The following is a 116,847-nucleotide window of genomic DNA, read 5'->3' as shown; positions in this document are numbered from 1 at the left end:
TGGCTGGACAAAGCTGGACTGAAAGACAGCACAGAGGCACTAATCATGGCAGCACAAGAACAAGCTCTGAGTACAAGATCCATAGAGGCTGGGGTCTATCACACCAGGCAAGACCCCAGGTGCAGGCTGTGTAAAGATGCCCCAGAGACAATCCAGCACATAACAGCAGGGTGCAAGATGCTAGCAGGCAAGGCATACATGGAACGCCATAACTAAGTGGCCGGCATAGTGTACAGGAACATCTGTGCCGAGTATAACCTGGAAGTCCCGAGGTCAAAATGGGAGATGCCCCCAAGGGTGGTGGAGAATGACCGAGCTAAGATCCTGTGGGACTTCCAGATACAGACGGACAAAATGGTGGTGGCTAACCAACCGGACATAGTGGTGGTAGACAAACAGAAGAAGACGGCCGTAGTGATCGATGTAGCGGTTCCGAATGACAGCAATATCAGGAAGAAGGAACACGAGAAGCTGGAGAAATACCAAGGGCTCAGAGAAGAGCTCGAGAGGATGTGGAGGGTGAAGGTAACGGTGGTCCCCGTGGTAATCGGAGCACTAGGTGCAGTGACTCCCAAGCTAGGCGAGTGGCTCCAGCAGATCCCGGGAACAACATCGGAGATCTCTGTCCAGAAGAGCGCAGTCCTGGGAACAGCTAAGATACTGCGCAGGACCCTCAAGCTCCCAGGCCTCTGGTAGAGGACCCGAGCTTGAAGGATTGACCACCCACAGGGGCGAGAGGGGAATATTTATATATATATATATTTATATATACACACACACACATTTATAGTGCACATTTAAAGACTATAAATAGCAATAGTACATTCATGTAGTTGCAAAAAGCTTGATAATATATTAAGTAATCCAAAGTATTCAGAATACGTTACTCTCATTGAGTAAAGTAACAGAATACGTTACAAAATACATTTTGGGGCATGTAATCTGTAATCTGTAGTGGAATACAGATTAAAATAACCTTCCCAACACTATAGTTAACATAGTAGTTAGCATAGTAAACACGCACTCTGAGGCAGATTTGCTCCTAGTCTCCAGAACCATGGTGGGCAGTTCATTTTCCCAAGGAGCCACATGAAAAACTGGGATTGTTGTGGTGAGTTAGCACCAATAAGCTTCTAAAGAGATAAAAATCAACACTGAACAGAATTTACTTCGACTGAGGTTTCTTGTCTTGTCCTCCACAACAACCTCAGTTTCTCGTGGGACTCTTTGGGAAAATGAATGGTCCCTGCCCCAGAACCAAAGTCGTCCAGCTTTTTGTCTGTCAAAATATTGGCTACAAACATTGCTCTAATTAATACCCTCTATAGTAGTCAGATAATAATAATAATATTAATACATTTTATTTAAAAGTTGTTAGGTGACGGCTGTGTGCGGACAGGGATAGGACCCAAGGTGCAGACTCCGGCGACAGAACTTAAACCAAAACAGCTTTAATGCTGAACGCAAACATAACATAACTGGAAAAACTCAAAAATAAACTAACACCAGCGGATTGACAAAACACACAGCAAAGTAAACGGTAGATCGCGACACGGCAGTGTTGGGAAGGTTACTTTTAAAATGTATTCCGTTACAGAATACAGAATACATGCCCCAAAATGTATTCTGTAACGTATTCCGTTACGTTACTCAATGAGAGTAACGTATTCTGAATACTTTGGATTACTTAATATATTATCATGCTTTTTACAACAACGTGAATGTACTATTGCTGTGTGATTTATTACTATTACTGAAGGTCCGCGACTCCGAACTGTAGTAAAGGGACCTCTGACTAATACGGCGGGGTCCCTGTCGGCTCGTAGCCGAAAAATAGCTTTACTCTGTTGTGTGGGTCAACTTTGCTAGCAGAGACAGAGAGAGGCGTTGAAAGACTGCTCCAACGGAACTTATTGTTGTCGGAGGAAAACACGAACACGGTGTACAGTCGAGTCTTAATAGCTTACTTACAACTGGGCTCGTCAGGCACTCTTCTTGGCTGCAGTGGTTATTATTATATTTACATGCTTCCAGCTCCCGTTTTTCCTCGACGACAACTCGTACCTTTCCACTCGCCTTTTTCTCCCTCCTCGCGCTCACAGACACATAACGTGTATGGCAGTGCATTCTCCCTGCAACACGGACTATACTGCCCATGATGCTACATTCTTTAGAGCTATGCTTTTAGCATTCTGCCTGTTAGCTTAGCACAACAACAACAACAACGAAAAGGCGCTCTCTCACCCAGGAAACACACAGTCGCAGAAAGAGAGAGAGAGCGTCGCCCTGTAACCATGGCAACTGTAACGCTGCCGCCTGGAACAACAGAACGTAGCTGTCAAACAAAACCCAAACAGTCCTGACCCGCGACAAAATGAAACAGGAAAGTACCGCAGTGTAATCCATTTATTTCAACAAAGTAACTGTATTCTGAATACCACCTTTTTAAACAGTAACTGTAACGGAATACAGTTACTCATATTTTGTATTCTAAATACGTAACGGCGGTACATGTATTCCGTTACTCCCCAACACTGCGACACGGACACAGCGAAACACAGGGCTTAAATACACAGAGGGAGCAATCAGGGAATGGGTAACAGGAGGGAAACACAGCTGGGGCAAATCAGGCCTAACGAGACAAGGGGAAGCAAAACCAGACACATTAACATCAGACATGGACTTTCAAAGTAAAACAGGAAACACATAACACAGACTGAACAAAGACACAGACTCGCACGCACTGCAACAGAGGGAACAGAGACGTGGGACCAGGGCAGACACAAACACTGACTGGACACGGGGATATAGCCACTAAGGACACACAGAGACGCGAACTAGACAAGGGGATACAGCTGACAGGGGAGACAGAGCAGCTAGAGAAGACAGAGACATAAACTATAAGACAGAACTCAAAGAAACCAAAGACTAGAAAGTATAAATAATATAATAAACTCAAAACCCCTGGGTCAACGACCCAGGCATCCTAACAAAAGTGCCTTTCAAAACACCCAAGGACATTGTACAGAGCAAATAAGACAAGCATAAAAACTGGAAATAAACACAATAATAAAAGAAGGTTTAAGAGCATGGAGAAGTTATATAGAATAGGCTATCTTGAAGAGGTGGGTTTTCAGGGTGAACTTAAAAAGGGGGAATGAAGTGATGTTTCTGAGATCAGCGGGTAGGGAATTCCAAAGTCGAGGTGCAAAGTAACTAAAATCCCTGCCCTCCATGGTAAGAAGACGAAACGAAGGAACAGAAAGAAGAGGAGGATCTGAGGCACTGGGATGGGATGGAGATCTGTACCAAATCAGAGACATAAAAATAATTACTGTGTAAAGCAGGGCCCCCCAATCCCAGTCCACGAGGGCCGGTGTCCCTGCAGGTTTTAGACCTCACCCTTGGTCAACACACCTGAATCACATGATTAGTTCGTTACCAGGCCTCTGAGAACTTCAAGACATGTTGAGAAGGTAATTTATCCATTTACATCAGCTGTGATGGATCAAGGACACATCTAAAACCTGCTGGGTTTAGATATGTCCCAATCCCAGCCCTCGTGGACTGGGATTGGGGACCCCTGGTGTAAAGTAACACTTTTGGTAATATAGTATATATGTACTGTACTGTTACTTGCTCTGAGCTGAAACCACTCTGAGTGACACAACATCAGTTTCCTTCTTTTTGTGACACTTTTTCAAGTTGCTGGACATAACTAGGCTTAAAATGATTTTTCTTAACTTTTGGATGGAACTGTGATAGACTGGTGAACTGACCAAAGGGTGCATCTTCATTCTTTCGAGACCCTCATTTGGACAAGTTGTCAAGACAGCGGATGGATGGAATATTTAATTAGGTGCACAAGACATTGAGCCCATCTCTGCCCCTGGGTGTGGCTCTAACCATGATCAAAATAAACAAACATTAGTGAACCTTTAAAAAAAACTACACTCACACTCATTATGCATTAATTCATGGCCAAATGAACAATTTACATCTTTTTAAGAACACAGCAAACACAGGTTGTCATGGGACTTGTGGCAGCGCCTGCAAGACTGATAAATCAGCGCAACCTCAAGTGAGAATCAGCCAAGCCTAGATGTCTATAGTGTGTTCAACAGCTGCACAAGATAAACTTTGCTATCAAGGATTTAACACCCCTTCAATTGCAGAATCCCACTGACCGAGAATCTCAAGGGGAAAAAAAGTGAATCGTGCAGGAAAGTTAATGCTTGGCCACCGCCGCTGCCCTGCTTTTCATGCCATCGAAGGGAAAGCAGCAAGTCACCTCTGGCCACGAGTGTTAAACTGAGCTCATTTCTTATGAATGATGCTGCGTGCCGCCTCAGCTCCTTGGTTCCAAGGGTTAATGGCTTTTGGTAGTAACAGGCGTGCGAGCGTGGGGAGCACAGGGGGAGAGCCGGGCGTGGTGGCATGACTTCATCACCGGCAGAAAGAGTGAGCGACAGAAAGAGGTTAAGAGATAGAGAGAGGGGATGGAAGAGGGAGGACATGAGAGAGATGAAGCGATGAAAGCGCTTCTATAGGAGGGAGTGTGTGTGTGTCAGGCCCAGTGAGTCATCTTCACACAACCTCACCAACATAAATTTGTCTTTCCTCTCCTCCCCCCCACCAAAGGATAACTAATTGACTCCTTTCTGACACTGGCCCACTGGTGTGAGGCATTTTGTTCTCCGGACTTTGACTTCAGAGGCGCGATGGCGTGATCCTTTCTTCTTCTGTCCATCTCGGCCTTGCTTTCATTCTCATATATCTTCCTCTTGCCGAACTCTCAGCAGGAACCAATGACTAGTGAGCTTTTCTATTTTTTTTTTCTTTAAAGGAATGAGCAGTTATCTATTATTGAACAGCAGACAGCAGCAGCAGCAGCTATCTCTATCTACTAGGCTTCTAAAATAAATATGACACAGCACCAGAGAGATTTGCACAGATCTGAACTAAGCCCCCTCTCGGGCTCGGAGCTTTCCGAGTTCTGCATTTACCAGCAAGGAAATGTCAAAAACCCGAGCAAAGCCAGCTGCTCAAAAGAAAGTAGTAAAATGTTTTGTTGTGTAGTAACATCACAAACTGAGAGAATAAACCCTCTCCTCAGGAGCCCGCTAGTTGCCCTAGTGAGTAGCCTTGCTTTCGCACGAACACCTGCTCTTCATTAGTCATTTAGCTACTGCAGCATATATGCACACAGTCTCCAGCCGGCTATCAGCTCCTCTCCTGTTTTCTTCTTGTCTGTTTTGTAGTTTTTCAACGTTAGCCACATTTTCTCCAGGCCTGATTTGTTTTTTTTTATGTAGTCTCACTACATGATGAAGATTTTTTTTTTATTCTGACCGGTTTCTGTGGGTTAGTGGAGTAAGTAAAATGTGATTTCTGTGGTGTTTGATTTTCATGAAAACACCACTGGGTGGTTAATAACCTGGTTTTCTTATTAGTCAGTTTCTGTTCTTTGTGGAAACACTGAGACTCGACAGACGACAGCATGTGGGTGCTGCTTACAGAGGAAGGGGCAACCTTAAGTGACTGTCTGCGAGGTGAAGAAGTGTCAAGGACGAGCTTTTCATGGTGTAAGGAATCCTCGGATAGTAATAGTAATAGTAATAGTAATGCGCTGATGCCCATGGAAATGAGTTTATACTGAAAACAGTGAGCGGGAAAGGATCAGGCTTTGTTAACTGAACATCTGAACACAATTTTGTATAATATTCAGTTTTTTGAGCATCACCTGTCTCAGGTTTTGTCACGGTCCCCGTGTCTCTCTGGTTGGCCCACGCTGGCTACAGGTTTTGTTGTTGTTAGTTTTGGTTTTTTGTCTCTCCTCCTCCTCTCTGCCTGGGTGGAGCTCATTACGGGCTCTCACTCTTGGCCCACGCACCCGTGTGATGGTGTCCACCTGCGGCTGATCTGGCTGATTTCCCCAGCTGCTATTTAAGGCAGGGGCACAGAGCAGCTCACCGCTGGAACGTTGAACCACCTGAGTTCGTGCTCGCGGCATATTCAAAGAAGAATCGCTTACATGTGTTTTATGTTGTGGAACTAACCTTGACCTTCTGTCTGTAGATTCTGGACCGAATCACCGGACCTGTCCAAGTGGGGCAGTGTGTGGAGTGTTGGAGCGAGTGCGGCTGAAGAGGAGTGCGTGTGTGCGGAGGAGCGGTGGCGGTGACTGAGTGGAAGAGGAAGCGTGTGTGTGGATTCCCCCCCCCCCCTTCTCTCCCTGGAGCCCTGGACCCCCTCCCAACTCACTGTACATATATTTTGCACTAAGGTGATCCCTATTGTAAATAAATCCCCTTTTTGTTTCCTTGAAAGAACTGTCTGCGCGTGAGTCCGTTCAGTAGCCATGACAGGTTTTCTATGATAAAGAAACACACTCTTGCTTATCTTTAAGGTTGAACATGTAAACAAAGATGAAAATCTGTGTATTTCACATGTAGCCTACAGCAGCGGTCTCCAACCTTTTTTGCGCCACGGACCGGTTTATGCCCGACAATATTTTCATGGTGTTTTAAGGTGTCGCGGATAAATACAACAAAATAAAACTAGTACCGGTACCGAAAAAAAGAAAATTTATTCATAACACACGTGAAAAGACCCAGGAAAACCGAGTAAACGATAAAAATTATAACAAAATAACGCTGAAAACCGATAAAAACCCTGAAAACTATACATTTCACACCTGAGCCTCAACTCTCGCGGCCGGTACCAAACGACTCACGGACTGGTACCAGTCCGAGGCCTGGGGGTTGGGGACCGCTGGCCTACAGTACAGTACAAATTAATAACTAGTGCCTAGCAAACAGGAAATAGTAGATTTCAAATTCAAATATAGAAGTGCATCTGAAACTTACATTTAGCAGGAAAATTTGAAATTTCTTTAAAAAAAAGTCTGCTTTCATATTTCTTTTCAAACAGGATTTATTTAGACAGCACGGTGACACGGGGGTTAGCACTGTTGCCACACAGCAAAAAGGTATGAGTTCAATTCCACCATCAGGCCAGGATCTTTCTGTGTGGACTTTGCATGTTCTCCCCATGTTTGCGTGGGTTCTCCACAGTTTCTCCGGCTTCTTCCCACAGTCCAAAGACATGCAGTTAGTGGGGATAGGTTAATTGATCAATAGGTCACCATAGGTGTGAATGCGAGTTCGAATGGTTGTCTGTCTCTGTGTGTTAGACCTGCGATAGACTGGCCACCTGTCCAGGGTGTACCCCGCCTCTTGCCCTATGACAGCTGGGATAGGCTCCAGTGCCCCCTGTGACCATGAAAAAGGATAAGCGAATGGGTGGATGCTGTCATATTTATTTCCAAACCCCTTGTAATCCCATGGGTGGGATATTTCGTCCTCTGCATTTAACCCATTCACTCGGTGAAGCAGTGGGTAGCAACCAATCCAGCGCAAGCAGTGCACAGAGACAGTACCTGGCTCAAGAGTCCCTTAGAGTAGTAGAGCTATCCCTGCCACATTCATTACACATAAAGTTAAATCCAGCATTTCAAGTCTTTTTGGTTTTGATTTTGATGATTATGGCTTATATCTTATGAAAATTAGAAATCCAGGATCTCAAAAGACTCAAGGATTTACCGTAGAGAGATGTCCAACTTCTGAAAGGTATGTTCATTTATACTTGGCTGTTGGACCTTTACCAGAAATGACTACATCATATCAGCAGGAGGCTGAAGCCACAAGATTGTGGCACTGCTGAAGTGTTATTGAAGTCCAGTTTCTTTGATAGCGGCCTTCAGCTCGTCTGTTTTGAGTCGGTTGTTTCTTATCTTCCTCTTGACAATAGCCTATTAATTCTCTCAGAAGTTCAGGTCAGACAAGTTGGCTGGCCAGTCAAGCACAGTAATAATCTTCTTCTTCCTCTCTTGGCTGCTCCCTTTAGAAGTCGCCACAGCAGCTTTAGCTCCATTTCACCATATCTCTAGCATCCTCTTCTGTCACACCAACCCTCTGCATGTCCTCCTTCACTACTACATGAATCTTCTCTGTGGTCTCCTTTTTATCCTGCCTGGCAGTCGTCCAGTATATCCACTGTCCCTCCTCTGCACATTACCAAACCATCCCAGCGTTGCCTCTCTAACTTTGTCTCCAAACCACTCCACCTGAGCTGTCCCTCTGATCATTTCTAATGAAAATTTCAACTCTGCCACCTGCAGGTCTTTTTGTCAATGCTACCAAACCAAACATCATAGAAGGTCTCACTGCCATCTTGTAAACCTTGTCTTTCACTCTTGCGCCGATCCTTGTGTCACAAATCTCTTTGTGAGGCAGCTCAGCTCAGCTTCCTTGTCTCTGCCGTCACTCGCTTCCTCTTCTCGCTTTCCAAGGTGATCCTAAACACTTCCATCCAATGCTGATTAGCTACATTATCTCCTGACACCACCTTGCAGTCTCCAGTCTCTTTCAGATTGCAACTTCTGCATAAGAAGTAGTCCCCGTGTGTGTACTTTCCTTCACTCTTAAACAGCCACCTATGTTCTTCCCTTTTCTTGACATATGTGTTCATCACAGCCATTTCCAGCCTTTTCATCTTCTGCATTTCTCTCCCTGACACCACACCTATCCAACACCTCCTCATGTTCCTTTACCTACATGTCTATTAAAGCTCCACTCACCACCCATTGGGGACGGTCTCTCCCCCTTCATGCAACTTACTCCAGAATCATATTTTTCTTTCTCAGGCTTGGTAACGATATGTTCAAGAAAATACTCGGCAGTGGTTTTGGCACTCTGGTGGAGGTGCTCAGTCCTGGAGACAAATTCTTAAAAATATATGCATGAAATTGTGTTTTGCATGCCAGTGAAGGGAAATGAGAATATTTTCTTTTATATGCAACAATAAACATAAAATCCCTTAAAGTCACACACAGAACAGAGTCAGGACCATGTGTATCAGGCTGATGCTATAGATCGGTGACTTTAAAGTGCAGATGAACTCTTTTTAAAGATTGATGAACAAGATGGCAAATGGACCATGAGACGTTCATGTGTGACGTGAAGATTTTGACCTTTAATTATTGCACTCCATTATGCTAACCACTTTCATTTCTGATGAAGGCAGGATGGTGCAGCATATTGAAAATCAACCAGACTGTGTTTTTGGCCATCTGAAACCTATTTCCTAATGATGTGGTGCCAGTGTAAAGCACAGAACCTGCTAAACACATAAGAAAATAGAAAAGAATAGTGCCAGTGCCAGATGATTGGCAGATGAAGCCTCTGTACCGGCACTGTTGCTAGAAAAACAGCTACATAATGAGCACCCCATAAGGGCAATTCATGATTTTCTACACACTGGAACTTGTTTGTAAAAGGAAGCTTCACCCCTTCAGCTTCCATTGAACTCAAACCAGCTGGCAGCCTTTTAGATCTCATTGTGGGCAAGCCCTGCACAGCCAGTTTAGCTTTAGTAGCGGCAGCCCATTCAAAGTTATGCACGCGAGCTCCAGAGTGAACCTCACGGAGGAGAAGGCACAGCAAAAAGAAAAAAGAAATGGAAAAAAGTTACGGAAATTCCACAGTAACAACAACAGGGCTGTAAATTTCTGCTCAGACACCTCGGCTAAGACGCTGAGATTGATGACACTGACACTTTGATCTCTGAACCGCTGCAGTGACATGTGACTTGAAACACTCCTGACCCCATGTCACAGCTGCACAGGAAGAGCTTCAGTTCAACTCACTGAACTTTACAGAAGAGATATGTGAGGGTGAAGGCTGATAATAATTAACATATAACCTGTGCAGGTATGTGATGTTGTTATAGTCCAAAACAGAAACCATAACATCTCTGAAATTCAGAAAAAGTCAGTCGTTCACGGTGAACAAACTCAGTCTTGTGATAAAGAATTAATATTCAAGAGCGTGACCGAACCATTAACTTAAAAAGTGTTCAGAGAAATTTGCTTGCAGTAGACTTTTCTTTTTATTAAGATCAGCACCTTGATGAGTTCCGTCTTGCATTTTGAACAGATTTACCTTGTTTTCCGATCTGGTTGAGATGAGCACGTTTTTGCAGCACTTTCCTCTGAGCATTCTAATTTGAGGTATTTGGGTCAAATGCAACTTTGATGCTCAACTCTTTCAACTTCATCTGAACCTAATATCCCCTCCATAAGTCATCCCTGGAGTGGATTCAAAGGTAAGATAAACAGCTTTGTGTTGGATCCATACAAATTGCCTAGCAGCTTTATCTGAGTTATTGTTCGGAGGTATGTCTAAAATTAAAACCTTATCTAACATTTAAACTTTTTATCCGCAATACGAACATCTGCAATTTAAGCTATACATGAGTGTGTGTCTAATATAAAAAGCTTGAGATCAACAAATATGAATATGTATGCTCACAGAAAGTACATTTTTGCATTTTCCCGCAGTTCACAGGTCAAAAATGCCACCTCTTCTCGCTTCCTCCTGGCTTTTCTTCCTCTTTCTCTCTCCAACTCCTCTTCCTCCCACCTTATTCTCTGTTTATACCTTCCTCTTCCACCTCTGCTTCCTACATCCCATTGTTTTTCTGCCCTGAATCCTGTGAAGACTAAATTTAGCTGAGGATTCTTCTGCAGGGATCAGTGATTGCGTTGCTTTCCGAGGACGCCCTCGGTGTTTGCAGGAAGTAGTTCAGTCTAATCTTGTTTTTTACGGTGTGGGACTTTTGCTGGAATTTTATTTTTAAGTATGTGCAAGAACAAAATACACCCTGCTTAAAACCATTCTGTGCATCAATATTGTACAGTTACAACAGCGTAATCCACTCAAGTTTAAAATGTCAGCAAGCTTCTGATCAGCAATAAATCAATGGCAAATAGTTTATTTACTTCTGCTTTCCATTCAAAGTATATCATGTCTTCTAGTGCCTGAAACAGCCTGAAGTCAGTATTCAACCCTTTAAGTATTTGTATCTTGTTTTTTTAAATAAATAAAATAATTAATTAATATTGTAATATTATTTTTATTTAGTTCGTTTTTATTGCCCTTTAAGGATGTTAATGGTTTCATCACCTAAATATAAAGTAGATATCTCCCCACATTCAGTCAGTATTGGTTACTTACACGCCGCAACTTTCCTTTGCACTTATTTTAATGTTGTCTACAGTAATGAAAGCACTGAAAAGCCATAATTCATCCATCCATCCCCTTCCACTTGTCAGAGTTTTGTTTCAGCTGCAGGCTATCCCAGCGATGATGAGGCTGGGGTATCGCCTGGACAGGGTTATTTTTTCTTTTTAAAAAAGCATTTCAGGTTACAGGTATGTTATCAGACATAAAATTATTAAAGGGACATTCCAGCGTTTCATTCTGATTCTATTCATGGGTGTGTTCCACTCAGAATAATCCCCTGAGTTCATCGGAAGTTTCCATCTGTTTATTTGCAGATTTTAAAATTAGAATGTGGGGATGGAGGTGGTTGGAGCCTAAATGCAGCTTGAATGAAAATGAAAAAAACTTCCACACCAGTTCAGAAAAGATGATGCAAAAGAGGCTAATTATAACAGATATTTATTTATTTATTTGAAAAATGTAACTCCTGACTCCTGTACAGGTGGCTGATTTTCTGCTATGCTGGTGGGTTTAAATTTAAAATATCACCCACACTTCCCTGCATGTCAGACATATCTCAACTTCTTCATATTTTCTGACTCATATGTCAGAATAAAAATGGGGAAGTAGGGAAGTTATATAACTAAAATTTCCAGTTTAGTCCTGACTGGGGCCCGTGGTGCAGCTACATCCATCCAGCACGCCACAATTCAGCTGGAGCCTCACCTAGGGTGAGCGCCAGGCTACACCCTGGACAGGCTGCCAGTTTATCAATGGGTTATTTTACTTGAAGGAAAAAAACACCTCGGGATAGAAATGTCTGACGTGACACCTAAGCTACATTTAATGAAAAAATTATTATTATTATTATTATTATTATTATTATTATTATTATAAAGGCACATGAATGCTAAACAATAAAACCTGAAGATTGAGCTGTTTTTTGTTTTTGTATATTGCAGCATGTGCCTCCAGATGTGAGGCTGACACACAGATCGATACTGTGTCTGAATACTTCCAGTGTACAAACACACTGGAGCTGCTACACCTTCTGTGTGCACACAGCTTTAGAAATAGTTACCCTGTTTTTTTCCAAAGGTAAAAGACTTTGTTTACAAGTTGCCTTTAAAGGTCAGTCGTCAGCATGCACAGACAGAAATGTGAAAATCAGTCTTCTTTAGCTGTGTTAGCTGTTTCTTGCTATTTTAGTCTTTATGCTTATCCTAACTTTAGCTCTAAAGTTGCATGCAGGCATGAAAGTGGCACTGATCTCCGCATGCAGCTCTTGGTTAAAAAAAAGTTTATTTTTAAACTATTTTTGGTGGGAATGCTGTAATGTAGTTACTCCTGTTTGATAAAAGTAAAGGTTAAGCTGTAAACTAGTTGATCCACAATGTTTTTCCCTTTTATTTATTTTAAAACTGATTTACTGTTTAACAGGAGTGTGGCTAAAGGGGGGGCGTGCAGTGTCCGTGCACCGTTTGTGCTCCAATACGATGTATTCTTCAAATTACTGATGAAAAATAATACACTTTAAAACCTCTGATAAGTATGTAAGCAAATTTTATTTATAAGAGCTTTTCACAGACAACCAGTCACAAAATGCTGTACAAAAAACTAAAATCGACATGAACATTAAGTGCCTAAATAAATAAATAAGGCACAGTAAAATAAACAGGTAGTTTTAAAAAAGTAAATAATAATCCAATTAAAAATAATTCTCAACAGAAAGCCTGTTTACGCAGAAAACTATTTGTAGTGGTAGGCTGTTTCAACGCCCTGGTTCCACACAGTGAAAGGCTATGTCCCCTTTAGTCTTCAGTCTGTAAGGGGAACAGCTCAAACGTTTTGAGTCTGTGAACGGAGACAAGTAGTCCAACGTGGTAAACAGTGCTTTACAATAATCTAAACGTGATGACAAATGCATGAACAATTTTTTCCAGTTTCGGTGACGAGACCGTTTGTCACAATTCAGAAATGTTCCTCGAATGAAAGAAACAGCAACAAGACAAAGATTTTACATTTGGGTCGAAGCCCAGACAAGAATCAAATATGAGATGAGAGATGATGAGATGAGATAGCCTTTATTTGTCAGTTGCAGGTCTTTTGCCCACAACCGAGATGACAGACCTTGCCGACCGTACATACAATACACAAACATCACATTGGGGAGACAGGTCGGGGTAGGTAGCGAGGAAAAAAACATTGAAATGTGTAACACAAAAGGATAATACAGGAATGCACAGATATCAACACACCATAACACAATAAACACAGACAAGCAACATGGGAAAGTGTTCCAGTGTGTACATCTGATCTGGGACCGCTGCAATCTTTCGACTGCGCCTCCAGCTGACCCGATGTCCACATCATGGGGGAGGTAAGTGTTGGAGGTGGCGATGGATCCGGGATAGGGAGGGTGATGCGTCGGTGAGTGCTTATCAGTATCAGTATATGTATGTGTGTGCGTGTCCATAGTTCAGCTGAGACAGTGTCCTTCGCCCTGCCAGGCTAAGTAAACAGTCTTCCAGCCAACCCAGGTGGCCTTGCACGGAATGGGAAGGAACAGACTAAACACAGTCGTTCCACACCAAGATTTCAAATGTTGGGCTTAGCATTGGACAAAAAGAAGCAACAATCTGACTGAGAATGTAGTTCAGGAGGAGCTGTAATTATGGCTTCAGTGTTGTTACTGTTTAAAACAAGCTAATTGCTAGAGAGCCAATCAGTAACCTGAGTTAAACAGTGGACTACCTATCCATCTGATCAGGCTAAAAAGACATATGCAGCAGAATGTTATCGACATAGAACTGATAAGAAATGTCATTAGAACATTGAATAATGCCAGCTACAGGAGGCATGTAGAAAGAAAACAATAATGGACCCAAAACTGAAGCCTGCAGGTCAGGGAGGCAATGTTAAAACTTGTTCGTTCATACAGACAAGGTCCTGTCAGGTATGTAAGAAGAAAACCAGTCTTAGGCAGAGCCACATACACCAGCCAAAACCTTAATTCTAATAAGTAGGCTTTTATGGTCAGTGGTCTGCACTTATATCAAGCAAAAATAATTACAGAACAGTCATCTGCAACAGAAGCCATTAAAAGATCATTACAGACCTTCAAGAGAGCGGTCTCAGTCTCAGATCTGCTTCTCTCCAAGGCCAAAGAAGCCAAGCAAACTGACTCTCTACTCCTGCTTCCTCCAATGAGGCTCCCAAAGTAAAAGCAAACTTAATGGCAAGAGTGGAGGTATGCTGGGTGCTTTCCACATTTTTTGATGCAGCGCACTCTTTGTACCTGATTTTACCCTGGTCGAGGAATACCTGTTTTTCCCTAGGGACAGGCTGTTGGCAGATGTTACGAACCCCTCTCTAGGCCTGTGCGACTGACATCTGACTCCCTTGACTAGCAAAGATGAATTAAAACCAAAGGATGAGTTTAGTTCTGCAACTCAGTAGGATTATATAGCAATATATTTATCGTTGTTACCAGAATACTTTTTCTTGACTCAGCTGTAGCAATTAGCTGCCCCTGCCTGAGCCTGGTCCTACCAGAGGTTTCTTCCTGTTAAAAGGCAGTTTTTCCTTCCCACTGTCACCAAGTGCCTGCATATAGGGAGTCATTTGATTGTTGGGGTTTCTCTTTGCCACAAGTAAAATTAGAACTCGGAGAGTTTTCAGCCAATTTTCCAGTAGTTTGGCTTTGTGTTTATTTCTGAAAAAATTCAGCATTTCCATTGCAGCCCATGGATTGGTTCACATGAAGTGCCATCCCTCCAAAGTTGGTAGGTGAAACCGAAACACAAACTCTATTTGTATGTATTTATTTAAATGTGTTAGTGTCCTTTAAAAAACAAGGAATTGTGGAAACACTGGTCTTCTCAGATGGCAATGAGAAAGCCCCTAACATGAGATACCAGTCTGACTCATTCAGGCTCTCTCCCTGTCCCTGCATGAAAGCAACAACAACAGCAAGAGGGCGGCAGCGTGGTGACACCAAGGTAACAGAAGTGTCTCTCTCTCTGTCTCTCTCTCACACACACTTGTCCCCATCACGTCTCGGGACATCAAATTACCTAACTTTAATTTTCTGACTACCCTTAAACAATTACCACTACTTGTTGGATTCCCAACCTTAAGCTACTTCTTCATCCTTAAACTAAACCATCTGTTAACAGAGACCTGCCCAGAAGGAGAATGAGTCCCATAAAGCTGACTCTTTAAGTGCATTTAAGTCGCCACAACACAAGTAATACAAGCAGACGCACATTTAGCCTGCCACTGTGTTCAGGACTGCACCTATGTGCTGATTTGACCATAAGAAGGAGAGAGAGAGAAGGAAAGGGAGAGACTCAATTTTGTGTCACCATAGCAACGGGGCGACTGTAGAGAAATCTGGTCCTCTCTTGTAATCTCTTTTTAAATCATCTTTGAAAAGATGGGATGGCTCGGTGACAATATCTGTGAGTGTGTGACGAGTTGGGGGGGTTCAGAAAATGAATCTCTGCAGTAATTGTGACCCATGTCTTTCTTCGTACTTTCTTCCCCTCACACACACACATACCCTTCACGTCTTTCCCCTTTTGTCAGTGTATAGATTTTCTCTCGGCGCTGGCCTTGTCTTCCTCCCTGCACAACGCCACGTTTCAGAATAGCAATCAGCCAGCCTCATTTGCCCCCCACCACCCACCCACTCCCCCCTCGTCTCCTCATGTACCAGAGAATACTTATGCTCTCAAGTCAAAGGCTGCTCCCCGAAGGTGTCTGGGCTTCCTTCACGGGCTAAATAAGATATTTAAGTGGTTCGATGCTTTTGTTGCAGCTCGGCCGGCAGGAAACTACAACAGCAAAAAAGAGGCGCCGATTAAAACAAACTGCGTTGACACACGCGGCAAAGTTGAACTTGAAATCATGTTATTGTTTCGTGTTCCCTTTCTCTCCCGCTGCCTTTATCGTCGTCTTTTCTTTCACTCCCTTGCGCTCTCTCCCTCTCTCAAGCAAGTAATTATGTTGTAGTGTAAATCTGAATTCTGCTTTCTGCTTGCAGGGACAGAAAAAAAGCTCACAATTTTGCTGACATGAGCAGCATTGTAACTTCTCGAGGGGCAGCCTTTGCGCTATCAATGAGTCACCGTCTGCCTCTGGTTTAGTGAAAGCTAAGACTAACACAACTAGCACAGGGTTTAGGGATGTTATTAAAAATAGGGGTGGGGAAAAAATGCACGCTTTAACAAGGCATTCTGATTCTTTTTCTCTTTCTCTTCGCGTTCCTCAGTTGCAGGATTGTTACATCATATTAGAGTTAATTTAAGTGCTGAGCTCAGATTGACTCATGCGGCAGGGCGCAGAAGGTTACTTGAAATTATAATCTGTTTTTAATTACTGATTGATTGCGTGCTTAACACTTCAGTCAGCACAGGAGACTGTTAGACGGCTCTGTTCAGCCATGTGTGAGAGTCATCAAACAAGTATTCAGAGAATCCCTGTCTTTGAGCCTTTTTTTTCCCTTCTCCCCACTCTAATAACAGCCTTTGGATTTTCACAAAATATCAGCTGCCTTCTCTTTCTTTTGTTTTGTTTTTATCTTCTTCCTCTTTAGAAAAAAAATCTCTTCTTATGCTGTCTCTGTGTCTCGACGTTATGCACAGGCCAGGGCTGTGCAGCCGCTGCACAGTCCCCAGCCTTGTTAATATTTCACATGGTTGGAAGTCAGAGCAGACTCCTGGTCTTTCTCTCGAAAGGAAAGACATCTCCTCATTTAACCCCGGGCACCCAATCTCCATACTAACCAGCCAAGCCAAGGGTTTGACTAGAGACACACTGATTGTTGCAGTGCAGTCCCCTGTTGTTCACCCCCACCCACCCCCTCAACAGTCTTCTGCACATTTTTTTTTCATTTTTACTTTTCAACATGACTAAACTCCAAAATATTTAGCTGCTGCAGAATCATAACCAACGCTGCTAAGCACATTCAGAGGTATGACTTCCCACATGGAAAAGATATATATAAATCTTATAAAGTTTGTATCTGTCTTGTGTGAAACTTGTATGAAAAGCATACAAGAGTGAAAACAGATATAAGATCCCTTGAAAAATTATATAATGAAACTTGTATGTTTTGGATACTTACTAAAACAATATGTGAAAGTAATGAGAAAGTGGCCACTTTCATGAGTAAATCATATATGGTTTTTCTATTTCTTTTTCATATGGGTTGCTGCAAAAACCAGTAAAAAAAAAAACTAAAACCAAACACACTGATTTTGTCTCCCTAACGGTTGTGATTCTTGTGATGTCTGAGTATAGCGTGAGGCAGATATACTTTGTATCTCCATCAGCTGCCATCAAATGAATGTGATTCATCACTTTGTGCAAAATGCAGTGTTTGTCTCAATCACTCCAACTTTCCTGTTTTTTTTTGTTCTCGTGTAAAGTCATTATCTCTTCTGAAAATAAGTTATTTTTGCTGAACAAAGTCTTTATTAAAACTTCCAGGTGTTATGTGAATACAAGAAAAGTCACCTTTCAGATTCAAGAGTAATTTATTGTCAATAAAACAATATACACAGTATACAGCGTACCGAAAATTAAACAAATATAAAAGATATATCTCCAAGTGATATAAAACTAGGAATTACAAATAAATAATAATTTGCTTTTATACGTGAAAACACAAACTAAGTGAATCACAACACTACAGTGTTTTAGAATTAATTCACAATTACACAGCGATTCCCTTTTGTGCAGTCAAAAATAGCCAAATTGCATTTTTAATTACGACCAGGAAACGATGGAGGGATGAGAAACGCTTCTTTTCTGCCAAATCAGCACATAATGTGTCTGAAATGATATCTGCAGTTGAGATTTTTGAAGCTCATTGGAGTTTTCCTCTTCTCCCCAGTTAAACCAATCACATTTTGCCTCAGCATCTCTTAGTCTGCCAATCATTTTTCCAGCTACACTCCACTTGGGAACGCTCCTGTGGCTCATGGCATTACTACCCCCTTAAACTGACAGCATCACAATGGAGTTTAATCAGCACGTATTTCTTCAGTTATTCCATACTGTGCGCACATCAAATAAATCATTTACGCCTTCTCTTTAAGCATCTTTCTCATTTAAGCCTCTTGTGATTGTTATGCTCATTAGTTATCTAGCCTGCAAATTGTTATACAGTGTAGATTTCCTGGCATTGGAAGACGTGCGACTTTGGTAGTTAAATAAGAATGAAATTGAAAAACTAATCTGAGTCGAGGTTTAAAATTTGTTGCTCTTATGCTGTGCATCAGACTGCTGTCTGCTTATGTATCATGAAGCGCATCACATCATATACATGGTTTAAATTAGGGAATATTTTATTGGTATAAAAACCAACTGTCAATCTGGTAGGAGAGACTGGTAAGGAAAATATATATTTTATTTGTTGCTGTGAAATTGATTGCTAAAGCACCAAATGACCCCCCACAGATGACTGCACTCCTCACGCTATCACTAAGGGACAGTCCAGCCACCCTTTGGATTCTCATTTCCACTGTTTGTATCTAAAATCTCATTCTCATCACCTCATCACCACATCATCAGCAAAAAAGTCACGCTGCAGAAGGAGGCAGAGATGAATAATAAACAATTAAATACAAAGTGAACAAAGTGTTGTGTAAACACAGAGTTAAAAAGGTGAGTGCATCATGGGAAGACTTGCAATCTGTGGTTCTAAATTGGACATAGGTGTGAATGTGAGTGTGCGATAGACTGGCAGCAGGCCCAGGATGCACCAGCCCCCCACAAGTGATAAAATTAACCTTCACATGAACCTTTTACTGAATTAGGGTGGGCTGCTAAACAGCCAAATATCCCAAATGTCCCAACAGCAGCCTAAATCCCCACAGCACATGAATTACATGCTATAAACATCCCAGGATCATTGGTCCTGCTCCAGGTGTAACACCAGCCCGAGTGCTGCTAACTGGAGCCGTTTCTAGAATATTCTGGCAGCTATATATGGCCCAGAGCTGGCCTGCGTCCTGTCTTCTGATGCCAGAACCCAGATGAGTGCACCAACACTCATCTGCAACTGGCCTGATTCTGGCTAAATACCAGGCACATTTACCATAAACAAATGAGAACATGTTCAATAAGATTGGCAGTCTTTACTGGACGCTACATTTCACATTGTGCACCACAGGGTCAAATCTCGCTCACAGCGTACGTGCCGGTTTGCTTTATGACACAAAGCAGAAGACAGACTAATGCCAGCACAAACAGAACTACTGCTTCAGAGTTTCTCACAAAGGCAGATGGTAGAAGGAGTGAAAGACAGATGGAAAACCACTTACTAACTGTTTATCCTCTTCAGTAAAGTAGAAGGGAAAACATTTGCCCAAACACGCAACATTTTTTGCTGAGGGGAGGTTTCCTGTTAAAAAAGATTTAAGGTTTATTGGTTTATGGGAAATGTGCTGTTAATTTAGAGAAACATTAGCAGTGACAGCATCACTGGTGCGAGGATCAGGTTACCAATCATCTTCGCCACGGTGTCATCTGTTTGCAGTAATTATACAAAAATTTCACAGATAGTTTGGAAGTAAACAGTGCTGTGTGTCGAAAGAAATATCAACCATTTCATAAAAAAACACGTTTATTTTTTTTAACACTGGATTAAAGCCGCGAGTAAAACTGCACACAGCTAGAGAGCTGGGTGTAAAAAGGATGAACTGCAGCAATGCATTTAGAAAACCAGATTCCATTTAACGCAGTCAGTATGCTCTTCCGCTACGTGATAATGAAGACTCCGGGGATCCTGTGACCTCAACAATAGAATACAGGTCAAAGGTCACAGGAGAGCGGCAGCTCATGATGATAATCGTCTCACTTTGCCTTTTATGATTCCTGAGGTGAATTCGTGGGACGCAGACGAATGTCTCTCTTCTTTTCTTGCTGTCCCATCAGGCTCTAGCATTTTAGGATTACTAATATATCTCACCGGTATAGAGATTGAAAATGTGACGTCACTCAGGGGTAAAACCGCAAAGAATTCTGGGAACTCGTGGCAAGAGGTACTAGCGCACGCAGGCTTTCAATTGAAATCAGTTATACAGCGATAAAAAGAAACACAAAAATGTCAAGAAGCTGTTGTATCATTAACTGCAATAGCCGGTCGCATGACAGCCACGGGAAGCCGACGGGTAAAGAGATCGGTTGTTATCGTATTACGTCGTTGAAGAGAAATTGTTCGAGCCATGTTTCCGAAGTAACAAAGAGCCGACTGGATTGCAGCCATTCAAAGACAAAATATAACGTCCCAGAACCCTCCAGCTCACAGGTTAGTCTGCTCCAAGCATTCCCACAAAGGTCAGTCTGCTGTTGTAGTTAATGCGTCATTTTTCTTAACATAATTGGTGATATAGGTTACAAGCAAGTCTGGCGCTGAACAGAAATTGTCGCGCTATGCTCCTTTGTTTATTGTGCATAAATAGTAAATTGTCCTGACACAATATTGTGTTTCGCTTCTGTTATTATGGTACACTGACAAAAACATATACTTTTATTCACAGGATAAAACAGGTTTTTTGTATCACTAATTGTCCAGTACGATTACAGCATACAATATTATTGTCACTGCTACATTTCTGTGATGCGTACCAGAAATTATTTCCACTACTAATTAATTACCGTTGAGCTCAAAGGTCCTATTAATAAACGGTTAACGAATGTGTATTTATGACGACGATTTGTGAGACTGGTAAACTTATGATATGTACGATGGTCTTTCGTTCTACACGGTGCATTTCAAGGTCCTGCACCCATCCGTCGGCAAACTGTACCTGGGCTTGTTGCAGTGACCTGAAGTTACTAAACTTCACGAGTGTATGCACTCACTCCAAGAACCGTATAAATATGAGCATGGTGAAAGTTGGGCAGCACGCTAACGTCTTTTGTCCCTCTGTGTGCTCGTAAGGATCTAACACTTTCACTGGTTTGATTTTTTTCCTCGTATCTTTTCTTTGACTTTTCATTAAGTCTGTCTTTGTACGGACCGGCATTGTTCTCCTTCGTTTTGTACATACCTTTTTGGGGGGCAAAGAAAAAGCAAGAATTTATTGGAACCGAAGAATGAACGTTTTGCGGTGCTGCAAATGCTTGCATTTGATGCAGTACTTGGATTGTTTTGCCACGAGTTACCGGCATGCAATGCGCGAAAGTCACGTGGTCTGTCAATCTCTATAGAGAAGCGTCGGACGAGAGAAAAAGTTCATGCTAGCAGGCCCACCTAGTGGTGATGGGATTTCCGGCTTTTTGGAGAACCGGATCTTTCGGCTTGGATCACCAAAAAGAGCCGGCTCTTTCAGCTCCCAACCGGCTCTTCAGGTTGTTTTGTTGCTTTAATTAATTTATTATTAACAATAATATAAAATTATGCACAAAAAGAATTGCTAATGGAGAAAAGGGTTTTTATTTATATATGTTTACATATAAATGTATACGGTGGCCCCTAGAGACAAAGCACGTACAAACTCTGAAACACATTTCTAGCGTTAACTTAACTTCCAAAACAGAGCTATCTAGATAACTTAAATAACACAATTGAAAGCATATGTGTATTGTTTGTGTATTTACACACAAACACTCACTTAGTTTCAAATAATTTAAAAAAATGTTCATTTACCTGTTACTGCCACACACCAAATCCGAACATTGGTACTTGTGTAGCCACTAGGTAACAAAAGCTCAACACTGCGCAAAGCATCCTGGAGCACTTCTGTTGTCTTTTATACGTGCTTCTGAGTTTTTATGTGTTTTGGAGTTTTTACGTGCTTCGGAGTTCGTACGTGCTTTGTCTCTAGGGGCCACCGTAAATATACTTTCATTTATCCACTCCACATAAAATTTAATAAATAAATCATATAATACAAAAACCAACTATTTACATTTCAACTTTTAACTATTTAAATTTTCTGCTTTTTCCTTTTAAGTTTAAAGTGAAACAATACAAAATACTGCAAACCACAGCCAATTAAATATAAATTAAAATATGAAAGGGAGAGAAAAGGGGGGAAAAAACCCACTCTAAGAGCCGTTTCATTCGCGAACAACACATCACTACCACCATCATTAACTGATGACATTAATTTGTGTGACCGCTGGCTGCAGGCTCTGTGCATGACTGACAGATCACAGCAGTGTTTCCAGTCAGTTTGAAAGCCAAATGTAGCTGCTCTATCCTGCTCTGGCTTTTGATATTTAAAGTTCTACTTGCTATTTATTTAGCGTACCAACGCCACCGTTGCCAAATACTGTAAACAAGTTAACTGTACAATTTACTCCAGGATTAATTGCATGTCAGGTAAAGATTCAAAATCCAAGATTCAAAATGTATATTTAACAATGGTCTGTGTGGTAGTCCACAGAATATCTGTAGTTAGCAAGCTTACTGAAATGGGCTTGGATTATTAAGGCTCTAGGAACAAATATGAGCCAATCATGAACAAGCAGTTTTTGTAACATTAACAAAATAAAATGAAAGAGCCATACCAAAAAGATTATAGTGAGCAGCAACATGGGAGAGCTGTTGTTGGACCATACTAATGCATTATTGACATGGTTCGCCATGGTTTGCATATTCTCAATAATCCAGATGGCTCCAAAATTACTCTTGCTGAAAAAGAAAATCCTATTAAATTTGTTTGTATGAGGGTCAATCATAAAAGCTTTAAAGCAGCCACCTTCATATGCTGCTTGTGGGTCTTTCTGCATTCAGTTTTGTATTTATAACTGAAAAAAACTTGGGTTGAGATCATGTGACTGACATGTCCATTGAAGAATATCTTTGGACATTAACCACTGTACACAAGCAAACACACTATGTGTCATAATCTCTCTATCTGTCTCACTCATTCACAAATAATATCACCTAGCAGTGATCAATAATATCAATAGCATCATTCCAGCTTATGAATAACAATTCCAGTCAGAGTTCAGGGAAACTGACACATTTCAACTTGCCCACAAAAAATCCGAGACAGAATCAGCTTTGCTAAAGTAACAAAGAAAGGTGCAGCGTCTATAAGCCCGGAACAAACGAGATAAGCCCATTGGATGGGGTCGAGGTACCAGACAAGCACACCTCATTTATAGAATTCCTCATTCAACAAGCATTTTCAATGGACTAGTTGGAATAGAAAGAAACAGCGGCTTTCTAGATATGCCACACACATTACAGCATGAGTTTTTCATTTTCATTTCATTTTCAACTTACTTAGACTTAGATCCTCCCGTGCCGATCGGAGCATCGGGCGACAAGAGAACGCCATCGAACTCGGTCTATCGCGGCAGTTGTTGCTTCATCCTATGACAGTTCAACTGAACGTAAATCTTCAAGGAAAGTCCTCCTCCATGTTATTTTAGGTCTTCCTCGCTGTCTCTTTCCATTCTTCGGGTTCCACAGAACCGCGACACGGGCAGGTCTCGGGTCCGGTAGCCGAAGGATGTGACTGGCAAATCTGAACCGACGCTTGGTGACTTGGACATGGAGCGGCTCTACTCCTGCACGGCGATATACTTCTTCATTGGTAACGCGATCCCGATATGTGATCTTGAGCAGCCGTCGAAGACAACGTTGTTGGAAGACGTCAAGATGGTGGTTGATCTTTGCAGTTGATTTCCAAGTCTCCGCTGCATACAGTGCTGTCGGTATAACGATGGTCTTCAGGAGCCGCAACTTGGTTGATAAAGGCAGTACGGTGGTCATCCATATAGGTTGTCACTGCTAAAAGTGCAACCCAGGTACATGAACCTGTCCACCTCTTCTAGCTGCTGCTGTTGCTTCACAGTAACTTCTGTGTTTGATGGTGTAGCATAACCAACTCGCATAATCTTCGACTTCTCACCGCTGATCCTGAGTCCTATCGGTGCTGCTTCACTTTCCAAAGATGAGGTTGTTTTCTGAAGAGCCCGGAGTGTTGGTGCAAGTAAGGCTATATCGTCCGCAAAGTCCAAATCTGTGAACTGCTGCAGGGGATCACGTCCGGCGATGCCCATCGTGTTCGGTCCAATTGCTCGGCGCATGACATAGTCAATGGCGATGTTGAAGAGGAATGGCGATAGGACGCAGCCTTGTCGCACACCAGTATCGATGTTAAAATATTCCGTGATGCCGTTGTCTGTTCGGACGCAGCAACTAGAGTTGCGGTACAACGCTTGGAACGCGGTAACGAAGCAGTCGGGTACGCCGTAAGATTTGATGATTTTCCAGAGCGTGTCTCGATTAAGGCTATCAAAAGCCTTTTTAAAGTCAACGAAGTTCACGCATAGCCTTTGCTGGAATTCGAGGCTCTGCTCAATAATTGATCTCAGTGTGAATATTTGTTCAATGCAGGACCTTCCACTTCTAAAACCCGCCTGCTCTTCGCGTAGCCGTTCGTCCACCGTTCTCAATAGTCGCCGAAGTAATACCTTTCCGAACACCTTCCCTGGGATGGAGAGGAGGGTGATGCCAGGCCAATTATTGCAGTTTGACAGATCACCCTTCTTTGGGAGTTTCACGATGGTACCTCTCGTCCAGTCGCCGGGTACTTTGCCTCTTTCCCAGCATTTGTTGACCAGAGTTGTCAAAGCTCTGACCAGAACGGGGTCAGCGTACTTCAGGAGTTCCGCGGTGATTTCGTCGGCACCGGCTACCTTTCCACTCTTGAGAGACTTAATTGCCGCCTTTGTCTCTTCCATAGTGAAGAGTTCATCATTTTCGGCTAAGTCATTGTCCAACAAGGGCGTGTCTGGGGCGGGTTGATTCAGGAGGTCTTTGAAGTGTTCTACCCAGCGCTTATCTTGGTCTTCCTGCGTGACAAGAGGTCTGCCATCCCTGCTTTTAATTGGCACTCCTTGACCCGAAAAGGTGTCAGTGAGGTCACGCACGATCCGGAATAGCATTCTCGTATCATTCCGATCAGCAGCTTCCTGTGCCTCCTCCGCTTTCCGCTCGACCCATTCGCGTTCATCCCTTCGACAGCTTCACTTCACCTGCCGATCAAGGCGTCGGTACCGCTCCTCTGCGGCTTGCTATTGTTCATTTGATGTCGTCTGATCCCGGGCAATTTTTGCTCTTCGTCGTTCATCGATTAGCTGCCATGTTTGATCTTGGATCCAACGTTACTTGAAGGTACCTCTTCTCTGCCCGATGGCCTTCTCAGCGCTGGCTGTCATAGCAATTCGAAGACACTCCCAGTATGCCTCCAGATCTTCGACTTCTTCCAAGATGACAAAGCGATTTCGGATCTCAACGTTATATCGATCGCAGAAATCGCAATCCTTGAGCTTGGCAACATCAAAAGGGTGTACGCGGCGAGCATCTTGTCTTGTTCGTTTGAGCCGCAACTGGATCTTTGCCAAGATAGTGGTCAGACCCAACATCCGCGCCGCGTCGAGTGACTACGTCAGCAGTAGCTGACCTCCATCGCCTCGATATGCAAATGTAGTTGATCTCATTTGCTGTTTGACCATCCGGGCTTCTCCACGTCTTCTGCACATTTTCAACATATGATTGGAAACAATTCTTGACAAAAAAAAGTAGTTTGTCTTTTCTCTTTTTGTCAAGAATTTTTTTATTGGAAACAGTTCTTGACAAAAAGAGAAAAGACAAACTACTTACCCATTGGAACTTCCTTTTTTTGGGCCTAATGCTAAGCAACGACATTGACAGCACCACTCAAATCCTAAATCCTGGTGCTCTGCTTGTCCTTTTTTCCACAGATGTCAAAGAAAAAAGTCAGGAAGTACAAGTAATACACATCACAGTGTGCCAACCTGTTGTCAAGGGCCGAGGGCTGACAGCATGTTGACCGGGCAGTTCCTTGGTAGCTACCCCGCCAAAAGTTACGCCTTCGCGTTTGTGCTGTCCATTATCCATTTACACTGTGAAATACTTCCAGAGACTGTTCTTGACTTGGTTGGTTGTTGTGAAGTTGTATTTTTTTTTCCTACCAATTCTGAAATAATTCTGCGATCATCCCCTTCAGTTGTCTTCTTCTTTCAGAACTTCTGGTGTTACTGAGCTGGCCAAAATATTCCTTCTCTTTGAAAATGAAGCAGATTGTTGCTTTGGACACTCCAACTCAACTCACCTGGTATTTTAAAAATAGATATACAATTAAACTTTTTTTTTTTAAAAACAACAACAACTTGTGATTCGTTTTTTAGGTCAGGACACAGACCTGAACTATTTATTATCTATTTATTTTGCTTTCTAAATGATGGGTTGTTCTTTATTACTTTGCATCAACTGAATTAACTCACACACCCACAAAGCAATAATGGACCCATTGATTTCAGATTAATACACCATAGTTGTGAACACACACATTAGCCACTGCAGAAATAATCAGCTGTCAGTGGAAATATGGCAGAAATATATGTGGATTTGTGGAGGATTTATGGCAGTCATTTAGGGAGAGGTTTACAGTTGCAGGAGCCGGGAAGGAAAAGCATGGCTGATGAAAAATAGTCTGTCAATCTGTCTGCCCTAGGTAGAATCTCAAACCCAGGAATCTGACGGTGGGAATGAAATATTATGTGAAGTGTGAAATATTCCAGCGGTGAAATACTCAGCTCTGTCTGTCCTCATTATCCAGCTCTCTCTCTCTCTCTCTCGTCCTTCTTTCTCTTTTGTATCACTTCCTTTTCTTCCTCTCTACCGACACTGCTCTCTTCATTCGCCTGCCCTCTCAGTCGTCTCTCTTTGTCTCCTTCTGTCCATCTCTCTTGCTGATGCAGGGAGTTGCTCAGATTGGTCACAGCTTTCACAACAAAGGAGGAGAGAACAGAGAGGGACAGATTGGTAAAGAAGGAGAAGATAAAGAGGCTTTTACCTGGCTCAGATGTTTCATTTTGGAAGTGAAATACTTACTAAGGGAAAGATAAATAGCTTATAAAGCTAGATTACCAACTGGACCAAGTGGACAAACCGTCTAGCGATTTCCTCCACGTCATGTCTGCGCAACGCTTTTGTTGTTAACAAATTTGCCCAATTGAAGCAATCACAACAAGGCTTCCATGTCTTTTTCTTTTGTCTTGTAAGGTGACCTTGTTAAAAAAAAGTTTGTTTTATTTTTTATTTGGGTCATTTGTTTTGGTTTTTTTTATCAATCTGCTTTCATTTTGGTTCACATAATTAACACCCACGGACCCTGAGGGAAAGTACTGTTAGCTTTTAAACACAGTAGCCGTGGAAAGCTGCAACCAACATTTATTTTTATCATCAGTACATTTGAAAGATGTTTTTAATTAACTGACTGTAAAGTGTTACAAATGAGAGAAAATGCCAGTACATCTGTTCTCTTGATTTGGCTTCTAGAATCTGAAAAATAAGAAAGTACACCCTCCTTCAACTGCTGTAGGCCCATCAGGAATAAGAATACTTAAACTGTAGTGTACATCACCTCTCCTCTCGCGGTGCTTTGGTCTATCCAAAGGACACTGCTCTTGTGTTTTGTTCAGATGTAACTCTAAGCCATGCTGTGATGTTCTTTTTAGACACAAGAGGCTTTCTCCTGTCAAACTTTTCAAACAAGCCATACTCGTTCAGTCGTTCTCTAATTACACTGTCATGAACGTTAACATTTAGCAGGCCAATTTGGACCTAGAGAGCCTCAGATGTAGCTAGCTGTGTCTTTATTCCTATGGAAGCAATATTTACTTTATACAACAGACGGTTGATAATTACACTTTGACATTTTGGGTGACTATGCTGTACTGCTCTCCTTGCGTGTGTGCATGTGTGCATAGGTACACAATTCAGCAGCCAGCCAAACTCCATTCAAAAGAATACGGGAGTCAGGATTTTATTTTATTACCATTGTTGGCTGTTATAGACCCCCCTCAGCTAGTAGTGAGGCTTTAGTTTCACTTAGTGAAAAACTATCTACTTTAGATTTTAATGAAATTGTGCTGGCCGGAGATTTCAACTGGGACTGGTTGTCCTCTGCCTCAGACAGTTTTAAATCCATGTGTGATTCATATAATCTCACACAACTAATTTATAGCACAACTCGTCCAAATCTTAAATGCCCAGAACAGTCATCACTTATTGATTTATTTTTAACTAATATGCCGTATAAATATTCTCACACTGGGGTTTTCGCAAATGATATCAGTGACTGCTAATCAAAGACGTTCACATGCTTCCCTTGTTCAAGACTTGTGTGGAATTTTGATGATGTTTTAGGTCATAATTTTGCAGAAATATATAAAAAGCATGCACAACCTGCCAAGCGCCACTTTAATTGAGAGTGAAATTTTGATCATCATATTCACTACAAAAATAAGTCGCTGTGCCCCCGGGAAATTCAAGGACAGGTAATGTGAAATGTTTAAAACTCCTGTGGACAGCTGTGTGTTTTAATAGACCAAGATCATGATCCTTGCCAGCCAACCCACAAATGTTAAGTAGGTGAATAGCAGAGAATCAAATCAATTTGATTTGGCATTAACTGAAACGACTGGAGAGACACTGAGTTTTATTCGATTTAATTGGTCTGGTATAAACTATGCTGTTATTCAGGCTGAAATACAAACGCTTGTAAGAGCGGACAGATCGGCTGTTAGGAATAATAAGTCACAATAATGCAAAATGTCTGGGTAAGCCCTACATTTGTGTCAGAATCTTGAAACATATAAGTAAAGTACTGAGTACATGTATGCATGTTTCTCTTTTCCCCATGAAGATGACATTTGATGACCTCCGCTGTACTCTTAACGGTGACTTTTACTCACTATACATCAATAAAGACGTAATTTAACGATCCTCAAACATTTTGCACACAATCGCACACTTCCAACTTTGTAGGAACAGCTTGGTGATGGCCCCTTCCTGTTCCAGCATGACTATGCATGTATAAGTGTGTTTTGTTTTAAAGAACTTGACTGGCCTGCACAGAGTCCTGACCTCAACACCTTTGGGATGAATTACAGTGGAGACTGTGAGCCAGGCCTTCTCCTCCAACATCAGTGTCTTATCTCACAAATGGAAGAACAATCAAAAATTCCCATAAACACACTTGTAAACCTTGTTTATAGCTGCAAAGGGTGGACTGACACCAGCCTTGTGAATTGTGAGCAAATACTTTTGCCAATATGGCGTATAACAGAAACCGTCATAATAAAGTGTCCGTTTGAGTTTTTATTTTTAATTTGAAGCTAAGGCCTTTGACCTGTGTCACTGCTGTCAACCTCCTGCTGCCTCCATCTAGCAGATTCACATCACTTGACTCGCAGGAACAGCAACTCGGCACCGGCCTTGGTCAAGTGTGGACACTGGTTTACCAGCAAAGACCCCAGATTCATTCCATAAACATCTCTTTAATTATACAACTTACACTAATAGCTCAAAAATGAGCCAAATGCTGAATGTTGAGAAATAAAATCACGCCACAGTTATCAGGTTGCTGGTTGCACTAGGATTGCTGCTCAGACAGCGCTGTCCATGGTGCTGATAGCAACATGGAGATGTTTGGCTGCCTTCATCCATGTGCGGTATTCACAGTTTAACGCCTTCTGTGAGCTCTATGCTGATGTAATTGATCGTGTCATTTCCTTCCTCTCCAGGGCGAATCCCTTCCTGCTCTCCAACACATGAGCCTTGTGCCTGGCAGCCTGATAGACAGTCATGCCACGTACGGAGTTAATTCAAACACTTCCCGCTGAACGAGATGAAAGATTGTATTTGTGCCACTAACTTGAAACTAACTCCGTTGACACTGTGACACTTGATGCACCGTTCCTCTGTTGCAGGGAATTTTCCTCACTTCCTTTCCTAACCTGAAAGCACAAGAAAGTTCAACTTTTCCAGAGACAAAAATTCACGAGGCAGACTCCCACACATGAGCACACACACACACACACAGGGATGCACGCTTCCCCTCCCCGCGCCACACACCCATCAGCGTGTGCGTGCGTGCACAAAATAACACAGACAGAATAATAAAAAATGCCTCGGCACTCACGCTGAGATGAGAGCTTGCAAGTGGAAAATAATGACATCTGTTGGGAGTCAAGAAACCCTCTACGCAGTACACATAGAAATACACACAAGACTGCACACGTGCACTCGGAGGTTGATAAATATACTAATTCTCCTGCGTGGCGTTATGCATATTGGTTTCAAACTGTTCAACCAGTCATTTCGGATCAAGCTCATTCAATGTGTGTTCGGCTGCATTGGAACTGTTGCTGCTGTGGAAATTGACTGGAAGTCTCTCGTGTCACCTGTGCTGCTTGATGCGCTGCCATGGCAGAGGCAATCTTGGCTCAGAAATGTAGCGCTGCTTGTGCTGTGCAGGTTCTTCGAGTTATGTGCTGTGGTTACCAAAGAAATAAATCTGACCTTCATAAATACATCATTTTAAATGTGGTATTGCAGCTGACTTGCACGCACTGCAGAGTAATTTGAGAGAGTTCCAGTAGGTGTCCAGTCATTTTAATTTGATGGGGGTTGTGCATTCATTACCTCACCGAGTCCCCTACTGGTGCCTCCAAATAGCCAAGCAAAAAAATAATCCCAACTGCAACGCAAAGATAAGGACTCGCAGTATGCCAGGGGATAATCTCCTGATAATGTGTTGTGTAGCAGCAGGGGTGTGCTGTACAGGTAGCTTGTGGTAGTCATTTAAAAGTCCCATTACCTGGTAAGTAGACAGCCTTGGTGCTGTGGGATTTTTACAAAGTACTGCACCTGAGAGAGGCATGGGTTACCAACCACAGCGCGGCAAGGATTGCTCTTCCTGAAGTGAGTCACTATGAGATTTGGGAGCAGAAACAACTCAGTAGTGGTGGATTGGACGGGCTATATTTGCACATGTTTTCATCTCCGCTGGCCTGCCACAGGAGACAGAAGATGCTACAGTGTGATGGTAGTGGCAGAAAAAAAAGGCGGGGGAAGCATTCTAAAGGCGAGTTAAAGATCAGTGTGGCATTTTGCATAGCTGTGTGAAAAGACTGCTATCAGATTGCAGTTCAGGGTCTATTCTTGACCTTGTCTTGGAGGGACATCTATTTTTCTGACTACTGTAAGGGAAATGAAAATGTTTGACTTGATTTTTTTTTTCTTTTTTAGTACTCTGAGCACTAAAAGAGTGCCTACAGAAAATGAACATCTACAGTTATAACTGGGTAAGAACAGTCATTAACTACTTGCTAGACTGCTGTATGTTTAGTAAATCCATATTTGCCAGTCAGGGTAATAACGATGTTATTATGGGTGTTCTGGATTATAAATCTCATCAGTGTGTTGTTGTATGATGTTTACATGATTACATAGGGACAGACAGTCATTTTTTGGAAAAAAATTGATTATTATTTATTTATTTAACTATTTAGTCAATAGTTAGCTCATAAACGGACAGTGATGATGCAACACAGTTGGACTTATTGAGATTCATAGGTATTTATCTTGAAAAGATTACATTTTAAGAGAGTGTTTCATCTGTCTCCATGAAACATAAACTCAGAAGTTATGATGCCATAAAAATCTTTTTGTTAGTCACAAAGTAGCTGTGGTTGATGAAGGTTGCTGTTAGGCAACAATGTAGCTCACTGGGTTAAACAAATGGCTTTTGCAGAGGGCCTGGCTCAAATCTACCCTGAGGCCTTACAGCGTGACTTCTTCCTGTTCTGTCTCCTCTGGTTTGCTGTCTTCTCTCCACTGTCCACAACAAAAATAAAAAAAGACAGTGCTGAACAGTGAACCCCAGATCGCACATGCAACAGTGTTTCAGGTTTGTGGAACAAAAGGCTAACACACCCTATAAATCACTCAGTCCATCGCCAGAACTTTCACACCGCACTGCTCCAGCTTTAAGGGAAGGCTTTAGAGTTTATCGATCTGATAAACTAAAGACTCCAGCTGAGAATAACTCCATGGCACGAGTACGAATCTGGCTGCATTTTACACCAACTCAAAACCCAAGTATGATGACAACTTAAAAAATAAAAATAAATAACATTTCTCAGAGAGAAAATTTCAGTGTCATTGCTACAGATGTATGAAATCAAACACCTAGCCATGCAGTCCGCCTTTACAAACAGTTGTGAATAGATGGGTCCTAAAAAGCTCACTGGACAGTGTGTTATTGTAATAGGATGTCACCACTGCAACAAGCCAATGACTCTGTGAAATTTCTTTCCTCCCACATATTTGACGAACTATATCATAACTATATCACTGCAAAGTGGATGAAGGTACTGTTACAGGTTAATTACATGAACTGGGAACAGGTCAGTAACATGACTCATTATAAAAATAGCATTTTAAAGAGGCAGGGTTAAGTCTAAGAAGTAAAGATGGGCAAAGATTTTTTTTTAAAAAACACCGTTTACAATTTGTGGAAGAATTTTCCATAAAATATGTAAAATTGTCATCATCTACGGTACATAATATCATTCAAAGATTCACAGAACCTGGAGAAATCTCTGTGGGTGAGGGACAAAGCTGAAAATCAATACCAGATGCCTTCGGGCCCTTTAGGTCACCATGCCATCCACAAATCCAGGTTGAAGCTCTGTCATGCAAAGAGGATGCCATGTGTGAAACTTATAGAAACACCACCACTATGTCTTCGCTAGAACACAGTTCATTTTAAATGGACTGAGGCAAAGTGAAAAATTATTCTGTGTTCAGCTGAAAACTTTTTACCTTTCATGGAATCTGGTCAAAGGAAGTTATTTGGCAGATTTTCCTTAAAAGATGAAATATTTGACTTAATAAACATGTGATTTAATATTTTTCAGTTTCAGTTTAGCATAAACGAAATAAACGAAAAAGTCTTATATATAGTAAAATGCCGTAGTTTAAACATGTGATATCTTTTCCTTGATTTGAAAACCGTTTCATTCTGGTTTTCTTTACATTTTTCACAGCGTTCCAACTTTTCACGTGTCATTTAGATTTACTGAAACCTAAATGACATTTTATCCATACCCTGAGCTGTCCATTAGTAAGTGCAGCAATGTTACAGTCAAGATACCCATTATCATTAAGTGGGCTTCAGCTTTTGTCAAGCCATCTAATGCAATGAAGCCTGGTTATGTCCAACACCGAGCACAGGTGCCATTTATCTCTCTGTCTGCGTTTTACCTGAGAAAACAATCGGCGTGTTTTCACTGTTTGAACATCTGATGAGTCTTTAACATATGTATGAATGTGTTACCATTCAGTGGATGTCTCTTTGTCACTTGCTTACACTTTGTCAGACTTGTCAACACCACAGAAGCCAAAGAGAACTGTGTCGCATGTTTAATGTAAAATAAGTATGCTATCAAACTACAAACCAAAGCCACTGAAAAATCACCTGAAACAAGTGATTTACAGTGTGCAGTCACAATTAAGCAACAGCGCCTTTTGATTCAGAAATTACTACTTTGAGAGCCTCCATAAAATGTGGTGCATAGCAAGGCATAAAAAACTATCCATATGATGCAAAGCTGAAGGACAAAATAGGAAATGGGCAAACATTTCCAATCAGGCTGGAGTCGTCCTTTAATGTTGACCTCAGTGATTGATGCAGGCATTCTCCAAACATCATTTTATTCCCGTAGCCTTTCAAATCAAAAGCAGCAGAGGACCGGGAGGCTTTGAATGGCCGTAATCAGTTTCTACTCCATTTTGCACAAACCATTGTTCGTGAAACAAAACCACAATGATGGGGCTACAAAGAAATGTGACGAACTGACTGACTGCCGACGGTACGCTGATTCAGAAAAGTTCCGTTGTGGATAACTTTTTGTTTGGCTTTTGACAACTTTGCTTATCATCCGCCCAACGGCCAAGTTTGGTTACTCAGCTCTGCAGGAAATGAATAGTTATTCCAGTCACTTGTTGATCATGTAGCTTGCAGTGTGAATGTGGGGTTTATGGGAGGAATGTAATGAAGTTTTTCACAGCAGTAAAAGAAAACAAAATCCCTGTGTTTGTGTGTGCGTCCATGCGTGTGTGTGTGTGTGTGTGTGTGCGTGCATGCGTGTGTGAATATTAAAACCCAGGAGATCCACAAGCGGCCAAAACAACAAATTAGCTGGGCAAATGATCCAAAAAATGAACAAACCAAGCAAAAAAACAACAAAAAAACAGCTTCCATCACTTCGTAAGTCGGACTTCACATGTGTGTAGCCCCCTTTCATCACCCTTAATCAGTGTATTAGTCAGCTTTTACCGTTCCATTAAGTGTTTTCAAGCCTTGTTAGTGTCCCCTGTAGAGTGTGTTTGGGTGTGTTTTGGAGTAGCAGGGTACAGACTGTGCTCTGAGTCAGCAGACGAGAGTGGAACTGAATGTTAAAATGACTAAATGCTAAATGCCAGCTCAGTAATGAGAAACTGTCTGAAGCTGTCAGAAGCAGCCCGGACCAAATGCTCCCGGTTTTGATTAAGACACCTATCGTCGGTGTCCCGCAAACAGAAAGCAGAACGCTCTCTAAAAAGGTCAAGCTTTCAGGAAGTGAGAAACATTTCTTCATTCGCCCAGTGACATCTCTGCATTTCACAGAGTATGTTTATGTGTTTAAGCAGTTTGCAGAAGTTGCTCTGTGTGAGTGTGAGAGGACTTTGTTGAAACTGCTGCCTTATCCAGAACATCAGACTATATTTCACAGCAGTTCTGAGTCAAAAGCAGGGTCGCAGTTGGATACATCGAACCCATCCTGACTGATTTACCTTATCTGTGGGCAATGGGAAACCTTTATTAAGAATTCTTTCCTGACTGATCTGCAGCATGTCTGGCTTACTATGACAGCCTTTCAGCATCTACTCTGTCAGGAGCACACGCAGCTGAGCAGCAGCTCATGTAGCTTTAATAAAGAAGTCATTCGATAATTGGCCTTTTCACTTCCCATCCTTGAACAACTGTGACCTCATGCTGCAAATAGGGTGAGCAGCTTTCCACACAGCAACAGCTCTACACAAGCCTCTAAGGTGGATGGAATGACCCAAATATCAACAGTACGATACCAGTGCCAGTATTGGTATCAGATCAATACTAACAAGAGAGGATCAATACTTTGTTTCTATCCTCCAAGTTCAGTGTGTAGCCCACTGAATTGTGTTAAATAAATACAAATGAAATGGAAAACACACCTCAAACAGTATGAAAAATATCTGAACCTTTTTGTGTTGACTGTCATTTATAGCCTATAGCACATTTAAACAACAAAAGCTGACCCAACGTGCTTTAGAGACACGAGCGCTTACGTGCAGGTCTCCAAATAAACCTGGTTTCAAAATACATGAAAAGCTGAATGATGTGTTTTGTTGTGTTAACTATTTAATGTGGAAAATATCAATCACCAAATTCCATCAGAGCTGAAGTACTTACAATTTGTTCCGGAATAGGAAATCTTTTTCCAGTTGCAATGTTGATCCAGGACCAACATTATCATGATGATGCAGGAACGACACGGGGATATCGGGTACACCCATGGGTTTGGAGGGGTGCGGCTCATCATCAGAACCTCACCGTGGCTGCTGCTTCTTCCTTTTAAATGAATGATTCCTGTCAGTGTTAACCTGGATGACAGATGTGTTTATTTTCTCTGTCACTTCTTCAGTCTGACTTTTTTTTTTATCCGTGTGAATTAAGCATTGTGAAGCAGTTGGAAATATTTGTTTTCATTAGCAGTAACTTCATACAGCTCTGATACAGCTGTGGGAGAAGGAAGAGTAAACAGTGAGGCTGATGATAATGAGCTAAAATTACAAACAGTAATGGGTTTCTGGGAATCTTTGTGAAGGCAATCTGAATCCAGTAAGTCAACGGTTGACTTAGAGACATTACAAAAGCGATATATTGTACACATTGGTAGGTTTAAATACATATGTGACTGGATGGCTTTGCCGTCTAGGAAAGTTATCCCAGTAGCATCTGGGTTTTTGCCTTAATAAATGTTAGTATCATGTAAAATACAAAGTAAGAGCTTTTAGAACAAAGGGTGAATCTGTAAAAGAAATCAAGTTTGAAGAGATTAAGGCACTCAGTCAGTTTTTGTGTTAACCAGTGTTGGAAGTAATGCGATTCAATTATCTGTGGGAAAAGGAAAGAAAGAAAAAAATCAAACGTATCTTTTCCTACATCCTTGTGCAACAATTTTCAGTTCTAAGCTTGCATGGGAGAGGGTATGAAAAGTAGGAGGCCTGAAATATGCACATTATCTTCACATTTTTGGTCATTATGTGCAGTAGATTTGAAAGAAATAACCATTCACTACTGTCTGTGAGCACAGCTCACCATTCTCATGGCATCTGTGTTTGCACTCACCTGCAAAGGAGACATGCTAACACAAAGGTACCAGCAATTTGTACCATTGCTTGAATGTCAAGCTGTGGTGGGTCAACACAGAATAAGATGCATGTGAGGCAGATTCTCATCACTCTGAAACTCTCTTATAGACATCTGAATAACACATAGCCAATCAGCCAAGGAAACTGCTGTTGCTGCATCACTGTACAATACATTTGCGGGCTGTACAGCTAAGTAACGAGGAGTAGCTAGAAGTGCAATTCTCCAAAAAGATGAGTGCAGCTGCAGATTCAGCTGATAGTTTCCCATAAGTCAGAGAAGCCTTTCCACATCATCGCATTGCCAATATTATGACTTGATTGTTATTTGCCCTAATGAAAAGCCCGAGTCATAGTCTTACTGAACGGAATCAAAACTTCAAGTTTAAACTGTTTTTGACTCAGACCTACGAGCCTCCTCAGCAGTGCGCTCTCCTGCCTTAGGTAAAGTATCATTAACAAGGAAACATGCTGCTCGATGCAGGTGAAGGAATGCCTCCTGGTTGCCTCCTCTCTATAAGAACCTGCATGTGGCCAAACAATGAGTGTGTGAGTCATGCACAGAGCTATATCTGATGCTGCCTGTTGTTTTTTCCCTCCTTGTCAAACACACATGCTGGTCTGATGCAGTGTTTCAGCCCAGCAGTCGATGTAGCTTTTATCCTTGCTAATGTGGACGGTGGAATTGGCTAAAGCCGCATCTCTCCACTACATGGTGTTTCTTGTGTGCTTTCCTATCTCACTATCTTGGTTTAAAGTATATTACTGTCAATTTTACTATCTTTTCTTGGGACAGAGCTCTTACAGTGGGGCAAGGAACAAATCAGTAATGGAGCCAATGTTTGCGCTTCAGTGCTGATTGAAGACATGTGTTTCAGGTGTGCCTTTGTTCTGGTTTAATTCAGCCACATACAGTGAACTCTGAGACCATGAGTGTGCTTCAAGTGCTGCAGTCATAACAGTTGGGCTTCTTAAGGCTGAAGGGGCCTTGTATTAATCCATGCATGATGATGGATTAAACAGGACATTCAAAAATGTATGTGTAAAGTTGGTGTGACAGGAGCCTTCAGTTGATGAAGGCCCCTGTCACACAGGCCTCGATCCCAGTTACCAACTGCCTGGCAAGCATTAGTTGCTAAATAAAGATAAATATTCCCTGAATGGTTGCCAGAGGTTGCTGGAAGTAGTTCTGTGAAACTGGTTACTTCAATTCATTTCTATTTCTATAGTGCCTAATTGCATCATGTTACTTTATATTGTAAGGTAAAGACCCTACAATAATAAAGGAACCCCCCCCAACGATCATACAACCGCCTTTGAGCTTCCCACTCTGGCAACAGTGGGAAGGAAAAACTCCCTTTTAAAAGAAAGAAACCTCCAGCAGAACCAGGAGTGGATAAGAACCCAAATAGTGCCCCGACTATCAGACAAGGTTCCTTCTATTTCAAAAAGTCCTATTTAAGTGCATTTAACTGGTCAGATTATTATCATTGCAATTATTACAGATCGACTGCATAATCACCCTTTTCAATCACTATGTGTTTGCACACCCCTATTATTTATTATTAATAATCTCTGGCTCTTTTCCACATGACAGATGGCCCCGCCCCTCCCTGGTTCTGCTGGAGGTTTCTTCCTGTTAAAAGGGAGTTTTTCCTTCCCACTGTCGCCAACGGCTTGCTCATAAGGGGGCATATGATTGTTTTCTCTGTTTTCTTTGTATCATTGTAGCATCTTTACCTTACAATATAACCTTGTTGTTATTTGGTGTTATATAGAAAAACCTGAATTGAATGGAATTAATGTGCAATGATTTCTTCAGAGCTTTTTTCCCCTGTCATTGTTACTTGTGAAGAAGTACAAAAATCTTCCTTTTGCTACGCTAGAGCCCTGTGACTGTGTTGTGAGAACTTGCATCACTTTCTGGATAAGTGATGCTGAACTTGAACTAATTATGTTTGCTTCAGTTTTACTGCACAGTCAGACTTTATTCAGCTTGCACGGTATATTTCCTTTCTTATTCTGTTCTATTTGCCTTGCTTATCGCATGGCTTCAAACAGCAGGCAGTCACCATTTCTCTGTTCTAATCCTTTGTTTTTCTTTTTTTAAATTTTCATTTGACCAGAAAATCTTGGTGTGTCATTGGGCGATTCCCATCCGGGTGCAGCAGCACACTCCCACTCTGGTCGGTGTCAGGCTCTTTCTATCAAAGCCGAGGGAAGCTGCTTTGATTCAGCAGACAACGCAGAGTCTGTAATGATGTTCTCAGCGGAGCACCCCCTCTAGAGTGATTGCGGGGCCATGTTTGTTGGTGTTGTTTAGATGCATCAATCTCACCGCTGAATGGAGTGGACTCCTGCTGCCACTGCTCAGCATTCAAATTATCTTCCAGTCAATTAGTCATGAAGTTGAGAGGAAGCCTTCACTGAAGAAGTTTTTTTTCCTAGAATGACCTAAATCTGTTATTTCAAAGAAGTGACATGTACTCCTCGACCAAAAAAAGAGAGTGAAAAAAGAGAGTCACCGGCACAGATGGAGATAAAACTTCCCAGCTGTTTCAAATGGAATTTGAGTTTACTTTTCATTTCAGAGGGGTTATTTTAGGAGAGTTCTCCCCCTTTTTTTTCAGAGTAAAAGTATGAACACAAACAGCCCCTCACATGTATACACAGCCTCGCACTCTGACAAGACTAGAAAAACCTCATTAAGATCAAAGACTTGTTTCTCTTAATGACTCTGTCGCTGCAGCACCATCCTGCCCTCACATGCATGCACACACGCACACAAAGCAGAAAACTAATTAGACTGTGGTTATTTTTAAATCCGGATCACAGTTTCTGAGAGGGTTTTCTTTGACTGTTCTGTCTCTTCGGGAAGAGGATTCCCCTATAACCCTAGGATCAGTGACTATTTTATTACTAACAACTCTCTAATGCTGGCTAGGATCCCAGAAGTGCCCGCATTCTGCATTACATTGATTCAGCAGTGCATTAGCATTACAAAGTTGCTACATGATGCAGACTCAAGGGTTCCCTTTTGTGGACTGAGATATGCTAGCTGCAGTGACCTTTCCTACAGTATAACCGAACTTAAATCATACACTGTGTCCACAAAGATGCTTATGCTAAGAAACAACCATAGCGTTAAACCACTTCAATGCTTGGAAGTATTTTGTTTTTTATATTGGTGAATATATCCTGCAATACGAAGTGATTCAACAGGTATTTGCACCTATAGGAGCAAGAGGTAAGAAAGTTTCTTTTTGCTGCATAAGCATTCTTAGAACAAAATAAGCAACAACCTTTCCTGCAGTATCTCAAAATCAGTGGTGTATTCAGACAGAAGTACTGGTTAATGAATTATTTATTTGCTACAGCAAAATTTAGCAGCAAATGTACCCCAAATATCATTCAGTCAGAGTGCATTTATTATGGGACAGGAATGACAAAGTTCAAGTGGGACAATGTTGAAACTCCCATCTGCATCCTGCAGAGACACAGGATCTTCTGGTCAATGAAAGATCATGGTGGGCATGCAAAATGGTGAAATAGTGAAACAGCAAAGGAGTGACCATTTATAGCATGGGTAAGGATCAGAGGTCATAAAGAGGTCAGAAGGTGCCTTGACCTGCATCTGAAAGCACAAGTGTTTGTAGCCCTGCTTACTGAAGTGAAGTAGATTACATAGTATAACATGTACAGGCAGGTACCTCTATTTTTTTAAAGACTCAGTTTTAGTGACAAGAGCAGTTGTAAATAATTTCTTTGGCCCCTGCTTCAAACGATTTACGCATGAATTGTGTAACCTGCTCTTGAAAACGATGTGTAGTTTGGCAGATTTGATTTAAATACAGCACCAGGATTTTCACTCAGCCCATTGTCAGGCTGGTGAGTGTTAGGGATTATTAAACATGGCCAAGTTCGTATTAAGGCCTTTATCTGCCAAGAAAATATTCTGAAACCTATGAGGCCTCCACCCCCAGCCTGAACTGCACAAGGCAGCTCAGATTCTGTGATTCATGATCATTTTGTTCTTTATTGGATGCTGTAGGATAACACAACTTAATTATCAAAGACAGATGCAAATAGTATTTGCAAATAGTATTTGCAAATACTATTTGCAAATACTATTTGCAAATAGTATTTGCAAATAGTATTTATAATACATCCAGCCATTTATCCATTTTCATAACCACTTATCCAACACAGGTTGGAGGTAACACTGTGTGAGAGCTGTTGACACTATATGAGAGGCAGGGTACACTCGGGCAGGTGGCCAGGAAACACAGACGTGTAGTTTTCTTTTATAAAGAAGTGGGCACTGAGTCAAAAAACACAAACTAGCTGGGAAAAAATAAAACATGTATTGATGCTGTGCTTTAATTTAATTTGTAATAATTGAAAAGATGAAAATGTTGCCAACTACACAGTTAGCTTGTCTGAAAACCTGTTGCTTTGCAACGGAAAATAGCGTTGGGCTTTCTCGACCGTTCCTCTTTTCTCCAGCCTAGTAAAGCACAAATGCAGTGTGCATATAAAACAAGGGCGCAGGACAATCAGTCTAATGGCCAGTAAGATGCTGAAGGCAATTATATTCTTTGAGATGAATAGGAAGAGAATAATGAGGTTGACACCATGAATAAAGCACTTCAAGTTTGTGTATGAGTGTAAAGCGAGTCCCTTTGTAACGTCTTGCACCCAGCGCTGTACATGACACGCAGTCAAATAGGGCAAAGTAACAGTGCTGGACAGTCTTGTGTGTCATGTCAGTAAGTGTGCAGTGTGACATTGGTGCAAGTAGTCTCGTTAATAACTTGGTTTTTCTTAACGTTACACACATTTATTCAGAGCTTTTAAAAAGGTAGGTTAACAGTTCGAGCCCTGTATGTCAGATAAATTACAATTATGATTGAACAGATTTATATCTAACATCTCTGTGTTTCCACAGACATTTGATCAACATTCAACATTTTCATGAGCTTATGATGCTTTTTTACTTGCATTACTGCTGCCTTTCCCACCTGATTAACAGTAACACTGTATTTGGTTGGTTTGGTCTGGATCAGAGTCAAAGCAACAAGCTATTCATAGCTTTTTAAATAGGATTGAGCCCATCATGAAGTTATCCTTACATTACATCCTTACATAATTGTGTCCAAGTTTTAACTTTCTAGCTGTTGATCTGAGGTCAGACCAAAGTGATTCTCTCTGTTCATCCACATTGTGCAATGTACCAGTATTACTGGCAGCAAAACTGCCCAGGAGCATGATGCTGCTACCACCATGTTTGACAGCTGTTACAGTGTTCCCAGGTTTGAAAGCCTTGCCTGTACTCTTCCAAACAAACCTCTTTTCATTGTGTATAAATAGCTCACTATTGATCTCTTCTGATCATAACACTTTTGTCCAAAACGCATTTGTCCATAGGAGAATAATCATATGATCTTTCATTGCAGGTGTAACCATGATCATCTCATACATATTGCAGTTTGTTGCTCATTGTAGAGTTGTGCTCAAGTTAATAAGGGTTAAAAGCTACAGTCAGCGCGAATGTCTGGCTGATCTATGGAGGGGAAAGGCTTCGAGCATAGAAGGCCGCACGCGCTTACACAACACTGATATCATGTTATTCTTTGTGATCCTGTATTCAGTTATATCTTTTGTTATGTTTTAAGTAGTGGCAGTTGATTAAACAACATTCATTTAATATTACATACTTGATTCAGAGCATCACCTCCAGGACATTGCGGCGTGCAGCTCGGATCTCAGCTGACCCTTCTCACCCTGGACACAGTCTGTTTGACCTGCTCCCCTCAGGCAGGAGGCTCCGGTCCATTCGCACCAGAACCTCTCGCCATAAGAACAGTTTCTTCCCCTCTGCTGTTGGACACATGAACAATAACCATATGACTGTTCCCACCACTAACACATGACCCTACGCTGTGTCACTGCATCATTCCATGTTTGGCACTGATCACCACCTGCACTCATGTATATATCTTTCTACGTAGCACTCTTAATTCTTATTCTCATGTATATATCTCATGTATAGCTCATGCACATATCTTTCTACGTAGCACTTTTAATTCTTATCCCTACTTTTATTTTTTCATGTCTATTTAAGTGCTATTTATGACACTATTTAAGTGCTATTTATGACACTATGTTTGCACTGAAGCACCGCAGCAATTTCCTAATGTTGTAAACCTGCTCAACATTTGGCAATAAAACCCTTTCTGATTCTGATTCTGATTACACACTGATCACCTTAACCAATCTGGAAATCCTTGTAGCTGCAATGTTGTGTCTCCGCAGGGGACAGTTGGCTCCAGGAGATAGGCGGGAGTCAGGGCCCGTCCTCAGGAAGGAGAGAATGTTCTTTTGCTGTGTTAAATAAACTGTCAACATTGATTGTATTGTACCTGTCTTATGCATGAGGGGGCATTCTAACACCCTGATTTCATAAAACTATGGAAATGTGGTTTTTGAGGTGAGATCTGATGCTGTCTGCGTACGGTGTCCATCTCCCACGTGTGTGATCATTAAAATCATCGTTTGACTCAACCTGGCCGGACCAGTGTTGTTATTGTGGTTTTTCCTCTTGTATCCATCCCCAATATTTGAATCCGTAACAGTTTGGGGGCTCGTCCGGGTCAGACAAATTCTTTTCATGCTGGCAAAAAGAAAATGCCAGTTGTAGTCAATCATGATCACTAACAAGAAGTTAATAGTTAACGTGTGTATATATTTGAGCCCTTTGATATTTAATGAATGTATATATATATATATTTCTGACATCAACTAAATAAAACCATACTAGGTGTCTGTATGAATAAGTTCAGAGCTTGTTTGAAATAGTCATGGTTTAATGGAGGTTCTAAGTTTGTCTGCAGTCATTTTGTTTCTGCTACAAAGCTAAATGAACTGCAGGATTAAAATACAACATGCACTCTTTCCAAAATGTACAGATAATCTTGCAAAATCTTCTAGGGGATCACATTCATCCATCCCCAGAGAGACTAGTAGTTTAGTCAAACTTTACAGATAGTGAAAAGCTTAAAAGGAGACACACATGCTGTGTGTGGAAATAGCCTGTTTGGAATAATGCAACCAGATAACTGACAACATCTCCTCTGTATATTTTTGACTTATTCTACTGCGAATTTCGCTCACTTGCAACATCATTTCAAGGTACTTCTCCGTGTGTGTGGGGGTGTCTGCATTTGTGTAAATCCCATCTTCTTTTTTTAAAATATGAAATTCATTTCTGACGCACCACACGAGGGGAATATGTATCAGATCATGTCTTCCACATGCGAGGAGTGAGACTTTTGAGTCATTGCTCATCCCAGATGACTCGTGCCTGACAACCATGTGGGTTTTAAGGCTGTTTCCTGTTGTTTTTCGAAGCCTCTCGTAACATAAGATATGTGAATTTCATTACACCATATCAAAATCTGTCCCTGAACACCAAAATAGTAATGTCTATGGTCTTTGTAGTTGCCAACAAAGGCCTATCTCTGTCTCTTATTTTGCCACTGTGGCGGTGGCAGTGTGTATATGTGTGTAGCATGTAGATGGCCCACCTGCCACTTCAAAGCTCCTGCCAGATGTGAAAGCACAGGGACTGGCAACACAGGGTCCCACAGTGGGAGGTCCCCACACGGTTCTGCAGCATTATTCACACATAATTATACATGCACAAACACAATGGCTGTAGCTCATTGTAGTGCCGGAAATCATGCACCCACCCTGTGTCTTTACCTCTGGCCACTCTTTGATGGATAAAGCTGTAGCAGCGATTTTTCATTATTTTTCAAATAAGCATTTGTTTCATTTGAATATGTGTTGAACAGTGAGCCAGGGCTGAACAGGAGGACATCCCATCTTGCTAACGTGGTCAAGGGATGCTCAGTCTTACCTTAGACCAGCGGTCTCCAACCTTTTTTGCGCCACGGACGGGTTTATGCCCGACATTATTTTCACGGACCGGCCTTTAAGGTGTCGCGGATAAATACAACAAAATAAAACTAGTACCGGTACTGAAAAATAGAAGATTTATTCATAACACACGTGAAAAGACCCAGGAAAACCGAGTAAACGATAAAAACGATAACAAAATAACACTGAAAACCGATAAAAACCCTGAAAACCATACATTTCACACCTGAGCGTCAACTCTCGCGGCCCGGTACCAAACGACTCACGGACCGGCACCGGTCGGAGGCCCGGGGATTGGGGACCGCTGCCTTAGACAATACGGGAGGTGCTTCGAATGTCATTTCCTTGTCCAGCTTTGGACCATTTTCGGTGCCCTATCAACTTTTCCCTCAGATCATGTTGAGGGAACATGCTTCATTTCTTTATATTTTGCTTCAAAGCAGACAGACCTTTTTGTAATTGTGGTCTTGAGCAATAGTTCTCTGGGATTTATTTCAAAGTCCTTGTACTTGACCGTTTCAGACGATTTTTCTGCTCATTAAAACACTTAATACTGACCCACGAATTGGTCGAGCATAAAAAGGCAGCTAACTCAAATAGGATGTCTACACACAACAGAGCAAAGAACCAATTTTACATTTTATCTTTAGTGACTTGGTTACTTTGTGTCCATTTCTTTAGTTTAATCTACAAAAAATAGAAAACAGCTTGACATTCATAAAATAGTGTTTTGTGATATAAAAACTATCTAGACCTCGTGAACGGCATCTGAAATTCTTGCCCTTAAGAAATTGTAAAAAGCTGAGACCTTACACACGACCTGCGAGATGCCTCCATTGGAGCTTTGATGAAGCCTCACCGGAGAGGTTGAGATACGCTAAATTACACAAGAACTGCACTAAAAATCAGTGCAAGAAGTCTTGTGGGGAAGTGAATCCAAATTTGAAATGTTTGGTTCACATATGTAGCAAAAAGGTCTCGAGAGATCTGCAGCCATCTATACGCAGTAAAAGCACATCTGAATAGAAAAACACACAATGACATGATCAATCACGGATTAGCATGAAAGAGCTCAAAACTCAAGATTATTGAAGTAGTAAGGGGTCATCTTGAAGGCAGTCAACATCCAAAGGAGAGCTCTAAATGTCTTGAAGAAATTTTCCCAAAAACTAGTAAAGAAATTACAGGAAAGCTTAAATTAAAGAGGCGGTGCTGAAGAACAAAGGTCATACCAAATATTGACTTTCAAGCTAGAGTTGAACCAGTTGTTGCCTTATATACTGTATTCCCATGTATGTTTGCACATGTTTCAATAAATCGCTACATGTATTTCCCATTTTGCTAACAATGCACAAAGAACTCAGAGGCGGCTTAAGACTTTTGCACGACAGTGTCCATGTTACAAAATGTCTGTTTCCTGGTTTTAGTTCCTCTGTTAGTTCAAGTTCAAGGCATGAGAGAAACTTCAGCGGAGAAATGAAATTCCAAGTTCAAAAAGATTTCAGACGCCACAGTAATGAGATGCATGTCAAAAGATTTGACCACATAATTACTTCATTGTATAGTTGCTACCATCACATTAAAAGCATTTCTAAAGGACTGTAACATTTCCTATTTTCAACATCTGATAAGTTTCTTTGTACTGTTCAACTAATATGTAGAGATATAACCCTGAGATGAGGCTTTTTTCTCTTCAAAAATTATTCTACCCAGAAGATAGCACATGATGTTTTCTCCGTTTTTCAGTTAATGAAGCTGATTATCTTTGTGGCTTAATTACAGCCCACAAAAAAGAATAATTTCACTACGCTTTCTTTGCTTTCTTTATTGTGTGATGCTTCTCATCATTACTGTAGTCTGTAGACTTGCTGCATTAGTACAGTTTGCATAAGTAAAGTCTGGATGCTTCATATATAGAGAGAATGGATGGCTGTATATTTTTAAATAATGTGCTTTTTCTATGAAGTTATTATGTGCTTGATCCATAAAGCTAACAGCTAAGATGCTAAGGTTGTGCTTTATTTAGCATTGTGTTAGAATATGTAGTAGAATGTGTCACCGTGATGACTAAACCTGTGTTAGCACAGACGGGAGTGATGCTTTTCCCACAGTTAAAAAGAAGATCTTTGAAGTGAATTTCAAACCGTCTTGCTGCTGATGAAATGTGGAGTCACTCATAAAACTTTTATGCCAGGCAAAATAAAGAGTAATGATCTATGTTAACTTTTGTGTTATATTTACAATGTATAGAGTCAATGCTTTCGTTCAATAAGGAAGATTTTATTAATTCTACCATTCCTTTGTGGTTTGGTCTGTGAGTTTATTCTTTACATTATTCTTTTCTTTCATGCTCTCAATGCAGTTACTCAGGTCCGGTAATGTTCTTGGTCACCTTCTATGAGCCAATCAGCCTCAGTACTCCTCTGTCAGTCTGCCTTTCAGACTCTCATTTGTGCGACCCACCTTCACCACACCTCCAGCTCATTTCGTTTCCTCAGAGAGCCTCACCCAAGTCTCCACTGACTTCTCCACCACCAGCAACAAGCATCTAGACTCCAAAGGGCCATTTCCCCAAGGTGATCTCATCTTGATGAAATGAAATGAAGGTGTCTTACTTCAAATTAAAAACCCGACATTACTTTCTAAAGACTTTAACTCATTAAAAAGCCGACATAGCATGTCATTAGATCCTTAAATTCTGAAAATATTCAGTTTGAGTTGACTTGATTTTTATAAGCTACTGTATAGGCTGTAATCACAGGAATTCTTGATTTTCTATGTTAATAACTAATTTAAAGCTTTCAAAGTGTATATATTGCATCTAATAAACTTAGTATCCTTTCATTATTTGGGCCGATGTCAGGTTTTGGATTTTAACACAACATTGAAGCATGGTAAAAAAAGTGCATTTTGCTTATTGTGTGTCATTATTATATTAATTCTATTATGTGATTGACCGTATCCGGCAAGGGTCGGTCCTCTCCAGACCAGCATCGTGTTACACAGTAGTGGTCATTGGGATTTAAGAGACCTGCCTTCTCACTTTTCCCAGCAGACCAGCGCTACCCGCCTCCACTTGCTTGCCATAGTCACGTATTCCTTTTTAATACCACAAACCGCTTCCCATTACAGGGTTGATAAAGCTGCACAACTGTTCCTTGCAGTAGCCCCTCAAGAGTGTGTGTGTACATGTGTGCGTGTGTGTGAAGTGTTTTTTATCCATTAATGCTTAATATCATTGGCAGAGGGCACGTTTCTATTTCATCTCTCACAGCGTTTAAGTGTTGAATCATCTGTGATTAAAGTGTCGAAATGACTACATCATCATGTTCCTCACGCTGCCCATGTGCATCTCGACTCAAACAGTCACTTCAGTGATATTAAGGCAGGTATGCACGCAACATTAAAACTCCATGAGCCGCTGTTACACGCCAACGTAAACGCGGCCTCTTGCCCATTCGAGTCTGTGCGCAACATCGTGCATTTTGACGCGTACGCGCATCTGAATGTGGCAGCATATTTACAGCTGTCCCGTTTTAAGTAGAACAACAGGGCTTTTTGATATTCCTGCCATGGATTGTAATACTGTCAGGCTAAGGGTTTTGTGCATTCAAGTGAAGAGAATTAGACAGGTAGAAAACTGGAAGGAAGGAAAAGACATGCAACACACACATACGCACACGTGTAGCTTTTCATGTACTCACAAACACAATCAGTCTCACACACACACACACAAATGCGCAGACACCCTTTCCTTGTTTCAGTGATTCGTTGGCTGGCATTTCCTGGGGTTGCTCTCTCTGCATGAGCTTTTCACACATCCTCCCTCTTTGGCTGTGAGTAACACTGATCTGATGGGCAGAAAGAAAGACAGACAGACAGAGCGAGAGAGAGAGAGCAATCAGGCAGATACTTGGTCAGATGCAGCCAAGCAAAGAGTGGTAGTCAGACAACGAGACAGACTGCGCGGGAGTGGTGCCAGGACCTGAATTTTTATTTTACCCCGAACCAGCCGTCTTCATTCAAACATCAAACCAGGATCAATCGAGCTCCAGTGAAAGAAAGGCCAAGGTCAAGTGAAGAAAGCCAGTGTTCTTTAATGCGTGTGCCTTGTTAGCTGTATTTTTTTGATCCTCAGAGCTGGGAATGATCTCTAACGTGTCAGTTTCTTCTAGTTAGAATTCAATTAAAGAGAAATTTCACGGCAGCAAAAACCTTGATTTCTGGCACAACTCCAGTGGTTTCCACTGGTTTAACTTCCACTCCTGCAGAGAAATATAGCAACTGTGGCAACAGGTGCAGTATACCACGTCTCCAACCACACCCAGATACACCAGATACACTCAAAAAATACTTTTGAGTAAAATGCAGCTGAATCTAAAATCTGCTTGGTATAAAGTGAGGGCAACACTGTTGCCTCACAGCAAGAAGGTCCTTGGTTCAAATCCACCATCTGTAGCTGCTATTGTTCTCCTCATGTCTGCATTCGGCTAATCCAACTTCCTCCCACAGGCCACAGACATGGAGTTAGTGGGGTTAGGTCAACTGATGATTCTAAATTGCCTATAGGTTTGAATGTAAGTGTGTGTGTCTCTGTGTTAGCCCTGCGACAGACTGGTGACCTGTCCAGGGTGTACCAACCTATGGCAGTTGAGATAGTCTCCAGTCCCCCCAGTTTGACCCTGAATTGGATAAGCAGAAGAAAATGGAAGCATAAACTGAATATATACCAATCAAGTAAATTTCACTGACCAGATTCCATTTAAATTAATTTTTCTTTGTATTTTTGTATCAAAATTACATGCAAAATTGAAATAAAATTACTTAAAATCATTGTTTTTCAGCAAAAAAGTACTTTTTCAGAGCTCATGTAACTCAAAATCCTGAAATTCTGACCTGAACAAAATAGTTTTAGGATAATTAGACTTTAGGGTGAGAAGTTCGGCCATCCGGGAGGGGCTCAGAGTAGAGCAGCTGCTGCTCCACATCGAAAGGAGCCAGCTGAGGTGGTTCGGGCATCTGACAAGGATGCCCCCTGGGCGCCTCCTGGGTGAGGTGTTCCAGGCATGTCCCACCGGGAGGAGGCCCCGGGGCAGACCCAGGACACGCTGGAGAGATTATATCTCTTGGCTGGCCTGGGAACGCCTTGGTATTCCCCTGGATAAGCTGGAGGAGGTGGCTGGGGAGAGGGAGGTCTGGGCCTCTTTGCTTAGGCTGCTGCCCCCGCAACCCGGCCTCGGATAAAGCGGATGAAGATGGATGGATAATTAGACTTGATCCAAACGCGGCTGAAACAAACAAACCCTAAAGGAGGGAGAAAATGAGCAGTGGCAGCACCATGATACTCTACAACTTAACAAGCAGCATCTGTCGCGGCACGGTGTCAAAACATGTAATTTTTTTCTCCTGCACTTAACAGTTCGCACGCCTTGTTTCAAAAGACAGATTACACTGAGTATGAGACAATACAATGCTTTGTTCCACTTGGCTTACTGCCACACTGATATGAGTCCCGGTGCAGTATAATGAGATACTACCTGATCCAGTCAAATCACAGCCACTAGTATCTGAACAAATGTGAAGATCTGAGACTGCAGTGAAGTATTCATCTTAAAATTAATATATATAAAACCATCATCTGTGCGTTTTGGTGATGCATTTCCAGATTTGCAAGGCACAAAACTGCTAACTGGTTATTAAAACAGTGAAACCCACTGGCGGGGACGCACACCTAATGTTCATGCACAAGAGTGGTGTACAAACAATCATCAGAACCTGATCATCAAAGCGCTGCTCCCCAGCCACATCATCATCATCATCATCATCCTTATTATTATTATTATGAAGCATGCAGCGGGTGTCCGCACAGGCTGCTGCTGCAAGACACACATTCAGACTGAAAAAAAGAAAAAAAAAGAATTCAATATTTGATGAACATTAAAGAGAGGGGGGAAAAATGCTAAGTGATTTTCAAAGACTGGGCTGAGACTTCGGTGGATAGCAGTAAGATTAAAAGATTACTCTGGAGAAAGTGAGAGCGAAAGATAATTGAAATGGCGTGCTGCCAACGACATCCCAAGTCTGTGGTATGTAAGGCAGGCTGATGAGGAACGACGTAGCCCGCAGATTGTTGTTGCTGACGGAAGAATACACAGATACAGTATATCCACTGAACAATAGGGAAAGTTGCCTGTAAGATTTGGATCCATTGTTCAAAACGTGAATAATCAAATATCCCGAGACTGTTTAGACGTATTGAAACAAACAAAAACACCTCAACTGAAACAAAGCGGGGGGCATTCATAAATGACACACACACATATACGCACACATTCTCACATGTAAGCTGGCGTGCACTCACGAGAACAGACGGACACAGACACACACACATATATATACACAGGCAGTCTGAGACATCCACAGCATCCTCTATGTGCCGGGCTCTCCCTCCAGGGTGAGTTAGTGGTGCTTTTAAGTACCGACATCAAAGAGGCCTGTATGGGTGTATAAATAGGCTTTAGGGCTGGAAAAGTTTTAGTTGTCATGAGTTTGATACCCAGTCGGTTAGACAAGGTCATGCATTGACTCAGTGACTTCTCACTAACCCCTCTCTCTCTCTCTCTCTCTCTCTCTCTCTCTCTCTCTCACACACACACACACACACACACGCATGTAAAAACACACACACAGAAAAGTACATAAATACACACAGGCCAGCAAAACAACCTGCGCTCAGGCTTCCAAACACTGTACAGCTTGTGCAAATAAGCACATGCATCCAAACACATTTTAATATATTCACACACGCAAACAGACACAGACTTGGCTTGGAATACAAATAGGAAGCAGAGGTTATGACATTTCCCAAATAGCCACAATATTACTGCCAAACAAAAAAAAGTATTATATTTTCTTTGTCAGCGTGTCAGGCGCAGAGGTCCAGCTGTGCGGTGGGTAGCAGGTGACTGGTCCTGATACATCTTAGGGTTGGCCGAGGAGGTAAAATGAGGAGTGGGCAATGCATCGAGAGAGGCAGAGTTTGAAGTGCCACACATGGTACTTCAATCACATTCAGTGATTGAGCCAGTCTCACACTGTGCGTCATCATTCCAGCTCTGGGTTTCTATAACACACCCTGACATAGCTGTGTTCCACAGTATTTTCTCTCTCTCTCTCCCTGCAAGTCACACTAAATCCCTGTGCTTGCAGTGTCTTGTACCGCGTGGCGGCCGTGGCGGCAGCATGTGCAGGAAAACAAAGCCGCGTTAATTAATGTTGCTCTAATGTTAAATAAAGTGAAGGCATGTGACGAGAGAGAGGGTCTCCTGTTAGTGAATGCCAGCTACGTTTCTGAGGAGTTTGGTTTGGTTTGAAAGCACACACAGCAAATACCTCTCAGTAAGCAAGCAAGCTGTGATTATCCCACTGGTGCAGAAAATCTATAATTCTATATCAAATCTATATATTTTTGTTATTCCTAGAATCACCAATTAACCTAACTAGACATACAGCACATCAATATACAGAAAAACAGCAATTGTTCTCCCTAAATATTCACTTAATTGAATATTCTTTTAACATCATTGGACAGAACTATCCAGTGGCTTATCAATCAGCTATTTAACTTCATTCAGGGTAATCACAGGGTTAATACAGGCAGACAAGCATTCACGCTTGTCACATGTCATTATACCTACAGCTAGTTTATAATGACCAATTAACAGTTAATAGACAGGAGGTATATATTTACTTACTACAATCTGCAAGTGCTGACAAGTGCCCTCAAACCAATCTCCTGTCGGCTTTGTTAGACTCAAAGTGCTGGCTGCTGCCATATTGCATATTTATAGATATACAGTATGTACAGCGTTTCTTCTTCACTCACTACTTTTCTCTCTGTATGTTTTTTATACACCACTCTGCATTAATCATTAGTTATTATTATTAAACTCTGGTTCTCATCCACAGTGTGTGTTTTTGTCCTGCCTCCCTCCATTCACCCTCAACGGGCCACCGCAGATGGCCCCGCCCCTCCCTGAGTCTGCTTCTGCTGGAGGTTTCTTCCTGTTAAAAGGGAGTTTTTCCTCCCCACTGTTGCCAAGTGCTTGCTTGTAGGGGGTCACCTGATTGTTGGGGTTTTTGAGACAACTGCTGTTGTGATTTGGCGCTACATAAATAAATCTGAATTAAACTGAATTGATTTTGGATTTATCCTGGGTCACTAATATTACACTATAATGGGGTTTTGATTTGCTGTTTACCTATTTGTCAACCGAAAACCAAATGAGTGGACAAATCCTAGATCCTTATGATGTGCCGTTAAGTGCTATTAATAAGTCTAATGTAAGTATATCAATAAGCATAATAAGAAATGTTACTTTACTTCTTTGGTTTTGTTCTGAAAAGGCATATACAGGAAGCACATATAATGGTTCAATCAATACGATGAATAAAATCCTGCACATACAGAATACAGGAGCATCAGTTAATGTTTACACCAGAACAGGAGGCGAGCTGCTGTCTCAATGACTCGTTGGTGCCAGAGTGGCTGCTCTGAGTACTTCTGGGAATTTCACCAGAACATTCTCTGCAATCCACACAGGTCAGTGGAAAAAAAAACAAATGCTCCTGTGGGAGTGTGCATTGTAGAGAGAGAGGTCAGATGAGTACTATTACTGTGAGCATCTTATAAACCAAAACCCTTCTCAACTCGAGGCAGACGGGCTACATCAGCAGAAGACCACGGCAGCCGAGAACATACATCTGAGGCTACAGATGTGCCGGCTCAGAGCAGACATCACCAGTTTGAATCCATCCACCGACCGGCCTTGCGTGTGCGTGTGTCAGTAGTCCAGGCTATGAGTTTGGTGGTGTAATGGTGTTGGGTGAATACATGGTCTTAGTGGCACAGCCTATCAGAGTGGCCTCTGCATGACCATGATTAAGCCGTCTCCTAATGGGCGCTTCCAGCATGCTGACACACCAAGTCTCAAATCAAAAGTCGTCTCAAATTGATTTCATGACACGACATTGACTTCCCTGGGCTTCGGAGGCCTCCCCATTCACCAGATCTTAATCCAGTAGAACACCTTTGGGATGTTGCAGATGAGTGCAGAACAGGAGATTTGCAGCATGAATGTGCCGCTCGTGAATCTGCGGAAATAGTGTGAAATCATGTCAGCATGCACCAAACTCAGAGGAATACTTCCTTCAGTTGGTGGAACCATGTCAAAAATAGCTGCTGCTGCTTTTGAGCACTAATAGCGGTGATATTTATGCATTACATGCAGCTCTAAATGAAATGATCAGCATGCGTTTAAATGCGTTGAAAGTATCTATCTATCTATCTATCTATCTATCTATCTATCTATCTATCTATCTATCTATCTATCTATCTATCTATTGTGGGCAAAACAGAATCACAGTTACACCCAAGTCACACAGATGGAGGGCAAGATTAAAGGAAAGTCCAAACTCTAAGTTTTTTTTAAGTGAGTGATCACATGTAATAATGAAAGAAAACATTCCCATCTCGATAGGAGTGGTCTCTTCCCAGATAATAGGGCTTCCATCCATAAGGCACAAGGGATCAGTAAATGGTTAGACGCAATAACATGAGGTAAATGCGCACAGGCCCTATGGAAGATTTCAAACCAGTGCATCAGACAGCATTTTCCACCACTATCATCAGAACACCAGAAACATTTGTAATATCATGTGGGATATTCCGCCTGTCCAGTAGATTTCCAGAGACTTGGAATCAGTGCTAAACCAGACTGGACCTGTGCAGGCAGCAATTGGTGGCCCAGCACTTCACATGGACACTAAATGCTTTTTTACCTGTTCGTATCTTGGAGTTTGTTTTGTAAAATGAGACTATTAACGATAATAATGTTGAATTAAAAACCTTATTCTACTTTAAGCAAAAAACAAGCATGTGCCACTAAGTGCAGGCAGGAAGACTTCCCACATAACAAGCCGTGTTCTGGTGCAGGTGTCCATTCATTTACCGGCTGCTGCTGCAAAAGCAGAGGCTGAATACACGGTGGGGAAATTAAGAGTCTAAAGCTGACTACTTTATCCAAGGGAAATGACTGGGATTTGTGACCACTGCCGCGGAGAATGCCAATCAACTGTGAAAGCTTTTGCTAACACGAGCTCGTGGCTTGACCAATTACAGTGAAATTTAATGGGTTTAGCGTCAGTGTCCGTGTTTTGGCCACAACAGCGGAGGAAACAGGTCCTCCAGGGGCGAAAAAAGTTTGAAACCAATTAAATGAGGAAATTATCCTTCTTCCTCCTCTTTCCTCTCTCCCTGATGTAATGTCTCCTTGCAGACTTTGACCAGTAAGATTGAAAAAAAGAGTTCCCAGAAGCTTCTCAAGTCAGAAAAAAGCAGAAATAGAAACGGCAAAAACACAGTGGGAGATAAAATGCAAAAGAGAAGACAAAAGCGAGGCTAGTGTGAGAATTAAACCAGGCGAGATGGAGATGGAAGAGCGTGATTTTTTCTAAAGATAAAGGCTGGCTGTTGTCCTGTCCACTTGTTCTATTTATTCACACCAATCTGTGGGAGATAGTCTAAGTAATGATAAAAGACAAAATGTAAATACTCTGAAAGACAAACACACATCCCAGGTACGATGTGATTAGAAAGTGAAATGGCACTGGCCTCCCCCCCTCCCTCCTCCTCCTAAATGCACCATGCAGTACAGAAACCAATTCTTTTCCTCTTTTACTGGCAAGGGATGTGACACAGAGTGATGGGGGGGGGGGGGGTTCCCCCAGAAATTTGTTCTTGGCAAGGTGGAAAGGTCTGTGAAACAGCATTTAGAGCATGGAAGACTGCAATTCTCCACTGAAAACAATACTAATGAACTTCTCTGAAGCAGCATTTAAACCATGTCAGAGTAAAACTTTGCTCTGCGAGAAACTTCAGTGAAACCTTTCAGAGCGTATTTTAGACCAGCGTCACGCTGCAAATTTCTCTTCTCTTCTCTTCTCTTCTCTTCTCTTCTCTTCTCTTCTCTTCTCTTCTCTTCCCGCAGGCTCATGACTGTACAAAGTGAACAGCAGGAGCCCCGGTGGCAGCAGCCCCCTCGTATCAGGGCCTGGGCATCACTACAGTGTGGCATCTATCCGCAGCTAGCAGAAGGGGAGATTACTCAGTGCTCACATCAAAGGAGGTTTGTCTAACTTGGGTCTGGCGTTGTGCTGGTAGAGCAAGTCCTTGGAGCAGCCGTGCCGTTCTTATCTCTCCCCCACAGACTCTTTCTGTTTTTCTGCAGCAACACAACTGGCTCCCGGTAACACTGACGCATGAATGCATGGCTCTGCGTGGTCAAAATGTGCACACAGACAAACACCGGTTCACATTCTCTCGTATGAAAGCACACATACACAAAGGGCGCACACAGCATGGAAGCAGCTCTCTCTCTCTCTCTCTCTCTCTCTCTCTTTTCCCTGATATTAGTAGAATTTGTTCTGCTGAGCGAGCCTCTCTCTCTCCCTCCCTCCCTCCTCCTGCTCCTTGTCGAGAGCTGAACCTGGTTCAGTGAATATTTGAAATGGATTAAATGATTATCCCTGGACAGATGCTTGCAAAAAAGAACCCTCTGTGGTGGAATATTATGTTAAATATTTTAACCACTCCAGGTGTACTTTCAACCCGAAAGCACCAGCAAAGTGAAAATCGCTGAAACGTATAAACAAACTGGCTTATGGCGTTTTACACACTAAACTCAGATGATCTTAATTTCTGGATGAAAGGCAACTAGAAAAATCAACAGTTTGAAAAATGGACTTGAGAGGGTTCTCATACCACCAGCATGTAGCTTAACACAAAGAGCATTGCCATGTCATACCAGCAGGTCCTTCATTAAGAGATTCACCTATATAGCTTTTATGTAAGGCATAGACTGCATATAAATGATGGATACAGCGACCACGACATCACCCACCAGTTTGTAATCTCCTGTTTTGAGACCTCGTGGCATCCACGGACTGTGCAGGTGTCAGTCAAAGTGGCCGTACCACAGCATTACTTAACTGTAAGTGAAGGTGGATGAGTTTAAATACTTGGAGTCAACCACCCAAAGCAGGAGAGTGCACAGGAGAAGTGAAGAAGAGAGTGGAGGCAGGGTGTCAGGGGTATTTTGTGACAGAAGGATTGCAGGGAGAGGGAAGTGAAAGGGAAGGTTTATAACCTGCTATGATGGATAGGTTGGAGAGGGTGGCACTAACTGAAAAGACAGGAGGCCAGACTGGAGATGGCAAGGTGGAAGATGATAAGATTTTTGTTGGGAGCGACCAGAAGGGACAGGATTAGAAATGAGAACATCAGAGGGACAGCTCAGGTTGAGCTCAGGTCATGTGCAGAGGGGGATAGTGGATATAATGGACAAAGGATGAAGAATATGGAGGAAAAGAGGAAGACCACAGAGGGGTTTCACATATGCAGTGAAGGAGGGCATGCAGAGGGTTGGTGTGACAGAAAAGGATTCAACGAGCAGAGTGAGATGGAAGACAGGAGATCCATTGTGGCAACTGCTAAAGGGAAGAAGCAATGTGTCAGTTGTAAAAGTTGAGGAAATTATCTACAGAGAACCAAAGGATTTATTTATTTATTTTGGCAAAAGGCTGTAAACACGTGTATTCCAGATGAAAGGTTGGGCATTTTGACCTATTCTGAGTGATTCGGGTTCGGAGCCAGCCTCGAGTAGCCATTTGAGGGCCTGCTTTTGCCCTTTCTGTCTTGACATCATTTTTAACCCCTGAGGTCACCACCTGGTCAAATCCACAGCTAGACTGTTTTTCCTTGTTGCTGCCTTTTATGCTAAGCTAACAGCATCTTAGCTTTACTTAGATTTACAGCCTTGCCAGAGGGCAAATGTGAGTATTTCCCAGTTGTATAAAACTAATGCTTTGGAATTCTTTATTCATCAGTGTATGCAAAAAAAAAAACCTTTGCTTTGTAAAATCTATGATTAATTAAATGCAAGCATATGTGCGTGTGAGAGAGAACCAAGAGAGAACGAGATAGGCCACGCACGTGTGCTCTCCTGTATGCCAGTCTGTACCGAGCTGCAGTTACAGACATTAGTCATCGATGTTCTCATGAACAATGGAAGCAGCCGTACTTCTCCCAAAAAATGTGAAACCCCCCCACCACCACCACCCTTCTACACACAAACGCACACTCTCTACGAGGGCCTTACCTTCTGTTTATTACTTAAAAAGGAACATTATGTACTCCCATTTATTTAAAAAAGAAAATCAGATTTCTTTTGTAAACATGACACTAGTTTATAAAATCTAAAACAATTAGACTATGGTTACTTATTTACCACAACAAAGTAAGTTGAGTAGGATTAAGGGCAGCTGGGTTCCTCAGGAAAAAAGAATGAAGATAGGAAAACACAAATATCAGAGTTATGAGGCTCTAAGACAACATCAACATCAAATGCTAAAGTAATTAACTTGATATCAGTGAATCATTAACCCAGTTCTGCCTGGTGGACCAATAGATTTCTCAACCCGCATCTTACCAGATCCACAGTGACCCCTACTGGTGAGATAATAATATTACAGTCCAACTCAGCGACCCAGTCTTGAAGGCATTGCACGCTCTCTTTGGTGTTCATTGTCATTTAATGAGGTATCTATTGCACTAATTTAGTTTGCATGACATACACCTCTTGCACAGTATGGAAACAACTCCTGCAGAAACAATAAAATAACCCCCAGACTTAATATTGGAGCCACAGGAATAAGTATATTGAATGGCCGTTTTGACATAGGTTCTATTTGCCTTTGACGACTGCGTGTTCCAGGGGTTAAATAAATACCAGGAACATCCATTCACAAGTCAGCTCTCTGCCGTCAAATAAACTTTGTCCTTGGCGTCATTTCAGCTGTCCTGTTCGTCCTGTTTTGATTCCAAAAGTCAATGCCTCGACTGAAGGCAAACACAAGGGAACAAACTTCACTATAAAACTGCCCAGTCTTCTGGCTCCTGTCTAAAACCACCTGCCGTCATGGACAAATTACTACATCTAATATCACTATCCATTCACATCTTGTGTGTGTGTGGAGAGGGTGTCGTACTAATGCCAGTTGAACTTGCTCCCATCCCCTGTAACGACAAAGCGGTGGAGAAGCTGTCTCGCTTGGCCGTCACTTACATCAATGAGGATCGCAGCGAAGGATACAAGTTTGCCCTGAACCGCATCGCAAATGTTCATCTGCACGCTCAGGTTAGTACAAAGACCAGAGGAGGCTGTAAAACACGTTTGTTCATCCTAGACCAGGGTGGGAAGTGTTTATATGTAACAGCCATGACCAGATTCATGTCAGGGGAAGCCCATTTGATAAGATTTAAAACAACAGAAATCAGAAATTACCCTTTTCCAGGACTCGCTGTGGCTTCTAGATTCTCCAGTTGAGGACCCGCTGGGTTACATGAAAGCTGTGAAAAACAGCAGCAGTTTCATTAGGGAGCAGCAACGTAAGTACTAAAAACAACAAGAAACACTTTGGTGCGAATGGCCGCCATCAGTGCATGTCGCTTTTAATAAATGTAGCATTAAGATCAAAGTACATAATTTTATATCATAAAACGGGAAGCCATTCCTTTTTCACGCCTCGTGAAAAAAGGCCTCTAGGATTGAAGCGAGTGTTAATAAAGTCCAGGTCATTTCAGTCCAGCACTGCTGGGACAAACCTTGCACAACAGACTTTATGAACTTCATGCTGTCAGCTGCTGAAGGCTATAGTGGCCCGACTGTGGGATAGATCAGGTTTTAAGAGGCTCAGATCAACTTCATGACCTAAAAAGGCTGCTATTACTGTGGCGCAAAGTGTTGACAAATCATTATTGTACAAAGTGTTGTGTGGAATTACACAGAGCACCTCCTAAATGGTCCCTTATTGATATACTTAACAGAACAAATGATGCTACTTGGCAGGAGGACGTCTCATAAATTTGAGCCTCATAGCTTTGTTAATGCCTGCTCTCCTTTATCGCATGTGTTTATACTCTGAATTACAGGGCCCGGCAGGCAACGTGTATTACCTCGACCTGGAAGTCCTGGAGACCAAGTGTCACACAGGCAGCAAGAAACCATGGAAACGTTGTGACGTCAGGCCATTCATGGAAACGGTAGGATGTTCACACGTATACAAACAAGAGCACGTGTCCGCACGAGTAGGAGGCCCCTATATGCCTGAAGGCACTGTTTATAAGATATGTCCCACACTGTAACTGGACAATGTAAGAAAGTCACACTTAAACCATATACATGAAGGTATTTTTGAGTTTTTGACAGTGTCAGGGCGTTCTTTCAGAAGTCACAGTCACTTTACCCATTTCCACTGGCAGATCTATTTTATTACTGTGACTTTTTTCAAAGCATAAATGTATTACTCTTCAGTAACTGGGCATTTGGAGGAAATCTTTCCCACAAAATGGAAAAATCTATTCTGTTAAAATAGATATTTATGGTTTACATATTTTACATATTTTACTTATGAAACTTCCATTACAAAAAAAACTATTGATTTAGTCCTGAAAGCAGCTCCTTTGACAAAAGGAAGGAACCATCAGCAAGACAATCATGGGCCACTTTATTAGGTACATCTGTTCAACTGCTCGTTAATGATTGTTGGTTTATTAATGGATTGTTGATAGCAGACAGGCTGGACTGGGCTCATCAGACTATGAGAGACACAATCATCTCTAGGGCTCAAAGAAACAACAACCAGTGAGTGGTGAAAATGTATTGCTGGCATCAGAGGTCAGAGGAGAACAGCCAGACAGCTTTCAAATGACAGCAAGGAAACAACCAAGATATGCAGAAAAGCATCTCTTACTGCACAACACAAACCTCTAAGCAGACGGGCTACAGCAGCAGAAGACCACACTGGGTGCCCTACTCGTGTCAGATAAGGCAGAAGAGTAGAAAAACTTGAACTTCCCTTAAGAGTCTGGATTTCTGCTATGACATTTGGATGTTAGGGTCAGAATGTGGTGTAAATGACATGAATGTATGCATCCATCCTAATTTTATATCAGCGGAAGTGGTGAAAGTGGTGTAACGCTGTGGGGGATCATTTCTTGGCACATTTTAACAAATAATAGTACCAAATAAATATTTAAACATCACAGTCTACCTGATTATTGTTGCCGAAAGTGTCCACAGTGTAACCATCTTCTAATAGCTGCTACCATCAGGATAAAGCATCATGTCACAAAGGTCATTTGGGATGTGGTGGAACAGCAGATTCGCATCATGAGTGGCTGGTGAATGTCGGTCCTCTAAAACTTACAAACACAACCTTTTTTTTACGGCAATGAGAAATTCAAATGAGTTTATTTCTTTTCCGTATAGGTGAGCGACTTATAAGCCAAAAACAGCCCTTTGAAGAAGTAACACAAGCCAAAACACTCACACTGGTCTCACTGATAGAAGAGTACATTCAAAGTTTTTTTGTCTTGCATCTGTTTGAACACATTGTGCCAAGTCTTTGTAGTGAAGTGGTTGATATTGGGCCAATCACGAATTCTGTCTGTTTTATCTTTTTTTTTTTTTTTTTTTAAAGCAAATCTCTGGCAACTGCAACACCACCATCCTGCACACACCAGAGGGCTACTCCTACTTATACAGCTACGACTGTGCTCTCGTGCCAGGTAACGTTAGCAGGTTCCTAACCACTGACTGCTCACATACACAGAAGGTCGCATGCATACAGTGCTGTGCAACATGAGTCGCAACATAACATCTATTATTAGATACCCACTGTTTATCGATATCTTTAAATAATGTGTAGCATCAGAGATCATGCAGCCGGCATGTGCTGCTTTGGATACCACATCAAGCTGGAGATTTAAGGTAAAGAAAATATTGAATTAAAACAAAGAAATTGTAAATATCCAGTAGGGAAAAATTCTCATAAGAAAGAACAGCAAAGACCTGAGGAGAGAAAAGTATCGACGTTTCACTGTGAGTATCTCAATTTGTTACGTGCAGGTGTAACTAATAACATTAATGATGGCCCAGTCTAATGGAGCTGAGTCCTAATTAATTATCAGTTAGTCACACTAGTGAATTTCCCACTATGACAAATCAAAAGGTCGAGCGTGAAAATTATGATTTCGCCCCGATCTCAATCGATTTCCCTTCTCTCTCACTGCCACAGCGTTTGGTTTGGTGCTACTTTGGAGACATCAGCAAAAGCAGGTTACACCTCACTGTCATGAAAAGAGATGTAGATGTCCGATTTAAGTGCATTTGGACAGCAAAAAGTTGTGTATCCGTTCAAAATGACATGACTTTTTTTCCTTTTCTGCTTTCACTGTAAATTTAGTGCCACTGCTTTATCCAGTCTCTATCATTTGTTTGCTCATGTAATTTAATACAGACGTTTACTTATTCATTCTTATTCAGTTCTCTGGTTTCTGCAGATTCTCCAGAGAAACTCCAGCAGATCTGCCCAACATGCCCCCTCCTGCTCTCCGTAGACAGCCCCGAGGCCATGACTGCTGCTCGGGTCACTCTGGTATCCTATAAAAGGACGTCCACTATGGCTGCAGGGCTCGGGGTGAAAAAAATTACCAGAGCTGCTGTACAGGTATCGCTAGATATACTGTTATTAACTTTGATGGGGGGAAAGAAAGCTGCGGGGCTAATTTTATTGCTTGACAGTGCGTCAAACATTATGTTTATGGGGGGAAATCACACTTAAGGAAATTCTCTGGGTATACATATGCAGAAGGTACAGTGCACCTTTGAGCTTCTGTGTTCCAGATAAGAACCATTATTGCACAAGCATCACCATCACGCAATAGTTATAGACGAGTCTGGCAAGGTTGCAAAGGATCACTGAAGGCACTTTCCTCCATGGCCCAGCTTTTGTTTGGGGAGCAAATGAGAAAAACTGAATAGTTTGCTTGGGGACCAAAGCTAAGTACACTGCTTTTGCATATGATAGTCCAGCTTCAGGATGGAAAAACCAACATGATAGCTGCCGCAATAAAAAACCCTGCCATCTCTATTTGTGCCTGTGCTTGTGTTTGTTTTTGCAGTTTGCTCCTCTCTTCCTATATTATTTTTATATTTCAGTCTGTGCCAGTAAAAGCCACCTTTGTGGAATACACAGTGCAAGAATGCCCCGAGGGAGTGACAGAAAGAGGCACCTGCCAGCGACTGACACTCGACTCGGACACAGAGGTACTCGTATAGAAGTTACTCGAAAAAAATGACACATTCACACACCAATTTAGATACACTCGTACAATGTGCTTTAATTTATTGTTTTTTAGGATTCCTGTATTGTTTAGTCATGCCACTTTTGGAGATTATTTATTTTTAGGTCCTTAGTGTCCCAGCTAAGCAGATTTTGTGGCCTCCTTGTGTATGTAAACAAGAAGGACAAAAGCATTTCCAAGGTCAACAAAAATTGAACATTACAAACTTCACAAAGGTGAAATTCATGGAAGAGCTGTATAAATTCTAGATCTATTTACGTGGCCGCTAAGTGTATATTAATGATGAATTAGCACTCAGACATAGTCAAGCAGCGCTGTCTGAAACAGCACTTAATTACAAATCAATTCATTGATCACCATTGTGTGTGTGACATCTGGATAATTTCATGGATAATTTACTAGCTGACATGACTACTTTGGTTACGTTTAAAATGTGACGTCACTTAATGGTTTAGGCTCATTCAGACATGAATAGTGGTGGTGGGGTGCAGGTGGCTTGCGAAGCGGCTTGCAGATGCACAACAATTATTTGCAGGGTAAAGCAGGCTTTGATATCAGCTTCTAGTAAAAACATCAGCTGAGCTGCAGGGACTGTTGCTGAGCTTAACTTCATTTTCTGCCTGAACTAATGCTAATGAGAAGGAATGTACATTTTATTTTAATTATTTTAACCCACCCTGTGTCATACTCTTACTTTTTAATAGTCTCCCAGTATGTCACAGAAATACATTACCAAATGTCTCACACTCTTCTCTCAGACTGCAGGTTTCTGCACAGGATCTGTACATGGAGACACGAATACTGATCCTGATGTCCAGACGTCCTGTGAGATGTTTAAAGTACAGGTATGGGAGGAAATTACGTAATATTTTTTAATATTGCGTTGCTAAGCCAAAGTGGCAGCTCATTTATGCAAAGATCCTATAAAATCACAACTATAAGAATCAGTATGATGAGGAGGAAAGGAATAGAAGTGACTGCATGTGGACTGCATGTTGAACATGTTTCTTATTCTCCCATGACAAGAAGAAGAACAGATTTCGATTTATAGAAAAGCCAACATTCAGTGTGCACGCAAGATTTGACCTAAAAACCTGTTCTGATTGTTCTCTATCAAAAACTGTGAACGTCCTACATGCAGGAAAATCACAGCGGAGGTGTAACAATGATAGCAGCTGAATTATCCGCAACCCAAAAGTGAACAGAAAATTGAAATGCATTAATAGAAGAATGTCAGTAACTGAGAAAAAAAAGCAAAAACTACTGGAAAAGTGTAGCATTTAGTGTCAGTTCACACTGTGGGACTGTGAGTTGGGAGTGTAACAACCCACTGCTTGACCTTGACTTGATGAATGTTTCATGTTCTCTGTTTTCTTTCAGGGTTTTTTTTTTTTTTTTTTTTACTAAAGTAACCTTTAGAGTGAACATTTAACTCTCTGAATGGAAGCCAGTGGTCATATAATTATTCTGTCATATCTTACAAGTTGGTGGTTTTGTGTGTGTGTGTTTAATCCTATGTGTGAGATTTCAAATTGTATGCTCCTGCGCTGTAATTATGTTGTCTTCTCAGTTCTTTTTAGAGCGTGTGGTTTGTAAAGTAGTTTTACAGTATTGAGTAAAATTCATTCGTGCAGCCAGAAGAGTTCTCATTTGGTGTGGTGTTGTCTGCGTCTCTTCAGAATGTGGATGTCCTCCGGCCGGTGCAGCCACAGGGTCACGACCTCCCAGAAAACCCAGCAATCCCGACGTTCCCACCTGTGATTGGCGGCCCAGGAAACGATCCGCAGCCTGTTCCCTCTGACCCTCCCTTTCCCACTGCCGTTCACCCTGTACCCGTTGACCCCTCTGTGGCTGTTAACCCAGCTGTCCCTCTTAGCTCTTCTTCCAGTGAGTCTGCTGAAGGTCTACTCACTGAGGCTTCTGACTCATCCTCCGAGGAAATCGGAGGCCCTGTGGCTCTGCGTCCCCCTTTTAACTTCCGCTACCAGAGGCGTGACCGTGAAAAACGCCAGGCTTTGAACAACACCTCGCCCTCTCACCACCCTGTCTTCCTGTCTGATTTCCCCAGTGGGCCCTCTCCTTTCCGATCCTGTCCCGGTCCAGCTCGGTACACCACTGTTTAAGTGTTGCTGCTCTGTTCAGGAGTCTATTTTTCCATTTCTGATTTATCCAGCGAGAGCCTACGCTGATAAACTGTTCCACTTTCTGTTGCTGGAAGCATAAAAATAATTTGTGCTAATAAGAGGAAACCTATCTCTTTTCACTGGCCCTGAAATGACCTCTAATACTGCTGCACTGTTAACTGCTTCTAATGCAGCAAAATAGCTTCAGATGTTATTACAAATTTCAATAAAACTTGTTTTGAAACCCTCATCAGAATCTTCAAATTCTTACACTCATAGTCTGACAATGCCTACACTTATTTGGTAGTACATACAATTTTGATTGAAGAGCTGAATTTGTCAATAAAAGTCTTAATGGAACTAATCTTAACCAGTTTAATAAATAATTGAATGTTTTGAGTGAAACAACATGGATCAGAAAGCTGATAACTTTCATGCGCTTTTCTAATTCAGATATCCTTGCAAAATGCAGCCCCTGTGTTACAAGCATGTTTCATTGATTCTTTGATAATTCTCACATTTTTTACAAAATGAAGAACTATAGAAGGAAATGGGTGTTTTAAAAAAGTAATGAGAAAATAACCAGCTGCAGCTGCAAAATCTTTAGCTGCCGTGCTGCAGCTGCATTTATATTCCTACAATTTCTATCAAGCCCATCCCTGCTGAAATTAGGCATCAAAGGGCTAACATAAAGACGCAGACAACCATTCAAGTACACGCCAATTTAGAATGCAATGCACATGTTTCTGGACTGAGTAGGGAAGCCACAAAAACTGGTGAGAACCCACATAGACACATTTAGAACACACAAACTGCACAGAAAGGCTCCAACCGACTACAGGAACCTTTTTGCTGTGTGCTGTGCTAACAGCTGCACAGCTACGTCAACTCACATCCAATTTTCTGTAATACAGGGAGTGCAGAATTATTAGGCAAGTTGTATTTTTGAGGAATAATTTTATTATTGAACAACAACCATGTTCCCAATGAACCCAAAAAACTCATTAATATCAAAGCTGAATGTTTTTGGAAGTAGTTTTTAGTTTGTTGTTAGTTTTAGCTATTTTAGGGGGATATCTGTGTGCAGGTGACTATTACTGTGCATAATTATTAGGCAACTTAACAAAAAACAAATATATACCCATTTCAATTATTTATTTTTACCAGTGAAACCAATATAACATCTCCACATTCACAAATATACATTTCCGACATTCAAAAACAAAACAAAAACAAATCAGCGACCAATATAGCCACCTTTCTTTGCAAGGACACTCAAAAGCCTGCCATCCATGGATTCTGTCAGTGTTTTGATCTGTTCACCATCAACATTGCGTGCAGCAGCAACCACAGCCTCCCAGACACTGTTCAGAGAGGTGTACTGTTTTCCCTCCTTGTAAATCTCACATTTGATGATGGACCACAGGTTCTCAATGGGGTTCAGATCAGGTGAACAAGGAGGCCATGTCATTAGTTTTTCTTCTTTTATACCCTTTCTTGCCAGCCACGCTGTGGAGTACTTGGACGTGTGTGATGGAGCATTGTCCTGCATGAAAATCGTGTTTTTCTTGAAGGATGCAGACTTCTTCCTGTACCACTGCTTGAAGAAGGTGTCTTCCAGAAACTGGCAGTAGGACTGGGAGTTGAGCTTGACTCCATCCTCAACCCGAAAAGGCCCCACAAGCTCATCTTTGATGATACCAGCCCAAACCAGTACTCCACCTCCACCTTGCTGGCGTCTGAGTCGGACTGGAGCTCTCTGCCCTTTACCAATCCAGCCACGGGCCCATCCATCTGGCCCATCAAGACTCACTCTCATTTCATCAGTCCATAAAACCTTAGAAAAATCAGTCTTGAGATATTTCTTGGCCCAGTCTTGACGTTTCAGCTTGTGTGTCTTGTTCAGTGGTGGTCGTCTTTCAGCCTTTCTTACCTTGGCCATGTCTCTGAGTATTGCACACCTTGTGCTTTTGGCCACTCCAGTGATGTTGCAGCTCTGAAATATGGCCAAACTGGTGGCAAGTGGCATCTTGGCAGCTGCACGCTTGACTTTTCTCAGTTCATGGGCAGTTATTTGGCGCCTTGGTTTTTCCACCCGCTTCTTGCGACCCTGTTGACTATTTTGAATGAAACGCTTGATTGGTCGATGATCACGCTTCAGAAGCTTTGCAATTTTGAGACTGCTGCATCCCTCTGCAAGATATCTCACTATCTTTGACTTTTCTGAGCCTGTCAAGTCCTTCTTTTGACCCATTTTGCCAAAGGAAAGGACGTTGCCCAATAATTATGCACACCTGATATAGGGTGTTGATGTCATTAGACCACACCCCTTCTCATTACAGAGATGCACATCACCTAATATGCTTAATTGGTAGTAGGCTTTCGAGCCTATACAGCTTGGAGTAAGACAACATGCATGAAGAGGATGATGTGGACAAAATACTCATTTGCCTAATAATTCTGCACTCCCTGTACATTTCATATATAACGATAATGGACTGATTAATCACACTAGGTCATTTCATTTTACTGTTATCCTTCCCTCAAATGTTTTAAAGGTGACCTTTTATGCTTTCCCTTACTTCCTGTTAGACATTGATACACTATATGGACACCTTCAGGAGTTGCTTGAGCAAAGAAACTTACGTCATGAAGCTCCTGGCCCACAGTTTTTGTGCTGATGTTAATGGAAGTTTGGAACTGAGCAGTTACTGAATCAGCAGAGCACAGATGAGTTTTATGCACTATAGTCCTCAGCACTTGGGAACTCCACTGCGTAACTTTAGGTGGTCTGCCACTATGTGGCTGAGTTGCCTTGAGTATGCAGTGGTACCACATACAGTTTGTTGTGCAATATCTATGAAGGAAGAGATCGCACAAACTTGTAATGATGACATTTTATCACAGTACTATGTACCTCTTTAGAACAGCGGTGTCAGAGCTAAAGGCCCGAGGGCAAAGACTCCAATCTGCCCATTGGACGCCTTCGGAAAATGTGAAGGAGGGCATAAACTTGGACTTTTAACTGTTTTATCATTAGTTTTACAGCATTTCCTATTTCCATCGTTGCCATTTTTACTATTCCAAAGTAATTAAGTAATAGATAAACACTTAAATCAGAGAAAAGTTCATTTTTTTTATTATCTACTGTAGAGATTTCCTCATTCGTTACAACAACATTTATTTGTTGTAGAACACTGACATAGACGTACTATTGAAACTGCACTTCTTTTTTGAGATATCTCCGGGATTACATGTTTGGTTTACACTGACAGAATGGAGTCCAGCCCACTTAATATCAAAGTGGGCTGTTAGGGCCCATGATGTAACAAGAGTTAGACATCCCTGCTTTACAATGACCCATTCTTTCACAAGCATATATAAAGGCAGGGTGCATAGCTGGCTGCTTGATTTTGCACACCTGTAGAAAATGATGCTGAAAACACCTGAATTTGAACATACTTTTGTCCATATAGCATATGTAGATAGCAGTGAATGCTGAAATGAAATATGAAGATTCAATATTAAGTTACAGGTGAGCCCTGTTAGCCGAAAGCTCAGGGTTCAGTCCATTTAGTGCACTTTTTTGAGAGGGGATATCCTTAACACAGTCATTTCAGGTACACAGCTTAGGTTATAAGTGCAGAAGCCCAACCTAATTGTTTCCTTTTTCTGTTTTAAATCTTCTGTTTGTGATAGACAGCCAATCAGAATAAAGTAATATAAGAAGAACGAAGCTGAAAGATGAACAGAAGATGAGCTGAAGGTCAAAGGGCTAACAGAAGGTAAATAATGATTATTTTGATTTAAAAACCATGGAAATCTCCTCTAGTACAGCCCAAGAATAAAATTATGGAGTAGAAAATAACTGTAATATTTTCTTTTCAAAGGATTCCCTCATCCTGTCTTTATCTGGAGAATTTCAACACACAGGACTTTTATGAGTCAAAAAGGAATATTTTAGAACGTTTTATTTTATTTTTTAACTTTCAAGATGACAGTGTTGTAGAACACAGCAAGGTTTGTATTCTCCACACCATATCCCTCAAGATCCAGATGGTTTAAAACAGCTTTACAAACACATCTGGCGAAGCAGGGGGAAAAGTCGGGGTTTGTTATTGTAGGACTCCTCACCACAGGGCTTATACTGTGCCAAAAAGCACTGAAGTGAAAAGGAAAGTGCAAACATATCAGGAAAGCTTTAAAAGCTTGCAGCTAGCTAAAGTGGGCCTTTATCAACACAGCTACATGAGCTATTAAAAAGAGCAGGACAGGACAGCACAGAGGAGAGACGCAGCACAAATGTGAAAAGTCATCTCGTACCTGGCTGGAGTGTCACTCTGGAGAATCCTCAATCAGCAGCATCTCAGTGTTTTTTAAGGCCAGTGTGTCAGAAACTAGCTATTAGGAAAACCACACACACACACACACACACACACACACACACACACACACACACACACACAGAGCAATGTCGAGTCCAGACCAAAGACAAATTCAGAAACATATAAGCCAAGAAATGAAATATGACTAAGACAGAGCAAACCAGGTCAGGTCTCTGCAGTATGTCTTCATTTAAGAGACAGCAGAACATTATTTGAGCTTCATGCTTGACAGAGACGAAGATGAATGAAAAATGAAAAAAGCTAAAATAACCATTCGGAACATCATCCCCCCTGACATTAGCAAAATACCAGCAGGACTCATATGACAGCCATGTAAACAATTTCAGTGACTGACGACGTCAAGTTGTAAACGTCGTACAGAGGTTTAAGTGTCTGTGACTCCCTAAATGCATCAAAACATCACTGCCATTCTTGATAATGCATTCTTCTGAATTGCAGCAAACTGGAAGCACAAGTTACATTTTCTTTATTTTCCATATGGTTCTTAGCTTTCTGTGCTACGACAAATCCCTCAAAGCTACAAAAGAAGGAAGCTTAGGGTGTTAATGACCCTGTGATTCTCCCTGCCTTGTTCAAATTACACGAAAGCTTTCTGGGTACAACAGGACATCCCATGCGGTGACTGTGTGATTCACAAGTCTCAGACAGCTCTTCCTCTTTTTTTTTGTTGAAAAAAATTGCAACAGTTGTGAAAAAAAAATTCGTCAGTAAAGGCAGGGTATATGTGAGTAGTCCTGTGTGATGTAGTCATTTCATTACTTCAGTCTGACAACTATTTCTGGATAAAACAAAAAGAAACCAAAACTGAGCTCTTGGCCAGCTGCTGGGACAATCTAACCAGCAAATAGCTGTTTTAAATCATCAATTAAAAGTATTAATTGGCAGAATTAGTGAGCAAAAGTAGCTAAACTGTTTTGAGGCATTTATTTGGGCAGTTTAGAGAAGAAATGACACTTGGGAGAGACAGTGAATGACAACTAGAGGTGGCCGGGTCAGTCCAATGCTAGTACTGGTGTCAGATTGATAGTAGGAACGATATTTTGTTTCAGTCCTGAAACACTGAATTGTGTTAAATAAATTATTGTTTATAAATGAAAAAATATATACCTCATGCACATGTGCATTAGAAAAATGTCTGAATCTTTTTTGTGTTGACTGTCTGTCACCTCTATTTTATTTGCCCTATGGCACATTTAAACAACGGAAGTTGACCCAAAGAGGCAAGCACATTTACATTCCAGGTCTCCAACAGTTTCAAAAATATAGTAAAAGCTGAGAGGTGTGTTTTGATTGTGTAAAGTAGAAAGAAAAAAAACTAAATAAAATCACAGTGATTTAGTGGTTTTTAAAATGGCTTCAGAATTTGCAAACTAATGATGATTCATCTCAAAAATCATGACACATTGCTCTCGCCGCTAAAAGCTGCCTTTACAGGTTAAAAATATCAGTATTGACAAAATTGGCCCTCTATTTACTTGGTCAGTAGGTAATTTTTTACGGCACTAAATTTGCAGTATTGCACAGCACTAAGGACAGCTAAATGCCTGGGTGAAGACTACGACTACAACCATCAGTAAGGGACATACCTTTATTTTGAAATCCTAAACGTTGCGTTGCGCGTTTGTCGTAATTCCCACTTAGTCAAAGTGATTTAAACAAACTGCTACACTTTGCCACCCTACTTTTAAATATTTTTACCGGACTACACAAGACATCTGCCGTAATTTGCTTGTTTTGAAAATGAGTCGCAAAGAATAGCGCCGTGCGGCAGGGGGCGGGAGAGACCTTCAAAGCTAGGCACGCTGTATTAATTGAGGCTATTAGCCTCAACTGGTTTATTAACAATCCCTGACTTCCAACGACGGATAGTTGACAGTGGAGGTTTACAACCGCCCTTCTGCAAACGTCACCTCAAGAACTTTTTAACGACGTGATTGGTCAGGTTACAGCACCATTGCCAAATATTTCCCATGACACTTGAAGGCAGCAACCGTGGAATCCTAATTGGAGTCAGATTTTGAGCTCGAGGAGTGGCTTCGACTTGTGCTTCCCGAGACACCAGAGTCATCTTCCTCCCAGATGGACGAGTGAGTAGTAACTCTACTGTAAACAACCCGGTGGAAAACAAAACAAACACTTTGGAAGATTTTTGACTTGACTATTTTCTTTACCGAGCTGGAGCCATGTTTGTGGTGTATTCGCGGACTTCACTTTGAGGTAGGTGAAAGAAACATCTGGGAAGTTTTGGTGTCGTTTGGTCGTGGTGGTTAATTTCTAGAAACAGTCGTTTACACATTTAAGGTAGCTTTAGTCTCTGTGAGACCTTCATACGTTTGGACTGTCACAATAGCTTCTATAACAAGTGACACCGTCTGCCGTTCAGTCAGACAGGGGGCATGTGAGGGCTTGCTCAGGTTTAACTGACTCATTTCCAGCTTTCTAATACAGAATTTCCTAAACATGACCAAGGCTGTGTCATGAGTTTAGGGAAGAAATGTAGCGTGAGCCAGTACACGGACCAAACAAATGGTAGTTTTAGGTGTTAAATCGTAGCACAAAAAAAACCCCCAACAACAACAAAAATAAGTTTTGTTTTTTAAGTAGTGTATTGCTACAGCTTTGGCTACATGGTGAAACCCACTCAACTAGTTTAACATAAACAGTAATTACAGGGCAGGCAGCAGTTATGATGTTGAAGCTCAGTTTGCTATTTAAATAGGCTGCGACCCATTTTCCCATGTAGGGCTGGGTTTAAGTCTCTAATGATGGTTTCTGGTGAGCTTTCTTCAGGGGAAAAAGAAAGAAAGAAGCTGTTAGCACTTCAGAGAGCATCACTTAATTGGAGAGAGATTGGCTGGGCGTATTTCTATGGAAATTATTTTTGGATGTCACTTTGAGCTCTCTTTTTTTTCTTTTTTCTTTTTCTTTTTCTTTTTTAATGCATGGGGGAGTAAGAGGTTTCCAAAGAGCAGCGGTGGGGTGGTGCTTTCGTTTGTAGTTGTCCACACTTTCTTTGCAAAATGCAGCAAAATTAGGAGGATTTGTTGTGTCAGCTTTTTTTGTATTATGGGAAATTAAAAGCAGTGGGCTGGGTTTTTTTTTTCTTCTTTTTTTAAGGATGTTTTAAAAAATATTTATCACTGGATCTTCAGCAGAGAGCTATGGTTAAAGGCTATGGAGCTGCTGCAGGACTGCACATTGCTCTTATAATTCTTCAGAATTATAAAAATTCATATTTAAAGCAGCGTTTGACAAATGAGATCTAGATTTAGGCCAAACTGGGTGGAAAGTGAAAGAAAACTGGACTTATTTGGCTGCTCATTGTGATCAGTTTTGGTTTTACTGTGCCGCACTTCCTCCTGATTGTCATTTACTGTAATGGAACATTGCACATGTATAGTGCTTGATCTTGAATGTTTTCCAGTCAGCTGATTTTTTTTTTTTCTTCATTCTACTCTCAAGAAAATCTGATGGCTTTTTTTTTCACCCCCTCTTCTTTTAAGCTTTAAAAAGTAAAATCTCAGTTTGACAGGTATTGCTAAAAGTGCGACGCAGAACCGACTTTTAAGTTTGCTCTCGATTGTTGGCAGATGTCATGGTCCCTGCATCGGAAACGACTTTCCCTTTGGGATCCGTGTGCACTGCAACACTGTCAAAACTTTAGAGCGCATGATGATGCTTTCACCCAAAAAAAGAGGGGGGAAAAAGGAAAATGGTGCAGTCAGCTGGAGTGCCTTCTCTGAAAACAGTTCAGTCAGTGAATGAGGTCATAGGATAAATGGATCCATTCAGGCCAACAGGGAGGCAAACAAGCCTAGTACAGCTCAGTATGTGCAAAATAGGTCAAAAATCAAGAAAAAGAGCATCAACGGCAGCATGATCAGAAAGACAGGAGGTGTGAAACTAGTAGTTGGATTTCGAGTTTCTGTTTGGACACGGTCTTGGGAACTGGGCATGAGGAACATGAGCACTTTCTCATTGTTTTGAATGTGAAGGGATTTTTCTTGGCATACGATTGACACTGAGTAGGTGAACATCATTTTGAATGCAGTAGCGTGCCCATTGCATTGTGTGCACTGTTCATGACAAATCCCCAGTCATTTTTTAAGCATGAAAATCAAAGAGCATGCCACAGAGCAGTGGTACCCAATGCAAGCTCTTCCCCTTCGAGACAGTGTCTGTGTATTCTGTTTATTTACCACATATTGCAACTTGAGGAGAGATCGCTATTGCTTTGAACAAGTACGTGAACTGACAGCTTCCACAGAACTCCTGGCAGCATGTGCAGCTATGAAAATAATTAAATTATAAAGCTCTGCTGATTCAATTGTCTCCCCATCTGTGTCTCGTCAAACACCCTTGATTGATTGTGTTAGTTTTTGCTTGTGAGTTGGTTTTTGTTTTTTTCTTTACATGTGTGCATGACAGTGAGTGTTTTCTCTTGCACCTCAGCTCTGGTTTCCAGATAAGAGGTGGGACAGAGATGGTGCGACAGCTGAACCCATGCATAGCAGCATGCGGGCGTTCTCCATGAATCTGTTGCATGTATATTTCGTGTCAGTTAGTTCCCAGATTTTTCTTCAAAACAAAAAAAGCTTGGTTCACCTTGAGCCGAGGAGTTGACAGGAATACATAATGTGGTTCAGTCTCTGGCTCCTTATAGGACTGCTTGGCTGACTGTCATGTTTGGCAGCTTTGCTCTGCAATGTGCATACGACAGAGAGCATTTACTCCATGTGCGCCTCAGGTAGGCTTGTGTTTGCGTTTACTTAAACTGTGCCATGCTTTTGTGCCGTTCTCTCTGAATATAAAATCAGAGAGATTAGAAGAACACGACTGAAGAGTAATGGAATAATCCACATTATTTGGCGTGGAGTGATAAGAGCTGAAAATCTGAATGCTGACACGCGTAAGAGCTTCCATACTGAATGGCACAATTACCTCAATTTGAAGTTACAGCTAATTAAATGCTTTACTTTTTTTCCACAATAGTAGTAACAATAATAATACTACTACTACTAATAATAATAATAATTAAGGAAAGAATCACTCACATTTGTATTTATCATTAGTTTATCTGCTAAGTTTGTGTCTGTGTCAGTAACATGAGACCTGATTGGCTAGCTGATGACAGATTCTGGATGGCCCACAGGAGGTCCTCCTGAGCCACGGTGTAAATATTTCATGGCAGGACCGAAATAGTTGTGAGAAAATGAACCTGATTACAAAGCTGTGCTGTCATGTTGTTGACTCTGACTCTCATGTTTAGCTCTGCATGTAACTGATGTAGTATATGACATATATTTTGGGAAACGGCGTAGGGTAGAGACATAATTGAGCTGCATGCACAAGCCCAGTCAAACCGGTTTGCTACTGGCATATTTTCCTTTGAATGAATTCCATTCTGTGTGTTCGGCAACAGCTAGCATGCAGGTAAATAAGACAACCTGATAATGGAGATTTTCTTTTACTTTGAAGTCATAGCCATAGATGAGAAGTAGCAGGATAATAATTTATATATTATTATTCCTACATAAGTAACTCATAGCTAATTAGGAGAATTTTACTAATGCATTTTCTTGTCTAATACATTTCTACGTGCACCAACGTTCACCTCTTTGTATAACAATTGACCTGGCGTTTGGTCAGCTGAGGTGGTGGCTTTAAAGTCACATGGCTTGCTCTAGTGATCGTGGACAAGGATGAGGAAATGTCCACCCCAGAGGGCACTTTGGTCCAGCCTTCTTAATTCAGACAAGTGGATTTCTTCGGATCCGCAACAGCTGAGATACGAGAAGCTTTGGTTAAGGGATTGTGAAGGGGTGTGAATTTAGTTTTGGCTTTCTGTACCTAATACATCTCTATGTTGTCCACTGTGGGATTTGCCAAAAGAAATCACAGAGAGTCATTCTAATAAAAGATGATGTGTCTTATTAAAATGAACACTATTGTCCAGGTAAAACATTTTTATATGTTAATAGTAGAATGTGTGTACATCCAGACTGCATGCTGCAGAATGATTATTTCATGCGGAGTCAAGCAAATAGCCTTAGGGTTCACTAGAGCCACTTAAAGTGACTATAATTACCTCGCAGGTCTGGCCTAATTGGAAGTGACACATACCATCAGGTGGATTAGATGTGCAGGTTACCAATGGCTAAGTGAGAAATATAACAATCATTTGAACATGCCAGCCTCGCGGACTGCTCTAACTTAAATCATGTCAGCTCTGTAACAGCCTGCTGTTAATCCGTCTTCACCTAAACAAAAGGTCTCCCAGCCTTTCACCTGGCCATCGAGGTCGACGTGAACGCTGAGAGGATTAAGTCCTTTGTTTTGCTGCTACGAGTTAGCGGGGCGCACGCAGGGAAGGCGGCCTATCCGTGGGGGTTTTCTTTATTTCTTTGAAATTGAGACACCGTAGCTGTGTGCGTTATGTGTATGCACGCGAAGGTAGAGAAGATAAAGGGTGCAGTGCTGAACGAGCTGGGTTTGCTCCTGAGAGTCATTGAGAAGCTTGAAATGTCTGTCGTGTCAACTTGTCTCGAGTGCATCAGAAGGGGAAGAGGCGACAGGTATGTGAGCCAGGGTATTGGATTGTCACTTGTCTTTGACCGGGAGCAACAAAATGTCCAGTTACATGTCAGAAAGCATGTTAATATACAGGAAACACTGTGGTACTCTGAGGTCCTACATTGTACACATACGTCTCAACAGCTTACAGTTAGTGTTTTTGTGGAATTTAAAGTCTTCAACATATTGTAAACAATAAAGACATCCTTTTTTTTAATGCATTAGTGCTTTAGTAAGAAAAGGTTTAGTTTATTTACATTACTTTTAACCTTTTGAAAGAACATCTCTGCTCTCTAGCTGAGATTAAATACTTCTATTCTTGTAACCAAAGTGTGCTCAAGTAGCCATGGAACATTCAGAAGAGGAAATCTCTAAGTTTAGAAAGTAAATGCAGCACATCACAGATGAAGATATATTAGTTTGTTTGTTTATTTATTTATTTTAATGAATCCTATGAAACCACATTTTGCCATTCATAAATTACTTGTTAATTCCTGAATGGAGCAACCTAACAAACCAAATAGTATTGCAGACAACACAGCAGAATGTGGTTTCATTTCCTCAGAGGGCTGAGGGGGTTGAGGGGGCGGGGGATAACTGGTATGGTCTCTTTGGGGGATGGGGTCACAAGCGTGCAAGGGTAATTATAAACCTGTGATTGTTCTGATTAAAAAGAAATGCCTGCATGTGTGTGCTTTTCCTGTGGCAGACACACAAATTTTAACCCAGTTCATGAAAGTAAACCGCTTTGTTTTAATGCAGAGCAATATTGCTGTTCCTCCAAATTTAGTATCAATCAACAAGTCAAGTCATGTTAATGCTGTAGTTGTGAAACTGTTGCAGCCGTGCATGACTGGATTTGTTTTACAAATTTATTGTGCATTTGCTCATGACAGATTTTTTTTTTCCCCTCTCGGTTTTGTTTCATTGACAGTTTTGAAGCTGAAAAAAGTAAAAGATGATTGAGAGTGCAAAAATGTTAGACCTTATTAGTTTAGCTAATGTCATGGTTAAATGTAAAGTACACGTTGTCATTTCAGGGTAAATGTGGCAGTTTAGGAGTTGGACAGGAAATGCTTGGTCCTATTTTGGAATTATAGTTGTTGGGTCTGGTTTCACAGACTGGAGGTTTTTTTTTGTTTTGTTTTGTTTTTCCTGCTTCTCATTTGGAGTTTCTCTTTCTTGTGTTGTGTGGTAATTCGACTGTTAAAAAGGGATCTCCACAGTGAGCCAGTGAGATGAGTTCATGTGTTAGTTGAGTGATCTAACCTCCAGGTTATTTGGCCCCGTTTCAAAACACAGATGATCTCTCCGCGGTGGCACTTTAGCTTATTTCTTTGTAGTAAAGGACATTCGTGCAATTTAAAAAGTGGTTGTTTCAGATTTTGCTTGAACAATTTGTCAATTTGTTGTTAAGTCACTTCAGAAAGGTTTTTGCTAAATGTGATCTGTTGAATAATTCAAACAACCAAAATGGAATTTTTGGCATCTTTTTTTTTTTCCCCTCGCTGGCAGCAGATTCTCTTAAATGATAATTTTCTGCTCTTTTACATCATTTTTGAGTAGATGAATATTTTTTTCTAATATGCTAGGAAATTGATTGGTTAATCAAAACCTAGTCAAGAGTAATCCGTTTTACCGGTAGTAATTTGGAAGAAAAAAAAAATCAGTACCGTACATTTGAATGGATGAGTGTGTCCACACTTATGTTCGGGACTGTGGACGTGACAGAGTATTGAGTTGTAGTTTTGTGGCTCAGCATGAGTAAGGGGGAAGGGGAGAATTATAACTGGTTTGTCATCCTTCTGATTTAGTAAGGTATTTCAGCCTTGTGATTAAACACACTGTGATTTCTCGCCTGGTCCCGCCTCCCTGCAGGATGGAGTCATCATGTCTGGACCTGGCTCTGGAAGGTGAGCGGCTCTGTAAGACCGGGGACTACCGAGCGGGTGTGTCCTTCTTTGAGTCTGCCATCCAGGTTGGAACAGAGGACCTCCAGATCCTCAGTGCCATCTACAGCCAGCTGGGAAATGCCTACTTTCACCTTCAAGAGTATAATAAAGCTCTGGAATACCATCGGCATGACCTCACACTCACCAGGTGAACATTTTTAAAATATGGTTGTTAAACAAATCAACCTAATCTCTTCATTTTTAAGTCTTTTGAGTTGATTGTACAACTGTTTTGACCTTGGTCAGCCTACACACACACACGCGCACACACGTATAGTCTAACAATACATTCAGGATTAAGTGCTACAACTTTTTTTTTTTAAATCACTATATCTCCCCTCCTTGATTAAACTGCTAAACTAGACTCCAGTGTATTACTGCTTGCAGCTGCAAATTACTTTCTTGCCTCTTGTGTTTTCTATCTAATACACATAAGGAATACACTGATATTCCAATCTAATTATTTCCTAATGCTTATTTTTTTTATTTATTTTTTTTAAATCTTCATTACAATCCCAGAACAATTGGAGATGAAGTTGGAGAGGCCAAAGCCAGTGGTAACCTTGGAAACACATTAAAGCTTTTAGGACGGTATGATGAAGCAGTGGTTTGCTGCCAAAGACATTTGGAAATCACGAGAGCCATATATGATAAGGTGGGTAATGTTTTATTTATTATTTCAACACAGGCGGAGCATCCCCCAGCTGTTTTTTATTTCAGCAACATAAGATTAAATTATTTTCACTGTTTTGTCATTTAGTCTGTGACTAAATTGCTCATATACTGTGATTACCATAAATGGATCCAAATTTGTTACAACTGTACCACGTAACGTGCTGTGGAGCCACAGAACACTTCGCGCACACGTGACGACTGCATTGACTCGGTGTACCAGCATCTAGAATAGTTCTGCAGGCTGCATGCAAGCACCAAAGTCTGGTGTCTGTGTATTTTAAGTATGTAATTACAGCGCCGGTCACTCTGGTTTCCGTCTGTGAAAATCTGTTGTGCGTGTTGTAGGTCGGGCAGGCTCGAGCGCTGTATAATTTCGGAAACGTTTACCACGCCAAGGGCAAGAGCATCTGCTGGAGCGGAGCAGAGCCAGGAGAGTTTTCAGAGGAGGCAAGGATAGCCCTGAGGAAAGCTGCGCAGTACTACGAGTGAGTTGGCATCACTGTTTACCTCTAAGCATTGATTTTGCTTTGTTTACTGCAAAGGTCCCAATGAGATATGACTAAGACGCTGAACTGTGCCACGGTTGGAAGTTGCTTAAAAAATGAGCTTGCCAGAATGGATTAGATATAGAGCTTAAGACAGCTCTGAGGTGCTAGGGTGGTGTATGGTTTTTTGTAATAAAGTTGTTTAATAATCATTTCCATTGCCTCACATTTCACTGACTAACATCAATGTCTTTGCATCAGTGGCAGGCGATATTTATATAACTGAACAGTTTGGAGTGGCATTGAAACTGTTGTGTCCCATGCAGCTCTAATCAAAATTGTCATTTTTTGATTGTTTGCTATTATTTCATTATGCAATGACCACCATGCACATGTAGACAAAGACGATTTGTAGAAAAAATGGTATGTAATCTTCCACTGATCCATTCAAATGATTAAAAAAAAAAAAAAAACACACACACACACACAAAAAATAAACTGTTGCTAAAGTTACTTAAGTTGTTGGGTGGTTGTGCTATCAAGATGTAGGTCATAAGATGGTCCATCAAGAGTTTTTTTTTTTTTTTTTTTTTTTTTTTTTTTTTTTTTTAAAAGTAGCAGACAAGCTCCGATTGGCATTAAACCCAAGTCGAAGCAAATCTTCGTCTGGCTGTCCAGTGGCCGGCGCAGACTGATCAGTTTCTTGTTGACGACTAGAAAAACAAAAGGAAAAGTGTCTTTTTATCAAATCTCAGTCAGTCATCACAGAATCACCCAGGAAACCTAAGACAACAGCCATGTGTTTCTGCCACAGTTTTCAATTATAAGTGAGCATTTTCTTGTTATTGTGAACAAAGAGCAAACCTGCACCTGGTGACGGAGCTAGGCGATCGAGCGGCCCAGGGTCGTACCTACGGGAACCTTGGAAACACTTACTATCTGCTAGGAGACTTTGAAAACGCAGTAGCTGCACATGAAAAGGTAGGTGCCGAAGTACTCACAACGCTCTTTGATGCTTGTTTAGGAGCTTGGCCAGTATTGTTATGATGCTTAACTCATTCTTTAATAAGATAAGAGTAACATGCACCCTTTTTATTCGATAGCGCCTTCTCATTGCTAAGGAGTTTGGGGATAGGTCTGCTGAGAGGAGGGCCCACTGCAACCTTGGCAATGCACACATATTCCTCAAACAGTTTGACGTGGCGGCCGGTCATTACAAGTGAGGCTCATCATCTTTCTCACTTCATTTGTGGCATGACAGAAAAAAAAGAATGCTGAAAGCGCACTTTTTACTTTTAGGGCTTCTCTTTATTCTCCTCTTTGTACCATAAATGCTACATTAAAACCTTTTACACATGAACAGACAGCTATAAATGAGTTGGGTTTAAACTGATTCTTGTTCTCTAAGTGATTTACACTGGAGGATGAGTTCATCCCAGCAGCTTAGGAGGAGTTTTTTTGGCTGCACTTCCTCTCTAGTTTTTATGAGCAGCATAGTATTTTTTAATGACTTACTTACAGGAACACTGTCAAATGTTGTAACTTGTCAGTCTGTCATTCCAGCACTTCCTTGACATGGATGTCCTTGGAAAATGAGAACAAAGAGAACAGAAAAGAGCAGATAACAATCATTGTCCTGCACCCGCCCTAGACATTCTTTGACCTTCCTCCTCTTCTCTTTCACCCTCAGGAGGACTTTGCAGCTGGCCAGGGTTTTGAAGGACAAGGCTGTGGAGGCTCAGGCCTGTTACAGTCTGGGAAACACCTACACGCTACTGCAGGACTATGAGAGAGCTATCGATTACCACCTCAAACATCTGGTCATTGCTCAGGATCTTAGCGACCGGTATACCACTGAAAGCCTTTTGTTGTTGTCAGCTTTGCTGCCAAACTGTCCTCAGAAGTGTAATCAGATTGTGCACTTAACATGTGGGTGGCCGCTGTGGTGTTAAAACAAACATCCAAAAGGAAAAAAGTCCCAAGGAGCAGCATTTACAGTCATTTCATGTTGTAATTGGTTAAGTGTTTATAGATGAGCTTTATATAAAGGCTCTGCAGGATATTTGGGAACAATGGTTATTTTATAATGTGCAAATGTTGTGTTGTTTTTTTTTTTTTGTTCTTTTTTTTGAGGGGGGTTGATTTTCTTTTTAGCCTTGTAAAAAGATGTAAAAGGGTTTAAAATAGGTGGTGCTGAGTAAATCTTGTAGAATGTTTTTTTTTTTTTTAAACTAGCTGTCATTAATATGTATAGATTTTAGCAAATTGTGCGTGGAAATGTTAAATACCCACTATTGTTGTGAAATACACATGAGCTAATTTTAGTCTCAGCTGTTGTAATTGCAGTGTGTGATAATTTGATGTATGACTACCCGTTATTGCATAATTTCACATGAAGTTACTCAGACTGTTCTGTCTTGCTGCAGCGTCGGTGAAGGAAGAGCTTACTGGAGTCTAGGAAATGCCCACACAGCCCTGGGGAATCATGAGCAAGCCATGCAGTTTGCTGAGAAACATCTAGAAATTGCCAAAGAGGTGACTGTTTACAGTTTTCCTGCTCTTTTAGGAGTTTTATCGGGCCACACCTCCATCTGCTGGTTGAGTAGGGAACAACAGGAAATAATTGCATATGTATTTGTAAAGCCAGATGTAGAAATAGAAATATATCGTATGCTCACAGTAAACTGTAATGTTGTCATTGGTGCAGACCGGAGATAAAAGTAGCGAGGCCACCGCCAGGATGAACTTGTCAGACCTACGGTTGGCTGTAGGCCTCAAGTCCAACCCAAACTTTCATCCCTTCCTCTTCGGCAACACCAATGCAAATAGCTCTGCTCTGACAGGATGCTACCAGGGTTACCCCAGCATACCAGGTAAATCTGGACTTTGTTAACCAGTTCATTTTTACACTTCTGCATGTGTGTAAATGTGCATGAACAAGAGTCGAGTCCTCTTTAACACCAAACCCATGCTGCTAAGATTTAGAAATCCATTTGCTTGTGTCCTGTAGCTTTATGCTGTGATGCTTCACTGAATCATTGTTTTTCCAGAAATGTGGCCACACTGGCTAATTTTTTTTTAATTTTTGTTTCAGGGACCAAGTATGCATCCTTGAACAGAAGTAAAGAAGAGAACTTGGATTACAGTCCAATTTCCCCCAAAAGTCAAAGGGGAGATTTGCCGGCACACCCGGTACGTAAAACTAACTGTGCTCAGTCTTATTTCAAAACTGGCCATAACAAATGAAATGGTCCAAACTCCTGAGCTTTAAATTAGGCTAGCCAAATTTTTAGTTTTATTAGTTTTACTATATTCACTATTTTTAGGAGACAAAGTGGAACAGAGTAACAAAAAAACAGCTGTTCTGACAATGAAAACACATTAAATACAAAAAAAGAGTTAATTTTACATGAAAAATGGTTTGCAGAGAATGGTACTTTCTGCTCTGTTCACCCAGCCTGTGCTAGGTAAAAAAAAAAAAAGACTGATCTTGTAATTCTGTCAGTAAGAAAGTCGTATGTTCTGTGTGTTTTTATATATACAGGACTGGGGGGAAGATGCATTCTCTGGGTCTTCAAAAAACAACTCAATCAAGGCTTCCAGTAAGCTTTTCCCCTTCCCCTGGACAAAAAGCAAAAGGCAGAAGGATGACAAATCCTCTCTGGAAGACCAGCACAAAACCTGCACCAAGGACACGGAGCCTGAGCTGGAAGCACCAGTGCCTCAGAAGGTATGTGTAAGTTAAAGCAGGCAGAAAGACGTAACCCACTCAAAACATTCTTGGAATCCTCGCTGAGCTTCTGGTCAGTGATGATTCAGCCTAAAAGTTCAAAGTGAGCATGTAGCCTGTGACACAACCTCACGCAGATGCCTTCCCACAAAAGTGTTAATGCTGTGGGAGGAAGTTTCTGTGTAGCAGCATGGAGTCATAGTTTCTGTCTTATGTTCATTGTTGTTTTTCTTCCTACTGCTTCCAAGTACTTAAAGGGAAACGGTTTGTCTGTACAATACCGAGTCTGTTAAAATACAGGCCGTTTCAGATTTAAGTGAATTTGTAGCAAAATGTAACACTTGTAGTAATAAACTGTAAACTAGTGAATCTAAGCTTTTGTCCTCTGTGCCTGCAGCTGTCTTGGAGTATGTTGATATCATAAGACAAGAAAAATTGCTACACAAAAAAGGGGCTTTCTTTGTAAAAATCATCCACTCTGCTGCTAGTACAATTATCCCAAGTTGTGATTGGTCAGATGCTGCTAGCAGCACTCTGGGAAACCCTGGGCTAAGTTGCTGAGTTCATAACCAGTTATATGTAACTGCTTATCCTGATTCAAAGATATCCTATGTATGTTGAACTCTCTTTGTAGTACAGGACCCTCACCAGATGAAATTAGATGTGCCACCTCAGAGAATCTGTTGTATATTCAACTGCATCGCAGTTGGTGTAACAAACTGTGTGCACCAGATGAAGAAAGGCTGTGTTAACAAAGGGAGCCGAAAACCACTCAGGATACTTATCTTATTGTATTCATAGCTGTTTATAGTATATTGATGCATAAGTATCAGTAAACATCTACTCCACTCTCTGCCAGAGTGTAAAGGTTCATCTCTTGTCACACTTGCCTTTTAGTCAGTTTTGCCTCTAAAATGTTGGAAAATAGAGAAAGTGTTCATCAAAATTTCCCAGAACACAAATGGCATCTTTATTAAAATGATTTAATTTTCTGTCAAAGGTCAAATTAACTAATTGTTTTAGCTTTACTGTTTTCTTTGTTTGAGTACCTCCGTTATCTGCAGCGTTTTCTGTTGTTATTAAACCTGCTTCATTATTTATTTATAGATTTTTAATGTTTTTGTAGCCAGAAACACGGGACACTATCGGCGAGGACAGCTTTTTCGACGTCCTTTCTCGTTTCCAGGGCAACAGAATGGACGAGCAAAGGTGTACCCTGGATGGCAACAGCCATCTCCCTGCCCATCCCTCTCCCTCCTCCGTCCCACCTGTAGCTGAAAAGAAATGTGAGTCAGTCTTGTCCTTACTGATGTTCACGCCATATCTAAAAAGGTGCCAGGCAATATACGAGTGAACTACAGAGAAGGCACTCCCAGTGTTGGCGTATTGTGGTGTGAATGTCACAGAATTATCCTTTTACATGTTGAATGTTGCTTTTCCTCATGGCAGAGATGACCTTAAGTGATTCTCCACCCAAAAAGCTATATTTGTGGTTTTATCCTTCAGTGAGCACAGTGGCGTTTATGAGCCTTTTTGTTATCATTGCACTCGTCTGTAACGGCCATGAGTCCCAGCTTATCACACCCGACAGTCTCTATGAAGGGCAAATTCTTTTCAGCCAGCTTTCAAACCTCCGAGGAATATTTGAAGCGGCACACTTCATTTGGGTGGAGGATTGCTTTAAGATACGGCCCTCTTTTGACGTGTACAAAGTCAAGAGTAAATGTTGGGTTGAGTAGCTAATTGCCCAACTAACAGTTAACTCACTTCCATTGGTTACTCACACACATAATAATTATGTCTGTTTGTAGCTGTTTCAGAGCGCGAACGACTATACCAGGATCCTGGTCATTTCCTGGAGCTGCTGGCCAGCTCCCAAGCCCGCCGTCTGGACGACCAACGGGTCAGCATGACCCCTTTTCCTGGCTTACGTGTCAACACCTCCAACCAGCCTTGTACACCCTCCACCTCCAACACAGATCAAGTCCAGTCACAAGGTAAAGAATGCAAGGAAAAGCCCACTTTTATCCTTTCATTACTCCCCATAATATCACGTAAAGGGTTTCTGGTTTTCTTCCTAGTCCCAGTCCCCACTGCAAATACTACTCGCACACCCTCCCTGTACGGTCGTCTCGAGGCCAGTTCTGAGCAGCCCGAGGGGGATGATGTCTTCTTCGACATGTTAGTCAAATGCCAGGTAAAGAAAATTCATTGCATCACGTCCTGCCTTGTACATGCCCTTAAAGTTTTCCATGTGATAACACTTAGATTCTGGGTCCATGAATTTAGGTCCCAGGAAGTAGCTTTGATAATTTGAACATGGTTGGATAATTCAGGATTATTTATACTAAACAAGAGACTGCTGTACACCGTCTTCTCATGCTGACTGTGCTCCAGGTTAAACAAGGCATTGCCATTTCATTGAAAGTGCAGGGCAGTCCTTCTTAATTGGCACCATATTACCCAGTTCATTCCACGAAATATCCAAGACAAAAAGGGACTCATGTATGTACTTTTCAACCAAGTTGGGTATTTGAAAAGTGAGTTAATGTCTAGGTGTGATAGGCAGTGTAATGCAGTCAAGTGAGAATTTTCATGGGCTATGGCGTGGCAGGCCTCCCAGCCAAAACAATCTACTGGACCTCAGAATAGAAAATATTAGGCCACTCATTTCTAATTTTTATCAGTTTCCATGCTGCACCACTACCCTGGAAATGAGTTTCCTCACTTACCAGTTTCTGCTTTATGCCTAATAAAGTATAATCAGGGGTTAATCAATTCTGATACGTGCAAAGCATCACTAAACACTTCAGTTGGTATAATTTAACTCTCGATTGTGTTTTAGGGTTCCAGACTGAATGACCAGAGGTGTGCTGCTCCACCACCTACAACTAAAGCATCGACTGTTCCTGATGAGGATTTTTTCAGTCTCATCCTGCGTTCCCAATCCAACAGGATGGAGGAGCAACGGGTTCCACCTCCCTCTGGAGTAAACCAGTCCAAACTAGGCTGACGCTGACCAGCGGGGTTTTTTTTTTTTTCATATTAAATGAAGTAACAAGCTCTGGCGTTTTGCTTTTGGGTTTGTTTGTTTTTTGGGGGTTTTTTTTTTACATTTAAGGAGAGTTTGTAACCTGTAGGAATTCCTGCCTTTTTGGACTGCCCTGACTGATTTCCTGTGCGATCAGGAAGAATACAAAGCAATCCTGCGAGGAAGTCAAGCTCTCAAAACTGGCATCGTGACTTAAAAATCATGTGAAATTTATGATTACAAGACTTGGGAATTTATTTTATTGAAAGGTCACAACTTTTTTTTTCTTTTTTTTTTTTTTATTAAATATTGGTGATGTCACTGGTTGGCTGCTTATATAAGAGACCTCTCTACCAGTGATGTCTGTTTACTCTGGAAGTTTGCATAAAGTCACTCCTGCAAACAGATGGTTGTAGTGGTCACTGGTGGCTGGATTATGTATTCCAAAATCATAAGCCAAAAAGAAAATAATGGATTTTGGCTTCGGTTTCAAGGCTTCAAGTTGGATGGCATATTCGATGAAAGGAAGATGCATTAAAGCAGCGTGGAGTGTGTGTGTGGTCTGTTTACAACTTCATTAAATGCAAGAATGGAACATCTTTGTTTGAATTGATCTCTGACCTCTCCAGCAGTAATTTGTCAAAGGAGCTCAACTCTTCTCTTGGGAAATAATCCACTGCTACAGCACCGTGGAGCCATATACAATATCTGCTTGCGGATATTGCTTTTAAAGACACAAAAGACTTAATTATTTTACTGTGCTGACAGATGTATGGGTTGTCTTATTACCGTGAAATGAAATGGGATTTTTTTTTTTTTATTTTTTTTTTTTTTGAATTGTAACAAGATTTTACAGAGGATTAACTAATGTGAAGGGTAAAATGCTACAATATTAGCTTTTATACTAATACCTTCTCCTGATGATGGGGAAATAAAATCATTTAATACACATTTCAACTTATTCATTGAACCTTGATTTATTACCTAGAATTTGCAACTTCCAGTATGACGTGCTTGATTTAAAAACATTTTCATACAGTGTTCATATGAAACTAGGAGAAGTGCATCACAGTGCTTCACTTCTAACCAGATGGGTTCAGTCAGGTTAAAAAAATCCCTGTAGCTGACTATAACAGGATAAAGTGCACATTAATTATAATTTTTTAATGCGTTTCCACAATGAAATCATGTCACGCCTCTGAAGTCAGCCTCTCTTGAGTTCGATACTTCCTGCATCTGAAAGGAAGGTGGGGGGAGAGTCTCTGTTACAAAAATATGACCAATTTTCACTTGCACCTCAAGTTTAATTACCAACAGACATCTCTAGTAAGCGGTGCAATATCAACTAAAGAGCAAAGAAGTGCTGTAGAGCAGAAGTCTAGATTTACCTGTTGTTGAAGCAGTTTAGGAAACAGCTATTGTTCTTGTCAAGTCTGTATGCCCCAGAGTTTGGCAGGTCTTTACATTCTGACAAGAATCTCTGCAGCTCTGATGTTGGGGTTCCACTCTGCTGCTGTTGCTAAATGATGCAAGTCGGAGAGTGACAGTAGATACAGAGTGCATGCTTGTTAAGCGTTTCAGACACCATTTCAACTATTAAGGCTTTCTCAGAAACCTTTTGTTAGACCTGCGCTTAAAACTTTCTTCTGCAGCATTCAAAGCAGAATGTGCATTTAAAAAACACAAAAACCAATGACAGAGTTAGTAGAAAGGTAGCAATACCTTGATGGTGTCATAGGTGTCAGTGATGAGTGTGATGAAAAGGCTGAGGATCATGTAGATAAAGAGTGACACGAAGGTGTAGAGGTAGACCCTGCTGAACATCCACACACAGGCTGTTCTTCTGCTGCATGTTCTTAAAAGTGGGAAACATGTCGTCTCCATTGATCAGCGAGAACAGACACTCTGACACAGTGTTCAACGTCCGGAACTGCAAAGACATTTACAGAGCACCACGTTAATTTTTTTTCCCCACTGCATTGATTTTAAAAAAGTTAATTTGGCCTCAGTAAAGTAAAGCAGGCCTTTTTTGTGTTAAGTACAATGCTTGTTACCTTCTCATGATACGGGCCTAGGACAATCCAGCCACAAAAACAGTAACTCAGGTAAATGATTCCCGCGCAGCAGATGAAACGAATAACATTTGGGAAAGCTGCCCGGAGTGTCAGGATGAGGATCTGGAAATGAACACATGGTAATGCATCTAAAAAACACATGTGCAAAAGTGTGTGAATCATTCTCTCTTCGAGAATATCTTCAGGTTTACTGGGTCTAGTTTTCCCACAACTGGCCATTCAGAGACCTTAAAGTATTCTGAGGTCCTATTAAGCTTTAGTCTTTCACACACTGCTGTTATGCACAAAGACAATAAGAAAAGCTGCATCTTCTTTTCAGACCTATGAACAAATGTTTCTAATTATTTAACCCTTTCTAATGAATAAAAAAGGATTTTATACATGTTTAATCATGTCTAGAGATCTATTAAAACAAAAAATCTACTACTGTGTGACAGATTTACATTATACTTCTTGAAGTATCCCATATAACGGATCACCCCCATCCAGACAAACATGGTGCCTGTGCCAAGGAAGATGCTGCACACATCATAGCTGGTGAGCACCTGGAAGGAAAAAAAACATGAATGATGAACTCAAAAAAATACTTGTAGTATCAAACAGAAAATAATAACGGCTAGCACAATTGAAATGACGAACTTACTAAAATGTTATTACCTTTGTTTGGATCGCTATCTTGAGAAGGGAACCAATGATAGTCAGTGTGTCGCTGACGATAATAAGGATATACCAGCTGTTCACAAACTCTAACTTGTCAGACCACGACAGCTCTTTGCTGAAGTGTTTCCTGCAGTAACGGCTGTACTCCTGTTTAAAAGAAGAAACGTGGGTTGTAATTTGAATCACTAAAGAGAATTAATCACTACAGGTTTTTGTTTGTGATCTAAACGCAAGCACGTAAAAAACTAATAACCAGAATAATGAAGTTCAGATGATATTAGAACTGGATATTATTAGTTCTGAGAATGAGATATTATGATAACATATGTAGGGAGAATTTGAAGGAAATGAACAGGTGACACAGAAAGGTGGACACAATGTTCCCTTTGGTTCGTAGTTTTGGTACTGAAGAGTGGTGAGAAAAGTGTTTATGCAGGACATTATCAAGTCAAAGTTGAGCTGAACTTCGGCCATAAGAAAATTTCATCTTCATCTTTATCATTTTCTTCAAGTCAAGCTCAGCTGTAATCCCAGCAATTCAGCTGATCTCAGTTCCAGCCCACATCAACTGATATAGCACATTTCTACAAATCCAACTGGCTATGAAATACAGAGACTGCTTGTTACAGTCAGTTGGATTAAGTGGAATTTCTGGTACAGCGGGGGTAGTGCGTTCACAGTCTAGGGATGTCCTGGCTACCTGCAGAGAGCTCTGTTATCGATGGAGGTACAGAGTATGTGGTACAACTGGTCTGTGAGCTGCTTTTGCCTGTGCTGTTGTTGGTCCGTCAGTCAGCCGTGGAAAAGAGCAAATTTTCCGCGACCTGAAGTGTTAGAACAATGAAAAGTGGCCACTGCGTGATAAACGCATGTACCATCTGCTTAAAGCACAGGTGGGATTTTGGCGGAGTGCATGCACGATGGGTGAAAACCCCTCTCTGCTCCATGTCTGAACAGAAATGTGCATGCAGACAGACACATTTGCGGGGACTGTAAATTCTGCTTTAACCTGTACACAGCCCGTGTGCATGTGCAACCTGCTTTGCACCCACCTCTTATATCCTACCTCCCCCCTTTTCATCTTGCATCTGACTTAATGTCGTATCCATTTTCCCTGATGACTGCTCTGCTCTGTTCTGGAGCTTTCTTTCCACTGCTCTCCTTGTCTCTGTCTTTCTGTGTCTGCTCACTGGAGGGTGGAGAGGTTGCAGAATACAGCTAGCTACTAGCTAGATACTCATTTTCCTGCCACAATAGTCATAAAGCTATATAAAAAAAAACTAAAAAGAAATACTTTTTAAGTATAGACAAGTGTTACTCATCTAACCCAAAGTAAAAACTGACAACGGCAAGCTCTTATCTGCCGTTATACTACAGAATAATTGTTTTTTTAGTAAAAGCTGCACTAGGCTGAAAAAAAAAAATCCTGCAGTTGTCCCCTCTCTGTCCTAAGCCCCTCCTACCAGCTGAGCTCAGGCAGAAGCAAATACTTTGTATGAGCTAAGATAAGTCTGATTTGACTTCAGCAAGGATTAAAATCCCACTCACCCAGACACAAGTCCTCTGCTTAACCCACCCAACTGCTTAAGCTGCCACATCCAACTTCCTCTATAGACTTTCAGGACCCTAATCTGCTCTCTGATTGGCCAATATTACTCCCACTTCACTTCACTAGATCCCTTCACTTGAATTACGATATCTTTTTTTCCAATGATGCCAAAAACATGTTGCCGAGCCTAGTCAGATGTAGAATCAGCTGTGAGCGTTCTCTTGCACTTGTGTACACAAAAATGTATCAGACAATCACAGCCTGTTTTAGGTCTGAGCAAAAGCAACCGCTTTGTTTTACTCACGAGCTGCAGCTGAATCCCAGTGATCACCGAGCGCGTGCACAGGGCGAAGGAGATGATGCACATTATAATGATGAGGCAGTCAAACAGCACAGTCAGGTATATGCTTCTACCATCTGAAAGAGGACAGGAATTCAAAATTTTCATCAAAATTAAAAAAAGAAAATCTCCAACCAGATGATTTGTACAAACTAGAATCTGCTCATCTAACTTACATGCTCCAGTTACTTTCCATTGCCTGCATTCATTGATGTCTACTTCGTTTTCCAAATCAACCTTTATCTGGCCACTGTGAGCTTGGTTGTTGAAAGTGATCTGTTAACCAAACAGTCGTATTTGGAGAAGAGGAAAGAGTAAGCACTCCAGTCTTAAAGCCACACTTGATAGCCAAGCATTTATCTGCCTGGCCTCAAAGATAACATTCATTATATAAACAGCAACTGCTGTGTAACTAAACTGCTCTAATTTGTTTACCCGAATGAACTTCAGAAATAAAGACTCTCTATACTTTGTTTAGGTACAGAGTCACAAGTAGTAACTGTCACGGTGAAGGGTTAGCGTTAGTGATACAACACATCAGATACATCGTATAACTGCTAGTAAGAGTCAAAGTCTGACGTGATCCACTCATGCTCACGGAGCCACGAAGACAAGTCAAATGACATACGATAAGAGTGAAGTCGTAGCAATCTGGCAGCTCTTGATGTCTCACTGTCTGCAAATTTATTGCCTTGAGAACAAATGTAATCTTGACAGATATTAACCTGGAAGACAGAGCAGGCACATGAGCTGACAGGAGGATTTAAATGCATATACAGCAACAACAGCGAGGGAACAAAGTCAAAGAAAACATCGAATGTTTTTTCCGTACCTTATGAAATCCAATTTAAAATGTGGAAGCGCTTCGTGTACTGGCTGGGGATAAACTCTGAGGCACTCTAGTAGAGACAGGCCACAACACAGACAGAAATTAACAAAATAAACCCATTAGACCTAATTGGATTTTTTTATTTTTATATCTGATTCCATTGTCTATAAATTAAACAAAGTCAAATGTGTTTTCCTTTTTATGCTGTTCAAAGCTTCCACTGTTTATTTCTCAAAACCACCTTCATGACTTTGTGTCCTGGAGCTTTTCCAGCGGTGCTGAAGGAGTTACCAAAAGTGCTGAGCACTTGTTGGCTGCCTTTCCTTCACTTCACGGTCCAACTCATTCCAATCCCAAACATCAGTTAGGTTTGGATTTCAGTGAAGGCCAAAGGTATTGATGCAGCCCTCAATCATGGCGCCAATCGGTCAAACACTCATTACAGAGCCTGGAGGCATGCTTTTGTACTGGGGAAATACTTCAGGAGGCTGAGGTAGTCAAAGTGTTACCTTGAAAACAAAATAAGCCACCAGCAGCTCCTTGATAAATTATCCTCCATACATTTTACCTGACCTAATGCCCATTTACTGTGCTTCTTGGACAGATAACATCTCCTGTTATTAGTCTTTCTCAGAGGTTTCTTTGGAGCAATTTGCAATTTGTGCAGGCTTCATCAACTAATCTGAGGTGCTGTTAAGTGATGAGATTACTTTAAAGGTGCAGTGTGTAAAATCTCACCACTAGATGTCAGTAGACTGCAGATTACAGTCAACTGAATTCTGTGTTCTTACTACTTCCAATTCCAGTGCATAATCCATGCTACAGTGGCAGCTGTAGGATAAGTGACTCTGGCTGCCATTCCTCTGTAGTGAGTGTAGTCGTTTAGTCCACTGTTTATCTTAGCTGTCAATATGTGTCAGTTATATATTTACTCTGGAAGAGGCTTTAGTTAGTTAGTTTTCTATAAGGCAAACCCAAACATCACCACGTGACTACTTCATGAAGCTGGTTAGGTTAAAATGAAGGCACTGTTGTGCAAAGTTGATCATTTTTGCTAACAGTGTCAACATCATTCTTTGTAGTTTCAGCACCTTATTTTTTCTAAACTTTAGATAATTAGACGATATAATTTTATATTATTACAAATTGCAAAAATCTTTGAGTCCTTGTTTGAGTCACAGTGTCCAATCTTTCAGTTGGCTTACGTGTAAATCAGTGTATTTTAGCAATACTGTTATGAGTCTTTCCTGTAAATATTGATCATGCTTACCAGTGTCCACATGAGCATCAATTTCAAAGGTCTCATTTGAAGGGTAGATGGTCCCGTTCCTGTAGAACTCCTGACACAGTAACAGCGGGGTGTAGACACTGTGCTTTTCCTCATATTCATGATTGCTTAATGTGATGTTGTGCAGAAGCCGATACTGAAAATGAACAGTAGAAAAAGGTAGTTGACATTTTGCTAACATTTTACCACAGGAGGTTTATGTAACCGCCATGTTATTTAAAAACACATTTACTATATGAGCCATAATCAACACAACTAAAATACTGGTTCATGCGACATGACCAAAGTCCAATCCCATGACACGCTTAGCCTGTAAGACGCTTGGACATACGAGGATAGAGAATTGTAAAATTCCAGCAATAATTAACAATAACTAAGGCACATGTAAAGCTGTGTTTTCAAACAACCAAAGTAAACCCATTTCACAGCTTCTTAGTTTATTTTCTTATTTATAGATAAGTTTTAGTCACCTGTTGAATGACGTACTCAATGTGATCATAAACATCCGCCTGTCTGTAAAGAGCATACGGAGCTATGCCTCCGTCCACATAGTCTTTCAAGAAGAGGTGCTTGAACGTCATGAGATTTTCATCCTTGAAAGTGACAACCATCTGGTTGCTTAGCCCAAATAAAACCAGCTGCAGTAGGGAAAAATTATAATATAAATCTTATAAATTATAAGTCTTATAAGGACAGTAGATCACAATAAAATGAACTGATCATAATTGTTTGGATCATGTTTGAGAATACCGTGTACCTGGATGGTAATAATGGCGATTTTGATGATCTGCAGTATGAGTTTCCATGGTTTACGTCCACGAGCGTGGTATTTCTCGCAGGGGTTCATGAAGTAATACTTGATCTTCCTCCTGAGGCGCTCCACTTTTGCCACGTCTTGCAGACACTGGTGGTGCTGGTCCTCCCAAGAAGAGGGGTCATTGGTCTCACGCACATCATACAAGTCACCGGACTCCTCCATATCTAGAGTTATTGACATCTGGGTGATATGCATGCAAGCTCCTTTATGAGTGTGTTTGTGTATAGTTTAGAGTTCATTTTATACTTCAGATACATGATGAATATTTTTAATGTGCTATACGGGATTAAATGCAGATTGTAACATTTTTGTCCAGCCTAGTGCTATTCATGAAAACTTAAAAGAATTAAAACACAGGCTGGGAAATAAATACTAGTCTTGATTTTTGTTTTGTTGATCCTTAAGAATGAAGAACAAACCAACATACTTGCCACAAGCTGAATGCATAGCTCTAGCTTTCACGTGATTAATGACTAGCTAACAGCTGACTGGGAAGGAAGGAAGAAAGGAAGGCAGTGACTTCTAGCTTACTTGTACTGCTGAATAATACAGACAGCTCAGGTTTACAGTCACGGTCGCCTTCCAGCATTGCGGGAACATGTCAGCTATTCATTACTCCTCGTGAAGGAGTGAACTCATACCCCGTAGATCCGGGAAAACAGTACATAACGTACATTAACAGATACTTACCGATATCCCGAAACAGGTTAATCAACTTGTAATTGCATCCCAACGCTGCGGATCCAACGACGCGCACTCGGCGTCAAAATTAATATATTCCTCTCAATTAAAAATCATAATTAAAACTGTTGCTTTGATTAGACAATCGCGAGTGACCTCACTGACTTCGACTGAACTTCTAAAGCACCAGACTTGTCTTTCCGGTAAACTCCTTTAACTATGTAAAATACCCAGGTAACTTTTAACCACTTCGCGAAGCCTCGTTGAGCTGGAATGTGATTAGCTCGTGCGAATGCCAGTCAATGTTCTCCCGCCCTCTCTCTTGTAACCATTGGCAACCCAGCGGTTCCCAACCCACTGGTGAGCAAAAACAGTGAGTGCGAAGAAGATATCAAGAAGATAGAAGAAGCCTATGCGGTGTAAGATCACGGTAATATTGATTCATTCTTCTGTAAAGGGGAAAAGTTGCACCTTCGAGCATAAAATAAGCTGCGTATCCAATGTTCTTTTGATGACTTTAGCTATTAACTAGCTACACGACTAACTTAACGTAACTAGCCTGTAATAGCTAATGTCTTCTAATTTGTAATGCCTAAGTAAGCCTTAAAGAAAACAGGACGTTACGAGTTATACTTTATGATATTAAATCGAGACTTACATATTCTGGATTATACTGAGTGATAGCTATGTGGATATGATACTGGTACTACAGTGGACTAAAATTAAACTGACTAAAATACCATCCATATTTCAGGAAATAAATGAGACTATCATTAACTAGGAAACGCATAAAAACCTAAATTGACCATTGTCAAATAATACAAGCGAACTCAGAAAGTAATCTGTATTGAAAACAAACGTCAAAATGAAACAAAAAACTTTTTAGAAACTACAAAACTGTAATAATATTTTATCTTCGTGAGTTAGTGCATTTTATGGGCCCAATACTTTCCAGTTCCCTTTTTTGTGTATTTTTGTTCCAGAAGGAAATATTAAGTGAAATAATGTTAGTAAATTATTATTGTAAGTGCACACCCATAGTTTGTTTTTAACAAAATTTTCATTGAAAAATATTTGAGCTTGTTAAATTAGATGCTGTTAGAGGATATATAAAGTTTCCTAATATTACACAAAGCAGTAAAAACGTCCTCTTGGCAGAGCATATTCGCATCACTAAACATTATTTCCAGTGGGCAAATTATGTTGTTACTACTTTTGATGATTAGACTACATCCATCCAGGTCACCAGTCTATTACAGGCCTAACAGAGAGAACTAGTTAACCTAACATGCATGTCCTTGGAGTGTGGGAGAAAGCTGGAGAACAAAGGACAACAACAGACTACACATAGAAAGGTCATGGATTTGCACCCAAGACCTGCTTGCTGTGGGGGAACAGTGCTAATTGCTGTAACTTCATGTTGCCCAATTAAATAAATTTTATTGATATGCACAAAATATAACACAATACAATAACACAAGTGTATAATAAAACTTCCTCTATCACTGGTTGTAATCTGTATTATAATTCTGATTAAGACAACTAAACAACAACTTATTATTGTCATAATAATAACTTTAACATGTATTATTTGGGTAAGTTGTTTAAATTAATATAAGCATTTATTCTCAGAGTTCACCAGCTTTTTTTAAAGTAAGCAGTGCAGTTCCCTTATCTGCCACAAGATGTCACCAGAGCTTTTGATAATGACATCAAGATCGCCTGAGCGGATGAGTTCTAATGCCAGTGACAGTGGTGAAAATTAAATTGAAAATTGTGTACAGAATGTGTTTGGTTGAAAAAAATGTGTAAACTTCCTCTCTTCCCTTTATAAATCTGCCCAAAGAGCAAAGATGGCACCCAAGAGGCAAAAAAGTCCATCAAGAAAAACAGGTGTTAAAGGAAAAGGTGAGTCCTGGAGTATTAATTTCTGAATTTAAATGCATTTGTTTGCTTTTATTGTATATGTCTCTGTATGAAAGATGTTCTTTCATGACATGTAAATAAAATAGTAAACGGATTTCCCAGAGCCAGGGTGATCCTATAATCCTTGATGCTTTTGAATTGGCCATTAAGTTTATGTTGAGGGATTCTTAACTCATGGTAACTGAATTACTTTTAATTAGTTTTGTAACACAAATAGCTGAGAAAAAAAATCTCAGAAAAAAAAAGCTATTTGCATTGTTTTAATTTGGTCTTGAGTGTAATGTTAGACAGCACAGTGACATTGGTGCTTGCAGATGGTTTCTGCTCAGCTGTGATTCCCCATTCTCAGTGTTTGGTTTACATTCACCATGCCACAGCTGAAAACCTGCATACAGTTAAATACTATCAGCACATCATTTTACGATGAGGTGATGGTGCCATGTCCTTGTTAAAGATTATTGTTCTCAGAGTTGTTCCTTTTTAAAATATCCTGTGTTACCCATTCCACCTGTCTCCAGCTTATAGCCCCGACAGTGTAAGTCTACATTGTCAAAACAATCTAAACAGGCTTACTTTTGTTTTTGATTTACCCTAACAACTAACAGTTACTTTCTATTCAGTCAAGGACAATCTGACACCTTCACCTATGGAAAAGCCTGGTAAGAAAAAAAATTATTTGTATTTTTTTTCTTTTGAAGAGAGAAAATTAAATTCGAACTCCTTATTGTGTTTTTACTTTTGCAAAAAGCTGGCTTTGTTCATTTTTCACCACTGTATTTTTATTCTTGAACTCAGAGAGCCTGAGCATTTGGCTCTCCTACTTATCTCCTACATATGTGCTGACTTTCAGCACAGCATATTAATCAGACCCTTATTATTCCATTTCAGGTTTACCAGTAGCAATGCTCAAGTCAAAAGAACAGTCACATTTTGAAGTAGTCCTATAATGTGAATAGTTATATATCCTTCATATGTGCATTGTTCTGATATGTTCTCAAGTGTACTGCTGTGTAACCTCTAATGCAGCGGTCCCCAACCTTTTTTGCGCCACGGACCGGTTTATGCCCGACAATATTTTCACGGACCGGCCTTTAAGGTGTCGCGGATAAATACAACAAAATAAAACCATTACCGAAAAAAGGAAGATTTATTCATAACGCACGTGAAAAGACCCAGGAAAACCGAGTTAACGATCAAAACGATAATAAAATAACACTGAAAACCAATAAAAACCCTGAAAACCATACATTTCACACCTGAGCCTCAACTCGCGTGGCCCGGTACCAAACGACTCACGGACCGGTACCGGTTCGAGGCCCGGGGACCGCTGCTCTGGAGCTCTTCTCTACTTGGCTCTGTGTCCCTAGATTTGGTTTTTTCTTAGACATACCAACCCCAAAACTTGTTTTTGATCAAGTGCTTGTAGCCATCAGCATAAGTAATGTTTCAATTTAGATTAGGTGATTGTGAGTAAAAAATATTTTTCCTTTCAAAATTTGCTCAGTTTTTTTGCATTTATTTATTCCTTTTAATCTTATACTTCCAGCAGTTTAAGTCCAATTTGTGAACGTGACAAAATTGAACATGACCTAATTAGGTTGAGCCCAAGCCAAGCCTGGGCTCAGCCATAAAACTAATGGTAATTTTTTAGGAACCAGTTTAAAATCTTTGTGACAATAACAACACATTGGCCTTCTAGTTCAAATATAAATGCAGGTTTCTGCACATTGTGTGACATTAAGGATACGCTGATAAATGTATTTTGTTCAAGCTTAAATTCTTCACTAATATGAGCAGACTGGAAAACAAACTGTGCTAAAATTTCAATGCTCTGAGGTTTGGTATAAATATCTTGTGGTATGCTTTTAAAAATGCCTGGGTAAATTATGCAAGAGAAAAGAAGCTTAACAAATTAAAAATAGCTTTTTGGAGCAGCCAACAAATATAATTTAATTGCATTCTTGAGGGCTGTGGAACGCTGCGCATCACACTCTTTATGTCTCCCAAGCAAATATTTCCCATGAATACAAATGCCTTGGTTGACACATGACTCTGTGAAATGAAGGGTGTGAGTTTCCACTACAATGATTTGGCGTGAGGCCTAAGTGGTGTGAGTGGAAAAGGTTGACACACCCAGCTGGGAAGTGGTTACTTAAGCTGTACTTGAGCATTCCCAGTGTCCCCTTAGCAACCTTGTGGAAAGACTTTGAAGCGAGAGACCACAAGCAGGATGAAAACTATCATTATACAAAGCTTTGTTTACTGTACTATGCCCTGGACTGTGCTTGGCTTAGATATAGTAGAGTCTGAATGGATTGTTTATTAGGAAAAGCTTTGTTGTGGCGATGGTAAAGTACTTTGGCTTCGTATTATAACAGTCCTGAATAAATGTGTGTAACTGCACTTTATGTCTTGAGGGATGCCCTATTGGTTTTTACACATTCTGATACAAACGTACGCCTAGAAACATTTAAACATTGTGCACAGACTTCTCATAAGGACTGATATTTGTAGAGTCAAAGCAGGCGAAGGATGAGAGGCGTTCGCTGGGTCTGAGGGATGTTAAATTTCTTCATTGGAAGGTGAACACGAGGCTCTGCGTGGATGTACGCGTGCCTTATAGTTTGCTGTGACCACAAGGACTTGTCCCCATGGACAATGCACTGCAATGCACCAATTCTGCACACATTCTCCAGGCCCACTCCAAGCATATTTGAATAAATACATGTCAGTGGTCTTTGCAGCTGTTGTGCGTATCCACAAGCCAGTAAAATCCCAACATTTATACCAGAGTTTGCTTATCTGAGTGTTTACATTGTTTTGATATCAAAATCATTATTGTTTGATTATCTGATACAGTCTCATTCAATATTCTAAAACATAAGTAATTGGTTCTGAATTATTTATTATCATTATTCTCACTATTTTTATTATTATTTGTGGTAGTAGTAGTATTAGTATTAGTATTTATTTGAGCCGTCATCAGTCATCAGCTTTGCTTTTAGGGAATGAAGCCCAAAAGCTCGTTTTATCAGATAACTTCCCTATTTTTCTTCTCTCAATTGTTTCTGAACGCTCCTGAAGATCACCCTGATGACATCTACCCCATCGTCCTGACAACAGCCACCCAGGAGCTCTTTGAATGCTGCATTGATGAGGATGTCACAGAGCAGAGCCCTTACAAGCTGCTGGAAAAGGACGACATCATACAGGATATTAAGACAAGAGCCGCAGTGTCCGATTTCCACCCTGTGAAGCAGTTTGTGCTGGTTAGGCGCTGGTTATGCATTGTTGCATAGTTTACTCAGACAACAGCAGCCAGACACTGTGATGATGCACAGACCCAAGTTAAGAGCTGTGGGAAAAGACAAAGCAACCAGTTTAACTTCATTTTTTTCTCTGTCTGATCTAAATTCTTTTATGCATTTATGACAGAACTTTGCAACTTTAGTCATCTACAAATGAGACACCAGTTTTCCTTTCAGCCATTTCGTTTTTTGTGATGTTTGTAGGGTTTTGGGCATTCTCACATTCACTCTCAACCAAATTACTGGAGAAGTAGTTTGTACTGTGATGTATTCTAACACTCTCATAAAAAATTAATGCTGTGATTTTCACTTTCTTTTGACAGGACTACCCAGAGGATGAAATATTGCTTGTTTTTGATGTAGATTTCACCTATGGACAGAGTTTTTACCTGGTTCTCACACCAGAAGCCAAGGCTAGAATATATAATGTAAGCTAACAGTTTTGGTTACAGTAACAAGGTTCTCTTTTGTTAATATGTTTTTTCTTTCCTCAATACATGTTTGTTATTAGACAGACCAGGCCAATAATTAAAAAATGTATACTGATAAGCAGTAACATAACAGAAGTTTTATATTATTTAATTTAAAGGTCGTTAATTGTTTCTAGTGCTTTTGTGGCACCAGTTATTAGTAATAGTGACAGGTCATATATCATCCGGGGTGTTTCGCTTTCCAGGCTATTTTTCCGTAAAATTTAAGACTTTAAGTACTACTTTATTATCTTTCCCTAGCATAAGCATTTTGCTGTAAGTATGAATACATGTAAAGATTGCTAGTGTGTGGTTTTTTTTTTTTACTGTTATTTTGGCCTTTATATTATATATTCTTACAATTGTATTTAGGTTCTGCAGCCCCCACAACCTGAAATAATAGTGTTGGAGGATGATGTCAGTAAAACCCCAGAACCAAAGCCATGGATATCTCTCGGCAGTGAGCTGGAAGTAGATCAAGAGTCTGTCAAAGAGACCAGAGAAAAGGCACTGCAGTATATTCAAATTAACATTAAATGTTTATATCTGATCTGATTGCTTTGCTCATGAATTCTGTTCTGTCTCTTCTGTCATCATCAGCTGTGCTACAAGTTTGACTTAAAGCGCAGACCGGGGTTACCTGTCTGTTTTTCTGACCGCAACAGTACAGAGGCTGAGTGTCGCTCCGTGGCGTGTCCTTCCTACCAAGACAGCAGATTCAGCATCAAGCAGATGCAGAGGGACTGCGGGATGCAGGCTGTTCCCAAACTGCAGAGCAGCACTGCTCAGACGGAGCGGTAGGCCAGCAAATCAGTACACTTAAAATGGATTTGTTCTGTAGGGAGGGAAAGCACGTGCAGGTTTGACTAGCCTGATAATAAGACTGCATCTGTTTCAAATCAAGGAAGTAAGATGAAATCAATTTCAGAAATATTTTCTGCTTTCTCTACATACATATACAGTGGGGCAAAAAAGTATTTAGTCAGCCACCGATTGTGCAAGTTCCCCCACTTAAAATGATGACAGAGGTCAGTAATTTGCACCAGAGGTACACTTCAACTGTGAGAGACAGAATGTGAAAGAAAAATCCATGAATCCACATGGTAGGATTTGTAAAGAATTTATTCGTAAATCAGGGTGGAAAATAAGTATTTGGTCAATAACAAAAATACAACTCAATACTTTGTAACATAACCTTTGTTGGCAATAACAGAGGTCAAACGTTTACTATAGGTCTTTACCAGGTTTGCACACACAGTAGCTGGTATTTTGGCCCATTCCTCCATGCAGATCTTCTCGAGAGCAGTGATGTTTTGGGGCTGTCGCCGAGCAACACGGACTTTCAACTCCCGCCACAGATTTTCTATGGGGTTGAGGTCTGGAGACTGGCTAGGCCACTCCAGGACTTTCAAATGCTTCTTACGGAGCCACTCCTTTGTTGCCCGGGCGGTGTCTTTTGGATCATTGTCATGTTGGAAGACCCAGCCTCGTTTCATCTTCAAAGTTCTCACTGATGGAAGGAGGTTTTGGCTCAAAATCTCACGATACATGGCCCCATTTATTCTGTCCTTAACACGGATCAGTCGTCCTGTCCCCTTGGCAGAAAAACAGCCCCATAGCATGATGTTTCCACCCCCATGCTTCACAGTAGGTATGGTGTTCTTGGGATGCAACTCAGTATTCTTCTTCCTCCAAACACGACGAGTTGAGTTTATACCAAAAAGTTCTACTTTGGTTTCATCTGACCACATGACATTCTCCCAATCCTCTGCTGTATCATCCATGTGCTCTCTGGCAAACTTCAGACGGGCCTGGACATGCACTGGCTTCAGCAGCGGAACACGTCTGGCACTGCGGGATTTGATTCCCTGCCGTTGTAGTGTGTTACTGATGGTGACCTTTGTTACTTTGGTCCCAGCTCTCTGCAGGTCATTCACCAGGTCCCCCCGTGTGGTTCTGGGATCTTTGCTCACCGTTCTCATGATCATTTTGACCCCACGGGATGAGATCTTGCGCGGAGCCCCAGATCGAGGGAGATTATCAGTGGTCTTGTATGTCTTCCATTTTCTGATGATTGCTCCCACAGTTGATTTTTTCACACCAAGCTGCTTGCCTATTGTAGATTCACTCTTCCCAGTCTGGTGCAGGTCTACAATACTTTTCCTGGTGTCCTTCGAAAGCTCTTTGGTCTTGGCCATGGCGGAGTTTGGAGTCTGACTGTTTGAGGCTGTGGACAGGTGTCTTTTATACAGATGATGAGTTCAAACAGGTGCCATTCATACAGGTAACGAGTGGGGGACAGAAAAGCTTCTTACAGAAGACGTTACAGGTCTGTGAGAGCCAGAGATTTTCCTTGTTTGAGGTGACCAAATATTTATTTTCCACCCTGATTTACGTATAAATTCTTTACAAATCCTACCATGTGGATTCATGGATTTTTTTTCCACATTCTGTCTCTCACAGTTGAAGTGTACCTCTGGTGCAAATTACTGACCTCTGTCATCATTTTAAGTGGGGGAACTTGCACAATCGGTGGCTGACTAAATACTTTTTTGCCCCACTGTATATATAAATTATATATGCTTTCAGTGAATCTGCAACACATTTCATAACATATTGTTTTAAAAGTAAGGCAAGTTCCATGTTTTATTGTATGTGTTGCCTTCTGTCTATTTTACAGGGCGGTTCAGAGGAATGTGTTTACCCAGTATGAACCAAGAGAGCTAAGAGAGAAAGAAAAAGAAAACATCCTCAGGTCTGAGAAACTGAAGAAGTTTGTCAACTCAGTGACCCCCAGGTAAAATGAATTCTTATGGTATCGTCGTTTCCATCTGCTTCTTAACAACCCATGCTCAAAATATCAGCCATAGATAACTCAATCCCATCCAGTATTATGAATGCAGGAATATTCAGTGGAAATATGATGATGGTGTATTAAGACAATTGTGTGTACTTTATTCCTCTGCCGAGGCGAGAGAGAAAAAATGTTTCCAGCAGCGTTTGTTTGTTTGTCTGTTTGCTCCGCTGTCTGTGAGCAATGATACATAAAAAGTACCGGTCCAAATTTCAACAGGTACATTTTCACTTTGCAGGGTCTTGCATGCCCTTCAGCAGGCACACATAATGAATGTGTTCACTGATGACTTTAAGGCCTTGGGCATAGGAGCAGAAGCTTCTGACCAGTTAGTGATGGTTTCTGAAGGTCTGAAGCTTCAATGGACCTTCACAGACGAGAAGCGCGCCATGGGCAAGAAAATCAGCAGCGTCAGCTGGCACCCTACAATCCATGGTGAAGTACATAGACTTCTACAGACATAGCATAGAGTACATTTATGATAAAGTCAAGATTTGTGTACCATAGAAACTTTGGACATTCATTAACATTGGAAAATAATCGTTAGAACCCTGACAGGTCACATTAAAATCATCATAATTCATTTTCTTTCACTTTTTAGTTGGAAAAATTAGGTCACTATTGACCCCCTGCACAGACCTGGGCAGGCAGGAGTTCGCCCAATTCTTGTTTTTTCAGCAACAGCAGCTTGTGGCGAGAAAGTATACACTTAGTGGGCAATGATATAAATATGTACAAATATACAATAGCCTGCCTAAAAGAAATTGAACTCCCTTTTCCTGTTATTTCAACTTCACTGACAAGCTCTGTAATATCTGTAATATCAACGTGTCACCTTAAGACACACATCGACGTCCACAAAACCAGAAAAAGAATATCAGTGTGATCAGTGCACATGCATTATCAATTTGTGGCTTCTATGTAAAGTAGAAATTAGAGTAGATCTACAGATTTTTCAAAAAAGGCTTTGTAAACACAGGTCTGTTTTCCTGTTGCTATGTAGCTGATACATTCTGGGGTGTGGTGTTTTTTTGTCTATGTGGCAGGTCTGATAGCTGTGACTTTTATAAAGAAACAGGAGGAGCAGCTGGATAAGTCCACTGTGTACATCAACAGTCCTGCTTTCATTGTCTTCTATGGCTTCCCCGATCAATCTAACCCCCGGGTATGAGAAGTAGAGGAGAGAAACCCATTAACGGGAGTCGAGAAAACATTTTTTTAAATGTATGTGTTTGAGAGTTAGCTCTAAGTCTTTGCCCTTTACTGTAATTTTTCTTCTGCTGTAAATTTGAAAAGATCTATTGATTTGAGCCAAGCACTCAATCAATATAACCAAGCTGCTAAATCGCTCAAAAGTAATATGAGTTCCATGTGTGCCTTCAATGGTGCATGTGTCATGATTTGGTTTCAGCCTCTGGGACCAGTGGCACTTTGACAAGACATATAAATAACATAAATAATTAATATTTTCTACAAAAGGGAATAAAGCTAAAAAATGTACTGCATACTGTCTTTTTCCCCTTATGTCTAGTGTAGGCATATGAGAGACTAGAATAAATACATTTTTGCGTTGGGAAGCTCCTTATACATGGAAACCTCTGCTTGGAAATATGTGTATGCTCATTTTTATGTGTTTTGATTTTTTGTTATATATATATAGTTGCTCTTGGAGTGCCCAGATGACATTTTTGCCTTCGAGTTCTGCCCTTCGAATCCAAATGTTATTGTTGGTGGCTGCAGGAATGGCAAGGTGCTCCTTTTTCACTCAGCGTCTCAACTTCACAAATCAAAACAATCAGTTTCTCATCCCATGCCCCCATTTTAGTTCAATATAAACATGGTATCGCATGCTGTTGCCACTCTTCTGTCAGCATTTAATATGATATGTTTGAGGGTTTTTTTTCTAATGTATATATTTGTATATTATTATCTATAGTCTCAGGCTCAAATGATCATCACCACTAAACGATTTTATGTTGCTGATGTCTCAGGTGGTGTTGTGGGACATTTCTTTTCACATCCCGCACTTACAGGGAACACGGCCTAACAGTAAAAAAGCCTCAGACTCCGACTCTGACACTGACACATTTGTAAGTACCCATACTCTCTTTGAAATAGTCACAGTGCTGATGCAGTGAGACATGCTGCTCTGTACAATGTTAGTCAAGTTACTTGAAAAAAGTAATTAGTTACTTTTGAATAACATGATACACAACCTGAACACATAATAAAGCAATAGACCTTTCTGCCCAATAATATTTTTTCTGCATAATCCAACATATAAATTTGAAATGAATTTTGAATCAAATGAAAAAGTCTCTTTTTTAAAAATTGTTTTACTAATTTTAATCTTTTAACTTTATGCACATTGAATCATGCAAAAATTAAATGATATGTAAGTTTTGACTTTGTTTTGTTTTAGCTCATTTCAGTGTAGCTTTTATAGTTTTAAAATGTTTTGTTTTACAGTTTCTTAAAGCTTCCGCTTAAAGCCTAACCTGCACTGATATCTTCCAGCTGTATTTAAGTAGACACTCGTGTCCTATCATCTCTGGCCCAGATTTACCTTGGGTGTTTTTATTGCCACTACAGTGGAGCAGCTGCCTCCATCCTTCTCCTTACTGCTGCCTTCCCCTCTCCCACCCTCTGTGCCTCCTTCTGTTCTCTTTGTCATTGTTAGCCCTTTATTCACCAGAGTCAACAGCACCGGCTCACATACGCCAGCTGTTACATAACTCTTGTTTCTTGCCCCCACATAGAAGATAACACACAGTGAAATCAGATCACTGCCCTTCCTGCTGTTTGCAGTGTAAACAGTGGCAGTTGTATCTACTAGAACGCTCTGTTAGGTGATGTGAAAGCTGTGCTACACCACCACCTGTCACTGGGTTGTCAGATAAATGAAGAATTACATTTTAAATTAACATCTTCTCTATCTACTTTTTTTTTATTCGCTCCATTGCACATAATAAATCCAATTGCAGGTCCACAAAACGACTAAGATATATGTTTAAAATTTGCTTGCAATACTATGAGGAGGTGTTTTAAACAAATTAAATAATCATATTGCAGCGATTTTATGTTTTTTAAGTGGCTCTATTGTGCCAGAATGTGTTTGAGTGTATTTATCTGTGTGCTGTTTGTTTTTCCATGCACACATCGAAGTCGTCATTTGCATTTCATTATTCTGCTTGTGCGTTTTACAGTGGTTATTCAGCTGTGTACAGTCTTTGTGTCTAGATTGAATTTGTGTGTAGACTGAATTGTCAGAGCTCACCATACAGCACATTACTGTCGCGTGTCTGCTTTCCCTACAGGACTTGGGTAACAAAAAAGAGAACAAGACTCCTGTCATGAGCTACTGTGCAGTTTCTTCCATAGAAAGCAGCCACAAATCCCCAGTTACTGATGTCCAGTGGCTGCCGAAAACATTTGAGGTACTGAGGGACTGAAGGGCAAAGGGGTTGGAGGGAATTAACAACTGTTGGGAATTACTTTTTCCACCAGGCGCACATGAGCCTACTCTGAGCCCTTCCACAAGGTTACTGCTGTTTAGCGTGTGGATAAAAGGTGTTTTTGTGTGACTACACAGCAATAGTCTCAGAAAAGCAATCTTTAGATCTCAGCCTCCCTAAATTATATCTAATACAAACACTGTGTCGTAATTCAACATACTAAAACCCCCAATCTCAAAATGGTAACAAAACACACACTTCAAGGTCAGGTCTCATACTGGCATACTGATTTCTCTGTCTTGTTTTGGAATGGTGACAGGTTAATGGCCAATTCACTATAAACAGGACTAAGAGGATGTAGGGCATTAGTGGGAAGTAGATAGCAAGCAGAGCAAATGTTACAAATGAGGGTGCGAGCACAGAAAAGGAGCAATGTAGAATATATGTTCAGAGGAAAACAAACCCCACAATCACAACGTCAAAAGAAATCAAATCTAAACTTATATTTATCTAAAGATATATTTTCTGCAGTAAGACTATGGTATTTTGGGTTAGCTTTTCTGTGCTAGACATATATGGCTAGCACAGAAAATTACTAGCCATATATGTCCAGATTTGGTTTCCCACTTGTGCCTATCACTTACCTCTATGTAGTTACTTGCAGTAAATCACATCGATCACTTTCAGTTATCTTGATAAGTAAAATAAGGCAATCATCAAAGTGCCCCCAGGGGAAAATCCAACCACCCATACAGCTTCATGAACCAAGACCAAGCCTGATGCAGACATTTATTGATTTTGTAACTCCCTCTGTTTAGGTGACCAGGACAGGCGTTCCAGTTCAAAACATTTCTAACATGTCTGTTCAAGTTGTCACCTGCTCCCCTGACTGGTAAGTTCTCTACAGTTTAATGAAAAAAATAACTCCTGATACTTTTTCTTCTTACTTTTCACTGCTTGTCAGTATGTACTTTGGATGTTGATTCTAAGTGTGATTTTAGTGGCTGATAACATGTGTGTGTTTTTTAATACATACAGTTATTTGCAAAGTAGGCAAACAAAGGCCTCTGGTTACCTGATGGATACATTATACACTCACTAGATCCACTGTTTGCTTTATCACGTCCCCTTTCTCTCTCGCTGCCCTTGTTTTGAGTCTCTCTGGATTGTTGACATTCTAATGAAGGTCAAATACAGGGGGGAAAAAAAGAAAAGAAAGAAAACCTTTGGAAGTGAACAGCGTTTAGAAAATGGGTTTTAGTCATTTTCCCTCATCATAACTGACTTGACTTTGCCACACCTTTACATGTGCATAGAAAAAAGGATACATAAAATATTATTATGAAATTACAGCAAAACCTCGACAAATTTAGATAATAAGCAAAACAACCCAAATGGGAATACTATACTACTTATGCCGTAACATGAGCTAAATAAATACATCATAATTTAAGTTCCTTGGTGTATATATTTGTGTAATTCCAAATCAAACTGACTTATAACTAACGCTGGAAATTAAACACAAAAGAAAGCAAATACAAAGAATATAAGAAGTAGAAGTATTTATTGCTGAATTGTAAAAAGAGTAGAAACACAGTTGCAAGATACAGAAAAATTCAAGCAGTACCAGATCTCTTAGAGAAGATGGAATTCTAACTTCAGGCTAATGCTAGAAAGTTAGCAAGCTACATACCTAGCTTCGAGTATGGTTTTGGTTTTACTGTCTGTAGTTGGCAGACAAATTGTCTGGCTATTAGTGCCAAGTCACATATCAATTAAATAATGAAACACTACAATTTTGTTCAGATCAGTGACTTGGATTAACAAGACATAACAGCTACTAGCTAAGTTTAAAACATAAAATGTATATGTGTGAAAAAATCACCTATAAATTCTTCATAAAGATGAAAGGTATTTATATAGAGTTATTTTTTTTTCTTGTAGAGTAGACTGTAAAGATGCTTTTTAATAATGTAAAGTTGTAAAGCTTTCTATTGGTGAATATATATTATGGCACTCAAACACGCTGGATTATTTTTCCGGTTTCATCTTAATTCTATGGTGTAATCTGTAGTCATTCTCCTCTGGTTGAACATACTGAGCCAATAATATATTGAAGAGCTGTGCAGTTGGTTAAAATATTGCCTTTTGTAAACCACGTAAATGAGTGTATCTGGCAATCATTATATTTCTCAGGAAATAGCTATGCAGTCTAATTCTCACTAGTGTTTTTATGTGTTACTTCATTTTGCATGTCCTGTTATTCAGTTTAGATATGAAGTATCAATGTGAATACAGACTGTGTTTCACACTCTGCGTCATTAGACTGGCGCTAAAGGAGTTGCAAATGACAGAAAGATTTCAAAACACTGCTCCTGTTGTTTTTGGCAATAACCACATTTATATATGCAACAATCATGTTTGAATATGAACATTTGATGATAGAGAATTTTGTTAATTTTCAGGTGGTTCTTAATTCCACATTATCTTATTGTGTCTCTGTCTAAAGCAGTGTCATGTTTTGGGATCTGCGAGTGCCAAAACTACAGAACCAGTTTCTGGCCGACAGGAAGCAAGATGTGGATCAGAAGACCATGATGACACCCTATAGCATCCCCACAACTTTCAAACACCTGGACCGGACATGGAAACCACTCTTCAGGGTACTTTCATGTCTGGGATGCATTACAGAGCTTGTGATTTGTGTAGAAAGAGCTTTTTTCTTCAACTTCCAACCATAAGAAAATCAACCATAAGAAAAAGAATGATTCGATGTTTAGTGTTATTTTTACACATCAGTAATTATTCTGCAGACAAAGATTTGTTACAAGAAAATAAGGAAAATGGCTTAAATTGAATAACTATTTAATTTGTATTTACGTGTGCATTGGATTTATTTAACTGGGGTTTAGGTAATGATTTCAGTGTGTAGATTCTTGAGCATGCTCTGTGATTTTGTTTTAGATAAGGTTTTCTTTTTTTCTTCAAGTGATAAAAGCCATCTTCTTTTATGCCATGTGTCAGGTTTCCCTGCCAAAGATTGATACAAGTGGAGAGTATGCTCCTTTGAAGTTCAGCCTAGAACATTACACCTGTAATAGTAATACAGGTAGGAACACAGGTGAGCAAGAGCTTTTACCCTCGAGGCTGCAAGGCTTTGTCTGTTTCAGTCTGCTATACTCGTTCTCTGTTTTCCTGCAATCAGTCACATTACTTAATTACACAAAATACTTTGTGGTTTTTTTGTTTGATGCCAAACGTTTTAGGAAGCTGACTCACTCACATGCTCTTTCAAATCAAACCGATTGTCCATAAGAGATGTTGTTTGATCCCCTGCTGAATTTGTTGCTTATTGGAAAAAAAAGAACAGTCTCTAATATTCATGGAAGCTTCAATTTAATGGAGAGAAACAGAAAATCAACCAAAAATCTAGAAAAAAATACATAAACATTATAAATTGATTTGCATGTCTGCATGCGGCAGACAGATTAATTCAATTTTATTTATGCAGCGCCAAATCACAACAACAAGGTGCTTTATATTGTAAGGTAGACCCTACAATAATACATAGAAAAACCCATCAGTCATATGAACCCCTATTAGCAAGCACTTTGGCAACAGTGGGAAGGAAAAACTCCCTTTTTACAAGAAGAAACCTCCAGCAGAACCAGGCTCAGGGAGGGGCGGGGCCATCTGCCTTGAGCGGTTGGGGTGAGAGAGGGAAGACAGGATAAAAGACATCCTGTGGAAGAGAGCCAGAGATTAATAACAAGTATGATTCATACAGTCAATCAGTCAGTTACAGATACTCCTGAATCTGTTTGTCCCATTCCAACCTCTCCACCACCATAAGTAAGACCAAATAGCTCTCCATGGATGTCAGGGGCAGGACTGCAGACCTGTTGAGGCTGGAGTTGGCTACAGTTGGGACCACAGACACCAAGAGCACCATTGGTAACGGTTTGGACAATGGACAGAAATCTTCCGGGTCTCGCAAAGTCCCCTGCTCAAGAAGGCACATTTACAGGCCCATGTCAAATTTGCCAATGAGGATGTAAATGGGAGAAAGTACTGTGGTCAAGTTATTGTGTTTGTGTTTGAAGGAAGAGAAATGCTGCATATGGCACTAAGAGCATCATCCCCACAGTCAAGCACGGAGATGTAAACATGCTTTAGGACTGTTTTTCTGCTAATGGTTCAGGGCAAACTCATTGCACTGAGGGACCAATGTAACGTAACGTAAAATCTTGGACACAAACATCCTCTCCTCAGTCAGAACACTAAAGATGGGTCATGGACGGCTCTTTGGTCATGGATCAAATTCTTCTTTCAAAATCAATTTATAACTTCTATATAAAGTGTTTTCTGGATTTTTGGTTTATATTCAGTGTGCCCTCCATTAAAATTAAACTACCATAACAATTAGAGAAATGATTTCCCCATTGTAGCTGATAGTCTCATTTTCATTGTTGTCCATATAACAGTTTTGATGAGGAAAGTATTGAAGCAAAGCTCAAGCGCAAACTATAGAAAGATACACTCACTGTGTCTTCAAAATATCAAAGGTAAAGAGCAATTATTCTTTTATGTGCCTGAACAATTCTTATAATATCTGAATGGCACAGAATGTGTTAAAAACTGAAGTAAGTGAGGAGGGCAAACAGTGAGCATCACAGACATGTCTCCTGACCTCTTTGAGGGAGTTTTGGATTCTTGAGTTCTCTTTTGGATGGCTGAGCACAGTGATCAGTGGGGCAGGGCTCATTTGGCCCTGAGCTACTCTATTTCTCTCTCTGTCTTGTCTCTCCTCAGGTTTCATGGCACTTTATTAAGCGATACTTCCAAAACAAGGCCGCCATAGTTGCAGACCATTGGCTTTGCTGACTGTCAGCTCTTTGCAATATGCTGCTCAGACTCCTTGAGGGCCAGAAGATGATCATGTGTGTCCTGGCTGGTCAAGAAGAGACATGTCTTTGTCTGGCTTCCATAAACACAGCCTTGGTGGCTGGTTGTTATAGAATTAATATGCTTACTAACTCAAGCATTAAATCTGCTTCTTTTTTCATCAGCCCTCAGGGAGTCTGTTATTACGATTTTAATGAATCCCTGTGTGATTAATACTGCAGCGTTACCTAAGATATCTGACTCACATTGATTGAGGGTGGTCTTTGCTGTCTGCTTCTGTGCCTTTTGACATTTTTCTGAACATTTAAAAAGCTACAATATACTTGTTAACATGATTTTTCACACTGAAATAAATTGTGAGCAGGCGCTCATGGGGATTAAGCAAAGTCAAACACTGTCTGTAGCTGTTCCTGTATCATCTTTCTCATATCTTTACACACATCTTAACTGGGAGAAAATAGATTTAGAAGACGTGGTTTGGTAATCTGATCTAACCTTTAAGAGTGAGAGTTGATCGAGAGCGGTCCACAGGTAAGGGGCTGTGAACAGATAGACCCACATGATCTCTGGCAGACAGTCAGGCTTTTGTGATGGAAAAGGCTTCTACCAGCTTAACCTATTTCAGCCCCTCCACCTTTTACCTCCTGTCCCTGTTTTCTCCACAGGCTTCCTTCCTACCTCTACCTCTTGTGCTTTTCTTTCTCTCTCCCTTCAAATCCACTCTTACCAGCCCTTTCACTTCGGCTGTACCCCCTCCCCACCTCACTTGCTTTAGTACTTCTGTCGTCTTGTTCACGGTCAAATTACAGCACCACTGCCGCGGTTCAGGCTGTTATTTCCTTCATTTGAATAAAGCAGATGTTCTTTTTCCTAAAATCTGCTAGTTGTCACCTATTCTTCTTCCCCTATTTGAGTTTATTGAAATATTTGTACTTGTCTAGTAACAAGGCGCTGAGTATTGTGAACATTTTAGTCCCACGTCAGCACCAGGCTCCCTCTCTCAGGTCACTGAAATGTTAAATAAATAAATAAAAAACAATGAGTTGAACTTTTAACCTGTTCTTACTTTACCGTCTCTTCCTGTTTTGTCTTACATAACAAGATAATGAAAATGATGGCGCAGAGGTCCTCCCAGAATACAGTCAACTCAGAATACCTTCAGCCAAGACGCTCAAGACCCTGGACGATGTCAATACCAAGTTTTATGTTGGAACAGAGGTAAAAATTCTGTTATTTTCTTCTAAATAAACTGTACACTCTCTATATGCTCATGTAAGGCAGAGGAGCACGAGCCAAAACATTTCATTATGGTTAAATGTGGCTACATTGTTTATCTGTACATGACAATAAAACTTGAAACTTGAAAATGTCTTCAAATGATATCAACATAGAGCAAGTAAAAAATACAGTTAAGTTCTTGACTGCTTAACTTTTAACTTAACTCTTGACTTTACTCAGCTTGTGAGCAAGCTGGACTTCTTTTTGTTACATTGAAGTTCATCTCAAGTTGGCATAACCAATAATGAATGATTTTTTTTATTAGGTTTTTGCACATGTTTTTGTCATGCCACTTAAGGAGTGTCCTATACTTTACAACTTAACTGAAATAAGGAAGACGCATACATATATTTATAAACAGTTTTATGTTCATTTTTTACAGGAAGGAGAGATTGTCTACACTGACTGGAAACTGGAGGAAGATGAGTTTGGACGAAAGTTCAGTGAGTAGTCGGGCTTGCCGCGCTCTGTTTTTTATGGCTCACCAGTGCTCAGCTGTCAGACTGACAGCAGTACGTTGATTCATAAAACAATTACACCCAATTTATTGAAATGACTTTGATTGCTACTTTCACATTAAATCCACTATTTAGTTTGGTAACCTGGGCAAATGTAATGACCATAATGTTTTACAGGGTTAATTGCTCCTTTGCATTATGATTACCCTGGAAGGAAATTACTGTCAAATAAAACTGTGCATATTCTCCATCTGTCTCACTTCACTCCCAGGTGCCAAGCCCCTGCTCTGTTTTAGAACTCATGCCTGGTTTGTGAACACAATGCAGCGATCACCCTTTTTCAAAGACATTCTTTTGACAACAGGAGGCTGGAACTTTGCCATCTGGAAAGAGGGTGTGATGGTACTGCAACAGAAAACATTGATTACCTCACATGACGTATGCATACATCACATAGAATTGAGACAATTCAAATTACGTAATTTCTTGGTTGCTGTTTTGATCATTTAAACTGCAAAACTAAGCAAAACTATTCACACTTATTCAGTTGGTCACAGACATAGACTGTACATAAAAAATGGATGAAGCAGCCATGTATGGTTTGTGGAGCCTCAGCATTAGCAATCACGTTTTTTTGTTTGTTTGGTTTTTGGATAAAACTGTCAATTTTGGTTTTTGAAGCACGTCCAAATGGGAACCATGCACAGACTAATTCGTCCTAAGTAACACACAAGTAAAATACCACAAGTTCAATCGACAAAATTGGAGCACATAATTCAATAATTAAAATGCTTCAGAACGCACAAAATTTTTTAAATACTTCTTGTAAACCACAACATCCAGGGTGGCCCAATCTTCGTGGGACCAAGCTCTGAGCAAGAGTACAGTGCGGCATGCTGGTCCCTCTCCCGATCTGCGGTTTTCTTCATTGGGAGAAATGATGGCAGTATTGAGGTGTGGAACCTGCTCCTAAACACCAGCGAACCTACACACGTCCATGAACACGTCGCCAGTACCAGAATTACCTGCATCAAACCCTGTATCACCGCCTGTGAGTTCTTGGCTTATATTAGGTGCTCAGGACAGATACGATTTTTGAACCTTAAAACTCATTTAATGGACTGTTTTGTACTTACAGCCAAACAACACTACCTGGCTGTTGCTGACAACCTTGGAGTGCTACGTGTTTTCAATGTGCCAAAGGCCCTCCGCTCCCCGGTTAAGAATGAGGTAAGAAGACTGTGAGCTGTCTGTTTTGCTTGGACCCTTGTGTAATGTTAAGAAACTGCGGTAAAAATGTGTTATTTTTCTTAAAGGTATTTAATGGCTGCTACAGTATTATTGACTGCTAACTAGTATCTTTGTCTTGTTTTGCTTTGTTTGTATGCAGGATTTAAACATGCAGATCTTCTTTGACCAAGAGAATGACAGGCTGAAGGATTATTTGGAGTGGGAAGAACTGTGGGCGAAACCGAGAAAGGAGGAAGGCGAGTCCAAGAAACAAGTGGTGAGCATCCATCCATCCATCCATTTTCATCCGCTTTGTCCGGGGCCGGGTCGCGGGGGCAGCAGCCTAAGCAAAGAGGCCCAGACCTCCCTCTCCCCAGCCACCTCCTCCAGCTTATCCGGGGCAATACCAAGGCGTTCCCAGGCAAGCCGAGAGATATAATCTCTCCAGCGTGTCCTGGGTCTGCCCCGGGGCCTCCTCCCGGTGGGACTTGCCTGGAACACCTCGCCCAGGAGGCGCCCAGGGGGCATCCTTGTCAGATGCCCGAACCACCTCAGCTGGCTCCTTTCGATGTGGAGCAGCAGCTGCTCTACTCTGAGCCCCTCCCGGATGGCCGAACTTCTCACCCTATCTCTAAGGGAGAGGCCAGCCACCCTTCGGAGGAAGCTCATTTCTGCCGCTTGTATCCGCGATCTCGTTCTTTCGGTCACTACCCACAGCTCGTGGCCATAGGTGAGGGTAGGGACGTAGATCGACCGGTAAATTGAGAGCTTCGCTTTTACACTCAGCTCCCTCAGCTCACAAGTGGTGAGCAGTAGGTTTTAATTCTAAACTGAATTCCCAGAAGTCTCAAGGTGCCAGTTTCCATCAGTGTGACTGGAAGGTGGCTCAACAGCAGCTGAGAGGGAGGAAAGATGTCCTGTGTCCAGTGTTTGTAATTTCCTAGATCTGACAGTTCAGACCATAGTGACGCACAACGAATGGTTAGATTTGAAATGAAAATGAAGGACGAGAAAGGATAGGAGAACACTAAAGCTTTTCTTTCCCTGTGTCCTTTGCCATTTGTCTACAGTGAAAGTGTCCTTGAGTTAAACCGTGACTTCCCACAAAGCTTCCCTGCATTGGTGATCAGAATCTTCAGCAGACTTACAAAAGTTTTAGTACTGACCCAGCTAAATATGTGGACGTATAAAGTTGACATTGGAAAAGATGAAGAAGGCACTCGTGTATCTCTTTTTGTGTCTCTCTCTCATTTTCTATCCGCTTATGTTTAATTCATTCACATCGTTATTTGATCCCAAGCACTGGGGATAGGGTAGTTATTGACAGGCAGTGCCTGACAGTCTGCCTGCTAAGTATAGAAGCAAACTTAAGTGGCTAACTGGTTCTATCTTAGGCTGCATGGCAGCTACCAAAAAAGTTTTGTTTTGCTTTAGTAATGTCACTTGGAGTGGATACTTTCTCTTAATTCCTCTAAACAGGAATGAATTTTCATGTTCACCTCCAGCTTCTTTCTGCTGTTGGCTTTAAAACATCTACGGCAATTTGAATTTAGATGGATGATAAGGACAAGGCACAGCTTAAATATGATATGAACAATACTGTCAGGTTTACTGTTGTGGGAGGAAAGTATCAGGAATTTTCCACACAGTATCCTAATTTTCCTTTTTTTTTCTTTAAAGGACTGTGCCCTGCATGCAATACACAGATGCAGGGCACAGTCCAGATTTTACTAGAAAAGTGTCATCTTATTTAATATTTGCATCCTTCAATAAAATTTCAGTTCAGTAAAATTCAGAGGCAATGTAATTTTCTGCCTCTACGATGGGAAACGCTGAGATCTTGGATTAGGTGCTCTATTGTTTCGTAATTATTGTTTATGATGAAGCTTGTTTCTCTGGCTTTGTCTGCAGGAGCCTGACAAGCCAGTCACATTCCAGGTAGACAGCGAGGAGGCGGACTTGAAGGAGTACAGTGATTACCTGAAACTGGAGGAAAGCATCCTCGAGCATACGGGCCTGTAGCCACATGCTCCAAAAGCCTAGGATACCTAATATCACACCCCTTCATACACACATGCACATAAATTAAAAGCTTTTTTCCTTACATATATTTATTAATTTGTATAAGTTTAATGTAAATAAGAAAACATTTTACAATATGGAAACCTGTTCAAACTGTTCAACACATTGCCAGTGTTCGTATGTTTGTGCCTATTTTTGCAGTATTTCTTGTAACTTACATCGATTTTACAGTATACATTCACATTGTCCTTGGGTTCAGGCTTCAGGGTCAACAGATTATTTTCATCCATTCATCTAAGATCGAGTTACTGGGTAATGCCATCCATTAGTGCCCTCCTTACCACCACTCCCTAAGGATACAAAAGTGATCTGACCTTGACAGAAAGTCATTATATGGCTGTTTAATTTCAGTAAGTGCCGTAAGAAATGAATTTAGAATCTGGTGTTTTGTGGACAATTTTGAATAAAAAGCCAATGACTGTGGTCACTATCGCAAAAGCTGTTTGTCAGTAATCCTGCTTGTAAGTGATCATTATGGCTTAATATTGTGTCTCTGGGTCTTTACTAAGTCAGTAATTCACACGGCTGTGAACCAGTTGGAACTGGTGGCTATAAGGCCGACTACATTTTAGTAGGGCAGCATAAAAGGAGTCAAATGAAAGGATGCACTCTTGCTGATCTATGAATACATGTACACAGCCTGCACAGCACCAAACAGCAGTAAGCTGAAACTAGCTGGAACAATAAATATTTACCTAAAGAATATGCGGAGAGCATATTTTCCAAATAATCTGGCCAGATGGTGAGAGTCATAACTCCAATTAAATGATAACACTAGTCTACCGACAAGTGGATTGGATGGCTAACAATGTAATAAGATCATGGTATGCTAATCATGTGTGTATAGCTTGCCCTCATTGCACAAGTAATCAGCTAATGCAGCAATAACGTCTTGATCTAAACAGTGGCCAGATGTTAGCATTATGTCTAAAGCAGTCTCCCTAATGGTCCCGCTGAATGAATCCATTGTTTCCAGTGAAAAGATTCTAATCATTTGTCAGTTTGTTTTTTTTGTGCACAAAAGGCCATGTAGTTATGTGCTAGTTAACGGCTGTCCAAGAACTTCCAAGGCTGTTTTGAGAGCGCAGG

At 40.9% G+C, this 116,847-nt stretch overlaps 4 protein-coding genes across 8 annotated transcripts; 3 read left to right on the top strand and 1 right to left on the bottom strand.

The window, feature by feature from the left end:
* The first annotated feature begins 58,271 nt into the window (after positions 1 to 58,271).
* LOC146555036 (fetuin-B) lies at positions 58,272 to 64,949 on the top strand. The gene is made up of 7 exons (XM_085252407.1): positions 58,272 to 58,568; positions 59,363 to 59,473; positions 60,913 to 61,000; positions 61,775 to 61,941; positions 62,433 to 62,540; positions 63,337 to 63,423; positions 64,258 to 64,949. The coding sequence occupies exons 1-7, from the start codon at positions 58,350 to 58,352 to the stop codon at positions 64,699 to 64,701; spliced, it is 1,224 nt and encodes a 407-aa protein (XP_085108533.1). The 5' UTR covers positions 58,272 to 58,349; the 3' UTR covers positions 64,702 to 64,949.
* A 5,845-nt stretch (positions 64,950 to 70,794) lies between these two features.
* On the top strand, positions 70,795 to 86,510 carry LOC146555035 (G protein-signaling modulator 2-like). Of its 3 annotated transcripts, XM_085251147.1 has the most exons (16): positions 70,795 to 71,194; positions 71,283 to 71,324; positions 77,559 to 77,780; positions 78,152 to 78,287; positions 78,653 to 78,792; positions 79,650 to 79,773; positions 79,896 to 80,011; positions 80,483 to 80,638; positions 81,219 to 81,327; positions 81,500 to 81,665; positions 81,887 to 81,984; positions 82,337 to 82,522; positions 83,649 to 83,808; positions 84,334 to 84,519; positions 84,604 to 84,719; positions 85,368 to 86,510. In XM_085251147.1, exons 1-16 carry the CDS (start codon positions 71,187 to 71,189, stop codon positions 85,533 to 85,535), a joined length of 2,133 nt encoding a protein of 710 aa, XP_085107273.1. In that variant the 5' UTR covers positions 70,795 to 71,186; the 3' UTR covers positions 85,536 to 86,510. The 3 variants fall into 3 exon arrangements, with proteins under 3 accessions (XP_085107273.1, XP_085107274.1, XP_085107272.1); XM_085251148.1 differs by lacking the exon at positions 71,283 to 71,324; XM_085251146.1 differs by lacking the exons at positions 70,795 to 71,194; positions 71,283 to 71,324 and adding an exon at positions 75,251 to 75,682.
* mcoln3b (mucolipin TRP cation channel 3b) lies at positions 86,293 to 94,052 on the bottom strand. The gene is given in 15 exon segments (XM_085251149.1): positions 86,293 to 86,789; positions 86,942 to 87,072; positions 87,276 to 87,383; positions 87,385 to 87,483; positions 87,608 to 87,730; positions 88,072 to 88,173; positions 88,286 to 88,435; positions 90,142 to 90,254; positions 90,354 to 90,453; positions 90,806 to 90,902; positions 91,010 to 91,076; positions 92,277 to 92,430; positions 92,765 to 92,932; positions 93,052 to 93,275; positions 93,802 to 94,052. Coding segments are annotated over 14 exon segments (1,680 nt in total). The 5' UTR covers positions 93,274 to 93,275; positions 93,802 to 94,052; the 3' UTR covers positions 86,293 to 86,743.
* A 40-nt stretch (positions 94,053 to 94,092) lies between these two features.
* dnai3 (dynein axonemal intermediate chain 3) lies at positions 94,093 to 116,196 on the top strand. 3 transcript variants are annotated; one of them, XM_085251144.1, is made up of 23 exons: positions 94,093 to 94,222; positions 95,639 to 95,700; positions 96,339 to 96,377; positions 98,803 to 98,987; positions 99,350 to 99,454; positions 99,869 to 100,003; positions 100,097 to 100,293; positions 102,177 to 102,293; positions 102,589 to 102,785; positions 103,397 to 103,515; positions 104,011 to 104,100; positions 104,342 to 104,440; positions 105,668 to 105,787; positions 106,624 to 106,697; positions 108,318 to 108,468; positions 108,830 to 108,926; positions 111,813 to 111,928; positions 112,371 to 112,431; positions 112,718 to 112,848; positions 113,290 to 113,497; positions 113,585 to 113,676; positions 113,837 to 113,953; positions 115,588 to 116,196. In XM_085251144.1, the coding sequence occupies exons 2-23, from the start codon at positions 95,646 to 95,648 to the stop codon at positions 115,696 to 115,698; spliced, it is 2,616 nt and encodes an 871-aa protein (XP_085107270.1). In that variant the 5' UTR covers positions 94,093 to 94,222; positions 95,639 to 95,645; the 3' UTR covers positions 115,699 to 116,196. The 3 variants fall into 3 exon arrangements, with proteins under 3 accessions (XP_085107270.1, XP_085107271.1, XP_085107269.1); XM_085251145.1 differs by having other exon boundaries at positions 108,315 to 108,468; positions 108,830 to 108,914; XM_085251143.1 differs by having other exon boundaries at positions 94,094 to 94,222; positions 108,315 to 108,468.
* The last annotated feature ends 651 nt before the right edge of the window (positions 116,197 to 116,847 follow it).

Source organism: Mchenga conophoros, linkage group LG17 (genome assembly GCF_057382185.1).
Source record: "Mchenga conophoros isolate Kocher_MC1m ecotype Shallow Benthic linkage group LG17, M_conophoros_male_GT1.1, whole genome shotgun sequence".
Classification (NCBI taxonomy): domain Eukaryota; kingdom Metazoa; phylum Chordata; class Actinopteri; order Cichliformes; family Cichlidae; genus Mchenga; species Mchenga conophoros.
The sequence above is the reverse complement of the archived record's forward strand: the minus strand, read 5'-3'. Positions and strand labels throughout refer to the sequence as shown.

Coding starts and splice junctions, on each gene's coding strand:
- dnai3 (XM_085251143.1), top strand. CDS start 95,646: ATGGCACCCAAGAGGCAAAAAAGTCCATCAAGAAAAACAGGTGTTAAA. Junction 100,294..102,176: donor AGCACTGCTCAGACGGAGCG/GTAGGCCAGCAA, acceptor TCTATTTTACAG/GGCGGTTCAGAGGAATGTGT. Junction 113,498..113,584: donor CAAACCCTGTATCACCGCCT/GTGAGTTCTTGG, acceptor TTGTACTTACAG/CCAAACAACACTACCTGGCT.
- LOC146555035 (XM_085251146.1), top strand. CDS start 75,543: ATGTGTATGCACGCGAAGGTAGAGAAGATAAAGGGTGCAGTGCTGAAC. Junction 84,520..84,603: donor AGATCAAGTCCAGTCACAAG/GTAAAGAATGCA, acceptor TTTTCTTCCTAG/TCCCAGTCCCCACTGCAAAT. Junction 84,720..85,367: donor ACATGTTAGTCAAATGCCAG/GTAAAGAAAATT, acceptor ATTGTGTTTTAG/GGTTCCAGACTGAATGACCA.
- LOC146555036 (XM_085252407.1), top strand. CDS start 58,350: ATGGACAAATTACTACATCTAATATCACTATCCATTCACATCTTGTGT. Junction 61,001..61,774: donor CGACTGTGCTCTCGTGCCAG/GTAACGTTAGCA, acceptor TGGTTTCTGCAG/ATTCTCCAGAGAAACTCCAG. Junction 61,942..62,432: donor TTACCAGAGCTGCTGTACAG/GTATCGCTAGAT, acceptor TTTATATTTCAG/TCTGTGCCAGTAAAAGCCAC.